Below are 127,291 nucleotides of genomic sequence, written 5' to 3'. Positions count from 1 at the left end.
CCTCCCCCTTGATAAAAAATTAAGTATTTACCATACATAGCCTATTATATTAGATAATGGTCCTCTTTCTTGCAAATGTATCTGGTGATACATTTTCCATAAATGTGTTATCATGTCTACTAGCAATGAGAAGCTGTATATTTTAATGTGGAATCTATGAAACATATTTGGCTGATCCTTCTAGCTAACTGAAGTCCTAGAAACAATAATATAGCAGGCTATTACGGTATATTGATTTCCAAGAAAAACAATTACTTTTTAATATAACCATTAGCATTATAGTTAACATGATTTCATCTGTATAAAATTCCAGGAGGATTTCTCTATATTCTGTAGTATGATCAAGATGGACAGTTTTGGTATTTATTAATTTTGTCCATCAGAGTTTGCAAGTTAGATATCTTGGGCATGTTCCACAAATCTGTCTTTGGACCATAAGTAAAAGAGACTTTTTTGTGATCCTATGGGTTATTATTCCTCTAGAATGTCCTAATTAAAACTCTTTGTGCCTGTTAAACTGTAAAATAAACAAGAGTCTGTTTTTCTTGTCTGACAGTGTACCAAGAGACTATGGAGTTCAAAGTCATATGGTTTTAATCCTTCAGGTTGTATGGGCAGTTTAAGTCATTCTTGGCTTCCTCCTCCTTTGCAGTACTTTCCTAGACAGTTAAAAAAAAGAAAAAAGAAGGTAGAGCCACCTCAGCCAACCTCCTTTGATCTTTTTAGTACTTTTGTCTCTGTTGAAAGAATCTCATAAACAGCTTAGTGTAACTCTAAATATAATGGCTTGCTATACAACAAGTAATGGCTTGCGATACAAACACATAGTCACCTCCCAGGAGGCATTGCATCTTCATCTAAACATGCTAAAACACAAGACTGATTGGATGCCTAAAGTACACTTTAAAGATCCACTTGAATAGTCTTAAATGGACCACCTCCATCACAAGAGCATCAATGTAAGTATAATGATGCTATCAGCCTTAGGTCACGTGGTCCTAAGCATCTAAAATTTATTGCATCACACATGAGTCTCAAAGTAAAAATAAAAATGTTTTCAACTAGTTCTTGATAAACACAGGTGTTACTATTTGAATTTCAGTCTTCTAGAGTAAAAAATATTTCTGGTGCAGCATGTAGTTTATGAAAGCGAACTGGTATGTCTCACCTATACTACTATAAATTCTAATAAACAAAAAGGAAGTCCAGCGTTCTGATCTTTCATGATAAAATAAATATCTAGCATACAAAGATTAGTCTGAAATATGATCCAAAAGAATCAGCCAGGTGTTCCCTGCTGTCTGACCAATAAAATGGCTTGTGTGCAATAAACTGGCTGCTGTTTCAATCAATTGCAACAGGCAGACCTAAAGCCAGACTTAATGATTCTGAAATGAAAGTGCAAATGCTTCCTGGTCTGTTTCCGTTCTCATATGGTGGTATGACAAATGTCTGTGCTGCTTTATATATGCAAACTGAGCTATGCTGGTGACAAGAAACAATAATCTGTTCCCAAATTCAGAAAAGAAACGTTGACCCCAGGTTCCAGAACATTTTTTTGCATTATTGTTCTCATGGAAAAACTAATTATGTACCTCTGGGTAAGGCCATGGTATTTCACAAATTTGTATTGTAAATCATTGTCATAAAAAGACAGGAAGGAATCTCTGGTAAAAACATTTGGATAATTTATTTCGGCCATTCTTTTCCTCATTAAATTTTGTGTTTCCTATTCTCATTCTAAGTGGAACATTTTTAATTAAAATAAGTAGGACATACAGCTTTTCTCTCATAAATCTGCATCAGACCAAGCCTTATTCTGGTTTCCCCTGATTTCTTCACCAATTTCTGTTAAAATTCTTTCCTTTTCTTGCGTTGGGCAAAATCACAGCAGCTATCCTCTGATATCTCAGTTGTTGAGTCAATGTGTGTGTGTGTGTGTGTGTGTGTGTGTGTGTGAGAGAGAGAGAGAGAGAGAGAGAGAGAGAGAGAGAGAGAGAGAGAGAGAGAGAGAGAGAGAGAGAGAGAGAGAGAGAGAGACCGTGCTAGTCGTTTCTGACTCTAGGGGCTGGTGCTCATCTCCGTTTCAAAGCCGAAGAGCCAGCGCTTGTCCGAGGACGTCTCCGTGGTCATGTGGCCGGCATGACTAGATGCCAAAGGCGCACAGAACGCTGTTAAATGTACTATCTTTGCTTAAAGTGCATATTCTGCTGCCACTGAATTCAAATGTTCTTTTCTTCCTTGCATCAAACTTAAGATATTTAGGAGAACTCCAGGGACAGTGGCTTTCTCTTGAAACACTCTTTTTTTCATTACGGCTGCTGCTCCCTTTTGACAGCAATGGAGTTGCACCAAGAAAGAAGAGAAGAAACAGATCTTCTGGATTCCTTTCACTGGAATCACATTTATATTTATATTTATGTATATGTCCAACCAAAACAAATTGTGTTTGCAATGGTGACATGCAAATTAGAAAATCACTAGATTTGTATTTCATAAATTGTTAAGCTTCATGCTAACATCAATACAAGTGTGGGAAGAATCCAGAGAAAGAAATATTTTGGGAAATATTAAAAAGGCAGAATATATTTCTCCAAAGGAATAATGGAGAAGATCTTTAGAAGGCAGAAAACTCAGCAGAAATCAGCTTTTAGAAATGCAGACGTAATAATCCATTCAGAAAGGTTGGGGGCCCGGAAGCTAGAAGCTATGAGATTAGGAAGACAATGACAATGAAAGATGGGTCTGGAAAATCTACATACCCCACCCAAACGCTAAAAGACATGACCTTTGGGGACATAATAGGATTAACCCACCAATACCAAAAGGGCATACTCAGACTCAGGTCAAAGTACATGACACAGGAAATACAAAGCCTCAAACAGGAACAGGAAACAACCTCAAGAGCCCCAGAAAATATAAAAACCGACCACTCCCAGCAATATGTGGTCAGCTTTTCCAGAGCCATCTTTCTGTCTGGCTCTCCTCTTCAATAAACTACAACCTTCTTTCTAAAGCAGTCTCCATTTTGTTTATTCCTGGCTTAGACTGGACCCTGATGAAGATTTTTCTTTCATCACAAGAAATCTCAGTTAGAACAGATTTGGTCCAAAAATGTTCTACATTTTTTTCCTCAAGTGTAGCAGCAGTTCCTTTTATGAGCCATTCTATTCTTTCTGACAAATCATCTGAGAAATATTTTTCCACCTATCTTAGTTTCTTAATCTGTTTACTTTCCTTGCAATTTCTTGATTAACTGCTGCACTGTGTTTTTTTCATGCATCTGCATCTCACGTAGAACTGATATTGCTTGTGGTATTCTTTTCCACACCACTGGCACCAGCATCTGCTGAAAAGTCTGGAAATTGGGGAGAAATGAAGGAGATCAGCTTCATCACAGGGAACAAGGACTTGATGAGACTTTTTCTCAGAAACAATTTCCAGATGTTTACAGCCAGGGGTCTGCCACACGCAGACATGACATCATGACAAGTTGCTCCATCTCTGCTAATGACAGCTACTGATTCTCAGGAGGACAGTAGGACTTCTCTCTGCTTTCCCACTGCAGGCTGCAAAGTGATTTTGCAGAAGCTTTTATTTTTCCTGTGACAAGCAAATCAATCCAACACTTAGCAAGCTAACTCCTCCTGGAGTCCTAAAGATCTGCTGCAAAGCTAATATTATATTCAGAAGAAAGAGAAAGAAGAAAGAAGAAAGAAAGAAAGAAAGAAAGAAAGAAAGAAAGAAAGAAAGAAAGAAAGAAAGAAAGAAAGAAAGAAAGAAGAAAGAAAGAAGGAAGGAAGGAAGGAAGGAAGGAAGGAAGGAAGGAAGGAAGGAAGGAAGGAAGGAAAGAAAGAAAGAAAGAAAGAAAGAAAGAAAGAAAGAAAGAAAGAAAGGCAATAGTGAGTGAATACCACTATAATCCACATCATTCATCAAGCCTATATATTCTCAATGCTACTACTTCTCCAGTAGAAATACTATAAATGTATGCTGATTTTTCCTGCCTCCCTCTATGCATTTTGATTCTCTTCATAGGCTGTTCATCCTATTAAAGCAGGTGATGGAATCTCCTCAGAGATGTAGTACAGTGGCCCTTCTTTGGACTCAGAATTACTTATTTATCAACGTTTATATAGATAACCATCTCATAAATGCAGCTTATTAATGGAATATTGCATGTCTGAAAGTACAAATCTTCCACCATCTCCTTTATAGCCTTAGAATCTAGGGAGAGTCCCTTCTGAAATTCTTTATCTGCCCGTTATGCAGCCTGTGGGCTATGCCTTCACTTACCTGATTGTTCCCTAGGAAGCATCTCTTCACCCCATTTCCCAAGGCCTTTCCTACAATATTTGAAAGAACTAAAAAGTAAGTGTTAGAAGTAAAAAGAAGGAATGTAAAAGTTGGTCACCAGGTTAGAAAGCGGGAGACCATGAGTTCACATCCTGCTTTACCAGTAAAAGCTAGGTGGGTGACTCTGGGCCAGTCACTCTTTCTTAGTCCAACCCACCTTACGGGGTTGTTGTTATGGAAAAAAAATAAGAGGAAGAAAGTATGTTGAATATGTTTACCACCTTGCATTATTTGTAAAAAATAAAGACAGTAAATAAATGAATGAATGAATGAATATCCATTATGAAGAATTTGCAGAACAGAAACCAAAGAATAAAAAATATGAGTCAGCCCCAGGACAGGGATAGAGTCATGTACCTTTACTTTTACCTGATTTTAAGAAAGCTTTGCACTATTTTCAACCTTACCTTTAAGACAGTGTCAGTTTGCTTCTTGTTGAGCTTTCAGCACTTTATTTGAAAGCAGTCAGGTGGACAGATGTATTGATTCAAACTGGTATATCTCATTACTTAAAATACAATTCTCATCATTATATCAATGTTTTGGATTTTCCCATACATCCCTGCCTCTGGCAACTGACATCAACCAACAAAAAGAAATGGAAAATATACACAATATACATACAGGCACACTCTCAGCTGACGACGGAGGAGAACACTCAGCTGAACATTTCATGCCCAGGTCTCTCTGAATCTTAAAAGGTCCCTGGCGGCTAAGAAAGAAAATGTGTTCCCCTCATTCAGAAACTATACTCCTTTCTTCTTTGAGAAATCTCAAAACTCTAAAACCTGGCAACTTTGCATCTCAGTCAAGTTCCAGGGAAGTATCAAAGGAAGGCCTGTTTAGTTGATTCAGTTAACTTCCATCCATATTTGACTCAATAAAATAGTGCCCAATAATTTATTTTCTCTTGGCAGTAATTGCAGTTTGAAAGGCCAAGGTCTTTCCTCCTATGATCTTTGACATTTTTCATTAAATTCCTGGTGCTTAATCATTTGTAACCAACATTCATTTGGGTCTTTCATTTTACTCTTTTGAGTTTCAAAACCACTTGCGTCTTTGGGTCCTTGTACATTCAGACATTGTGTCAACTTTTTTAAAATACAGCTTTGAGAGCTGTGCTCAGACTGAATTCTTTACATTCTGCTCTATAAATTTTCTGAGTGTGTCTTCTCTGCATGGTATTTCCTTTTTTCACAAATATACTTTTTGCAATCCCCTCTGAAATATAGAAGTGAAAGTTGTAACCCAAAAAAAATAAAAAAATAAAAAAATCAGCCTCATTACCTCATTCCTCTAATATAACTTTTTCTTATTTTGAATCTGTAAACAATTGCACATAAAAAGTAAGTATGTATCAAAATGCTAATGAATAAATGTTTTAGCTTTGGTTCATTTTGAGAATAATTAAAATATACAATTTAACCAGTTTTATAAGTTTTTGCATGCAACTGTATAAGTAATGTTATTTTTTTACAGATTTCTAGATAAAGGCATATAGCAAGCTTATTGCCTTTTTCCCTAGCTCTCTTTGATGAGTTGCTATTCTACTCATCTCATTTTTTATGTAGAAAATGTCCATATATTACAGGTGATATCAATTTATAAGCTGTCCAGATTAGTCTATTGATGCACAGTGGCTTCTACTAGTTTGGATGAAATCTCAGTTCATGACCCCACAGTACTTAGATAAATGAGAGATTCAGTCTGTTGCTACTCCACGATAAACATTTTAATGAGTTGGCAACAGACAGTTATAGATGGTCCATCAAATAGGAAGTAACGACATTTGAGAGCCCTCCAGCTGCTATTGTGGTGGCTGAGAGGTTGTTGCTTCCTGACAACGCTTACAAAACACAAAGCACTAAGGAGAAAAATCTAAAATAATTATCAGTGATGTGGTGTCACTATGTACAAAACTGGAAGTGACTTAACCATCTTCTCTTCTTCTCCAAACTGCCAATCTCCATTTTGCTAGGAGAGTTAAAAATTAAATATGATGGATGATCCCATTTAGGGAGGGGATTGATCTAGAACAGGGGTGTCAAACTCAATTTCATTGAGGGCTGCATCAGCATTGCGGTTGCCCTCAGGGGGCCAGGTGGGTATGGCCTAGGTGGGCATGGCCTACTGGGTGGGCGTGGCTAGAGTGCATATGGCCTACTGGGTGGGCATGGCCAGCTCTACATCGTTCGCATCAAGGGTGCCTATGGGGGTCTGGGCAAGAGTGGGACAGATCTGAGGGTCTCTGGCAGAAGGAGGGTCTCTGGGCCAGGGCCAGGGCAGCGGGGGCCGTTCCCTCACTGTTTCCAGGATGGCTTCGCGGGCCACATGAAACCACTTCGTGGGCCGGATCCGGCCCCCAGACCTTGTGTTTGACATGTCTGATATAGAACTTGTTTGTATACCAGAAAATAGGAAGACAGAGCTATAGGAACCCTTATCCATGACGTGGGCTAAAATTACCTTTCTCTACCCATACTGCTGATTGAGTTAATATATTTGCCTGACACACCCATACATCCAGGCTAAGCAGGATCACCTTCTGGGTATAGTTAACCAGATAAGACAACTACTGTAAAATATTCCAAAAAACCAATAATGTAATATTGATAAAACACATTTTTGCTTATTCACATTATCTGTTATTACAGCATTCCCATCTTGTAACCTTAATTTCACTTTCTTTCCTTTTTCTTTTCGCAGCTTGTATGCCAACCACCTCTCCAGTTTATTGGCAAATTCAAAATTTCTTCGTTTTGCCTAATTCACTTTATATCTACCTCTCTCATAGTTAACACAGAGAATTACTTCTGTAAATGCTTAATTTGATGGGTTATAGTTAGGGTGACAAATTCTTGTTTGCCTGCCACTCAACTCTAGCTGTGTGGCCTAGTTCCTAACAGACCATGGACCGGTACCAGTCTGTGGCTCAAGGGTTGGGGACCCCTGGGTTAGGGCACTGAAAATATGGCTCCCTCGCTGTAGTCAACAAGTGTTAGTAAACTATACAAAGTACAAATATACTGTACAATTACACAATACACAGTTGTAAGTTGCCCAGAATCATTTAGGTAAGATAGGTGGTGTAGAAATTTAATAAAAAAATAAAATAAAAATAAATAACATCTTCCTCTCTTATTATAGTTTTTAATGATGATTGTTTTTTCAATATTTATTGGTTTTTCTTTTTAATTCACTGATGTACACTGCCCAGAGTCACATTTTTGTGAGGTGGGTGTCCATATAAAATGATGCATAAATAAATACATTCATCCAGTGCAGCTTTCCAAGTTGGTCACTTTTTCCTGCAATTTCTAGAAGCAATGCCTTTCAGTTTCTCCTGGCTTTTCTCCGTGCAATCAGAGCCATTTTATCATGTCCATGGCTGACAGGCTGAAATGTAGTCAGGCCACAGAGGAAGCTATCAGTCCTCTTAGTGAGGCCAATTAGGAGCAACGAGGAGGCAACATTTCTGGACACTGCAGCGGTTTTACTGCTCTCACAAGGAATTCTTAGGAGTCCCAAGCATATTTCAAGCAGAGATACGGTGCAGGCTTCCTTCTTTAGCACTTACCCCATCTTCACTCTGAGAACATTGAAATGGTAGCCACTTCCATCGGTGATAGACCCACACAGCACAGACGGGCAGTCATTAAACTCAGTAGGATTTTTTTTCCATCTTCTACTTTCTTTTGAAGCTTTTTCATCCTTATTGAGCAGATTGTGTGGGATCCTTGAGGGAACAGTGATAAGAAGGTCACCCTTTCTCTGTGCTACTTATGGAAACAGTTCCTTCCATAGAAAGTTGTCTTTGCATTTCACCCACAATTAGTTACAATTAACATAAATCAAGAAAAAGAAACTCTACTGTAGAACTTGCCCTAGAATATCAAATACAGAGAATTCAGTTCAATTAAGTTTTTGTTCACATGAGGCTAGGACCAGGACTGGGTGGAATTCAGCCAGTTCGCACCACTTCGGCAGAACCAGTAGCTAATTTTTTGTCGTGCAGGCCCAGAATGGACTTCTGGAAGTGCCATCCACACAGAGAACTGGCTGTTCACATATTTGAATCCAACCACTGGCTAGGACTGTAACCTTTATATAATTCATAACACATTAATATAAATGAAATGAAAATTGAGAGCAGAAGTCATATAGTGGAATAGTAACTGGGATTATCACACTTAGGATGTATTTTCAGTAGGCTTTGAAACATGCTTTACATATAGAGTAATGTGGCTACTAGTGAACAAGAATGCTTTTTTATTACAGAGGTAAGTCATCTTGTTGCTTCATTTTAGAAGAGTCAGCCTAAATTTGCAGATGCTTTGGCAAGAAAAAGAGGAACACTTTCCAGTAACTGATCGTTTGTAATTTGTCGATGTCTCCACATTATGAACTTTGCACACAGACACATGCACATCACATTACTGATGCCACTCCCACTCCCGCTCACTTCACTGAAACTCTTAAATTTCTTTCACATATGAAAGAACCTTTTCTTTAAACAAGGAAATAGTGGTTCTCTGCAAAGCTCTTACATTACCAATAAAGAAGAAATTTGTAGCTCAGGGTTGAAATAAAGGGTCCTTGGTGGTCTCTGAGCCTTGTTGTTTTCTTGCAGATATTTCATTACCCTAACTAGGTAGCATCATCAGTGCTAGTAGAGAGTCGGGTTTGCTCTCAGTCTATATTCTTATAGCTTTCCCTGTCAAGCTATAAGTAGCAATAGCAATAGCATTTTGACTTACATGCTGTTTCACAGTGCTTTACAGCCCTCTCTAGGCAGGTTAAAGAGTCAGCATATGGCCCCCAACAATCTGGGTCCTCATTTTACTCACCTCAGAAGGATGGAAGGCTAAGTCAACCTTGAGCTGGTGAGAATCGAACTGCCAAACTGCTGGCAGCTGGCAGTCAGCAGAAGTAGTGTTGCAGTACTGCATTCTAGCCACTGCGCCACCATGGTTCTTTAAATGGAGTGGTCATAGAGGGTCTTTGGTTGTACTGTTTATTGTTGGCTTGTTTGGCAGTTCCTTGTTTGGGGTATTGTTTACTTGATTGTTGGTCTGATTTCATCTTGAAGTTATTCTATGCTCATCGGGGTACTGATTACTGTTGGGGAAGTGCTTGTTGATTGTCTTTTTTGCATAGCATATAGATTACGTCTATGTTTCTATTGATGGCTAACTTGTCAGAGTGCTAGGCTTTTAGAAATTCCCTAGCTTGGTCTAGGTTGGCCACATTTTACCAACTAAAACTATGGTTAAGTCTGTCCACTTGTTGTTTTCATCATGTCTTCCAACTTCTAGTTGTTGTTCACAGATGATCAATTTCTTTTCTGATTCTTGGTTATATAATAGTCACTACAATATTGGCTGAATGTACAAGAAAGAACATATCCAAAATAATATATAAGATCAAACGGGTTACTACATTCCCATGAGGAACATAAAGAACAACAAATTTATAATAAATGCATTAGAGTAAATCAACATTTATATAGTAATATAAAAATGTTTCATAATTTGGAGTGAACTTTTTCAGTCGAGGTTTTGAACAAAATAAATCCAGGAATAACCTTTTAGATTTGGATAGGGAGTATATGTTGAATTCGAACAGCAAAGATTACAGCAAATGGAATATTCTCCATAAACTTTTCAGTAAGTAAAAGAAGGCAAAGGTATCTACTTTCTTCCATTGGGAATTAATTTGATATGTTGGCAGATAAGATCTAAACAGACAAACAAATATGCAGGATCAAAATTCAGTCAGAAAGGACAGGAGTATAAAATGAAATGCTATACAGATGGAGTAGCATTAATAATTATGCAACCACAGTTCCATATGACAGTTGATAAAAACAATCAAAGGCTTCAGCCCATTCCACAGATACAGAATTAATGAAAAGAAAATAAAGATAATGTTACATAATCTCTAAAGGAAAAGAAGACGATTGAAAAAAGAGACTACTTGTGGGAAAACCAAAAGAAAAAAAGAAAAAGTGATATATGTGGGTCTGTCTTTGGTAAGATGCAATAAAGACATATTTCAAAAGAAATTACAATAAATTATGGAAATAAAACAAGCTAGATATGATAAACTATGGATTTTACAAGGAACAAACTTTGTTCGATAAGACATTGTTAACTCCGGATGAGAAACTAATTAAGAAAATGTATAATTTTCTATTAACTTTGAAAATGGAAAGTGAACAAGTTAAAGAAACAATGATAAGATGGGCGAAATTTTTTGGATATAACATAGAATTAGAAAAATGGCAAAACTTATGGGAAAGAAATAACAAACTGACAATGTCAACTTCCTACAAAGAAAATTTATATAAAATGTTTTATAGATGGCACCTGCCACCAGCAAGATTAGCAAAAATGTTTAAAAACATGCCAGATAGATGTTGGAAATGTAAACATAAGTCAGGCACATATTATCATGTTTGGTGGACATGTGACAAAGTAAAGAATTTTTGGAAAAAATTACATACCTAGCTAGAAAGTGAACAAGTTAAAGAAACAATGATAAGATGGGCGAAATTTTTTGGATATAACATAGAATTAGAAAAATGGCAAAACTTATGGGAAAGAAATAACAAACTGACAATGTCAACTTCCTACAAAGAAAATTTATATAAAATGTTTTATAGATGGCACCTGCCACCAGCAAGATTAGCAAAAATGTTTAAAAACATGCCAGATAGATGTTGGAAATGTAAACATAAGTCAGGCACATATTATCATGTTTGGTGGACATGTGACAAAGTAAAGAATTTTTGGAAAAAATTACATACCTAGCTAGAAAAGATGTTGGGAGAACATGTAGATTTTAAACTTGAATTTTTTTTATTAGGTATGATGCCAGAAAAGACTAACAGACAAAGCTTATATTTGATTTTGCATGTCACAGCAGCAGCAAGAATTATATTTGTGCAATACTGGAAAAATGAAGGAACACCATCAGATGAAGAAATAATTTTTAAAAATACTAGAATGCGCAGAGATGGACAGACTGACTGAGACTGAAAGAAAAAGAAACAGGATATTATCAAACTTGTGACTTATTTTATCAATGGCTAAAGGAAAGAATAAAGGATTAGGAATTAAATATATATTAACGAATGAAAACTCAGATAGCACATTGGTTGAAAAATTATTATTTATGTATGGAAAAAAATAATAAAAACTTTTACAAAAAAAGAAAAGAAAACAAGACCTTTAATAAGTGGAAAAACCTAAACCTTTCTTGGTTAGGACTTATTGTAACAGTAAAGATGGATATATTCCTAAAATAAACTTCCCATGCCAAATGGCATCATTCCAATCTCAAACAAATGCTTGCAGGACTGGCAAAATAACAATCCATAGACATAGATGGAGTAGAAAAAACAATGAGAGGAAGGGTCAACATTTTTCAACCTCAAAAGTAAGAGGTAAACTTGTATTTCCTAATCTTAAATTATATTATCAAGCTAGTTGTCTATCATGGATAACAGAATGGACAAAATCCCCAAATAGCAGAATATCAATTATAGAAGGTGCTGGCTCAGCCAAAGGACTTTATAGATCTCAACCCCACTAGATAGACGAGTCCAGGAAATCAACTCCAATGGAAGGTTAAAACCACTTTAATTGAAATGGATTATAATCATAGCAGAATCTTGCAAGAATATATTGTGTTGCATTTCCTCCTCCTCCTTATACTCCTGTGGAATCAGGGTGGCCTTTCTTTGAGCCACTTCCAAATGTTACCTCATTGCTCTGTACTTAAGGGGGGGAAAATCAGCCCCTTTTACCTAAGTAGATAGCTTTTGCATATTTTTTGTCAAAATCATGTTCCTTACTCTACAGTAGGCATGTGTAAAATAAACAAAAGAAAAAATAAAATAGTTTAAGGCAAAGTTTGTCAAAAAAAATATTGATGCATCCAAAAATGAGGATACGTCTAGCAATCACAGCATTAATGCTACTAGTCAAATGCCTTTTATTTCAAGGACAACTATTATACAGTAAGAAGGGGTTTAATTACGTTTGCCAGTATGATATATCCAGACTCAGCAAACCAGCTAAAGCAGTGGTTCTCAACTGGTGGTCTGCAGTTCCTGGGGCTCTGTGATGTCATCACAGGGGGATCTGCAAAGGCCTGAAGAAATGTTATATTTAAATGCTGAGTTAAGTCTTGGGGGTCTGTGGTAATGGTCTGTGGCCATAAAATGTATTTAAAGGGGTCTGTAGTAAAGAAGGGGTTGAAAACCACTGGGATAAAGACACAGCTGTTTGTTGAAAGAAGGAATTTACCATGGTTGTTGTCTTTACAACTTGCTGGAAAAATAAAAAGTTATATTTTAAGAAAAAAGGAGAGCCCTTAAGAAAGCTAACAGAATTATGTCATACCACAGAGTATTGTCTTATGCAAAACCCAGATCATCCATTAAAATGCATAATATATTATTGTAATATGACATGGAGACAGAAGAAATTAAAAACTGCACTAAAAAGCAGATGTAAAGCTTGAAAATGGCAGTTATGGTAGAACAATGAGAAAAGCTATGGGGGGAAAAAATCAGTAACATTTTCTCCCAGCTATAATTTGAAGGAAAACTTGGTATAGGATATTTTACAGGTGATTAATAACTTATATAACAATATAAAGATTAGAAAGCCACAACTAAGATAGAACATTTTAATACATGTGATGGAAGGGAAGGGGAATCAAAAGTACTGGAAGAATATACATCGAGATGTTCAAAAATACTAAAGATAAAATTTCAATGGAAACTACAATTATTTTTATGAAGAGTAATTCCAGAAAATATATTAAATGAAAAGTATCACAATTTACTGAAAAATTTGTTGATGGCTGCAAAAGCAGATTTGGCACAAAATTGGAAAAATGAAACTTTGCTGACAATACAAGATTGGGAGACCAGAATTAGAGAATATACAGCAATGACAAAACTGACAGTATTTATAAATTTATACATTTTATACATTTATACATTATAAATTTAGGCATTTAAGCAGGAATGCATGTTCCCTCATGTATGACACATTACACAGTAAGGCAAACTCAGGCATTTAGAATATTTTTTTTAAAAAGACTTAAAAGTTAAGCATCTAGTCAGAAAGAATAGATGAAATGACTTAAGAAGGTCCTAGCAACAATCTCCCTGTTTAATGGTCAAAGTACAGTAAAGATATTTATGTTGTGATCAGCAGTTGAAAAAATAAATGGAAGAGAGGGGGAAATGTGCTACCAGTTGTTTAAATAATGTTTTTTCCTTATGTTTTATTAGTACTTGTTTATCATCTACTTTGCTTTTTGTATTTTCATCTTTTGGCAATTTCTTTTTATACAATCTGTTAAAAATTATGTAGTTACAAAAAAGGAAGAAGTGAAATGTGACATGTAATGAAGTATCAGAACAGCAGTTACTAATTGAATCAGTGGGAAGATGTAAAGTTTAAAAAAATAATCAGAGGAAACCATTGGATTATCTACAGCTTGAATATCTACCAAGCTAAATCCTATCCTCTTGGTGTTACCATATACTGCAGAGGTAGTCCTTATTTAAAGTCCACTTGCTCAGTGACAGTTTGAAATTCTAACAGTGCTAAACGAAGGCTACTTAACAATGTGTTCTTGTAGTTGTCACCATCACAGCATCCATGGGGTCACATGATCATGAATTTGGGCACTCAGTGACTAGCTCTCAATTACGATGTCATAGAATCCCGCATTCATGAGTTCACCTTTTGTGATCTTCACTGCTGGCTTCTGACAAGCAAAGTCAGTGAGAAAAGCTGGCAAAGCTTCACAAGGGACAACCAGATGCCACAGAATTCTGCATCTGTGAGGGTTCACCTAACAACGGCAACCAGGTCTGCCAGAATTGCCATCATAAGTCAGTGTGACATTGAACTTTACAACCGCATGGCATAGCAACAGAGTTCTTATCCCAATTGCCATCAGTAAGTGCACAGAAACAGCTCATTGACATAATAAAGGAGAAGAAAAAGCAAAGCTTTGTCTCCCTGCCACAATCTAGGCTCAGACTTGAGTTCATGTCTGTGGTCAGTCAGATTCACCCTTTGCCTTTGTGTGTCTTTCTTACCCCTTCAATCCCCAGAGATCCTCAGTAGACTCTTGAGTCATTCAAGAACAGCCAATATACAAAGTCTGCTTGAGGACTCAATTACATCATATGCCTGGGTCACCTCCTGTTACCAGTGGCTGACCAGGCACTTAATAGAATGCCTGAAAGGTTGCTGGGAAAGCCACAAAACACACACTGGAGTTCATCAGGATCCATCAGTGTCTGGAGCATCAATCTCCTCTGAACCAGGAAGGGAATCTCACCATAGTAAAGGGCAGAACAAAATGCCTTCCTTATCCAGATTGCTACATCTGCTCCTAGGCCAGGGGTCAGCAACCTGAAACAGTGAAAGAGCCACTCGGAACCGGTTCCCTCACAAAAGGAAAAACTGGGAGCCGCAAAAAATGTGTGCGCATGGGTGTATATGCGCGCATGCGCAGAACAGGGTTTGACTGAAGAGTGGAGCCAAGGCGAGATATGCACCTACCCTGCATATTTGAATTGATTGGTTGAACCTTTTTAGTCCCACTTTTTTTTGGGGGGACTGCACATGGCAGAGGACTGGGAGCCGCAGGAGGTGGGTGAAAGAGCCGCATGCGGCTCCGGAGCCGCGGGTTGCAGACCTGTGTCCTAGGCAAAATAAGGTCTAATGTGTGGCTATCTGTATGAATTGGCTCCAAGATTTTCAAAGCTCTGTCTGAATTGGGTTCTGGAACACAGAAACCAAAGTCACATGACACCAAGAGGAATGGGAACTCCAACACCAGCCTCAAGACCAGATTAAGTAACAGGTAGAGACCCTGTCAGGTTGTAGGATAGTGGTACTCCAGTAAGATTCTCATCTTGTCCTATGACCCATTTTGAAGACAAAAAATGGCCATCTAGATGAGGCTAATTTTAATCTAGTCTAGCATTCTCTATTAGGAAGAATGCATTTGGGAAGCAGGACTAGGTGGCATCTTTTTTTGCACTGTTGCCCCTTTGCAACTAATATTTAAAGAATGCTGCCGATGATTGACAAAGTTATGCTCGGACCTATTCTCTTCCATGGATGTATCTAGACTGTCTTTAATACAATCTAAACCGTATCACTGTATGTGGGCTGTAATCCTAAACACACTTCCTCTGAAATAAATTATATTATATACCATAAATTGCTAAAAGAGCAGCAGGGAATCAATCTGAAGAGATGGCAACCGAATGCTAATTTATCCTTGGTTTTAAGCTAATTAACAGTCATGAGTGCATGTTGTTGAACAGGTCCATGAAGCCAAGAATTTTGCTTCTCACTTTGGGCTTCTGACGTATAAAGAAAAAGCTTAAACTCTCCTACAGCATTTTTTTTAATATTATTCTCTTCACGATCCTGACCTAATCTGTTTTATTACTTTAGATTGTTTGGATTGTTTATAACTTATTAAAACGTGTAAACTCTTCACTTTTTGAATGCAGACTGTTTAATGTAGAGGCTTCTGATAACATAAACATGCAGGGGAAACGTGCTGTATAACATAAATACAGAAAAGTAAAACAGAGCTAGGGCAAAATGTTCACTCAAAGCAGAGCAGTCCCAACACAAACACTTGGATCACAAATGTTACTTAAGATGGTTGTCTTATAAACAGGTATTTAAGGATAGGCTTAATTTACCTCAATGGAACGTCAGTCTGAGCAGACATGCAATATAAAATTGTGTTTCAACTAGAAACCAGACATGGAATGGAGAAATTTGGGGTGCAGATGTTTATTTCTTTCAACCTCATTCAAGTCTCTATCTTTTCCTGCTAAAAATGCTTAATGGTGCTCCACCTGTTATATATTGTTCAATGGTTCAGCATACAGTCCTTGACTTGCAATTGGTTCAGTGGTGGGATTCAAATACCTGAACAACCGGTTCTCTGCGTGGATGCAGGCCTGGGCCTCCGAGTCCTAGAATGGACTTCTGGAAGTGACATCCACACACATTCGCCTAGAACAGACTTCCAGAAGCAGCATGGGTTCAGCTGGTTCTCTGAACTCAACAAAATTTAGCTACCGGTTCTACCAAACCGGTGCACACTGGCTGATTCCCACCACTGAATTGGTTGTTTTTACAAACATTCAAAGTTATGCCAGTCACTGAAAGTTGATTTATGTCCTGTTAAGCACCCACTGGCCTCCATAAATGATCACGTTGCCCTCCCCACAGTCAGGCAGATTTTCAGCTTGATGATAGTCATGTCATTCCATAGTCACGTGGCCATGAATTTCCAATATTTGTTTGCTGATTTCCAGCAAAAGTTCCCATTCAAATGAATAGATTCAATTTTTTTATAAAGATTTTATTAATTTTCTAATTTTACAATCATAAGTACTTAATAAGTAATGTGTTGTCTGGGTCTATTAGTAATTCAGTGGTACATATTAACTTTCTCAGTCTATTCCAATATTACAGCATCCAGTGCTTCCTTGGTCTTCTCTTCTTCCAGTAGTATGCATTTTTCCATACTGGGCAAAGACAATTCTTGTTACTGTTAATAGATATACAATTAAATATAGACATCTTCATCATATTTTTCTGGTATTATATATAATATTGATCGTATCAATTTATAATATCTTTTCTAGTTAAAATATATATCAATTGCATTTCCATTTAAAATCTATTTATTTAATCAATATCCTGTTTTTTCCACTTTTTAAAAATTTTACTTTCTCATCAATGTTCAAAATATCTCTATCGCTTATAATTTTATCATTATAAATTATATTTGGGTAACCAAAATCTTTCCTTATTCAAAAAGCCTTTTAGAATTTTCATATTTCCTATCTCATAACAAAGTACAATATTCTAGTTACAAATCCTATCCTAATTATAATAATACTTTTATTTCTAACAGTTATCTATTTTCTTAGCCATATTCAAACAACTGTTTATTAGCATAATGGCCCATCTAATAGGTCAGAACCTCATTTTTTTTCTGTCTTACTCTAGCTTTCTTCCTTTGCCAAATAACTTTCCAAGTCAGTACATTTAAATCATCAAGTAGTTCTTTCTCTGTTTTTGTATATATTATTTGGAATGAGGAAAAGAATTTGGCTGAAGTGTTTTTGGAAGAACCCATTTACATTCATTAAACAGCCTCCATCCTTCTCCTTCAGTTTTTCTTTTCATTTCTTATTTGTCAATATTCAGCATTTCTCCTAACAGCTTTATCATCCGTTCAATCAGTTTTTCTTCTTTATCCTCAAATGTGTTCTGACATCTTGACAAGTATGATGTCTTTTCCATTTCTGGTGTTATCACTTCATCTTTTAATTTTTCATTTGTCTGTATATGTCTGTTAATTCCTTCCTTTAGGTCAGGGATGTCAAACTGCTGGCCTGCGGGCCAGACGCGTCATCCCAAAACCATGCCCACCCCATTGCCAGCAATGGAGAAAAAGCTCCAATACATTGTGCAACGTCACATGATATGGCAGGTTTGACATGTCTGTTTTAGGTCCTCCAGCTTTGGATCCATTTCTTCTAATTTTCCTTCTGTTTTCTGGTTATTAGTTCCTTCTTTGCAGTCATTGTCTGGCTTCATAAGTTTAAGTTAGAAAATTGTTCTTTTATCTTATTTGCATTATTTTTAGTCTCATCCTGAAATAACACAAATGTCTCATGGATTGATTTCAACATGGAAAGAATTTCTTTCTGCAATTCATTAACATTTTCTTGTTGATATATCAAGCTGGGAGCTTTGGAGACAGGTGTTAAAGATGATTTTTTACCATTTAAGGCTGAGTATGGAACCCTCATTTTGTTTTTGTATGTAGTCTTTATAGTCCAATAGGGTCCCCAGTCCAGATAAGCAGCCCATGGGTTTTTGTTTTTTTCCTTTCCCCAGCTGCAGTCTGCAAAAGTGAAAGTGTCCAGGAACAACAAAGAGTCTTATCTGAGTCTGGGCTTCAAGCCAGGTTTCCCTTAAGCATAATAAATTGTAGTGCCATAATTCTCCACTAGATGTTGTTGACACCATCTTCCAGCTTTCCAAATCCAAGCTTATTTTGCAAACTTTCAAATATTTTTTCCTAAAAAAAAGTCTCAAAGGAATTTTTAGTCCCCAAATTCAAAGCTATAGCTCTGTATTACTTCCAAATTAATCTTGTCATTTCCTGTTTTCCCCCAAAGCAATTAATTCACCGTTTTTCTTTTCCTGAGGGAGCAGGGCAATAACTTCCCTTCCCTCTCTCATCAAGGAGGATTCTTTGCTTTGGGCATTTTTTCCCCAAGAAAGTAGTGTTAGGGCCATAAAAAGAGGATAAAGTCTCACTCAGTTCTATCCACATTGCTCAGAAATTGCTAGTTGGTGCTTGTTTTCAGTTGTCAGCAGCTTCTGACTGGCCACACAAACGAAGCCAGTCTTTCCCCCGCCATTTTGGAGGGCTTCCTAAGATCCAACGGATGGGCCGCCACCTCTCTGCTATCAACTCCCTGTTGAGCTCCGGATGGCTCCTGACCTTCGCTCCTTTCGCCGTGACCTGAAAACTTGGTTATTTGAGCTTGCCGGCCTGGGCTGAGGGATTGGGATTTTAATTTTTTAAATTTTTAAACTTTTAAAATGTTTTTTACTTATTAGGGCTAATTTAATTTAATTTATTTTAACTTTGTATAGTGTATATTCTATATTGTGTTTTAATTGCCCTGTACACCGCCCCGAGTCCTTCAGGAGAAGGGCAGTATATAAATCCAATAAATAATAATAATAATAATAATAATAATAATAATAATAATAATAATAATAATAATAATAATAATAATAACAATAATAATAATAATAATAATAATAATAATAATAATAATGAGGGTCTCCTCCTTCTTTGTCGTCTCTTCGGGGTGACTTTTGACCCTTTTTAGGGTCCCCAGTGGGGCAAAATTGAATGTGGAAGATGGAGCCTTGTCTTCCTATGCCCATTACACCACAGCATCAAACTGGAAGTCCAAATGAATAGATTCATTTAATGACCACTACATTCACTTAACAACCATCACATTTGCTTAGTGATAACTGTGATGACAGTGCTTCAACTTACAACCACAACAATTTATAACTAGATTTCTGTTCCCAAATATGTCCCTAATCAAGGACTACCTGGATTCTGAGGCCAGCCTTTACACCAAAAAGATAGTTGTTGTTGTTATTGTTGTTTTTAAACTAATGGAAAGCAGGGACATTGGCTGCATAGATCAATAAATCAATCTTCAGATCACAGTAATGTTTGCAGTTAGTGTTTCCAGACTTTTCAATGGTTGGCAAGATGTGGGGACTGGATAGAGCGGGAGAGTGATAAATAAATTCACTACTAGCAGAATCTCATATGAGTGTCATCTCTAGTATAGCTGGCATTTTTTTAACAATTTAAAGGAAGTGGTCGTGAGGCCTTTCTGGATCTCATCTATTTCAACAGCTATCAGCTGGTGGGTGTCCAACATTCTATATTTAGTTAATGTGGCAGGGAGGGTGGTGATACTGCAACTAGTAATCCTTAGAGGATGGAGACTTATCTAAATGGCTATTCTGATGGCTATTGGACATATTTTAATGACTGCAAGCCACCCAGAGTTACCCATTTGATGGGTGGCCAATAAATTTTATAAATAAATAATAAATAAATCCTTTCTAATATGAGTTCAGATTCTGATTTGGCATGGAGATGACTTTGGTTGTCCATATGATGATCAATCCTTGGTTAATAGGAGCTTTGAAAATACTGTGGAAGAAGTTTGACCAGCTATGGCTATTGAACAAATGTGAAAACACCTGCATTAATTCTGCAAATGTTGCATACCCACCCACCCCCAATGCTCTACCTTTCCTGAAAATTATATCCCATTCAAATAAAACTCAAAGATGTTATGGGCATCGTTTATGTTTTTCCACTGCTGGATAATGGAAAGTTGGATTGCAGGCTTTTCCTATTTTTTCAACCACCCTTTGTAGCTTAAAAGCAACAAAGTAAACACAACAATAATACATGAGTGTGAAAACCATGTATTACATTAATCTTTTATATCTGTTAAGCTGCGAATGCCTATGGAAGAACTCAAGGGTTTCCTAAAGAATGCCAAGGAAGTGTAGCCCAAACCTCTGGGGTAGCCTGTCTCAAAGGGTTGCAACCAATACATTGTCTTTGGGTCTTTACCCTGTCTCCTTTGATGGCACTGGGACACCTTAGATGAGGAATGCACCTTAGATGGTTTGTTTCCACTTGACCTGAAAATATATAGCTGACATGCCAAGTAGGCCTTTAAAAATTAAAACCATAAGTTTGAATTGTACTCAGAAACCTATTGGAAATCAGTGTGGTGTCCTCAACAAGTTCCACCATTGATTTTGGTATATTCCATTCTCACAGCCAATCTTATTTCTCTTTTGGCTGGTTTTCAACTCCTCCCTAAAAACACACTCCAACGGTCTCTGATATCTGTGTCTATCCAACATTCCCCTTACTCTGCATGAAACACCATCACAAGCCCTACTGCTTCTTCTTGCACTTCTTTAATATTCCCTGATCCCCTTCACCTTCCTCCACCATCCTCTGTCATTTATCTTCCATCCAGCAACCATCTCTCTCTCTACCAATCTGATCATTTTTTTTTGTAGTGCTATGTATCACTTTCAGGTACATTAGTCCCCTCTACCATTCTTGCTTACCATATCAGTCACCTAGACCCCATTAAGTATCTTCAAAACCCAATCCTAAACCCCAGCCTTTTTTATACTTACAAAAGCCACATTACAGGATTGTGAATGAGTCAAAATGAGCCCCTGGCTGTCACATAACATTATGAGCTACTTCTGGGGGGGAAATTGAGACAAATTGGGTTGTCTGATCTAATAAATGTAACATTAATCCATATTAGGTCTGTATCTAAACTAGCAATGTGTTATATGTGGTGTATAGCTATCTTTGATTAATATCTCAGCTTTTAGAACTGCCCATGCATTTAATATTATGTCTAGGTAACATGTCTCATTTATCTTAGCATACAAAAGAATCACCAGAGACTCACTAGGTATTTTACATGTTACTTTCTTCTTCATATATTCTTAAGAATATATGAATATATGGACCTAGTTTTTTTATCTGGACGATGGCTGGATGATCTTGGTGGGGGCTCTCCATTTATCATGCCCCTGTCATGGACGGATCATCACCTCCTGCGGCTGGTCTTCCGTTTTACCACCCCCCGCCGTGGGGATACGGAACCAATTAGATGGTACCGCCCCAGGCGCTTAATGGACCCCGATGGGTTCCAGGCAGCGCTGGGATCCCCACCTGCCTCCGTCGCTCACAACTCGGCGGATGCCTTAGTGGAAGCCTGGGAAAGGGCAGCCACTGAGGCACTGGACCGAGTTGTACCCTTGTGGCCCCTGACCCGGTGCAGATCCCAACGAGCTCCATGGTTCTCCGCGGAGCTCCGGGAGATGAAGCGTCGGAAACGGGGCCTAGAGAGCTGCTGGAGGTCCAGCCGATCCGAATCCGACCGATTGCGGTTAAGAACCTATATTAGGTCTTATCTCGCTGCGATGAGGGTGGCGAGGTGTAATTACTTCTCCACCCTCATCGCGTCCGCAGATAATCGCCCGGCCGCCCTGTTTAGGGTGACTCGCTCACTTCTTAATCAGGAGGTGAGGGGGGATCCCTTACAGGGTCGTGCCGAGGAGTTTGGTCAGCATCTGTCGGATAAAATCGCTCGGATTCGGACCGGTTTGGACTCCAGCTGGGCAGAGTCTGACGATCAGGACACGGGCGGTCTTGTCAATGTTATCTGGGAGGAGTTTGATTCTGTGACCCCTGATGAAGTGGACAGGATTATGGGGAGGCTGAGCTCCACCACATGTTTATTGGACCCGTGCCCTTCCTGGCTGGTCTATGCAGCTAGGGAGAGGACACGAGGCTGGTTCCAGGCGGTGATATCTGCTTCTTTGAGTGAGGGTAATTTCCCCACCGTCTTGAAGGAGGCGGTGGTGAGACCCCTCCTCAAGAAGCCTGCCTTGGACCCAGCTGTGTTGAACAACTTTCGTCCAGTCTCCAACCTTCGCTTTCTTGCGAAGGTTGTTGAGAGTGTGGTGGCGCATCAGCTCCCTCTGGTCCTGGATGAAGCGGATTATCTGGATCCGTACCAATCGGGTTTCAGGCCCGGGTACAGCACGGAGACGGCATTGGTCGCTCTGGTGAATGATCTCTGGAGGGCTCGGGATAGAGGATGTTCCTCTGTCCTAGTCCTATTAGACCTCTCAGCGGCTTTCGATACCATCGACCATGGTATCCTGCTGCGGCGTCTCAGGGGATTGGGAGTGGGAGGCACAGTTCTTCGGTGGTTCTCCTCCTATCTCCTGGGACGTTCGCAGTCGGTGTTGGCAGGGGGGCAGAGATCGGCCCCTAGGTCTCTCGTTTGTGGAGTTCCTCAGGGGTCGGTTCTCTCGCCTCTCCTGTTCAATATCTACATGAAACCGCTGGGTGAGATCATTCGTGGTTTTGGAGTTGGGTATCATCAATATGCTGATGATACCCAACTTTTCATTTCTACCCCAAACCACCCCAGTGATGCCCTCGCTGTGATGTCCCGTTGCCTGGAGGCGGTTCGGGTCTGGATGGGGAGGAACAGACTTCAACTCAACCCGGACAAGACTGAGTGGCTGTACATTCCGGCATCCCGGGACATTCAAAATGTTCCATCCCTTTCTATGGGGGGTGAGCTGTTACCCCCCGTGGATAGGGCTCGCAACTTGGGAGTCCTCCTAGATTCACGACTTACCTTGGAAGATCATGTAGCAGCTGTGACTAGGGGGGCTTTCGCCCAGGTTCGCCTGGTGCGCCAGTTGCGGCCCTATCTGGACCGGGATGCCCTGTGTACGGTCACTCATGCGCTCGTGACCTCTCGCCTTGACTACTGTAATGCTCTCTACATGGGGCTTCCCTTGAAGACCACTCGGAGGCTCCAACTGGTACAGAATGCGGCCGCGAGAGTTGTCTTGGGAGTTTCCCGGTACTCCCATGTTACACCTTTGCTCCGCGAGCTACATTGGTTACCAGTTGTCTTCCGGGTGAGGTTCAAGGTCTTAGTGATGGTTTTTAAGTCCCTACATGGCATGGGTCCGGAATACCTCGGGGACCACCTGCTGCCGGCGTCAACTCCCCTCCGCCCTGTGCGTTCCCACAGAGAGGGCCTCCTCAGGGTGCCTCCAGTCAGAGAATGCCGGCTGGTGGCCCCCAGGGGGAGGGCCTTCTCTGTGGGCGCCCCGGCTTTGTGGAATCAACTGCCGGTGGAGCTCCGGATGTCACCGGATCTCCGCTCCTTCCGGCGCGGGTTAAAGACCCACCTGTTTGAACAAGCTGGCCTGGCCTGATGGGGAGTTAATTTGGGTTTTAAATATTTGTATATTTTATTGTTTTATCTTGGGCATTAATTTAATTCTATTTTAACTTTTGTAGTTTTGTATTTTTATCATATGCCCTGTTCACCGCCCTGAGTCCCTCGGGAGAAGGGCGGTATAAAAATTTAATAAAACTAAAACTAAACTAAACTTAAGAAAAGGAACAATGAAGAATATTAAGCAATCCCAGACATCTCTCCCTTGACTCTCCTATCCACATCCTTTTCCCTTGATGCTGGATCTTGACTTTTCTCACCCATTCCTTCTTTTCTTTTTTTAAAAAAAATACTTTTTCCATTTGTCTTTCCAAACCTTTAAGCTGCTAAAGCTCCAGCTCTCTTTTTATAAAACAAATTGTTGAGATCTTGGCCATGCTGCTTTGGAAACCTTTTTGGCAAAAGAGACTGCTGAAATGCATCTACTAAGAAAATTGTTCTCCTAAACTGTGTAATGTGCAGCCTTATATTTTATGAGCCCATTTTAAATCACCCTACCCTTGGTATTATTTATTCTGAAACTAATTAAAAGAGAAGGATATACGATTAAAGAAAATTACATTGTTTCAAAGCTTTATAATCTATGTCATATTTCAGTTGTGTGTGCCTCTGTGTGTATTGCTTTAACCCTGCCTGTTCATGCAGATCCCTGAATTGCTTCATAGCTATTTTCCTATTCATTATATGGGGGGGGGGACTCTTAAAGCCTCATCTATGCTAAACTTCAGTCCTGTTAACTTAGGGCATAGGTGGAGAACGATGGCTCCTTTATGACTTGTGGATTTCAACTCAATTCCTGGCTCACGAATTTTGGGCACTGAAGTCCACAAGTCATAAAAGGGCCATCATTTTCCATCCCTGCAGTTTAGGGATATGTAACTGTGGGTTTGTGTTGTTGTTTTTTTTTGATAGATATGAAAGTGGATTGCCTTTATCTTCTGCCATATAGAAAGACAGAAGATAGAAAGATGGAAATATTTATAATACATATAAATTTTTTCAATCTGGTCTAAAGTCCAAGGATTTCCTGAACATCTTTCATGTACATATTAATCAGGCTTAGAGCTGTATGCTTGCACACTATTGCTGAGGTAGAACTGCAAGTGATGAATAAATCCCTTTTCACAGAGCTGGCTGAAAGAAGTAAATACTGTATAACCTTTTATTTAGCTGACAGTGCTTCAGAGGACCCATGAAGAAGCAAATGATCAGGATAGTTTCCAGTCAGGATTCAGACTGGGATACAATACGGTGATGACTTTGGTTGCGCTTGTTCATGACCTGTGACATGCCTAGCTTCAGGGTGGTGCATTCCTTCTGGCCACTCTTTTGAAGATAGCAAAGTCCAAATTTTGGACTGCTGGTTTGAAAGAGGGGTCAAAGAGGCCATCTATGTAAAAACTGAACAGCCCTTTCTCAATATAATCCAGAACTTGTGCTTGAGAGACTTTGTAGATTTGTATTAAACCTGCAAAGTATTATTAGGAAGAAATACATGAAGAATGTTTTTGTTTGAATATATATTTTTAATCCTTTCATTGATTCCCATGGACAAAGCAATCTTCTTGGACTAGACCAGACATGTCAAACTCGTGACGTCAGGTGACATTACGCGACGTATCGGAACTTTTTCCCATTGCCGGCAATGGGATGGGCGCGGTTTCTCTGTGATGCTCCGGCCCATGGGCCGGCAGTTTGACACCCCTGGACTAGACTATTGCTCTACCCATAGTGGTTGGGATCTCCAGAAACCTCCACATGTGGCTTGAAATAAAATAAAAGCCACATTTCCCTCTCTTCCTGCTATTTGCCTTCCTGCATCCAGCAAGCATTTCAAAGCTAAATTTATCTTTAAGCTAGATTACTGGGGAGTACTGAAGTGAAACTTAGGATTCTATAGATTCAAATCCATCTGACATGTTCCATGAAATGTCTTCTCATCTTCCTCACTCTTTTCACCAGAGAAAATTGGAGATTTTTCCTTCTCTGTGACTGGAGGAACATAGGATTTCTGCAGCCCCAAAGGAAAAAGAATAACATGTTCCATGGCTAGGGTTAGGGTTAAATGTTTTTAATGTTAATGTTAAATTTGAAATGCCATACTTAGAATGTTAAATTTTCCACATTTCTGAGGGGAAAAATCTGGTTATGAATCTGTCAGGGAAATATCAAGATTTGTTCTGAAGAATCAACCTCATGCCACAGATGAACTTTTTATATACAGTTAGTTAAGCACTGCAATTCCCATAGTAACCGATACAGTACATTGCTACTCATCTCATACATTGTGTACATTTTTGCTTGGAAACGCAGTACAACATTGACCTCATTATATCTTGGAAGTCGCTGCTTGAAGAATATAGAGATCAACTTTAATCTGATGCAACTTGTATAATGTGCAGAAGAAGTAATATGTGTCAGAGGCATAAAATGTTCTTAAAAAGCTAAAACATGAATTATTCTAGAGCAGGGGTCTCAAACTGCCGGCCTGCAGGCTGGTTGTATCATACAGAGGCTGCACCCAATCCAGCTCCAGCAATGCAAAACAAGTTGTGATACGTTGCGAGACGACACATGATGTGGTGAGTTTGACACCTGTGCTCTAGAGCAAACAGTTTGGAGGAGCAAAACAGTGGCATATATCATTTGGGGGAGATCAGTGATTTTCTTCTATATATAAAAGTTACAGAGATCAGGAAATTTATGATTGTCAGGTTAACTTATCAAGAGAACTGATAATTTCTTTCAGATTGTGAGAAGAAGCATGTCTGCAGGAAGATCGTCTGTCCACATGTGTCTGGCCTGCAGTTCCCAGTTTGCAAAGAGGCCAAGGGTATGGTCTGGCTCCTGGGAAGCTGAGACATCTCCTACTTATTTGGCTGCAGTGCTGGGGATTGCTGCTTGCTAGAGGAAGGGGGAGGAAGACAGGGAAATGAGTCAATGAGGCTTCAAAAAAAGGAGAAGAAATGGAAAAAATATGAGTTCATGAGATTGTCTCATAATGTACTTTGACTATTACGTGACTTTGGTTGTATAGTTCCAGCCAACTAGATAGGGAAAGGCAGAAAGAAAGGCTATTTTGGGGGTGAGAGAGAGGAGGAGGAAGTGTGTCTACTGTTCTTCACTATGCCTTGGTGTTATCCCTGCTCAAAAAATGAATACCATGAATGTAAAAGATCATTCATAGATATAACATTGCCTTGTGCTTACCATCTCAACAGGAATGGCATGAACAGTTTGATGTGTGCAGTTTGGAAGAATGCCATCAAATGGATTGATTGATTGATTGATTGATTGATTTTATTTATAATAGACTTATGTAAGAATCCATCTAAAGCAGCTGACAACCTTTTATTAAAATATGTGACACAAAGCGATCCTTAGAATAAACAGCATAAATCAGTAAAATGAAAACTGATCTTAAGAAATCATTCTGCCACATTGCCTGTGCTTCTCAATTTCATTCCCTTTAAGATGGCTGGATTTCAGCTCCCAGAATTCCTCCTGAGAATAATGGCTGGGGGAATTCTGGGAGTTGAAGTCCATCCATCTTAAAGGAACTGAGGTTGAGAAACACTGGCTCCATATGGCTCCATATGGCTCCATAATAGTCACCCAGCTAGAACAGAAAACAAAAGCCACATGGACAACTAAACTCAGATATCTAGTCCAAAAGCTCATCAAATATACAATGTTTAGGCCTGATAGGTCTGCTGGGGCAACATATTGAAGAATTAGTGCCCTCTCAGCAGATGTGAACACCAAAGTCATGAATAGTAAAAGTATATTTATTATAGGGTTACCGTAACAGAATCTTGCAACTCTGAATGTGCCTCTGTCCTTCCTAAAAAGAACTAGGGAGGGTCCAGTATGAGATGTTTTCTTAATGTCCATCTGTGCTTTGGGCTATTTCTTTTATCTGACCATACCTTGGCTTCAGCTTTTCCTCAAAGTTATTCTCACAAACCTTACATGCCCTGACTTTAAAAGTAGTCCTCCTTATAGTGGCCTGAACTTTGACTATGTCACAGACCACCTGTCTCATATTCTGTCCCAGGCCGTATAAACAGAGTGCTGGTTTAAGGAGTTACAATAGGAGGGGGATGTAAGGCAGTTGCTCTCCATGGAATGGCTTATCACCTGAAACAAGAATGCATCTCTTGTGAAGGACATTTGAAGAACAATTAAAGACCTATCACTAGGAACAGCCAAGTAAGTTCTGTGCCACTGGTGATATTGCTACTATCATTATTTTGTGGCTCATTGTATATAGTTTATTACATTGTCTTATTTAAACACTGCAGCCTCTGAGGTAAGATGGCTTCTGAATCTTCTAAATAATATAAAATGAAAATAAACTTCATTTAGCAATAAGGCTGTTTTCCAAATAAGATGTGAAAATCTGAAACTTATACTCACACAAATATTGAAATTATAATTTATAGTGAGCATCTAGGTATAGAATGTTATACCAAATCCAGTTAATTTTCTCCTCAGTTAATCACAGTGTCTGCCTTAAAAGCCAAAAATGGTCCAAAAATGGTCTTCATTCAGTAGGCAAAGATGATGCAATTGGTTCAGCATGTAGGAGGACACCATGGACTCTAGAAGTAACGTCACAATTGCCATGGATTGAGGTAGACAGATCAGTGAAATCTTAGATTCATTAATCTTTGGGTCCTACTTTTCAGGGCACTGTTAACTATATTTCTATGTTAATCTTTGATCTTTCATCAGAATATAATTTGGGTATGAAGTAATACAATCAATTGGAAATGGAGAAAGCCCACTTAGGAAATAATTTAAAGTAGAAGTGGAATTGCATAAATCATATGATTCAAAATGTTGGAGACATTCTGGACTTTCAATGCCTAATGAGGTGGCTGAATGGAAATCTCTGAAAAGAGCATGATTTATGTATAAATACATAGTCTCCTTGGAATACGGCTTTCACATTTAAATCAAATTCAACTGTACATTGGCCAGATGTTTCTCACATTACTACATTTCAAGAGATTCCTGGAAATGATCTCATACATGGTTAACACTACAGGTAATTCACTTCATGTCATAATTTAGCTTTTAGACACTAGCAATCAGTTTGTGGCTAAAATTGATGTGGCCTGTCACAGTGAAATAGGCAGATCAGGTTGGATAATTCTTAATTCTTGTTGAAAGTGAGGAAATTAAATCATGTATATAAGAAAGTACTGGGAACCTTTGAGGCAAATACATTGAATTGGATGAATCTAGTGAATTAACAGCACCACTGTCCTCCCACAGAGCTGAAATTCAATTCATCAGCCTCTTGTCAATTCAGGAAACATTATAGGCTTAGAGAAGTACTTTTGAACCACCATTAAGGTCAGAAATGAGAACCGAGAAGTCTGGGAAACTTAATTGTAAATCTGAGAATAATGAAAACATCTCAGTTAGCAAAACAGGAGGAAAATCCATACATAATAATTTAAAAATATGATGTTTTAATCTAGGTCTACAGCTTGGAACATGACAGTTCCATGTCATTTCCAAAAGGCTTGTACGTAGCCACAAGTTTCTCCAAAACCTGCTACTGAAATGAACTCGTTTAACAAAAAAGCTATATCATAAAAGAGGAGTATTTTTTAAAAAGAAAATGTTATCAAATTTAGTTTTTCCCAACCCTAATTCTTTTGCAGAGCATGCCCTTAGAATGTCATTTAAAAGCCAAGCAGTCAGTCCACGGACAAAGGAAGTACAATATAGGCTAATCTTTATTTTGTTTACTAAGTGTTAGTTGCTAGTAAGTACAGATAGGCAACATGCTGAAAAGAGTAGACCTTATAATATATCTCCAACTTATTTTAGTAGGCATTTTATATAACTTTCCCTTGTTTCTTATAGTTTTTATTACTTTGCATCCTCCAGATTTATTTAGAAATTCTATGCATTAAACAAATTTACTTAACTGCCATTTACCAAAAAGTTGGAGCCATGGAGAAATTTCAAGTTAAATTTATGGGCATATCCTGTTTTTCTTCCCCTTCTTGAGTAGAGAGTTTTCAAGTGGCCCCCACTGTATTAGAAAAACTACATAGCAAATTGATTTATATAATTTCCTAAAAAGTCCAAAAATAATTTGGAGAGATATACACCAAGGGGTTATCATTTGATACCTTTACTTCAAGCAATTGCTCCTTCATCTAATGGAGAAATGGTTGTATTCATAACCTGCAACAGTTATTCCTGAAGCCAACATATGGTGTTTGTAATACATGTCTAAAATTCTGTTTTCACTTTGTCATTATGGGGTACTGGTAACCATTTTGCAGTGGTTAAGACTTCGATAGAATTTCACTTTTATTTTTGTAAAACAAAATGACACTGTTTAGAATTAGGTACTGACTGAAGGATTTTGGCCAATAACTATGACACCATACAAGGACACCTTGTAAGACTTGAGTGGTTTTGAATTATCACCCTAAATTCAATATTACTTGTTTCCCAGTATCAGCATGTTTGCTTCACCAGGAAATGTGTATTGCTTATTTGTCTGTCCAATAGTGATGAATAAGTAAGTTGCCCAAAGTGATTCTGAAAATATTTCTCAGGTTCCATAATGATGCTTCAGTACATCTAAAACCCAAACCATCTTAAAACCTTTAAATACTTTTTGAGTCTTCTTAATGTTATCACTTCTTTCCTTTCAACCTTCCTTTTTCCAATATATAGTTTGCTTTCCTAATAGTTCAGCTCTGAACAATTTAGGAATCCTCCTGAGAGCACTGCTGTGTTCAGAAGTTGAAAATGTGCCCTAATAATTCTATATATGACATCTAGTGGTGACAACGGAAACCTACAAGCCGTTTGTTAAGAATAGGACATGATAAAATGAAACGTTTTCTTAATGAGATATAGTAAGATTTCAGTCTGATTCATATGTCCCCCATGAAGCGGAATCCTTTGAAGGCATCCTGTTTAATCATCTCTCTGTTTGGAATTACTGTTTAAAATATTGTCTAGACTTTTTCTATGATATATTGTAATGGCAGCTTTATGGCACCTCTTACATTGTGTAATGCTTGCCGCACATTTATTTTGCTTCCTTTTTTCCCCTACTGCAACAACAATACTTGATAGAAAGGAACTTGAATGTATTTTCGTACACAATTTCAGCAAAATTCTGATGGATGAGATTTGCAGCATATTCACACTTAACTCATTCTTCCACCAGGTTTCTTCCCTCATTGCCTTTCCCCGATTTGATAGAATTGCAATGGACCGACCGTATGATGAGGCAATTCCTCCATTAGGACATTTTTCACACCAGGAAACAATGATAGCCAGAAAGAGTTTAGAAGGAGGATTAAATAATAGATTAAAAGAGTTGGAAGGGACCTTGGAGGTACAAGCAGGAGACCCTGTACCACTCTGGACAAGTGGCTGTCCAATCTCTTCTTTAAAACCTACAGTGATAAGAGCATCCACAACTGGTTCTCATTGTCAGGAAATTTCTCCTTAGTTCTAGGTTGCTTCTCTCCTTGATTACCGTAGTTTCCATCCGTTGCTTCTTGACCTGCCCTCAGGTGCTTTGGAGAATAGGTTGACCCCCTCTTCTTATGTGACAGTCCCTCAAATACTGGAACACTGCTATTATGTCACACTTAGTCCTTCTTTTCACTAGACTAGACATACCCAATTCCTGTAACCATTTTTCATATTTTAGCCTTGAGCCCCCTAATCATCTTTGTTGCTCTTCTCTGCATTCTTTCCAGTCTCAACACTTTTTTTATATTGTGGCAACCAAAATTGGATACAATATTCCACATTTGGTCTTGCCAAGGCATTATAAAGCAGTACTAAAGCATGTTCTTGATTCTATCCCTTTGTTAATATAGCCTAGGCTTGCATTGGCTTTTCTGGTGGCTGCCGGGCACTGCTGGCTCATTGTTTAAATGATTGTCCACTAGGACTCCAAGATCCCTCTCACAGTTACTGCTATACCTGTACATTTGATTTTTCTTGCCTAAATGTAAACCCTTACTTTGAATTTCATTTTGATAGGTAGGGCCGTGTTCAAATCTGATGAGATCCTTCTGAATCTTGAGTCTATCTTCTGGGATGTTGGTTATTCCTGCCAGCTGGGTGTCATCTGCAAATTTGATGAGTTCCCCTTCTATCCCCCATCTAAATTGTTTACGAAGATACAGAAGAATACTGGGCCTAAGACAGAAACTTGAGATACACTACTGTAGACATGCAACATCACGTGACATCATGCAATGGATCAGGATGGTTTTGCCATTGCCGGCAATGGGATGGGCACAGCTTCCGGATGACGCATCCAGCCCGCGGGCTGGCAGTTTGACACTCCTGCATTACTGCTTTCTTCCCTCCATGTAGTAGTTCTATTAAAGACTACACATTGAGTGCTTACTTCTAGGTGTCTGCAGATCTGTTGCTTGATTATCTTTTCCAGGACCTTCCCAGATATTGATGACAGCCTGATTGGTATGTAAACTATAATTCTGCTGACTACCAACTGCCAGCAGTTCGATTCTCATTGGCTCAAGGTTGACTCAGCCTTCCATCCTTCCAAGGTTGGTAATATGAGAGAATCCAGATTGTTGGGGCAATATGCTGAGTCTTTAAACCACTGTAAAGCACTGTAAAGTGGTATATAAGTCTAAGCACTAGGTTTCCCAATTGACATGGTTGTTAACCCCTCCCCCCATTTCTACTGTGGTGTGTTTTCTACACACATTAGCAAAAAGTTATCTATTTCTTCTGCTTGGGTGGGTAGCCTGTAGTGTACACATTCTCATTCTTTTTTTCTTTTATTTTAACCCATATGCAATCAAAGAGGTTTTTATCCTTGGTTGTATGCATTTCTAAAGAGATGTGATTTTTTTACATATAATGCAATTCCACCTCCTCCTTTGGTAGGTCTGTTTCTTTTGAACATTTTATATTTAAATATAACTATAATACAATATTAAAATAAATTCAAATACTAAAATTCCCAATAAATTCAAATACTTCCTGAAATAAAATATAAATACAGAATTTGGCTCAATTTTAGCAATAGCAATAGCACTTTGACTTATATATTGCCCCAGAGTGCTTTACAGCACTCTCTGGTGGATTACAATATCAGCATATTGCCCCCAACAATCTGGGTTCTCATTTTACCGACCTCAGCAGAATGGAAGGCTGAGTCATCCTTGAGCCGGTCAGGATTGAACTCCAGACTATGGGTAGAGTTTGCTTGTAATACTGCACTTTAACCACTGTGTCACCAAACAAACAAATAAAAATTATAAGCTGTTTACAATTTAAAACCAAACCACCAAAGAATCACTCTGTTCCCAAGAGCAGGTCTTTAATAACAACAGAAGAGTAGAAGCCCTAGAAATGTCTGCAGGGAGATCATTCCAAATGGCAATAGAGTAGACATACTTCCCGAGTCCCGCAAGATGACACTGTTTATTTGACAGGTTGCAGTTACATTATAAATAAATAGATAGATAAATAAATAGGAGCATACTGCATTTAATTTTAATTCTGTATCAATTAGTTCAAATGTAAAGGTATGTATTTTGGTTTGATACATTCTTAACTATTAACTGTAGGGAACATATAGTTTTTATTTTTATTTTATACCTATTGTCATTATTTATCACCTGGATAAATAACTCTTAATATAGCAATAGTAATAAAAATACATTAATCTCACAGACTTTTATTTTTGTACATGTACATCAACATTCTGACGTTGTTTGATACACAGCATTATGATCTAGTTATTACAAAACTACTCACTGAAAAAAAAGGTTGAGATGACTTTACTTGGGTTTGTTTTAAACACTAACAATTAAATTGCTAAATCTTTCCATAATGCAGAATGTTACATACTGATAGCTTTATCTGAACTTTAGAGAATTGTTCAAGTATGTTTTTCTCATGTTACTTTCAGTAATTCAATAAGGCAAATTACAAGATTTGAAATTTAACAAGTTCATCAGGAGATACAGACTTTTCTCCTTTATTCTGAACTCTTAATTCCCAGATCTATACTGCTCTTCCACTAACATGTCAGTAACAGAACCCCAATATTTGAAGTTTTACATTCCTGCAATTTGCAGCCAAGAAGCATATTATTACTGTTATACAGAATGTTCAGGCAGATTTTTATAACACTAGCTTTTGTAGCACATAGTTATACATTTGCCACAGTTCTAATAGTGTTACTGCTGCTTTTTACAAGTTTGTACATTACCATCAGTTTTCATTAGAGGACAAGGAAAAACAAGCTTTAGTTTAAAATTTGGGACACCAAAGAAGGCCAGTTGTATCAGATACAATACTAGCAGTGTAGTACTTTGTACCAGATGATGTCTGTGAAAATTGAAGACATAATTTTAAATTATTCTAATTGGAGAATAATCTAAGCACTTAATATTTAAGAAATGTACTTTCAATCTATATACTTCAGTACAGTCCATATTCCATTTCTCAAGGGGCATGGTATTGCCACTACATAATTAAGTACTGAAGAAAATAATTCAGTATTATATCTCAGATTCAGAATTCCTCATTTGCATAGAATAATTATGACTTGATCAGTTTACCATGTAGGCATCATATCAGGGAACCACATTCTTCCAAGATGTTTGGAAACTTCAGAATAAATTTGATCCAGATTATAGTCACTATCTGGAATGAGCACTTCTTCCATGATGGACAATTGTCTGAGTCTGCCTCCACACATCTTTACAAATTCAATAAAGCCTCGACAGGTAACTTCACATTCACCAAGTCCCATGGCAGTTAAATTCTTACAACGTTCAGCAATGCGAATGAGCTCATCATCCAAAGGCTGAAGACCATTAGCACAGACAACCAATTCAATAAGTCTTGGGCAGTTCAATCCAATGCGGCCAAGCATTGATTTGCTTACGGCACGGCCAAAGTAAAGATGAGTTACAGGAGTTTCCTCCCTGAAGAATACATCAAACTCTTCCTCATATAGGAAGAAGTACATCACAATGTTGACTTTAGGGGAGTGCTTAATCAGCGCATCCCAGCTTTGCTTTTTGATGGTGTGAAATTCAGTCTGTCCAGGATTCTCACTTACAACGTCTATACGGAGATGTTCCAGGTTAACGTGCTTCTCACTTGAAAGAGCCAGCAACAGTTCATCACTTAGTAGATGGTAGTTAAGGGCCAGATCCCTAAGGCCGTGACATTGGTCAGCAACACAAAGAATTCCTAAAAAAAGATAGAAAATTCAACCTAAGTGTATAAAATATACTTCAATTTATCTTTTTATGCTATAGTGCTCATATGCCCAGCAAAGTTGCAAATATTTTAATGTATTCTGAACGGGAGGGGGGGGGAATAATGAAATTGATTGGGAAAAGTTCTATATTATTTCCTCTGTTTGTTCAGAAAACACACATCTGCAAATTCAGTGCAGAAATACTATCAAGATATCAATAGGTTTATCATTTGGTTCTTTGCAGTGACATGTTCTAAACAAAACATTTACATACAGTAAATCATTCAGAAAAAAATATTTAAAATCAATGTTTCTTTCAATACAACTTCAGTCCAAAACCATGCATAATAGACATAACTTGCAAAGATTTAATTGGTCACAGGAACATATATTGTCAGCAGGAAGACAAAAATGTGATGCAAGGAGGGTTTTTAGTTCCATTCCTTTTTCACTTTTAATTCTGCATAATTAAACCCACTAAGTAATTTTATTTTGTAATCGAGGTATTTTTGTGAAATCTTTCGACAATCATTGATTTGTAATTTTGCCTAATTTGATCTGAAAATAAATAAACTAAATACCTATTTAACTAGGTATCTAGTGAGCAAAACTCTCCCCCAACCATCTTCTGATGTGAAAAACATACAAATCAAAATAGTAACTCTTATGACTCTCACAGAACAACCATGTTTGTTGTCATCTTTTAAAAAAAGAACATGTGTTGCAAGTTGCAAGTAGGCTCGTGACCGCTTGGATGAAAAGATGATTTCCAGAGCCTCTCCATTTATGGTGCTTCTGGATCCCTCAGCAAAGAACAACTGGATACAGAGCTAAGGAAGAGGACTACACGGGTTTTGGAAAGGAAAAGATTTCTCTCTTTGCCCCAAAGAGGATGAAATGATTAAGTGGTGAAGATTTGAGACACCCTATTGAAACATTTTGAAGTAGCAACCTGTCAACTTATGAAGAGAAATGTACTTCTTTTCTGGGTCTCACATTCAGAACATGATAGAAAAGTTCCTGACTATAAATTTCTACTGAGACACATTGAAACAAATGATAGAATTTGATATAGTCTGAAGATACTGCAAGGAACTGAATTTCTGTATAATACAGCAATGAATCTAGAGGTACCAGCAGTATTTTTTTAGCCATTTCCTGTTGAATGATATGACCTTACAAGAAATTCTACAAGAATCAAATAATTGGTTAAACACGTTGTGCCAATGGAAACAGTTTGGACTCTGATTCTTTGAGATATATGGAGAACAAACTAAAAGAATAGAGCACTTAATGCAGAAAAGTCAATATAATTTACTAAGCATTATTTAAGTCTGGTAGAAAGAAACTACCAGAAGAACGCATAGGGGAATGCACAAACTGAAGAGTGTAATTTATTTAAAAAATTATAGACCATGTATCTCTGTCCCCCGAGTGCAAATGGGCATGGAACCTTCTTGGGACTACTGAAAGGACTGTGTTGTAAACAGAAGTGTAATGTTTTCAAGGAAAAAAAAACAAGGAACTCCAGTTGCCTTTTAGAAAAGTACCCTTGAGATATGAAATTACAAGCATATTATTGTGGTGATGTGCTACAGATGGCCACGTCAGGCAAAAGATTACAAAGACATATGGAAGAGAGATCTTGTAATAATGGAAGACTTCAATTACCTGGACATCAGCTGGAAAACCAAATCAGTCAAGTCTTCCACTGTTGATTGTTCATTTTTCCAAAAGAAAATGAAGGGGGGGAAAAGGTGGCTGGTGCTCCTATATCTGATTTTAATCAACAGGGAAAAGCTGGTTGAAGAGCTAAACAGAACATGACATACTGATTTTCAATACCGTATTTTCCGGTGTATAAGATGACTTTTTAACCCATGAAAATCTTCTCAAAAGTCAGGGGTCATCTTATACGCCGGGTGCTGAAACTTTAGGGACAGGGCTGGCTGGAAAACCTGGAGCGGATCTTTCATTTAGTCTGTGCAGGGAAAGCGGGACCAATTGGAGAAGAAGCTGCAGTCTGTGATTTTTTACAGGCTGGGGTCTGGACGTCTTTCCTTCTAAAGTTGAAGAGCAGCTGTAATTTATCCCAACTTGAAAGGCAGGTGGGGAATGCCTCTGCCAGAGCAGCTGCTTAGCTCTAAGGACACATTTGACTCAGGAACTGGGCAGGCTGGCTGGAAAAACTGGAGCGGATCTCCCATTTGCTCTTTTTTTTTAAATCCCATTTATATCCTGGCCTTCTCCGAAGACTCAGGGCAGCTTACAATTTAAAGCACAAATCAATGTGCTTAGCAATAGCCTTCATTCTATGTATATGCCTGCTTATTAGGGCTTTCACCCCCCCACACAAGCAGCATTATTACAAAGTCAGCTTATTGCCCCCAACAATCTGGGTCCTCATTTTACCTACCTCGGAAGGATGGAAGGCTGAGTCAACCTTGAGCCTGGTGGGATGCGAACCTGCACTAATTGCAGGCAGCTGGTGTTACTTAAGGCTCTGCACAGGGAAAGCTTTAGAGTGAATTAGGAAAAGTGAAAAAGTGAATTAGGAAAATAGGGAATGGTTGCTGGAATTGGGTATGTGTAGTTTAACGAAGAGAAGGGTGAGGGGTGACATGATAGCAGTGATCCAATATCTCAGGGGCTGCCACAAAGAAGAGGGAGCCAAGCTATTCTCCAAAGCACCTGAAAGCAGGACAAGAAGCAATGGATGGAAACTAGTCAAGGAGAGAAGCAACCTAGAACTAAGAAACTTCCTGACAGTTAGAACAATTAACCAGTGGAACAACCTGCCTACAGAAGTGGTGAATGCTCCAACACTGGAAGTTTTTAAGAAGAGACTGGACAGCCATTTGTCTGAAATGGTATAGGGTTTCCTGCCTTAGAAGGGGGTTGGACTAGATGACCTCCAAGGTCCCTTCCAACTTATTATTATTATTAATTATTTATTATTATTATTATTATTATTATTATTATTATTAAGTTTAATCCACTTGCACTGTTTTATGTTTACATGTTTGATGACAAACAGCCTTATGTTTATAAGTGACAGTTTTCCTACTAAGTACCTGCATGTCATAAGCATTTGAATTAAAATTACCATATTAAAATCAAATCTGATGTTTTTTAATTTTTATTTGGTGTGCGTTGGAAGAGGGATAGTCTTATACGGCGAGTATAGCCCAAACCCTATAATTTAACAGGAAATGTAGGGGCTCGTCTTATACGCCCAGTCGTCTTATACGCTGGAAAATACGGTATGCTGGTCATATGGCACGCACTATATTTCTGGAGAGCTAATGTCAGCAAACTCAGAGAAGTACTAGGTGGAACCCCATGGATGGCTATCCTCAGATTAAACAATATAGGAGAGTCAGTAATGTTCCCAAAATAAGACCAACTACACACCACTCCAATGAGAAGAAAGATGGGAGAATTTAAGAAGCCATTTTGGTACAAGGGATTGGATGCTTAAGTTTCAAAAGTCCTTCAGATATTATGCTTTATGCTTCTATGAAATTCAGAGCATTCCACAGCAGGTTAACATTACCAAACTGTAATATAACAAACCTGCTTCTTCATTTAAAAGATTAGCCTCTGTTGCTACATCCAAAAATCTATTCAATGTTTCTAGTTAAGAATGAACCCAGGAGCTGCAATGACAAGAGTAAAAAATGGCATGAAAAAAATTCTATATCGCAAGTTAATTTTGAAACTAAAGGGCAAAGGCAATACAATTAGAACAGTTCATCACTCTTGCTGCAATGTTGTATTATTGTTTACTTGGGTTTATTACTTACCAGCAGGGGACACATGAGGGCAGCTGCTCATTTTAAGCAATTTTAAAGTATCACTATTATTAGCAACAAGGACCTTCAAGGATGGATCATCTACTGGAGTATCTTCAATCTTAATGGAAGATAATGACTTGGAATTGATGAACACCACTGTCAGCGCTGATACAAAATGAGCCTATTCAAACAAATTAGAAAGGAAACATTTCATATACATTGCCTATACAGTTATAAATTCATTGCACTTTCAGAAGTGATGTTTATCTAGAAGTATTTAATGAGTCATTACCATAAAATATACATAAGGTTTAGAGCTATTAATATTGAAGAGCAGTCTCCTAACAATCAATGAATCTTCTTTATGAGTACACAAGTCCTAAACGCAATAAAGATGGTTTCTAAGTTTATAATGAGATATTAAGTTCATGCTGAATTACTCAGCAGATCAAATTCAAATACCGAGGTAACAGCATAATTTTGCCAAAAGATTATAACCAATTATGTCATTTAGATGAAAGAAAAACATTGAGCAATAGATTACTTCTCCTCACCCCGTCTGGTTAGTTGAATATTGACTGCAGTAAATTAGAGACACAAACAGAAAATGAATTGTGGGAAGAGAATTACTCTGAAGTAATTATAATTACATCAATTTATGAAATGATTTGAAATAATTGTGAAGAAGTACTGTTTGAGTGGAAGTTCACTTGAATTATACTGAAAGTAGTCCAATGACATGAGGATGTTGTTGTTGTTGTTTTAAACAAACCACTCTTGTAGATTTTATTATCAGGAATGTTGCTCTAAAACTTCCCCACCTCTAGTCAGCATGATCATGATGGATAGTGTTGTGAATTATAATAAACCATCTTGAATGCTTATTTATCTAATTTAGCAAAAATATGCAATACAATTGTAAAAATGTGCAGATAAATGGATCGGCAAATGGTTAAGATTTTCAGAAGCAACTAAAATGATAGTAGATAACTTGAATATTCCAGCGCTTACAAAACTATTTTATGAAACAGGAAATATACGTAAATTTCAAAGAACATGGATTTGGAGCATTCTATTTCAGCAACCTCATCCCATCCATAACATTTTTTCAAACTTGGTATATTTTCTATTTTTGCCTATGTACTGATCATCAAGTGATCAACATACTACTAATGTAATATTTTCAACAATATATAGAATTCTTTTGTTTTCTCATGTTAGCATTTGTCATGATGTAAGGTTTTCACGGTAGCACCTGCTTATTTAAATAATAGAGTGGTACACAACTGTGCTGCTTCACTTGCATAGCAATATTTGATTCAGTGAATGGAAAAGGATGGAAAACAGTTTCACTAATTACTTCTTTATGCTGCAGCTACTTCTTCACTTTGTTCCAGAGGATTGATGGATTTTCTAGAAATGACAAGGAACTGCAGCAGAGACAGAAAAAGTCATTTTTTGTCTCTCAATTTGTAAAGGTTCCTATTGTACCAGAACGTTGTTCTTAAAGCAAAACCAATCAATGAATTATTTCCAAAAATGACACACTGGGGAAAAATTATATAGACTTTGTCCCCAAATATATGTATACAATAGTTGAATTTATCACTTTTCCAAGTTCATATCTTTGCAAGCAATACCTTAGAAACATCCATGAAACTTGGCTTTGCTGTTGAAATTAAGCCAAGTGTCTTGATAGAACAATTCACCAGCTGAGAAAGAATATCACATGCAGCTTCTGCAGACTCAGTACTGCTGTCAACCTGAAAAACAGCATTTCATCAAGATAAAGATTATCTCATGCTGCCATTCCTTTAAAGCATATTGGAACCCTTTGATTCTCAACACTACTAAGTACTGTTTTTCATCAGTTAATTAAAGTTAACCACTCATCACCTACAATTCTTGAACAGAAAGGTGCACAAATATATATAGAAGCTGATAAGGACTTCAAAGAAGCACACATAAATTGAATACAGATGGTCCTTGCTTTGCAACAACTGGGCCTGGCAACTAATATGATCATTAAGCAAGACATCATGTGATCACAATGGACTTACAACACTTCCAATGTTAACTGAGTCACCATAGGTCATTAAACAATACATTGTGTGACTACAACTTGCAATTTTAGGGCTAGCTTTCCCATTGACTCTGCTAGTCAGAAGCTGGCTATAAAGCATGCAAATAGTGTGATCACATGACTATGGGAAGTTGCAATAATCATAAAAACCTACTGCTTATGAACATTTGAATCTTGATCATGTGACCACAGGGATACTGCTATGATTGTAAATGCAAGAACTGGTTGTAAATTTACTTTTACAGTGCCATTATAACTTCAACCTTTGCTAAACAGGTTGCTAAACAGGCAGTTGTTAAGCAAGTTCTACCTGTATATTTAAAAATATAAGGAGCCACCGTGCACTTACTAGGATGTAGCTGACAGGTGATCAAGACTGATTCAATTTTAAAGAAAGTACACTAAGATTTCAATCAAGAGACAGTCAAAGACAGTCCCTTACATGTTTATTCCCACAAATTTCTAAAATTAGATGTGATGACAAATGATGAGTGATCCATATTTCAATCTGCTTTTGTTTGGTCTGTATATAAATATGTTTATTCACTTGTGCTAAACGTATTGTTTGCTGCCAGCAATTCCTCCCACACCTTCTGCTCTGAAGAACTGGGGGATTTATTTATTTATTTAGCATATGGCATATAATACATGCACTTGCAATATATATTAGCATATATTAATATATTAAGAACTGGAGGATATTGTGAACCACATATGGGCTGAAGGGACAAGGGTGTAAGAGAAGATTGAGCTGGAGTCCCCAAATCTATTTTAACACTTCTAATTACCATTTCTTCAATACTTCAAGTAGGCAATATATAAAAGAAGTTTCCCACACAAACAAAAAACAACAACAGAAAATGCAATCCAAGGTGCAAAACATACAACAAAATTCAGAGTTAGTAAAACATTCTTTACCTTGAAGCTTACATACTGCAAATGATTAGCATGTCTTTTGATAATCTGCTGAATAAGATCGGGATGAGTAGACTTCAAGTAAGACGTAGCAGGCTGATTAAGTTCAAATTCAAACTTTCTCCAAAGATCAGGGATATGAAATACCTCATTCCATCGCCGGCAAACTGAAGATGCCCGAGCACGATCAACAAGAGGCAGACACTGAAAGATTTGCAAAACTATATGGATTGGCAGGTTTCCCCAGTCAATCAAGTTGAAAGAATGAGATGCACCAAACATTGAACTATAAAAACCAGTTTTTTGCTTTTTTTTGCTTTCTAATGTTTGAACAATGGGATTTTCATATTTAACTGTGTCCTTGATTCTCTTCATACCGATAAGAAAAAAAAAAGTCACGTCAAATGCTGTTGAGTTGTGTAGAAGTGGCAAAGCTTTCTGTAAGTTTTCAAATACAGTTGATCTCTAGAAAAACAGGGACAAAATTAAAGGACTTTCAGAATGCCAAATCAGACAATCTTTGTTCTAAGAAAAATACTACAATGAAATCCATATTATTAGAAAGATTAGGCATTATCTGAAGGTGGATGACTGCCATTCAGACCCCCACTTTGACATGGTCAGTTGGATGTCTTTGATTGACATCCAGGAAAAAATGTGGCTGACTTTAAGATCACTTCGCCCTCCATGAGTTTTAACAGCAAAGTGGTATCTATAGACCTTTGGAAATTAATTTATTTATTACATTTATATAGCTGTCCATCTCACATATATGACTCTGTTCCAAATCCCACTGTTATATTCAAGGCAAGTCTTGAAAATGCCATTTTCAGGATTCTTTTCAGGGCTTTGAAGATGAAAACAGTTTGTCTAGCAGTGATTTCCTATGAGATGGAATGTAGCAGTCTGAATTCCCAAGAGGAAAGTGGTGTATTCCAGAGGAATCAGTTTGGAAAGATTCTGTCTTATAGGTGTGGAAGAATAAAGAAATGTGCTTGGAAGAATCACATGTCTGTCTTACTTTTGACATCAATCTTGCCAAACTCAAGCACCTTACTTTCTGACATCGAGCATATACTCTGAGAACTATCAGGGAGTGGCTGTCTTCACCCTCTTTCTCTCACACAAAGTATTTGAATTAAGCTGCCTCTTATTCCTCTGGAATGCACTCTCTTTCTCTCTCTACAGGAAATCCAGACTATAGTCTATCATGCTTGATGTATTCATCTTCATAAATTTCCCATATTATTTTCTTTAAAAAGGCTTGACCTTGTACTAAAAATGGTAGTGAGAGTGAGAATATAGATGGTTTACCTCTCAGAAGGTTCCTGCCCTTATTCCTTTCTTAGGAAGTTGACAGGGGTGATGGTGAAATCAACAATAACAATAACAATTTTGGCAGTACAGTCTTAGAAATAAGGTAACTGCAGGTTAAACTGCTGCACCCATAGCGTAATAGACTCTTAAGGTAAAGATAAAGGTTCCCCTGCACATGCGTGCTAGTCGTTTCCGACTCTAGGGGCCAGTGCTCATCTCCGTTTCAAAGCCGAAGAACCAGCGCTTGTCCGAGGACGTCTCCATGGTCATGTGGCCGGCATGACTAAACGCCAAAGGCGCATGGAACGCTGTTACCTTCCCACCGTAGTGGTCCCTATTTTTCTACTTGCATTTCTTCATGCTTTCGAACTGCTAGGTTGGCAGAAGCTGGGACGAGTAACAGGTGCTCACTCTGCTACACGGCACTCGGGATTCGACCCGCCAAACTGCCGACCTTCTGATTGACAAGCTCAGTGTCCTAACCCACTGAGCCACCACGTCCCTTCTATAGACTCTTAAGTTATTTACTATTTGAGATTTCTTCATAGGAAATTGATTGCCACTGGCTATTGTGGACAGACTGTACAAATATTTTCCCCCCAAAAGGAATATGTATAGCTATCTCTATGTGGTTCTCCTCCTTCCCAAAGGGATTGAGGAAGAAACCAAATTTTAAACCTCTTAAGTGAGGAATGCTCTGGGCTCTTCACTCTCCCCATTCCTATTCAGGTAAATGAAACCCCATGGTAAGATCATCCAGTGGCACAGGGTCAGATTTAATCAGTCTTCTGATAATACCAATGTATACATCTTTATCGTTGGTAGAGTAAGTGATGCTATTAAAGCACTTTCAGCTGTCCTTTCAGAGGGAGAGGATTAGGTTAAGACCTAATTCCAGTAAGATGGGAGTCACTGTGGGTCTGAAAGGTCAGCTGCTTCCTGGAAGATTCCATCACTAATTTTAAATGGATTTGCACTTCCTCTCAGACTCACAGCTCCTGCTTCAGGAGCAGATGGCAGCTATGCCTAAGAGGCCTTTGCTCTGTTCCATCTAGAAAACCCTTTTCTGGAATGTCTGTCGCTTAATTGGATTACTGTAGTACGCTGGACCTACAGCTACCTGCATGATAGGTTCTATGAGGCTCCCTATATGTCCCCCTCTATTAGAGGCTCTCATCTTTTACAGCCATGTAAGTATGACCTTTCAGTCACTGTTCCCCTTCTCTAAAATAGCATTCTGCACATTATGTGATTGGCCCTTTCTCTTTTAAGAAATGGGTTGTCCCATCATGTCTGGTGATCAGGATAGATTAGTTACATCAGCTTGTGACTGATGAGTTTGTTTTTAGCGCTATCCTATGTGTAGTGTTATATATATATATACATATATACATATATACATATATACATATATACATATACATATACATATACATATACATATACATATACATATATATATATATATATATATATATATATATATATGACTGTTAGTTGCCCAGAGTCATGAATTTGAGATAGGCAACTATATAAATTGAAATAATCAATAAAGTCAAGGAGGGTGGATTGTTCCGTTGGCTTCTTTATTGAAAGACTTTCTTTACAATTGCTAACATTTTTAGCCATGATTCCTGAATCATATTATTTCTAGTTGCTATTTTACATGATTATATATTTTTAATTGTTCCATATAACCCAGGGTCAGCAGACTGGAGCAGCCTATAAACCCAATAAATAAATACATATATGCATATTGAAACTTAAAAGAAACTACTTAATAGCAGAAATAAATTTACAAGACATACCATAAAAAGACCCATTAAAAAAGAGGATTATTTCTTTTATACTTTTTCTCTAATTGCAACAATATGAATTTTTTTATCATAAAGATCAGGCTACTGATACTGAATGGATAATGTTGATTCAGTTAAGTAAATATATTTAAAGTATGTTTAATTTATACAATGATGGTACATAGGACATATGCCTTGCACGTACAAGTTCCTAGATTTAAATTCCAAATAACATTTAGATGGCAACAATAGAAAGACCTGTGAATCTAGATACATAAACAAAAGGGAAAAGATACCAATTAAAAATGACAACTTTGGATTGGTTGAAAAGGCTATTATATAAATTTCTTTATTCAAGCATTTATATCCTCTTTTCCCCTCCAAAGCTGTACAAAACTGCTACTAATAGAGACATATGCTTTATAGTATTTATATTAATTACGTTTCTTTAGGCACTACTGATTATTAATTTGTTACATTGACTTAAGTAAGAATTCTAACTAAAAATGTCTAATTAATTGCATGTTAAATTGCAGTTGGCAAGTAAAATTTCAAAAATCTCCCTTTCTTTGATGGAAAGCTTTTAATCAAATAAAAATTAAGCTTAATGGTTTCAAATTTATTTAAGAAATTCATCATTTTATCAAATATACTAGACTTTCATTATCAGTTTAGTCAGTTATAGCTAATGACTAATGAATGGTCTGAAATTTAAATCCAGTGAATAAAACAAGAATTGACTAAGACTACATATATTACTGTACAACTTTATATGTGTACGCATGATAAAACAGAAAAGTTGCATCTGAATATATAACCCTATCTGCATCTCTTTGCCCTATGAAATATATGAAATATATAGAGAAATTCTGCTGTACAGCATAGGTTCTAAAACTAATTCTATGCAGATGTAAGCCTAATTGTCTGAAGTCAGATCCATTAAATTTGTCTCATTGAGATTAGTAGTGAAAAGTATTAAAAATAAGAATGGCTTAGGAACAGAACAAATGATTAGACCAGGGGTCGGCAACCTAAAAAAGGAAAAGAGCCACTGGGAACCGGTTCTATCACAAATTTAAAAAAGTGGGAGCCGCGTACGTGTGTCCATGCACGCGCATGCGCAAAACGGTTTTTTGCGCATGCGCGGACGCACGCGGTAGCCATTTTTTTAAAAAAAAGTGAGATGGAACCGGTTCCCGGTTGCCCGACAGCGACGGCCCGTCTGCAAAGCTGCCGCTTTCAGCAGCTTTGCAGACGGGCCGCGGCAGCTTCCTCAAAGAGCAGCGCCCCTGCCCATTCTGAGAGGTGCGCGCGCACCTCTCCGAACGACCGGAGGTGCGCGCGAACCTCCCCAAACCTTTGGAGAGGTGCGCGCGTACCTCCGCGCGAACGGGCAGAGATGCCGCTCTTTGAGGAAGCTGTAGCGGCCCGTCTCCGAAGCTGTCGCTTTGCGCGCGCACCTCCGGTCGTTCGGAGAGGTGCGCGTGCACCTCTCAGAATGGGCAGGGGCGCTGCTCTTTGAGGAAGCTGCCGCGGCCCGTCTGCAAAGCTGCCGAAAGCGGCAGCTTCGGAGACGGGCCGTGACAGCTTCCTCAAAGAGCGGCGCCCCTGCCCGTTCGCGCGGAGGTACGCACGCACCTCTCCAAAGGTTTGGGGAGGTGCGCGCGCACCTCTCCAAACGGGCGGTGCCACTCTCCATTTGGAGAGGTGCGCGCGCACCACTGCCCGTTCAAAGAGGTGCGTGCGCACCGGGCGGCTGGGAGCCGCAGGAGACGGCTCAAAGAGCCGCATGCGGCTCCGGAGCCGCGGGTTGCCGACCCGTGGATTAGACCAACATCTACTACAGGCAATGGAATGGCATTCCTCCTACTCATAGCATCCCGAAATATAGACCAATATTCAGAGGTATATTAATAATAGAACCAATAATAACAAATAGAATCAATAGACTAGCTCAACTGCTGCTATGCACCAATTTATTAGTTCCTTTACAAAGCTGCAAATTCTCCTTCGGAAATCAGTGTGCCAGTTAAAAGATTAGAAGTTGTAGTTTCATAGTTTAAAACTCTTTTTTGGTGAAAACTTTCAATAGATTAATCTTGCACACAGAATACAGGGATGTAAGCAAAATAACATGAAGCGAGTTGAAGAAACAGTAAGAAAGACACGTAAAAGTCTTTTTGTGTGTATGGGGTAGAGAAAAGGCTTAAATTTATTTAATTTATTTATTTAATTTAATTTGTATACCGCCCTTCTCCCGAAGGACTCAGGGTGGTGAACAGGGCAATAAATACCAAAAATACCAAAATACAAAAATTAAAAACAGATTAAACCATAGTGCCCAAATACAATAAATAAATTACTTAAAAACAATAATTAAAACCCCAAACCCATCAGACCAGGCCGGCTTGTTCAAACAAATAGGTTTTTAGATCACGTCGGAAAGAGCGAAGGTCGGGAGCCATCCGGAGCTGACCAATAATAGAGCTCAACAATGAATTGGTTTCAGATCACAATAGCCTGTTATCCTTTTTAAAGCTTGGGTCTTTTTAAAGCTTGGGCCACTGTAGACAAATCTTTTTGAAATACTGAAAGATGTTTCCCCACCCCCCCAGCCCCAGTCCCCAATCATGGTATTTTCTAGAGGCAAGATGGACTGGAATCCAAAGGTTCAGACCATTCTGAGAAGCAGTTACCTTCAATCAAGGCACAACACTGCAGAAGATATCTCTACTGCTATCATCACTGCTGTATATATGTTCTGTAGTCAGAAGAATTCAGCCACCGGGGATGTTACTCTAGCAGCCATTGCATACACTAAGTTCATTTAAAAATATTTGAAGAAAATATTATATTTGAAATGTATACATGTATAAAAATATATACATTAATATTATATAAATCAGAATAACACAACAGCACAACAACCCTTAAAAATGACTGCAGAGGCACTGTAACATTTGTCCTGCCTATTCCCCCCTCCCCCCAGTCGGGTCGCCATAGGCACTGGGCCTATGCACCTTGCAAATTAGTGAGCCTCCAGTTTCTTAGCGTGTTTTGGTGCTTCAGGCCTTTGGTGCATTCACAGAGAATGGAGGCCTAAAGAACTGCAAGATCACACGAGATCATTAGCGTGAGACCTCGAGTGATCTCACAGTACTTAAGGCCTTTGTTCTCTGCAAATGGAATAGATGAGCAAAAGACTTTGCAATGGAGGGAAGGCCTGAAGCACTGAAACTTCCATCCATTTGCAAAGCCTTTTGCCATCTTTACAAAAAACTTTGCCACCGAGAACGGAGGCCGGGAGGGGCGCATGCGTCCCTCTGGGCCTCCATTTACGGCGGCAAAGGCCTTTTCTGAAAGCCTTTGCTTCCAAGAACTGAGGCTGGGAGGCGCATGCGCATCCCTCCTGGCCTCCGTTCTTGGCGGCAAAGGCTTTTTGCAAAGACAACCAGAGCCTATCGGGACGCAATCTCTCATCCCTGCAGGCCTCAGTATGCCTTTGCTCAAGGTGAAACCACAGCAGAGAGGCTGGAGAGGAGACAGCTCCCTTGATCATCGAGATCTATGTAAGGTAAGTGACCCGGTCAGGCAGGATTGGGGGGGGAGAGGTAAGCATGATATATCTTAGTGGGTCGGGGGAGGCCTTGGGTGATCAGAAGCACTAGCCCCCCCATGGCTTTCCCCACCCTGAGATAGCTCGTGCACTTAAGGACCCGCGTATTCGATTAGCGAATGCATGAGTGAAAACAGCAAGTGATCACGTTCAAGCGACGTGATTCACTCCTACGAATCCTCGGCTTACGAATGTAATTGGCAGGCTCCATTACATTCGTAACTCAAGGATTACCTGTACATGCATTTGTAAAATCAGATGGGTCTGATGTATGAATTATAGTAGGGTACCTTTGAGCCCTGCCCTGAAAGGGTTGCAGAGTCAACTTACATCACAGGTCTTAAAAAATGCAATCAAGCAAAATATAAAAGACCACACCACTAACATTTTATCCTCTCATCCTTTGATTAAAATCTGTATGTATTAATAAGCTAGGTAGATCCTGAACAGAAAATCAAATCTGTATAAACTTTTCTGCTATTTTTCAAAGCTTGAAAACTGAATACAATAGATTAAATAAAAACTAAGGGAAGCTAACGGCAGACCCACTGAAATAAACAAACAACCTAATATAGCTAAATTGAATATCACTGATTTCAGGGGAACTACTTTAAGCATGATGAAGTCTCAATATAACTCTATATTGTTCACTACTAGTCTATTAAATATTTCCATACTATACACTTCTGAATCCAGGATGTATAACCCGAGTCATGTTTGGCTTTTCCAGATGGCAAATAATTTAATTGTGAAGAATAATAATGTGGTCTTAAATTCTACTCTTCAGAAAGTGCCCAACAGAAATTCTGTACTCATGGATGCCATTTTTACCAACAGACTGGTTGTAGAGCACTGCATTTCCAATAGTGGTATTTGGCCCCAAAGCCTCAACTATGATTCCATCACAAATCCCTCCAGAAAATAACATCACCTCGGCCATTCTAGCTCTGAGGACATTAATAAGTCCACTATGACTTCTGTTAATACATGGTAATGCTTATACTACCTCTTATTATAGTAATGCTTTAAGTAAGATATTATGCACATTGTACTTATATTTCAGAGATAATATGTATTACAATTGGACATAAAATACTGGCTAGGTCATGCAATATAGAAAACAGTTATATTTCCTTTCAGCTAATTTAAGCATAGAGCAGAATATTGTAGAGATTAGTGACTCGTACATCATAAAACTTTATCTGGTATCTTATTCAGAATAAATACACCACAAATATTTCATATATAACAATATATACCCAAATAGATTGAAGCATTTTAAATTAATTCCAGCCTAATGGCTAGTTTCACAAATCAGCTGGCCTTGAATTACAATGATGACAACCAGTGTTGTGAAGTGACTAAGGTGTTAGACCTAGCACTAGAGACACTAGAATTGTCACAAAAGCTCACTAGGTAACTTTGGACCAGTTATTCTCTATCTAATCTATCTCCATAGGTTCTTATGGGGGGCGGGGGGAATGAGGAGGCAGACCTATAATACTTTATCTTCTGAATAAAAAGGCAAAATATAATTCTAATTATTAATAAAATACAATTAGGTTATAAGATGTGAGATTTTTCCCTGCCAGGTTTGGAAAAAAGAGAAACTACTCATACCAGAGCACAGGACTGAAAAGATACCAAAAAAAATTGTTACTTTAGTAAATATCTCTGCAGATCAGTTATTTATTTTAATAACTAAAAAACCCAAATATCAATATTTGACCAAAAGTCAGATGGATGGAGTCACTGAAGCAGTAGGCGTGAGCTTAAATGGACTCCAGAAGATGGTAGAGGACAGGAAGGCCTGAAGGAACGTTGTCTATAGGGTCGCGATGGGTCAGACACGACTTCGCAGCTAACAACAACAACAGATATTTTTCAAGTAAATATATACATAAGTTCAGAAACTGGCTATATAGGGCAGTCATGACATTTTGGATGTAATATTTATTAATATATTAAACAGTAAATTAATGAGAAGTAGTCACAGAAAATTAATTTAATTTAAATTAATATAATCTAATTGTAGGAATTATAGTACTCTTCCAATATTTTCCAAGATATATGATAAGTCTTGCAGAAGATATCTTTTTGGTTTACATGGCAATAAAACAGAATCAAGATGATTATTAGGTATAGCATACATATTTCTGAAAAAACATATAAGCAAACTTTTATGAATAATATTTTGGTATTAATTAGAATGATAAAATTAAATCCAAGTGAGGCTTTGCAACATCTTTCTGTAGGAGTATTTCCTTACCTAAAATGCTGGTCCACGTTACACAATGCTGGATGAATGATGTTCATCCCAATGGTTAACTGTGGCCATGAAGTAATCACCTGCATCTGCCTGCTTGTACTTTTATGCTATATAAAACAGTAAAGAAATTCTATTATAATCTGCCAAAACATTACTTCAGAACAGTCTTCTCAGCTTTTCAGAAAATGCAAGAATGCAATCATCATTACAACTGACTCTAATCTCATATTATACATAGAGAATTCATTTTCTTCATCTTAGAAAAACAAATTCCATAAGCTCTTCCTTACAGCTAGATTGATATGCTATTCTGTTGTATCTGAGACAGGAGGTAAGCCCATTGATATAAACTGTGCTGACCCATAGTTATTTTGTATGTCACTGGCATTTGACATGTCATCTCTTTCTGCACCCTCCCCGGGGAGAACTAGATGGGACTATCGTAGTAATTGTTTATTTTCAGTAAACATAACTGTGTTAAAAAACCAGTTTCAGTAGAAAATATTATCAGAAAATGCATTTTAAAACAAATTATACCCAATTCTATAATAACACTATTTCCAGCTGCCTGATAAACAAAGCATTATTTTCTTTGGAAGTCTATTTGCTTTAGGATGTACTCCAATTTGTAATGAAGACTTCTGCATTTGCACTTCTTCAAAACCTGTCAGGACAAACAGTAGCCACTACATTACAGAGATGTATTCTTTCATGATGTATATGTCAAAATAATACAATGGCACTCTGTTAAAGAAATAGCACCATTCATGTTCGTAACATGCTAGCAATAAAGGCATAAAAGATGAAAGTACCCAGTGTTTTGCTTCCCCATCTTGAAGATGCACTGACCAGACTTATATGGATGTGGAGAAAAATGCAGTTATGTCTAGCAGCTGTACTGTTTACAAACAGCTGCGTGAAGCATACCATCACACATGGAATTTTACATCAAGCAGATTTTTAGTTCATAATGAATCACAGTCTATGGATGAATTTCTGACAATTACTTATTTAGGCTACTGCTTGACTTTTCTTTTTTCTCCATGAGCCCCAGGGGTTCAGGCCTCCCTGTCACTTCTTGGAAAGTTATTAGGTTTCTGATAGTATAATTGCTTTATGGTGTGCATATGTCACCAGCGCACACCAAACTCATGGTTTTGGCCTTTTTCATTTCAGTTTGCTTTTTTTCTGTTCAGTGACCTAACAGTGACTACTGTAAACAAAACAACAGGTGGCCAGAAAGAGCTTCTAGTGAAAGACAGCCCTATTTCTTTCCTCTGTTATGGGTTTACCATTTTACCTGCATTAGTCTTTCTCCTGCGGGGAGAAATAATCTCAAAGAAGATAAGATAACCTTCACTGTCATTTTTTTTACCGTGAACACATTGGCCCACGTTAAAAATGCCTGCTCTCAAAAGTATATATCTACCCATACACAACACACACATGCTATATATACATACATACACATATATACATACATACACACGCACACAGATATAAAAGAGCCTTGGTGGAGCAGTGGGCTAATGCCTCCTTAAGTAACACCAGCTGCCTGCAATTAGTGCAGATTCGCATCCCACCAGGCTCAAGGTTGACTCAGCCTTCCATCCTTCCGAGGTAGGTAAAATGAGGACCCAGATTGTTGGGGGCAATTAAGCTGACTTTGTAATAATGCCGCTTGGGGTGTGTGTGAAAGCCCTAACAAGCAGGCATATACATAGAATGAAGGCTACTGCTAAGCTTGTAAGCCGCCCTGAGTCTTCGGAGAAGGGCGGGATATAAATGGAATTAAATAAATAAAATATAGATGAGCCACACAGCCCTCTCTTGCAAATCACGACTTTGAAATTATTTGCACCCTGAAGAAGCTATTCTCATGAGAGTTTACCTGCCTGGCCATCCACCGACAGTCGCCAAGCCAGAATGCAACGAAACTACTTGGCCCGGGAAGCCTGGCAAGGAGCTTTATCAACACTTAGAAGGCGGCTTCCCATCCAAGCGGCGCCTTTTCCTTTAGCCCCCTCTACATGTCTCCGCCGCTATCCCTGACCTCCCAGCCAAATGGCGCTGCTGCCCAAAGGCGTCCCGGGCTCCTTCACTACCTTCCAAACTCCTGCTGACCTCACCGGCGTCCGCGGACCCAGAGCCAGGCCCAGGCTTCTGGCGCAGAAGCAACAATCTTCTCGCCCCAAGTGGCAAACCCTTCCCTCCACACACACTTACGTCGCTCGTCGCGCCCCCGCCTGCCGGGATCCAGGCAGCGCAGCGCCTGCCAAGAGAGGGGCGAAGGAGCCGCACGCGACGCACCCGAGACCTACTTCCGCGACTCCGAGCTGGAGTGGGCGTTGCCGCTTGACAGCTGTTTGCCCTCCCCCCCCCGCTCACCCACGTGTTCTTTCCGCGCAGGCGCTTGGCTGATACGCAACCGGTTGACCCAGATTCGCGAGTTCGAACTTCTTGTCGCTCGCTTCCGCTCTCTTGCGGACGTCGAAGGTACTACCTTCTCCACCCCTCCAGCCTCCCGGAACGAAGGGAAAGGCAATAACGCATGCGCGTACCCTGCGACGATGACGGCGGCCGTGACGACGAGTTCGCCACGTGACCGCTGCTACCATTTTGGGCTGAAGCGGATTTGTGGGCGTTTAAGATGGTAGAAAGTGCTTATTTTTTGTCACGTCGGGAAAGTTAGCGGGTCGTCTTGCTATTTTTTTTTGGACGTGGGGTAGAGTCTGTAAGCAAAGATGCGAAGAAGGGGGAATATGGCGAAGAGTTAATGCAACATTTTTGTGATAGTAAGAGGGAATCAAAACATTAAGACGACTCAAGTTTGAAAGGCAGGTGTTTTTCTTAAAAAAATACAAACACGAAGTTACTTTTTTATTATTAAGAACTACAATCCCGTTGGGTACTCATGAATTATCTGCAAGCGTTGCTGGTAGTTGAGGTTATAAGAGAACCGGTTTCGTGTCGTGATTAAGGTGTCAGACTAGAAAGTGGGAGGTGGTGAATTCTAGTGTGGCCTTGAGCCAGTCCCTCTCTCTCAGCCCTAGGTAGCAGGCAATGGCAAGCCACTTTCGCAAATGTTGCCAAGAAAACCACAGGGACTTGTCCAGACATTTGCCAGGAGTCGAGACTGATTTATAGGCACCCCTCAAAAAATTGAGGCTGTAGATGTTTGCCCTAGGTCAGGGGTAGGCAACCTTGGCTCTTTTATGACTTGTGGACTTCAGCTCCCAGAATTCCTGAGTCAGCATGGCTGGTTCAGGAATTCTGGGTATTGGAAGTCCTCCACAAGTCACAAAAGAGCCAAGGTTGCCTACCTCTGCCCTAGGGAATGAGATCCACTGATACTGAAACTTGTATAAAGGACATTTAGAACTGAGGTATTCATTAAAATAACTTTTGCCTCTTGATATAAAAATATTTACATAAAAACACTTATAAAATATTTACCCTCTATATGTAAAAAAACTATATATTGCATAAACTAGAACTTTCTACTGCAGAAAAATATTGGAAGATATTTCATATTCTAGCATGGAGTCTTTGTTGCTGAAGTAAGCAGGATTGGCATGCCTTTTAGACATTTGTTTCATTCAAATCTTGGAAACTGCAACTAATTTATTAGGTACAAGTGTACATACCTGGAGTATTTTCATCTTCATCTGTCTCGGTGAAATCTTTTAAATCCTTCTTGCAGATCTAATGGTTTCAAATATTTTTTATACTGCTGCTGTTTCTGTCACAAGTTCATGGGGTAGTTGTTTCAGAAATATTCATTGGTTCTGAATGATTTCTAAGTTTATGACATGTAAGTTAAGGTCACTTATATTTAATATAGCAAGAGAAATACTATGGGCTATCACTTAATGTTTCTAGCAACGGTGAATGTGGCCCACATTTTATCAGCAAAACTAGGAATAATATACGAATATACAAAATAGCTACAGAAATGTATTAAACAAACACTTTTCCAATATAAATAAGAAATTTCTCCTTTGCTATTTGACTGTAATAGGGGGTTTGAGATTCTGGAGATGAAAAGTCATAATTCTGGAAGTTTTGAATGGTTGGCTGTTGCTTTGTTTATACTCCTTAGGTTTATGGAAGATGGGATTCGCAAGGGTGTTTTTGTCATCAAAATACCTCCAGTCTTGGGCAGAATCACTTTTGTTGTTCTCAGTTGTACTACACCCAGTTTTAATATGTTGTATGAAATTGTCTGCATTTTGGAGGTGGGGGGTTTACTTTGTATTTATTACCCATTTAAAAGGTCAGTGAATATTTATTTGTATAGGTTGCTCCAGTCAGAATAGCTAAATTTGTACACTCCTCTCTGAACAGTGAGAAGCTTCAGTGGTGTCAGCACTTACCTGGGTTTCTTGGAAGCAGGTCACTGGAGACAACATTTATTTATACAGATATACATGCTGAGCATAAAATGAGGGTTTATTAGTTACAGATTTCTAGGACAATCTTCAGTGTCCTAGGATTTCTTACAGAACAGCCTCATTTTATTCTAGCTCACACCACTTTTAAAAAAATACATTGTCCTAGGAACTTACTCTTGAATTTTGAGATTGGGAGAAACTGTACTTCCTACTGCAAATGCATTTGCAGAAAAAAATTTCCTTGACATCCTCAGTGATGTATCTTTTGATATAAGTCATAGAACGGGGTGTTCTGCAAACTACATGTAGACAGATTTTAGTAATACAAATGCACACTATGGGCTGGAGTAGGAAAGCAATGCATGTTTGTGCAAAATTGTATCAGTTTATTCTACTTAGAATTAGAGCTTCAACTATCAATCCAGTTCGTGATAACTAAATCTTACCATAATTAGATACTGCAGTTCTACTGGGTTAGAATTGCCAAAGAGATAGAAATGGGAACAACATTAATATTCTTGAAGTAGGTTAGTATGTCACATTCAAAAAGGTGTCTAATAGATTTATTAGTCACCAAGCAGTTTTCAGGACTATGTGACTATAAATATTCTTTCAAGTGGTTTAGGCAATTTGTTTTGGTCTTTATTTTTAGAAGAAACAATTGCTTCTCTTTTTTTAAAAAAAAAAAGAATGCAGCCGCGCGAGTTGTGATGGGGGTTTCCCGATACTCCCATGTAACACCTCTACTCCGCAAGCTGCATTGGCTTCCGGTTGCCCTCTGGGTGAGATTCAAGGTGCTGGTGATGACCTATAAAGCCCTAAATGGCTTGGGTCCGGGATATCTGAGGGAACACCTGCTGCCGGCATCAAGTTCCCTTCGTCCTGTGCGTTCCCACAGGGAGGGCCTTCTCAGGGTGCCGCCGGTAAAAGACTGCTGGCGGATAACACCCAGGGGGAGGGCCTTCTCTGTGGGTGTGCCTGCCCTTTGGAACCAGCTGCCCGTGGAGCTTAGGACTGCCCCTGACCTTCATTCATTTCACCGGAACCTAAAGACCTGGCTCTTTGAGCTTTCCGGCCCAGGCTGAGAGTTTTTAATTGGGGTTTTTATATTTTTACTTCAGGGATCAAATTTAATTGTTTTTAATTGTTTTTTAATTTTTGTATTGTATTGATGTTTTAAACACCTTGTAAACCGCCCTGAGTCCTATGGGAAAAGGGCGGTATATAAATCTAATAAAATCTAAATCTAAAATTAATTTTTGATTGGCTTTTGTTATTTTTAGGCAAATATTCTTGTTTGGTGCTATCATAGTTTAAAACAACAGGATTGCCATTTTTGGAGTGATGGTTAAAAAAAAAATCCCAGCAAACTCATTTGAACTTCTGCATTGAAAAATAAGAAATGACTGGCATATAAAGGAATCTTGTATCTAGACCAGGGGTGTCAAACTGCTGGCCCACGGGCTGGATGCGTCATGCGGAAGCCACGCCCAGCCCATTGCTGGCAATGGCAAAACCATCCCGATACATTGCGCAACGTCACATGACGTCGCAAGTTTGACATGTCTGATCTAGATGGTTAGCAATGATGCCTATGATTGTATCAAAAAATGCAGTTTTGAAATCTGCCTGTGAATAAACAATATGGAGGTCTGTTCATCTGCAAGAAGCTGATGAAAGTTTCGAAAATGTCTTCTAGGAGTATCTTTCAATTCCATGATGGGCAATTTTGTTTCATGTGTTCTGTTCCTGACCATGCACACACAAATACACAAGAGGGGTGGTTGCAAACACAAGCAGGAAAGTCTCCCAAGTCAAGCAAATTTGTCTTACCAGGGTCCCAAAGTCTCCCAAGACCAAAACAGCAGGCAGAAGAGTAGTCAGAGTGAGGTACGAAGGTCAGACCATCATGAAAGGTTCATCAGCTTATCCCGGATCCAAAACCACCATGATGACTATGGAAACTTGCAGAAGATGATATTTTTTGAGAGGAAAGAAACATTTTGCAATCATAATTTTCTATTATCAGGGACATTAGCTTGTGGCTACTGGGAATCTAATTCAGAAGTTGAAATATGAATAGTGATTATCATCTGACAGTGTTTGAGCTTATGGCAGTTTGTAAATACTCCAAATTTCGAAGATCAGTGTATACCTCTCCCTGGTGGCAGGCTTCTTCTAGACGGTGACTCCAAGTTTCAAGGCAACTTTGATTGCCAGAGTCCCTTATCCTGAATGGTATAATTAGACTCTGCATAGCTCAGTTTTAAGTAATACGCACACAAGAAAGTAATAGAGGAACCAGGATTGGCTTGGAGAAGTACAGGATTTAATAGTGGCACTGGAAACATTCTCTAAGTTCCTGGAGATTTCAAACTCTTCATCAGAGGCTGCTGGGAAGATGGAGGCCTCATTTCTTATCCCACATTTTTCCTAGAAATATTTTCTTTGTTTTAAATAGGCCATAACTTTTATATATTCAGTAGAGGAAGATGCTACAGGAAGTTGCCTCAGTCATGGATATATGGATAGTAAATCTGTACTCTGCGGTTTTTAAGGCTATGAAAATCTTTAAAAGTATGTTTTCTTTCAATAACAGTTTGAGGAAAGAACTCCTTCAAAGTGTCTGAAATAAGCACTGTAAACCCCACTTCTGACTGGTGACGCTGGCCCAACATCTTACTCATTCAAACATTCCTTTGAAACTGATTCAATAATGGATTGAATAAAATGCAGTTCAGTAGTGAGAAAAATAAGATCCTACACTTAGGCAGGGGAAAAAAACAAATGTAAATGTACAGAATAGGCAGTACCTGGCTCAACAATAATACCTGTGAGAGGGAACTACAACTTAAGTATGAACCAGCAGTGTATTGCAGCTGACAAAAAAGCTGCATCAACAGGGATAGCAGAACACGAGAAGTGAAAGTACCACTCTATACTGTACTAGTAAGGCCACACTTGGATGTAAGGCTACATCCAGGTCCGATCATCACGATACAGAAAAGCTGAGGCCCTAGAAAAGAATGCAGAGAAGACCAATAGAAATGATGAGTAATCTGGAGGCTAAGCCTAGGTATATTTAATCTAACAAAGACAAAGCTTAAAAGTGACATGATAGCTGTTTTCCAATACTCGTAGGGCTGTCACAGGGAAGAGGGGATTGATTTATTCTGCAAAGCACCCGAGGACAGAACAAGAAGCAATGGGTGGAAGCTCATCAGAGAGAGATCCAAAATGAAAGTAAGGAAAACTTCCTGACAGTGAGAGCAATTAGTGGAATATCTTGCCCCCTAGAAGTTATGGGTGCTCCGTTGCTGGTGGTTTTCAAGAAAAAATTGGACAACCATTTATCTAGGATGGAATAAGGAGTCCTGCCTAGGACAGGGTTGGAGTAGAAGACCTCCAAGGTCCCTTCCAGCCATATGATTCTACAATTCCATTTATGTGAAATAGCCAATCAAGTCAGATTGGCCTTGCATCCGTTGCTTTTTAGTGATGGCAACTTACTCAAGCTGTTCACACTGAGTCCTTGCAATATTCTCAGAATGACAAAGTGAGAATGAATTTCTCATTTAAATTCAAGATGTTATGTTTAAGTTTCTCATTTAACTTGAAGATGAGTTACCTGTGAACTACACAGATTTATCTCTTCTATAATGTTTAGGTCTCTAATCTGTCCTCTAATACTTTAACTTAAGGTACTTCCACACTGCCATTGTTTTCATTCTTGAAAACTTCAGAAGTTCTTTGAAAGTGAATAGTAATTGTCTTCTGTTAGCTTGAAATGACAAGAATAATGGAAGTAATTTCCCTGGCCCAAGCTACTTCAGGTTCAGAAGCAATAAAAAGCCTTGCACCTACAATTTAAAAAGAGAGAGAAGGGGTAAGTATTCAGTAATCTGGGACAACTTAAATAACACATGAGCTGAAAAGAGATGTAGCTATTTTAATGATGTTCAAATGGAAGTCTGCAAAAAAAAGACACAACTGCTTTAATAAAATCTGAAAATGCTGTGCTCATTTGAGGTCAGAAGCATTTTTGATTAATTTTCAAAATATGTCTTCTGCCCTATTTTAAAATAAAGCATCTTAGCTTGGGAACAGAGATTCAAAACTGCTTTAATCTGACATAGAAACTTGTAAAAGTTTCCTAACTTTTCTTCTATTCAACAATTCATCTAGACTTCTGTTATTTTTCTGTTATTTTTTCCCTGTTACAAATAGTAATGCTGTATTGGGCCACAGGAGGGAACTGACATGTTATTAATGTAATTGGGCAATTTTTCAGTGCTGCTACAGTAACAATGAGTAATTCTTAACAAAAAGTTCCTGATGTAAGACAACAAAGTATTTATATCAAGCAGCTTTGCATAAACAGCCAAATTTGATTTATAGTGTCTTGTTTCACCATCTCTATGAAAGGTAATTCTCATTTATCACCTAATTTTCCATAGCTGCCATATTAGCACATTTTTTCATTATAGTAAAACAAAATTAAAAATGCCATGTTATAATTGCCACTCTAACAAAGGGTGCTATAATAGGTGCAAACCAGTAGATGTCAGTGTTATGTTTCAGTATACTTACAGCTAGCAATTACTCTGCAGTTTGCTTTATAATCACTAAGAAAAAGTTGGAAGCTGGAATTGATCTATTCTTTGTGACAACTAGACCAATCATTAAATCAGAAAGAATTTCAGAATAGTATAAGTAACTATCTTCAAGTGTTAAAATACCTGACGAGGTTAGAAAGTGGATTGGATAAAGAGTGATATAGGTGTTACATTACGCTTATGGGATGAACATGGAATATAAAAGATACAGTAAAATGATAACCCAGGTCAAGGCCTTCTCTGTAAAAACATAAAAATACCTATAGCAATTATCCTTTTTATATCACAATTTGCTTTTGCTGGACAGCTTCATATTTGCTGGGATTATACATTCTTGGCAGATTTATCAGTTGTATTCAGTTGAAGTCTTGTCACATTTAGTGGGGGAGATAAACCTCTTTTGTCTGAGTTTTTATGAGATCTGACCTTGCTGCTGCTTTTTTTAATTGCTCCAAAAACATAACTTTTAAAATAGTTAAAGTGTTTTATAGAAGATAGTTATTTTTTGTGTGTGTGAACCAAAAAATATTTATTTGGAAGGAAATGTATGTAAATAGCCAGTTTAGCACTGAACAAGAATCAATCAATCATTCAATCAAGGATTTTGCTAAATGTGATTGAGTTTAAATGTGTTGAGGTTGCGACAGAAGTTATGAGGAGTGAACTTACTATATTTTTTCATAAATTAAATCAGTTTTAGATTTAGTCAGCTAACACAGTATCAGGCTCCAAAAACCAAGAAAGATATGCTGAGGTTGTTCTAAGCAGTTTTCTTTATTGTTCTATACCTATAGATAGAAATCTTGCAAAACTGAACTAAAAACTAATGCAAATTACTTGCATCATTAAAGATGCACTTGAGATCTCTGAGGAGCTATTCTGAGTCTTTTCCTCCCACTGAAACTATCTAAACTTCAGTCTTGTTCCTTTGGAATGCACTCCCTCCCTTCTGGGAATCCAGACTGCTTTCCACCACATGCAGTTTGCAAAATTTCATGGCACAATTTTTTCAGGTTCAGAAACTAGGTGATGTGAGGTAGAACCTATGCAAAAGTCAGATCTCTCTTATCCTAAAAGCTTATTAATCCCAAAATGGAGCAAGCAGACTTGGACTAATAGCTAGAACTATTCTTATATATGACGATAAAGCTATATTCTCCCCCCCCCCCAAAAAAAAATCGTAGCAATTTTTCTACGGATATTTTTGTTTTAGGCATGGCTGCTCTTGTGCCACATCCATAATATTGTTCCTGAGCAATTTTTTTCAGGGATCAGATGAATATAGATGCACAAAAAGTTCAATCAAATCTGTTAAGTCAATTGTAGCAGATCTCCTAAGAAGAAAAAGTACAATGAATGAACTTTCACCTGATAGTTATTATAAATTAAAATATTACACAAAATGTGGATAAAGATAAGCTTATCAATATCTCTTATGGTGTTTGGTCCAATTAAGCCATAAAAAATTGTCCAAATTTCCATTATATGTAATGATAAACCTTGTCATATATAAAAACAAAGCTTCATGACTTTCTTCTGATTGGTTCTCCGTTAGTCCCTAGTTTCAGTGGTACTTTAATTTTTTCTGAATTAGTGCATGTATTTGCATTCAAAATGTTTTAGCTTTTTTACATGTCCACCAAACATGACAAAATGTCCCTTCATATTGTTCCCGTTTCCAGCAAAGTATTGAAGTAACATTATGCATTCTAAACAGTTTTTCAAGTGACAAATACCAATGATACATCATTTTACAAAAATTATCTTTAAAACTGGAACATAATGTGAATTTCAATCTTTTCAACCACATATTTTCCCACTGATCCATCTGTATAGTAGAGCCATAAATTGTAGCCAATTGTATCATACATTCCTTCATTTGCTTTTCTTCTGTCTCATATTTCAGCAAATGTTTTAGCAATAATGTGTTCATCATTAGTACATAATTAATTTCAAACTCAGTCCTACTTTGTTCAAAACCATAAGAACTTTTATCCACTTTAAACCTTTCTGTTAATTGTACATAAGAAAACCATTGACAAGGATATTGTTCTATTATCAAATCTTCTCTTGCTTTCATTTTACAATCTCCCTGAGAAAATTCTAGGAAGGGTCTCATTTATTGTCTTTAAAATGTTTCTTGAGCTGAAAATTATAAAGGTGTTTTGGAGCAAAACCTGAGTTTATATTTATTTTATATTCTAAGAATAGCTTGCCCGACATAATGAACCTGTAAGTCTACATTCAGCTTTATCTTACCATATCATGACACCCAAATCTCAGATCATAACTTTTCAAATCCAGTAAACTTCTGTTTCTTAACACTACCCAGTCTTTCATCCACTTTAATGATTTACTCTTTTCTAGTTGTTTCTGAGAGTTTCCTTACCACTATAAGTTCATTTGTAAGTTTTTTCTGCATGTAAAAATATCTTGGTAGATTTCTTTAAAGATATTTTCTATAGCAATAATTACAGTTGAATTTTTGACACAGTTGAATTTTGAGGGAGTCCTTTCACTTAAAATTGACTCAACCTACGTTGTTTATGGTGATGATTCTGTTGATCCCCCTGGAAAAGTGAGGTGATTGTCATCTGGGAGTCCCTTAAGGTCTTCACAGGTGCTATGCCATAGATTTCCAGATATGAGTCCCTGTTCATTAAGTTGGATTCTAGGGATCAGTCAAGTGTCGAGCCCCGTGGGCCCAACACTCTGTGGGGGGGGACAACCATGCGTGTCGGCCCTGTGTCTGCCACTCACCTAGCCTCAGGTGCTCTGGGTCCTACTCCTGAGTCGTCATCTCGCCGGTCTGTCCTCCATGCTGCTGCAGGCTCTTCCGGTTCCCTTCTCCCGGCAGCCGGTCTCCATCTGCCTCCGGTGGCCACGCCTATGCAGACAGGCCTTCCGGCTGGGCCTACCGATGCTCAGCTGGCTTCTCCAACCACCACTTGCCAGCTGGTAGCCATGCCTGCGCAGATGGGATCTCTGGTCGGACGTGCTGATTCCCAGCTGGACCCATCGTTTTTGGCCACTTGCCAGCCGGTGTCGGGCATGCTGGCAGCCGTGGTTCCACAAACGGACCCTCCAGCCGAACTGACAGTGACTGGGTCCCTGGTTGCCAGTGGGCTGCTTGCTAGGTCCCTGGCTGATACGGCTATACTGCTGAACCCTCCTGGTCGGGTTGCCGCTGGGCGACTGGTAGGTGGTGAGGCCCAGGGCACTTTGGGACTCAGGGGGGCTCCCTCGGGGTGCCCGGTGTGGTCGAATATGGTGGGAGTGGGTGTTTGGGAATAAGGGTGGGGGTTACCTGGGGTGCTTAGCTTCTTGGGAACGGCATGCCGGAGAGGGAGGGTGGACAAATGCACGTGCGTGGATAAGCAAACGGAACTAAAGGGGAGGGGTGAAGTATATACATGTGTGGACGGATGTTGGCTTGTGATGGGGGGGCGGGGTTTCTGTGCCTGCTGGCTATATATGTGCGTTGGAAGCGTAGTGCTGCCAACGCTGACCTTGTCTCTGTTCGAAGCTGAATAAAAGCGTTTTTGAGTTGTCACCCGTTCCTGCTGGTTGTTGTGAGTGTATTCCTACTTCACGGATGGGGCTGGACATCAAGATTGTTGCTGTTGTACTAGCCTCTCTTTTGCATATCAGTTTCCTTATCTCAGCTCCTTGAGTCCATTTCTTGGTGGGGGGTGGTGGAATTCTTCAGATTTTGGGGTGAACTTTAATCTGCCTTCCCTAGGAATGGGGTCTGAGATGGCTTGGGAATTCATGGTCTTCATGACAGCTGTGGGCTTATCCTAGATCATCCAAAGCACGATGCAGGATAGTGGTCACACTCTGGATCTGGTATTCATGTCAGAGCAGATTTAGTACCATTTGACTTCCACCCTTTCCCCCAAATCAAAGGAAGTGGGCATCTCTGTTTGCCTCAAAAACTGGAAAAGACTGTCAAGATCTGGTTGAAGAGACAAAAGTATGGAGGGATTTGTTCCTTTTTTAAAGCAGCTTGTCCCATCGGGGCAGAAGTATGTAGCAAATGGTGGACATTGCATAAAGAAATAAATACTGACATCAAAAGGGTTCATTTCAAGAATAATTTATTAATTACAGTATCATTAATTAAATTAAAATTGTGAAAGTGGAGACATTGCTTTTCATTAACCTTGTTACATTACTTTTTAAAATTTTATTGAGGGCGGGCAGGGCGCCTAGAAATAGTTCTTGTTAAATTACTTTTGTGTATTTTTTTTCCAACAAATAACAGAATTTCAAGCAATTAAATCTTTTTTTAAAAAAAACCCCACCAAAAACATGGTTTGTGCAGATACAGAGCAATTGGATGCTGTCCATGATATCCACCCCAAATGCTCAAGGTTCTGTAAAACTGACTTGGAATTTAAGGATTTGTCTCTACTTTTCTTAAGGCTTTGAGTGAAAGTTCATATCCAAGGAATGTGGCAGCACTTACGGGGAATCCTCGCACTGTATTCACTGTAAGACCTCTGAAAAAGACCTAATTATAAGAAAAAAAGAAAATGTTACGTCTGTCAGAAATTTTTTTGAAGAGATTATTTGAACAGGGAAGAAAAAACATATCAAAAAAGGTCTATTTTCTCATCATTATTTTATAAGAAACACAAAGAATGGGCTCAGCTAAATGATTTCTCACAAGATTCTATATTTTATGTATTAACATTAAATCTGTGTCTTTTAAACTTCCAGTATTACAATTGCAAGGGGGAAATAAGCAACCTATAAATCTACACACAGTATACAAGGAAAGCCAGTTGATAGTGGAACAACATCAAGATCAAATTTCCCACAACGAGGTTTCCAATTGCTCAGACACTCAAGGGTCTGAAAATACTGTGGATACATGTCTATTTGTCCAGTACTGCAAATGGGAACGCAAGCTTGATGATGCCTTTCCTTCTATATTCACTTATACCCTGCCCTTTATTAACTCTGCAATATCATGTTCTTCTAGGCTTCCAAGTTTTTTTCAGTGTAGGGCAGTCCAAGGTTGTTGTCTTCAGGTTTAAAAAGTGTTGTCTAAGCAGTACTCAAGATTTCATAAAATCCAGTCTCCTTAAAGAACTTTCCTTTCCATTTCAGGATTAGCTTCAGATCTCATGTGAGATGTAGAATCCATCTATTTCTGCTTTGGTTCCAGTTTACTACAGTAAATCTTAAAAATCAAAAATCACTGTAACACTACACTGTCTGCCGACCTTGTAGTCTGCTTTTCCAACGGTGTGAATTCTTGCCATAACCTAGAGGTGCACCAATGGGCAAAACTGAAATATTTTAGCATTTATATATAAAAGTTGGGTTCAGAACTCACAAGCAGTCTCTGAAGAATTGGAGAAAGATTAGTAATGGAGAGTTTGACTAGATAGCTCAGTAATGACATCAGGATGAAAAGTCCTTCAAGAGACTCTTTTTTTGAAGATAGTGAAGGTAGTGGTGATGAATTTTTTAGTTACAATATTCTGATTATGAAATACTTTCTCTAGAAAGAACCAGTGCACATCTAATAATGTTATTCCAACATCAAGGAAACATGCCCGGAAATTTTAATGTTTTAGTGTTCATGTTATTGTTAGCATGTATTGCTGCTTTAAACATTATTTTATAATATTTTTATTGTTTATATAAATAACTTGGTTTTAAATTGAAGCTGATGACTGTGTGATCCTGGTGCATAGTTGATATAGAACATATTCTCAGATGCTGCTATTCTCTTTGACCTGACTACCAGCCTGAACAAGACAAAAGTACTTTATACCAGACAGTGCCACATATTAACCCTGTAGAACCTCTACGTTGTCCATGCAAGCAATACAAAGATGCTAGTAAAGGATACCCTATGCCACTGTGACATCCTGCCATGGGAACTAGAAGCTGTGACTGCTGACAGAACCCACTGGCAAGTCCTATGCTATGAAGCCTCCGCTGGCTTTGAAGACAGGCACCACCTAAAACTGATAAAAAAGGGTAAGCAGCACCACAAAATAACACCCACAGTTATAACAATGGCCTTCCAGTGTCCCCATTTTGCTGTAGATCTGTGCTTTCAGGCTTAGACTGCAAAGCCACTTCTGTCCACAGATGAACTGCACAATAGAGTGTTGTCTTTGAACACAAAGAATGTGTGTGTGTGTGGGGGGGGAGAGGGGGTATTCATGTATATTTACTTACAGAACAGAATAGCTAAATTAATCTCCAGCAAAAAGTAATCAAGTGCCTTTCCTTTTATATATCAACATAGATTTCAATCTGTGATAATTGATAGTAATATATGGAAAGAGTTCTAAGTAAAAGAGTTGCATAAATATTATACAATAGTTTACTATTGTGAAAATGCAAAAGAATTGACTGATTGTTGTTCTATAGTCTCTCACTACAATAATTTGATTGACCCAGCACCCATAATGCTTTGCTCCATAGATGGAAGGAAACTCTTTCCCATTTCCCTGCCCTGGTTATGTTCATATAATGTTCTCATGGATATGATTGTAGACAGAGCCAACACCAATTGAATTTTTTTTCTTGGCATTAGTGTTTGGAGGAAAAATGTTTGCTGATCTAATTCCAAATAAACGGGAGGGGACTCGTCCATTCCTAATTACTGATTAAAAATGAACAGGAAAGCAGAATACATCAGCAGATTACTTGCTCAGGTTTTTCTCTAAAATATCCTTTAGATTAGGGGTAGGTATTTTTGGGGAGTGAGAGCCACACTCAACAACACAAGCTGAGCAAAGGGAAGGACTTGATCACAGATGTGAAGGAGGCCAAGATTTTTTTTGGGTGGGGGGATATCTGGAAGGATGTTACAGTTCAGGAAAGTTATTTAGTCATTCTTTTTTTAAAAAAAATATGCTTATGGCCTGCTTTCTAGTGTTTCTTATGTGTACATATGTGTGTATTTGTGTGCACAGGGATTAATTTTCTGCCTCAAAATTGTAAGAAGCAATGTCTTGATGTTTCTGATTTTCACTAGTGACTAATTATCAAACAGTTGTGAGATCCTAAGGGCATGGGAGAAGTGAAGTGAAGATAAAAAGAGAAGCAGCTACCCTAAGGACAGAGCAAGTATAAATCAGAAGTAGACATAATATTAGAAATAACTCTGTAAACCACATCATAAATATTGTTGCTATGACTTGTTTGATGAATCAATGTAAACAAAATATGAGCCAGAAACCAATTTGCCCCCAAGAAAGGATCAGATTGAAACCATGATGCTGCAGAGTAATCAGGATGAGATTAGCTCCTTTGTCTTCCATATACAAATCCAATCCCCTGTGTTCTCTCCCTCTCACTTCTTCCCTCTCTCCCCCTGCCCCTCCCTCCAGTGGAAATTCAGGAGGAGGCAGCTGTATTTTCAGGTACAACTTTAGTCAACCTAGTCATTTTCACTACTTAGAATTCCGAAGTAAGCATGCTGAAAGAGAATTTCTAGAATGTTTAATCCAAGAAATCCAGAAGGCCCTTGAATGGTGAAGATCATCCATCCATCCATTCAAAATTAACTTTTCCAAGGCCATTGACTTCCAAACAGGTACAATCATGTTATTTTAAATAAACAGTCTATCACATTCCATGTTACAATTCATCTAGCAGGGAAATGGCATTCTTCCACAAAGAACAAGATTAAACAATCTTGTGACTGCCTACAGGCAGTGAGAAACTGGCTTTGGAAATGCCCATGGAGATATAACAGCAAGATTGATATACTTAAATTGATATAATGTGATGACCGAGACAAGCACTGAGATTTTCTATGTAAATTTATATTGACACTCAGTATGTATGTTGAACCAACTACTATGCCTGCAGAAAAATAAGTGTGGAGAGTGACAGTATAAATGTCTGAGTTGTATTTTGAATTATAAATGGGTTCATAGCAAGATTGACTAGATGGAGCAGGACTGAACAGAAAAGAATAACGTTTTGAAAAATAAGTCAATTTATTAACTTTTGGGACTTAAGACTATAATTCCATTGATAAATTGTACAAGGTCTTGCCAACTGATGCTATCAGCAGAATAGAGGTCTTGGATTTATGGATTATTTGAAATGCCATAGTTGAATGTATTCAAAATGAGGCACTACCTCAAAAAATGTGCAAAGAATTTGTAATTTATGGACATCATAAAAAAGGAAACTGTATATTTGGGACATATATGCCATGAGAAATATCAGTTACTTCAACTAATTGCAGAAAGAAAAAGTCAAGGGAAAATGATATTGGAAAATGATACGCATCCTAATAGAGAAATCTTATTTTCCTATTTGGACAAGAAAGAGACTTATTTCTGTTAGTAACATCAAAAAACCAAATAGAATTATGCTCACCATACTTTATTGCTTTGCTTCAGACATCTAATCATTAGGCTTTTCTATTTATAACTGTATAAAGCTTTGAAAAGGTGTGTTGCTTCAATAAAGGGTTGTGCAAATCATGCTTTGGAAACAACCCAAAACAACCCCGATCTACCTCCAGTACTTCTTGGGGTTGCTGGGCAAGGATTCAGAGTGATGCACATTCCATTCTTGATGAGAATCATATTTTGTGGTACCAACTATCTCCATGAACCATAATACTCAAAATACTGGTGGCTGCCTGCATAGGAGAAAGACCTCTAATGGACTATTCCCGCACCCCTCATTGCTGTACCTGATTTTATGAGCTAATATATGAAATTACATTAAAGTCTTCAGCTAACAGAAATGGGATGAGAATTCCAGATATTTTCCAACATAGCAAAAGGACTGAATTGGAACCACTGATCTACTAACATGTTATAAGAAAAAGAGAGAATCCAGAAGGGTAAAACCACCTGTGACATCCCTGCTGATTTAGTTTTAGTTGCCTATATTTTTGTTGCCACCTTCAAAATTCATATATTGTTACAAGCTACAATTCAGAGTCTGATCTTAACGCTGGAGATGTTCCACCTGAACCTGTGCTTCATAATACCTTCATAAATGACTTAGATGAGGGAATAGAAGGGGATCTTATCAGATTTGCAGATGACATTAAGCTGGCAGGAACAGCCACCTCCTCAGAAGACAAGCTCAGGATCCAAAAAGATCTTGATAGACTTGAACAATGGGCGCTATCCAACAAAATGACATTTAATGTGTAGAAAAGCAAGGTTTTACATCTAGGCAGGAAAAACCAAAGGTTAGGTGAAACCTGACTCAAAACAGTAACTGTGAGATGGACCATGGAGTCCTAGTGGACGATCACTTAAACATGAGTCAGCAGTATGCGGCAGCAGCCAAAAAAGCTAATACCATCCTTGGTTATATAAACAGAGGTATAGAATCAAAATCACATGAAGTATTAGTACTACTTTATAAAGCCTTAGTAAGGCCGCATCTGGAATACTACATACAGTTTTGGTCATCACATTACTAAAAAGATGTTGAGACTTTGGGAAAAGTGCAAAGAAGAGCAACTAAGATGATCAAAGGCCTGGAGGCTCAAACATATGAAGAACGGTTGCAGGATTTGGGAATGGCCCTTCTAGAGAAAAGAAGGACTAGAGGGGACATGTTAGCAGTATTCCAGTATTTGAGAGGCTGCCACAGGGAAGAGGGGGTCAACTTAATTCTCCAAAGCACCGAGGGCAGGAGAAGAAACAACGGATAGACACTGATCAAGGAGAGAAGCAACCTAGAATTAAGGAGAAACTTCGTACCAGTGAGGACAATTAACCAGTGGAACAGCTTGCCTTCAGACATTGTGGGTGCTTCATCACTCAAGGTTTTTAAGAGGAGACTGGACGGCCACTTGTCTGGAATGATAAAGGGCAGAGGTCCCCAACCTTTTGGGCACCAGGGACCGGTTCCGTGGAGACAGGTTTTTCTATGAACCAGAGAGTGTGTGGTTTTGTGTGCTGCCTGCATCTTGCGGATGGGACTTTGTTTGTTTGTGCGGACCGGTTGCTGACATGCCGCGGCCCAGTACCAGTCCGGGGGCTTGGGACCCCTTAGGGACTCCTGCTTGAGCAGACCTCAAGCAGACCTGGAAGACCTCCAAGGTCCCTTCCAGCTCTATTCTGATTATTCAGCATTGTCAGCCTCAGGAATCAAAAAGCCAGGATTCAACTGAGGCTCATTAGTCACAGGCATCTCCTGTTCGAATGGAGCAATCCGATGATGAGACATAAACCCCAGGTGTTAATACATAAAGAAGCAAGCAGAACAGTTTCCCTCAATGAGACTTCTCGTGAAACAAAAATCAAGGCCTGAGTAATTGCAGCCAGTGCTGCAGATAAATTTAGCTCCTGTACTTGAGTCCTTGTTAGAGACAACCATTTGGCTATCCAGCTCTTCAATTGTGTTGTTGCTTCTTATTTGTAGCTCTTAACTCTTGGACTACCCAACTATTGATTTGGGGTCCTGTGATTTTTGGAATCTCTATGGACAACGTTATTGCTACTTGGACTGTGTTCGACTCCGTTCAGGCAAGCATTTTTTTTAACTATGCATTTCAATTGCATCCCTGTCTGCTATTATTTGCCCTAAACTACAGCAAATATTCTTGCTGTGAATGTGTGAGGGAGAGAAAGAGCAACCTTGAAATATATATTTTGCTTGAGCTGCAGCAATTACATGAATCAATTGAGTACTGTAACATGATGTGCCAATACGCTTCAAATGAGATAAGGAATGAGACTTCTTAGTGGTGCTGATTCCATTTAGCTCTTCTGATCTCATAGCTGCTGATAGACCTATTCTATAAGTTCTGCTCTATTTATATATCTATTTTTAAAATTACTAAATTTATGCCCTCCATTTCTATGTATTTGATCATCAAGGCAGCTTACAATAAAAATGTTTAAATATAAAGTAAAAAAACATTAATAAAATTAAATCCATATAAAGTATATTTAAATTACCTTTTAAAAACACCTGAGAAACTGGCCAGATTTCTGGTCCTTATAATTTGACCAGAAATTTTATAGTATGGTTTTACTGAAATTTTCTCAGTGTATCAATATCAATATTTATCAATATCCATTGGTGGGTTTGAAGGTAAAGGGATCAGACTAATGAAAGTAGCATTTTTGTATCACTTTTTTCTACATGCATGCCTAAAGTTTGTGGTGTGATGTGATGTACCTTTGTCATTCTGACCCTAGTTTCTCCCCAGCTTCCCATGGATGCACCTCTATAATTGGGATAATTTATTTATATTAAGTTTGTTACCAATAATGTAGTATTCTCAAAAGGTTAGTGCTTACTTTTAGACCTTCATTGTTGTAGCTTTGATAGATACAGTCAATGACTCCTTTGTATTTGTTTAAATAAACCCCATCTGCTTGGAGACGACATTTCACAACATCCATAGGAGTTGCTGTTCCCCAAGATATGATTCCTAGGGAGAAATTGGTAGATGTTAGTCATTAGATAGACTTTGAATTCATTTTTGAAACCAAGTAGCTGGGTTAGTATCTTTTGGGATGAAGGAATTGGAGAAATCTTAAAAATGGGGGATAGGAGATTTGTAAAAGCAAAACATTTTGGCTTAGAAGTATTTTTGCTAAGGTGGGAAAAGAGTGGCAAAATGTTATTATAGGTAATCCTTGCTTAAAGATTGCTCTGTTTAGCAACCATTCAAAATTATGATGGCACTGAAAAAGTAACTTTACAACCAACCATCTCAGCATCCCCACAGTCATGTGATCATCATTTGGGCACTTCACAATTGGTCGGGACTTGCAACTGTTGCAGTGACTCTCAGCCATGTGACCACTACTTGTATGCTTCACAGCTGGTTTCCGTCAAACAATCAATGGAGAAACTGGCAGTACACTCGCAAGTTGTGATTATGTGATATTTCTCTTAATTATGATAGGTGACTCATTTAATGACTGCAGAGAAGTGAGGTTGTAAAATGGGACAAAACTCACTTAAGAACTGTCTTGCTTAGCAACAGAAATGTTAGGCTCAGTTGTGGTTGTAAGTCTTAAGATTACCACTAAATGTTTTACATTCAGAATAAATGAATGCCACTCAAACATGGTATAATCTTAAAATCCCACATACCTCAAATACAATTGCACCAGAGTTTCAGATAAATGGACGGTACATTATAAGTTAACCTATGTTTTGCACATTGCTCTATCTCTGTGAATGTTTTTACAGAGCATTGGCTTGGAGGAATGTAGTTAGGTTGTGCTACTCTTGTGAAATGCTGGAAAAATCTATTCATGTTAACCAATAACTGGCTTTGCTTTTATGTGAGCCAGTGCCAAGGTTTGAGAATAATTGGACAGATTAAATAGTGACTGCAATGAAAATCTATTATTCAAAATAAATTAGAAGACAGTAAAAGAGAGAACAGAATAGCCAAATGGTTTCATGTTATTTTATAAATTAGAAGATCAACCTACAATGGCACAAAGCAGAAATTACTATCCCTCAATAGCAATTGTTATATGAGAGAGAGAGAGAGAGAGAGAGAGAGAGAGAGAGAGAGAGAGAGAGAGAGAGAGAGAGAGAGAGAGAGAGAGAGAGAGAGAAGGAAAGCCCATGATTTTCTGTGAGGAAAAAAAAAGGAAAGTTTGTGATTTTTTTCACATTTCTGTATTAAAAATTTAGCTAATTGTAACAAAACATGACTTAAAAAAGAGATCAAAATTTTTACCTACATTGTGATGATACATTTCATGATAACATTAAATCAGATTTACAACCTTGACCTTAGAGATATTTCTTCCCCTTTCCCCTTTTCTAGTAAAAGAAAAATAGATCTGATTGTGTATTTTAACATTTCTCAAAATCTCATCCCCAGCATGTCATATTTTCTACTTGCATCCTTGCCAGCATAAACGTCCTTGAATATCTGTGCTAACTTTACTGGAATAGTATACACCGGTATGATCAAGGTATTTTGTTTGGATCTAGATTTTCTGATGTGACTTGGTAGAGTATATTTTCATTCAATTCTGTTCATGTAACGCTGATTCAATCAACCAATTTTAATTTTGGTCACAGATCAGTTTATAATTAATAAGATAACAATTATGTTAAAGAAGAAATAAAAATAAAAACTCATAATAATAGAATAAAGTAAAGATAAAATTATTAAAGTACGGATATAAAATGCAAAAGAATCCTATAAAATTACAATTAAATTTTACAGTAAATAATCTAAATAGCAATAGCACTTAGACTTATATACCACTTCATAGTGCTTTACAGTCCTCTCTAAGCGGTTTACAGAGTCAGCCTATTGCCCCCAACAATCTGGGTCCTCATTTTACCGACCTCAGAAAGATGGAAGGCTGAGTCAACCTTGAGCCACTCAGAATCGAACTCCTGGAGTGAGCAGTGAGTTAGCCTGCAATACTGCATTCTAACCACTGCACCACCACAGCTCAATAAATGCTATAAACAAAGACAAAAAACTATAAAAAGGATATAAATAATACTAGAATTTATAAAGCACTACGATAATACAAGACTATGCTAGCTTATCTCTTTACACTTGCTGAAGCTCTTCTAGCGTTTTCTGTAATTAAGGCCATTATGCTTCAGACAATAACAAAATGAAATGAAAACAAGAAAGCAATATGTATATTTAAAAGTATAAAAGAGGAAAGAGAGGAAAATATATTGACTTATGGGAACCTAGTTAAAGCTCAGCATCACCTCACTGGGAGGAATTTTTACATTTAATCATAGGTCTAACATAAAATCTGGCTCTATAGTTTAAAATCTCTACCATCCAATTAACTAGCAAGAGACTAAGATATTCAGCCTCTAGCCAGTCCAGATATTGTGTTATATATATATGGGGAAATACACATTTCCATAGATTTCTATAAAAAAGGCCATTCATCAACACATGACCCTCAGTTTCAGCTTCCCCTTCACTACAAGGACAAAGCTGCAGCTTTTTGGGTGTATTCTAGAACCTTCCATCCAGAAAAGAGGAAGGGAGGGCACAATAATGTTTTGGGGGATAATACTGTATAGACATTCTTCTATTTACATTTTGAAAAGCTGTTTATAAGTCCATATTAAAAACTGAAACTCAGATATTTTTTTCAAATCCTGTGGATGAAAAGAAAAGTAGGTTCTTCTTTTTACAACTAAGAATATTTCCACCTGTGCATAAATAGCAGCAAAAGGGAGCAAGGCTTATGGGGGGGGAGAAGATACTTTTTCCATTTCTGTCTCAATGACCAATTCAAAATAAAACACTTAAGAGCAAAGAAGAAACTTCCCTGCTAGCATCCAGTGCTGCAGGGAGCAGTCCAAGCCTTGAAAAATCTGTTTAAATAAGTTTACACTTTTAACAAGTGTAGTGCTGCCTGCCCTCCGAAAAAATTAGCTAAAACCAGTATGTCTTGTAAAACCGGCCATTCTCACATCCCTTCTACTTCTGAGGAAGATTAGAGGATTCTACTCTTCCTCCATATCCTTTTCTTTTTCACTTTAAATTGTGTCTTTCTTCCTACAAAACATTTAAAGGGATTTGGAGAAAAAAGAGAAATCTCAATGTGACCCTTAGTGGTGGTATATTACTATAAGTTGAAGAAGAAAAAAGGAAAAAAAATACTTTTCAAGGATACTGCATTACCCTTTCCAAAACCATTCCTCCAGTACAACTGGCAATTTTTGGCAGTCCTTGATTGGTATGATATAATGAAATTAAGCTCAGTACCTGCATTCATATATATACATAATGCTACTCCAAGAGCTTTGAATAATACTATGAATTTTTCTTGTTTGCCCAAGATGCTAGCATATAGCCAGTGCATTTATTTATTCCAATGCAAAAGCAAACCAACCATATTAAGGCCCAATGTCACGATGTGAACCCAGCCAAATAACATTCAGAAAGATAGGTTCATACCTGCAATGCCACCAGCCATCCATGCTGCAAAGGGAGTGGGAGAAAGACATTCTTCTGAAGTGATCCAGACGGAAACCAATGCGTAAGGGATAAAGTAGAGGCAGTATCCTGGGACATCCCTCAGAAGCATGGCGGTAGTACCTCGAAAGAGTCCTGCCAAACCTTCCTGCTGAAGAATTGTAGCGACACAGTGAATTGGACCTCGGTAGGCAGCCTGTGCTGAAACGCCAGTTGCTTTGTGCTTTATTTCCAAGTTGGCTAGAGAGGAAGTAAAAGGAGATTTCAGGGTCGGATACAAATTAATTCCTTAGAGATTTGCTGTGTATATTGGCTTAGGAGGCAGGCAGTATTATTTGTTTTGATTTCTACACAGCCTTCCAGAAAGCTAAAAGGGTAGGGATACCTCAGATCGCAGGAGGGGAGGGCATGCCAAAGGGCTGGGGTAGCCAGCGGGTATATCGCGAATTGATGAGATACCTTCTATTTTAAGGCTCTTCCTTGATCTAGGTTCACTAGATAGAAAATAGAAGACAGAATAACAGAGTTGAAAGGGACCTTGTAGGTCATCTAGTCCAAGCAGGAGACCCTACAACATTTCTGACAGATGGCAGTCCAATCTCTTCTTGAAAGCTTCCAGTGATGAAGCTCCCACAACATCTGAAGGCAAACTGTTCCATTGGTTGATTGTTCTCACTGTCAGAAAATTTCTCCTTATTTCTAGGTTTAAATCTCTCCTGGATCAGTTTCCATCCGTTATTCCTTGTCTGGCCTTCAGGTGCTTTGGAAAATAGTATGGTGCCACCACAAATTAGAAAAAGGAAAATGATTCATGGAATTCAAACACCCACATTTCATCCCATTGCAAGTGATGTGATATATCTGATGAAATCAGAAGTTTGCTTAATTTACAATTACTTTTAACTACTGTTTTCCTTTTGATTTTATGTTTCAATTGTACTCATTCAAGTGGTAGTGTGTTTGTTTTTTCCATGTCTGTTTCTCTCATGCTCTATTTGGTTGCTTTCCAAAGAAATCTGGTTGTGATCTTTGTGCAAAACGATGCTAGACTATCAATCTGGGCATGAACCAGCGAAATTTGTGTTGTGCAGTGCTATTGGTGGCTCAAATTATACTATTAAAGAAAAGTGAATATTTTTAAATTAAGGTAAATATATTTTTAAATGATATGTGATTTAAACCCAATATGGAAATATTCACACTGAATGAACTATAATTCAGACATTCTTTCAGAGATAGCTGTGTTATTGCCTTATAGGAATAATTGTATAGAATAATCAATGTGCAGAACAAAATAAGGTTGCATTAAAATGATGATGCATGTTTTATGTTTGGATAAAAATATATAAGCTGTGAGTTTGCTGTCATGACATCATGACATGTTACATCGTATCCTATCCTATCATTATATCATACATAATTAGTATGGGAAAAGAACAGTGTGGTAGCCTAGTGATGAAGAAGCTTGCCTCCCATTCGGAAGATTGAGAGTTTAATCCAAGCTAGTGGCAGATGTTTTTCTCCTAGTGGACAAAGGAAAAAAAAATATATGCTGTGACCCACATAAGGTCAGGAAGGGCATCTGGCCAATAAATGCTTAGTTCCATCCAGTTGCCCCAACTCTACCCTAAATAAAGGAATTACAGGGTGGTAAAATGGAAGGTTTTTTAAAACTGGTATGATAAAAAGCAAAGGTATGTCCTGGACTTACCTTTAGGAAAAGTCTGTGTCTGCATCTGCAGCCTTATTTTTACTAGGTCAACTGGGCAACCAATTCCTACTGAGAAAGCCCCAGTTACCATGCTTGCTAAAGTTATATCTGTGAGTGCAGGAGGATGGTTAGGTTTCCCATAGCGATGTTGGCAAATAAACCTTTGGGTACTGCTGAAGACACCAAATACCAATGAATTATAAGCAGCAATGCTGATTAAAGGGAAAGACATTCCCTTAAAAAAACCAGTAACCTGCAAGAAAAGTAAAATAGGATATGAATAAGACTCCACTGGAGCTGGGCAGCCAATAACTTAAATAACTTTTATGTCATTGCCCCTTTAAGATCCAAATGACAACTTTTCAATAGCTTTTTTATTCTTGCTGGAAAACTTGTATTCCACATTCTGGACATTGCTTTATATTTTTAGTTTTTGAAAATCTTATCTCTATCTCCAGTAGGATTTTAAATTAGCAAATTAGAGGAGACTCTGAAGGGCACAGAACATATAAAATCTAAGAACTGAATATTGCTAATGGCAGATGTTAGATGAATTTTGCAGTCAATGCACTTTAATAATGGAAAAGAATTGATCAATTACAGTTCTTCCCACATCTGAAACAGAAAGTGTTGTTTATATTAAAATGAAAAAAAAACAGTTTCATATACATAGACATGAAATTTCTTTCTAGAGGTAAATGAGTAGAGAGATCTTGAAGGGATTGATAACTGGTAGAACCATAGCACCGAGTTACTTTCTATATCTAGTAGAAATAGGTTGCCTATGGTGTGTTGTGTAAGAAATTCTGCTCTGGTCTGCTCCATTGTCCACAGGCTGGACTTAATGAGAACAAAAAGTAAGTGGAAAGTTTATGAAACATAGAAAACTATAATGAGTTAATTTAATGTGAGCTACAATAGGAACAATATAGAGGATATAAGAAACAGATTTCTTGGATTCTAGCAAAAAGACAGATTATGTAGTCACTAGGGAACTTCTAGTTTTCATCCAGACATCCCCTAATTATATTGGGGGATATATTGTATTGGGGGATTATATATTAACTTATTAATCAATGTAGAACTTATCTAAGAACTTCCCTAACATCATTAATTTTTATGACAAAGCAGAACGTACATTCTTCTGTAGGGTCTCATTGATGCACCTAGGGAGAGGTGCTCAGTGCTAGAAAGTATAGTGTTGTTTTCAACAACAGAGGTGGGAAAAATGTGTATGTTCCTAATTGTCCATATTAATGATCTTTAAACAGTCACTACCGTTTTGTACTATATGGCATCATCATATATTCTCTTGTGCTTCTCTAACTTTCCTTTTTCTCTTCATCAGCTGTGCTTTCTTCTGAAGAGATCCAGAACAAAGGACGTGGATGGGAAAAAGAAAGGGGAAAAATACATATGCTTATCTCTATAAACATTCTGGCATTACAAATACTATATATTAGAAATATATAGGTATTATTAAAACCGGAAAGCACAAAAACAGACTTCTGTTAATTTTGTTAAGCATCAGGAATTCTTACTTGAAATGTTAGCAGATCTTTCTGAATTCTTTTTGGAATTCTTTTTGTAGTACTCCAGAAATCATATTCTTTGACATTCTTGTCGAAAGCCACTGTCAAGCTCTTGGCAATCCACTTTTATAGAAAGCAAGATTCTCCCAGAGTTTCTTTTAATAAGATTTATTGAAAGAGAACAGAACAAGGTTACAGAGATCTTAGTTACTGGATTGCTTTACCTTAAAACCTAATTTATAGCCACCTAGTTAGAGTTTTTCAGTCTTTTACTAACAAAAAAAATCTGTATAAATTGTCAAGGAGGGTATGATCTTAATCGATAAGAATGGCCAGAATGTCACTTTATCTTAGGTTTTTAATATACCATTATAGCCATATTCTAAGATGACGGGAACATTGGAGTGGAGGACTCCACAAATAATATTGTTTGAAAAAGTTTTGTTTCTTGGATGTGTTTGTGTTTTTCTGATGAAGAATATGTACCATAAGAAGAATTGTCCCTTACAAGGAGCAGAAAAATACGTTTGGCGTGAATTTTGCGAGCTGATCAAGTGAGCAATGAAAGTCCAAAAACTATCCCTGCATGATTCCAAATGTTGGAAAGTGAAACGTGTGAAACCAGAGTCACAGTGGAAGAACTCCCAAAATGCAAGAAAAATAAACAAATGTGGTTTCCAGCACCTCTCCTCTACCCAGCTGCATGCAATGTGTTTGAAATAAGATGAATGGTTTATAAATACATCAGTAATAATTACAGAAAGATGGTAGGATGACATGTAGTAATTGAATGCAGAAATTGGATCTTATAATATCATATGACATGTTAAAAAAGAATAGGTCAGTTGGAAAGAGAGGGTTAATGTTATAATCTGATGTTGATGTATATACACCTAAAAGCATGATTTGAGTATTTCAATAAATTATGCCAATAGAGTACTGTAGAATACCAAAGATCACTAAGAAATGCAAAATGATGCCATATTGTGCCAGATTTCCAAACTTTCAGAAAGAATGGCAGTCTCAGTAATGAAAAGCAGATTGTATCTTTAGAAGCCAAACTCACTGAAGCATGGATCATGGAATTAGGAGGGGCAATTTAAGCCATCAAGTCCAGCTGCCTGCTGAAAGCAGAGTCCAAATTAAAGTAACACCATCAGAAGGATGACTAGCCTCTACTTGAACTGATTAGTAAAGGGGAGTCCACTTCTTTTTGGGGAATTGATTTTACTTCTAAGAATTTGTCTTCTGGCATTTAATTGGATAATATATTCCATGTTTTATGCTCTGAAAGAACATAGATGTTCGATGTCTTCTATGTGACATTCTTCCAGATATTCAGAGCATGTTATTAAATTCCTCACAATCTTCTCAAAACTGAATATTCCTAGTTCTTTCCATTGTTTTTCATGGGACATTTTCTCAGGACAACTTCATAGGGAAACTTTTGTTTGTTTACTTTCTTGTTTATACTTCTTTTATTTTTCTATGTTTTAATTTTGTTTTGATGAGCTTTTCCTTTTTTTCTTATTGTTCAAGCAGAAAAATATGTCAGTCAACCAAACAATTATATAGTACATACTGAAGACACAATTCCATTCCAGTGAGGAAGAACAAACTACCTAAAATTAAGAAAATCTGATAGCAGAAACGTATAGAGCATGTCAGAAGAGTTTCACCTCAGAGTGAGCTTAGTTATATGAGATACTCTAAGAGTAAAAGAAAAAAGAATGAAAAAGATGCATTTTAATATCGGGGGGGGGGGGAAACGAGACATGGATAGAATGTATGGACAAGTAATAGTTATTGTTCTATTTAAGGTAAAATAAAAGGCTTTCAATTCCTCTTTTAACAGCAAGTCTGACTTTTGCATAAAATGAAGACAAAAACACAATAGGTATATTGTATGATATTTCTAAACTGGAAAGGGAAATGTTTTATGAATGTTCATGATATGAAAGAGGATAAATTTGTATATTTAACTATTAAACTACAGTGTGTGGAGTTTACCTTATGTGGATAGCTTGATTGTGTTTTGTATATTCAAGAGATTGTTAAGGATTGCTAATATAGGTATCTTAATATCTGAAGCAAGAAATCATGGATGATAGAATGAATTTATTTGCTGCCCCTGATTTTCAAATGAGGTAATTCAGCTTAAGTTTAGAAATAATCTTTCTACCATTCTCAACTGTTTATGGTAGAGCAGACTGCCTCAGAAAATAATGAAGATCTTTGGGATGCTCTTCAGCTGTACAATAAGTTTGTGATTCTTGTTCTAAAATACTAGTTAGCCAATAGTGAGGAAAGGTTACGAGCCTTCCAGATGTGACCTTATTCCACAGACACATATCACTTAGCAATAGCACTTAGATTTATATTGCTTCATAGTGCTCTACAGCCCTCTATAAGCAGAGTCAGCATATTGCCCCCAACAACCTGGGTCCACATTTTACCAACCTTGGAAGGATGGAAGGCTGAGTCAACCTTGAGCCCCATCATGGTCAAACTCCAGGCTGTGGGCAGAGTTAGCCTGCAGTATTACATTCTAACCACTGCACCATCACAGCTCCACATACACCATTATAATTAATATCTTTGAGTGGATTCTATTTTCCTTCTGCTTCAGTTGCATGATTTGACCAAAACTATTGTAACTAAAAAAGGGACGCTGAGCTTGTCGATCAGAAGGTCGGCAGTTTGGCGGGTCGAATCCTGAGTGCCGCGTAACAGTGAGCACCTGTTACTCGTCCCAGCTTCTGTCAACCTAGCAGTTCGAAAGCTCATAAAAATGCAAGTAGAAAAATAGGGACCACTATGGTGGAAAGGTAACAGCGTTCCGTGCGCCTTTGGCGTCTAGTCATGCCGGCCACATGACCACGGAGATGTCCTCGGACAAGTGCTGGCTCTTCGGCTTTGAAATGGAGATGAGCACCGGCCCCTAGAGTTGGAAACGACTAGCACACATGTGCGGGGGAACCTTTACCTTTATTGTAACTAAAGCAGGAGAAAGCTGAAACATGAAAGAGTGCTTGCAGCCAGCAATAGTGGTGTGTGGAGGAGAAACATGTTCCTTTGATTAGAACTACACCTGTCTGGGAGAGCCCACAGTCAGCACTGCAAAATGCATGCCAGAGTACTTACTGCATGAGTAGGAATTTCAAAAGAGAGCTGAGAAAACACTGTTCAAAATCCTACTAATCCATCAACTGGTCTTAATCTCTCTTACAGTTGTAATTAAAGATTGCTCGACTTACTGTATTTTTATACCATCATAGAATACTCATTTTATATTACATAAAGTACTCGTGGAATTAGAATACATAGTAAAACTACATGAGTTTCCTAGAGAATGAGGAATGAGTAAATATCAAAAATATTAATAAAGAAGCATACTATACTTCACTCCTTCATGTGTTTTGGGCATTCAGAAATCCTAATGGATGTAAACAAGGTGTGATATAAGTGCCCAATATCAATATATCTTCAAGTCCACATTAATTATGAAAGGTTTTTTGGGGGAAAGAAAGTGTCAATATACAAAAAAAATTCATGGATGATTTACCTAGATTGCACTTGTCATCACAAAGATTTTGAAAGCCATAAATGTTTTACTTGACAGACAATATACAAGCAAAATAGCAAATCAAAATCAAATTTGGGTGTTCTTACTACATGGTCTGAACACTGATGTGCCATCAGTACATAAATTTGTTAATGAAAATACTAATAGGTGAAGTATTCCATTAATATAGGGAGCAGTACAGATGGTAATAACCATGACATAGAATTTTAGTTGAAGCTTTCTTTGAACCTTTTAGATGACTGTATTCCTGTCATAGTTTTGAAATCCCAGCATTAAAGATTTGTACAAGTGATACTGGTTTAAAGGAATCTAATTCCCAGTTGAATATTATTTGTCTGGAGACAAAGCTTGTAAATTAATGCACATCAAAAACTACCTTGTTCTCTGTACAGGTATATTTCAGACACAAGAACATACTTACAGCTTCATTTTTGTATATAGTGCGGATGCAGTTAAATGTGTTTCCATAGCCTTGCCCAGCTTGTAAGCGAGTCTACAGAAGAATACAGTTATGAAATGCAATTACTGAGAGCTCACATTTCACAAACAAGGAGCACTTGTATTTTACCCCAATCTATGCTTTGTTTCAAAAGAGGAGAAAACAAGAAAACAAGACATTTTATCAAGTGTCTGCCAAAGATAGCAAGTGCATATAACTGCTTAATCTTCACTCTCAGCATACTCTGCAAATGAAAAACATGAACCCTGAGTGTTATACAAATTTACCTGATTTATGATTATTGTCTTCTTAACTTCTTTATGCACACTTCTGATTCAGAATAATCTGCCCAGCTCTCCTAAATATTACGCTTAAACATGTCTTATGATTGCTAAGTATCTCTGCTTGTAAACAATGCAGAGTAAAACAATGTCACTTCTGCAATGTAGAATTTTGTAGAATCTATAGGTTTTGGGAACTCCATAGATTACCCTTCTGCATAGAATATCTGGATTAATTACATTTAATTAAATTTTATAGAAACAGTTTCCTAGCAAAAATCTGATGATCTGAAATTAGGTGGTCATCTCTGTACTGGACAATCAGGTCTGGACACCATTCGTCCGAGGACTCCTGTCTTGGGCAAGGTGTTGGACTAGAAGACATCCAAGGACTTTTCCAATCCTATGATTCTATGTTCCTATACAATTATTCACACTCTATGCACATTGCCGACACTTGATAATCTCTACTGTAATCCACTATTCCTAAAATTCAGTTGAGGAAAAAACATTCCATTTATTGTTTATTATAAAAATCCATTTAATAAAATCAAGACAAGACATAGATTTCTGGAATTTTATAAAAGCCCAAGTAAAAATCCCCGTGGGGTATCTGCTTTAGGCAACATACCACATATATTATCCACTACATAATTGCAAATTATGATTGCTCCTATTGGAAATGATTTGTATTGAACTTGATCACTGTTTTCCCAACTAATTTCTAATGGTAGAAATTATGATGGATCAAAAACAGATATTGATGGTAGCAATATATGCACCTAATGATAAATGAGTAATTTTATCAACTCACTACTTTTTATAGTAACTAGCAGGGGATCTCTAGCTACGAGTCTTACCCAGCCATAATCTGAGACCAAACATGCAACTTTTTGTTGGTAAATCTTATGCTTTGCTGTTGAGTTTTGCTCATGTCCAAGAGCTCTAACAAGGAATCACGCCAAAGCCCTGTGCCAAAATTAGTGCTATTTAATGTATTGATTCATGGTTTGAAAGGAAGAATAGAAAGCACTTCTAAACAGCTCATTTCAAAACTGAACAAGAATAATTGCCTTATTTGGGTAAAAAATAAAATGTGCCCTCACACAAAAGGAAAAGATAAGAATCAAATACTGCTGAGTGGGCTATATTATCAAAAGAAATGCAGGTAAAGTGTTTATTATTATTATTTATTAAATTATTATTATTTATTAAATTTTTATACCGCCCTTCTCCCGAAGGACTCAGGGCGGTGTACAGGGCAATAAATATCAAAATACAAAATACAAAAGTTAAAAAAGATTAAATAATTATGCCCGATATAATACAGTAATTAAAAGCTATGTTAAAACCCAAACCCCAAACCCATCAGACCAGGCCGGCTTGTTCAAATAAATAGGTTTTTAGATCGCATCGGAAGGAGCGAAGGTCGGGGGCCATCCGGAGCTCAACCGGCAAGCGGTTCCACAGGTTTGGCGCGCCCACAGAGAACGCCCTCCCCCTGGGGGCTACCAATCGACATTCTCTAATCGGAGGCACCCTGAGGAGGCCCTCTCTGTGGGAGCGCACTGGACGGAGGGAGGTTGACGCCGGCAGCAGGTGCTGCCATAGGTAATCCGGACCCATGCCATGTAGGGCTTTATAGGTCATTACCAGCACCTTGAATCTCACCCGGAGGGCAACTGGAAGCCAATGAAGCTCGCGGAGCAGAGGTGTAGCATGGGAGTCTCGGGAGACCCCCAACACCACTCGCGCGGCTGCATTCTGCACCAGTTGAAGCCTCCGAGTGGTCCTCAAGGGTAGCCCCATGTAGAGAGCATTGCAGTAGTCCAAACGAGAGGTCAAGTGTGCATGAATGACTGTACGCAAGGCATTCCGGTCCAGATAGGGCCGCAACTGGCACACCAGGCGAACGTGGGCGAAGGCCCCCCTAGTCACAGCTCCTATATGATCTTCTAAGGAGAGCTGTGAATCTAGGAGGACCCCCAAGTTGCGAGCCCTATCTACGGGGGGTAATAACTCACCCCCCATAGTAAGAGATAGAATAATCTGAATTTCCCGAGATGCCGGCACATACAGCCACTCAGTCTTGTCAGGGTTGAGCTGAAGCCTGTTCCTCCCCATCCAGACCCGGACCACCTCCAGGCAACGGGACATCACGTTGAGGGCATCACTGGGGTGGTTTGGGGTTGAAATGAAAAGCTGGGTATCATCAGCATACTGATGATACCCAACTCCAAAACCATGAATGATCTCACCCAGAGGCTTCATATAGATGTTGAACAGGAGGGGCGAGAGGACCGATCCCTGAGGAACTCCACAAACGAGAGGCCTCAAGGTCGACCTCTGCCCCCCTGCCAACACCGACTGCGAACGTCCCAGAAGGTAGGAGGAGAACCACTGAAAAACTGTGCCTCCCACTCCCAACCCCCTGAAACGCCGCAGCAGGATACCATGGTCGATGATATCAAAAGCCGCTGAGAGGTCTAACAGGACTAGGACAGAGGAACAACCCCTCTCCCGAGCCCGCCAGAGATCATTCACCAGCACGACCAATGCCGTCTCCGTGCTGTACCCGGGCCTGAAACCCGATTGGTACGGGTCCAGATAATCAGCTTCCTCCAAGAACAAAGGAAGCTGATGCGCCACCATGCTCTCAACAACCTTCATGAGAAAGCGAAGGTTGGAGACCGGACGAAAGTTATTTAATACAGCTGGGTCCAGGGCAGGCCTCTTGAGGAGGGGTCTCACCACCGCCTCCTTCAAGGCGGCGGGAAAGCTACCCTCACTCAAGGAAGCAGTTATCACTGCCTGGAGCCAGCCTTGTGTCCCATCATGGGCTGCATAAACCAGCCAGGAGGGGCACGGGTGCAATAAACACGTGGTGGAGCTCAGCTTCCCCATGATCCTGTCCACGTCTTCAGGAGTCACAGGATCGAACTCCTCCCAGATAACATCGACAAGACTGGCCTCATCCTCGTCATCAGACTCTGCCCAGTCGGAGTCCGAATCCGAGCGATTTTGTCCAACAGATGTTGACTAAACTCCTCGGTATGACCCTGCAAGGGCTCCTCCCTCACCTCCTGATTAAGGAGGGAGCGGGTCACCCTAAACAGGGCGGCTGGGCGATTATCTGCGGACGCGATGAGGATGGCAAAGTGGTTAGACCTTGCCATCCTCATCGCCGTGAGATAAGATCTCATAAAAAACCTTAGTCGCAACCGGTCGGATTCAGATCAGCTGGATCTCCAACAGCTCTCTAGGCCCCGTCTCCGACGCTTCATCTCGCGGAGCTCCATAGAAAACCATGGAGCCCATTGGGATCTGCACCGGGTCAAGGGCCGCATGGGTACAACTCAGTCGAGTGCCTCCATGGCTGCCTTTTCCCAGGCTTCCACTAGGGCATCAGCCGAGCTGTGAGCAAAGGAGGCAGGTGGGGACCCAAGCGCCGCCTGGAACCGCTCAGGGTCCATTAAGCGCCTAGGGCGGAACCATCTTGTTGGTTCAACAACCCCACGATGGGGAGTGGCAAAATGGAAGACCAACCACAGGAGATGATGATCGGTCCATGACAGGGGCGTAACAATTGGAGAACCCCCACCCAGATCATCTAACCACCGTCCAGATAGAAAAACCAAATTGAGCGTGTGACCCCCCCATGAGTTGGACCCTGAATAACTTGCATCAGGTCCATGGCCGTCATGGAAGCCATGAACTCCTGAGCTAACTCAGATGATCCCCCCAGGGATGTTAGATTGAAGTCACCCAAAACCATAAGTTTGGGGAACTCAATCACCAACCCTGAGAGGATGTCGAGAAGCTCAGGTAGGGCTGCTGGTGTGCGACTAGGCGAAAAGTACACCAGCAGCGAGCCTAACTGAGCTCTAGGGCCACATTTCAGGAGGAGGGACTCACACCCGACTATTTGGACAACGGTGGCCTCCTGCAGACATAAGTTCTCCCTCACGACTACCGCCACTCCTCCGCCCCTACCCTGAGCCCGAGGCTGGTGCAGCACCCGGAAACCCGATGGACAAAGATCAACCAGAGGGACACCGCCCTCTGGGCCCAACCAGTTCTCCGTAATGCAAGCCAGGTCCGCATGCTCCTCCTCGACCAAATCACGTATAAGAGGAGCCTTATTAACTATGGACCTGGCATTGAAATACACGAGCCTGAGCTCAGGTGGCTGCTCATCCTTGCTCCTGGAACCACGGGCCAAAACCAGAGGGTCAGAGCGCATCACCGCTTGGAGACAGCAGGGACGCACTCCCAGATACTGATGCGGCCCTCTGTTCACACGCCTGCTGCCATTCCCTACCGCCATGGGAATAGGCAAACCCACACCCCGCTCCGGGGCCCCGGAGGCACCCAACCCAAGCCTTGTCACGGCGCGATCAATCCCGGGCCTGGTCTGAGTAACAGTTGGTGGAACCCCCCAGTTTCCAACCAAACCTGTGAACCCTCCCCCCTCCCTAACCCCACAAAAAAATTAGCTAAAAAGCGCACCAGGGGCCTCTTATTAAATTTATGACAGAGGCTCCTGTCCTTGCCCAACCATCTCTCAGGGTCCCAATAATTGGGCCCGTCATCAAGAGAAAAGGTAGAAATAAAGGCGGGTCGTGCCCAGGAAGGGGGGGCACCCCTGAGCGCAAATAAATCCATGCTTGAAGAAGGCAAATAAACCATTGTCCAGGTAGGTGCAGCCAGGCAGTCCCATAGTTACTCAGGAGGATGTAAAATAGAAGGTCAACAATGTCCAGTCCACCAGCTCCCTGCCACTTGAGCTGGGTACCTTCCAGGTAACTTACGAAACAGATCGGGCACCTCCCTCTCACAGAGGGCCCAAAGCTATCCGGGAGCGGACAGGATACCAACCCGGATAAGGCATACCTCCCTAGATCTCTCACCTCTAGGGAGGTAGCAGATGGTATAAGTTGGTATAATTGATGGTATAGCTGAGCCACCCTCTCACAGCGGCTCAACTCCAGGACCTTCTGAGTCCAGTGGGTTCGTGGGGGGAAAAGAGGAATTTGAGCAGTGATTACCAGGCATAACAACCTGAAGATAACAAAAGTTCCAATTGCAGAGCATCTTCTCAAAAGCGAGGAAAGCGAGGAAGGCTGAACAACAGATGGATCCAAAACAGGTAGCTCAAGTCCAAATGGCCACAGAACACGGGTGACACGAGCTGACCTGTGCCATCCGACCAATAGCATGCAGCGCCAGAAGTCCAACGCCCAGCCGTAGGTCCCCCTCGCCAAAAACGGGCATGAAACAGCCTCCAGATAGCCACCAAACAGCCACAAACAGCCATAACGCTCCCACTCGACTCTCTGCCCGCCGCTCCAAAGCAATGCCAATTCATCCACCATTTCACAGGCTTCTGGCATTCCGGAGGCCACTCTAGGACGCGGCTCTATCGGCTCCGAATATCAGCTGCTCAGAGCTCTCCAAGCCGCAGTGCCTCCTGACTCCACAGAGGGCCTCCGAAAAAATGCTGGAGCTCACAGTTCAAAATGGAGGACTGCATCACCAACGAAGGTGCCAACCATCTCTCTTCCTGGATCTTTCGACTCACCAGACCCCAGCACAGAGGGAAAAAACACCTCTGCAGACCCTTTGGACTCCAAAAACTCCAAGGACGCCGAAATAGCTGGAGCTCTCCGCGGAGCTCAGCCAAGCACGTCCGCCATCTTGGGCATGAGAAATTATGAGAAATTCATCTCCCATTCTTTCATTAATTGCTTTAGTATGCCACACCTCATAGTTTGAATTGATAATATGCTTGAATACCATGTTTGATTTTATTTGTAACGCAAAGAAATGTTTACTATCACTATTGTCCTATTTTAAATATGAACTAATGCAAATGAAAACAGAGTCAATGAGGGCTGGAAAAATAAAAAACGGTGCCAGGTGGAAGTTTATAAAGCCAACATAAGTGGGGGGAGAAAAATCTGTTCTGCTAGATATCTGTTCTGCACTATATAAAGTTATAGTACAGCTATAAATAACAGAAGTCTTCTTAATCACAAGAATCATATTAAAATCTTGAAGCACTTGCAGATTAATATTTCAACCCAATAGTAGTGTGCAATGAGCCCTACCAATCAGATTTGCAAATAGAATGCAAACAAGTGCTCCAACACTGGAAGTCTTTAAGAAGAGACTGGATAACCATTTGTCTGAAATGGTATTGGGTTTCCTGCCTAAGCAGAGGATTGGACTATAAGACCTCCAAGGTCCCTTCCAGGTCTGCCGTTCTATTCTGAGCCCTACCAATCAGACTTGCAGATAGAATGCACATGAGCCCTACCAATCAGATTATTTGCTATGAATGACATTCTTGCAAATGCATATTATCCCTATTTCTTTTGCAGAACAGCAATAATGAGAATGAGAAGCGGTCTGTACTCCTGGTGGAGAATCTGGCTCCCCACGTTACAGCTTCCCATGGGGCACCGGTTTGAAAGGAAACACTCCTGATATATCAGCAAGGATTACAGCACAGAGGCTGAAGAAATGCCACTCAGCAAGCAGAATACTGCCAGAATGTTTTGTTCCCTTTTTCTTACTGAAGAGAAGATTGGCTGGCATCAAAGTCTCTCTCTCTCTCTTAAGCATCCTAGTTTCTGCAGTATTAGGGACAGCTCACAATAATATTGTCTGAAATTGAGCCTGGAAGGGTTGGACAGAAGTTCCATTATCAGAATGTCTCCCTGACCTCTGTGGTCAAGAATCATTTATCCTGGGACATTCTGAAAACAAATTCCTTACTCTGAGTGGCAAATAATTGCAAGTTAGGGCTGATCCTTTCAATGAGTGCAAAATTGGCTATTTTAGAAAAGTTTGATTTAGAATAGGAGACCCAGTTCAAGTTCCTATTCAGCCATAAAACTCTTTTGGTGAGTTTGGGCTCATCACCAACTCTCAGCCTAATTTATCTTAGAGAATTATTGTGGGGATAAAAAGGAGGCCTAAGTATTTTAGCCTCCTTGGATAAATTGTGGGAAAGAAAAAAAAAGAGTCGTTTTCTCAGCAAAATCACTTACTAGCAGCCATTGCAAAGCCTGTAAGCTTCTATCTCTCCCTCTACATCTAGACCATTGTATCACTGTGATAGGTACAAAAATGTCATGTAAACTTCACAGTTATCTATACTGAGGTGTATCACCATACTAATCAAAATACATGCAGTATTTTGGACCTCGATAGCTCTTCTGATAAGCAAATTTGATATAAACTTAATGAATTCCCTGAAAGAAGAAAAAAGATGACGTTAGATGATAGACAGACAGACAGTATAGATGGTTGTTTTAAACATACAAATGTCTGGATCTTATCAAGAAATACCCCAATGTATTTATGGAGAAAAAATCCATTAATAAGTCTTACTAGCTGGAGGTCAGTAGTGATAAGAAAAATGTACTAGGCAGTCAAACAGCTTGAGATATTGGAGAGCTACAAAGCAAACTTGTCTCCCTTTGTTTTCACTCAGTTTGTTGCCCTATCCCTGAACCCCCATCTTCCATTATAAAGGAGAATGTATGTGGGCTATGCCTTTCTTGCTATCCAGATATCTGAAAGAGAGAAGCAGCCAGGAAACCTCAGCAACAAAGGAGGAGAAACAGTGCCAAGGGGCTTCGCTGCTCAGAGTGGGTGGTCTGGGTTTAGGCATAGACAGAGACTGGCACCAACTTGACTAATTAGTGATCAATGTTATTTGTGTACTGCTGCTTTTGCAATGACAACATATTGGAAAAAGTAAAAAAAAAGTATCACCTCCACCCTTTTTTTTTGTGGGAGAGGAATATTTCACAGAATGTCTGTATAGGGTATTTGCCAATGCCCTAAAAGAAATGTAAACATTAACTACTGCACTGTGGTCTATGCCAAAAAAAAAGTAGTACATTTTTTTAGGAAGCAGGTTTGTTATTCATAAGATCAACAGCCCAATAACTCTGAAACCACGACACCCCATTCACTCATCCACCTTCAAAACCAATCCAGTGTAGCAATGTTATAATCCAGGTTATACATAAACTGCTTTCCAAATTCTTCTCATTCACTGACCATCATGTTATTTTCTTGTTTATTGAAATCTGGCATGTTTCTAACTGAGCTCAAAGTTTTGCAAAGAGTCAAAGTACTCACTTTGAGCATGGTCTCTATGCCTTATTTGTTGATTTGAGGAGACTTGCTGTACTAGGACATAATCCACATTCAAATACACTGAGCTATTCAGCACAGCTCTCTGCTCTCATTCCCTTATTCCTCAGGATGCACCTTTGCTACTTAATCAGTAAGTACTGAATTAGTCTATGACTCTGTTTCTTAATTCACTCTTTACGATCTTTCCCTTTCCCTTGCTGATTTGGAAATGGAACAAAGCTGCCTAGTTGCCATTCCCAAGCTGCATCAAGATCCAATAGTAAAGAAGGGGCCAGCTTGACAGTTGTATTGAACGATGTGTGGCTTGTTTCTTGGCTGTGCCCAAGCAAAAGTAGGAAACGTAGCAAAAATGTTCCCACAAGGTCTATTGTTGACTCCTAGCACGCGCTACCAGCAATGACAGTAAAGCCATCCATTTGGCAGAACTGGAAAGCACATATTCCTTCAATACTCACTTCCAGACAAATTCACGGACAGCACAGCAAATTGTAAATACACAAATGTGATTAGTTCTTTGGCACAGTTATTTCAGGAAAGGGGAGCATTCAACCAAACACTGTACTTTGGCACTTTTGTCTTTAAAATCCCCCAAGCATACAGAACTGCAATCCTATTCATGGGAACCTAGTAATTGTTACATATTGCATCAGTGTGCACCACGAAGTGTATGAGGCCATGAAGGAAGAAAATAAACTGCTTGTTACAATCTCAGGACTTATTCCCACATTAATAAAAGTTTCCTTCTAATTCGCTATGCCATCCAAATGCACCAAAGTGATTCTTCAGTTGTACCATAATACATCCAAATAAACTGTTGGTAACAGGGTGCTAAATCAGGAATCTGAACTCTGATGGAATATACTTATTCAGAAGGCAACGTCTTCATGGGTATATTTAAATTATAACTACTAGTGTAAAAAAAAAGTTTCACATAACTACAATAACCTCCCAAAAGACATAACCTTCCAAATAAAAATCCCAGTTTCAATATAACACAAATGTAATCCCCTTGGCAGAAAGGGGGCAATAAAGGGTTATTAATTTTCTAGATAAGATCACTCTGGGCTTATCTGTACTCTGCATTGTCAGTATTTTTTTTAAATAGTCCTAAGTATTTACCTTAGTAGCAGATTCCCCCCAATCCACCTAAAAGTAGCAATCAGATACTACACATGAGCTTTATGAATGTGCTCTATAATTAAACCAGGACGGAAATATTTTTTGGTTATGTTAATCACACAAAATATACCCTTCCAGAGAAAATATCTCCATTCTCCCTAGTGCTAAATGATTTATTTAGATGTGTAAGAATGCATTAAATATACACATACATACGCTAACCTTTACTGTGTCCAAAGGATGTCCCACGATAACACCTGCAGCTCCTGTAATTTAAAGTAATAATTAAAAGAGTTTCATGAAAAAGAAAACAACAACAAAAGAGCATTTTTCTATCAATGGCCAGCATAACTAGTTACAATTCTTCCTTGTTCAGCTCCCACTGTCAGAATTATGTGACCTATGAAACAATGGGAGCCATAGATGGCCAGTAGAGAAGCACAGAGGAGCCACTGCAAGTCAGTTCCCAAGCAGTAGTTTCCACCTTAGCTCTAAGGAATAGAAAATAATAATAATAATAATAATAATAATAATAATTAATAATAATAATAATAATAATAATAATAATTTTATTTATAAAATAAAGAAGCAGAAGTTACTATTGTGGAGGAAGACATGGCTTATAACGCCCGTGTGAGCTCATTTCTTCTTGTTATGTTGTCTTTATGACTCTGCTTGCCAAAAATATATTGATTTTTTTTATTTATTCCGGAGGGTTCAATAACAGTGTCAGTAACCAGATTCAGAAACTTTGCACAAAGCATGACTTTAAGAAGGAATTGCAATTTAGCTACTCAACATAATTTGAAAATTTAAAAAAAAATTAGATGCTGGCTTCAGCTACCCAACTTTGGAACAAGGAAGAAGATTATTTTCACTGATTCTTTCTCCCCACCTACATTCTCTGCTACCCCCAGTGCTCATTTGGAGAGCCACTCCGATGATCAGGGACAAATGGCAAATTTTAACTCACTGCAGGAAGGTTTCCTAACTAAAATTCCATTGCTTAATTTAACTTGTTCTTTAAATTTTCTTTTCTTGGATTCATGATTCAGGTAATTTGCTGGATAATGTTTAATCTATTATCAAACCTTAGAAATGACTACCCATAATTTTAATTAAAGAATCTTGAACTGGCATATTTAGCTTTTTCTAATCTGATCTATAACCGCCTAGTGCTTTTTTAGTATGGGAACATAGTATGTTTATTGTATAATATTAAGGATAACCCTCAAGGTAGACACATTTCTATCATAAGGCATATTCTAAAAAAGAGATGTTTATTTCTGGCAATATAAGTAAATGACATTTGCTGTTAATGACTCATCAGTGTAACAGTTGCTATCTCTACTGGAAAGGAATTGGAAAGGTGATAGGTCGTTTACATTTTCCAAAGTATTCATTCTACAGCATTTTGCAACTTGATAGTATTATTGTCCAAGGAGTCACCAGATATTAAGAAATGTGATCTGTCTAGATTGACAGGTTTGGTTGCAGATGTTTCATTAGTCAACTAGATAACATCATCAGTACTTATGAATGTGGGGCTTGCTTCCTGTTTATATATAGTAGCTTGCCCAGCCATCATTGGTGGTGGTGTGGTTTTCTCCTTGGTGGTTCATTGATTAGAATATTGTATTGTTCTTGATTGTTTGTCTGGTGATAATCCCTGCTTGATGGCTGATTTGTCTGAACTTCCAGGATTTCCCTAGAAGCAACCCAGAACACCAGAAAAAAGGAAACAGACCACCTATACAACATCTTCCAACAAAGTGGATAGTACACAACTTCATCAGAAAATGACTGACCTCTCAACCCTCTATAGCACAACTAACACGAGCTATGAAAAAGGTAACATTGCCATACATTTAAAACATCTTAGAAACTAGCAACAGATTATACAACCACAAAGTATCATTGTAGGACACAAACCAACTAAAGTCCTACAAAACATATTAAGTAAGTCAGAAGACCTAGTAGCCCAACAAATAAAAACAGGATATTATATCACATTTACACACCATTCAAAAGAGACAATAAACACCTAAGAAGGAAATAAACCACAATACATTCTCTCCAACAACTAATACCCAGATAAGCAGGGACTAACACCACACCAGTTGTTATGCCTGCTTGTATATGTATTTTAACACTGTGTGGGGTCTCCAGACTTGGCGACTTGACTGGCTGCGGAATTCTGAGAGCTGAAGTCCACAAGTCTTAAATTCACAAGGTTTGGGGAGCCCTGGTATAATGGAAGGGCATGGTAACCTGCTGTCTGGGCTGATTGCCTTTCAAGATGTTGACAAAGTATCTCAGATAGACAGGATTGTCTTGAAGCAGTTTAAAGTTAAACCAGCATAAACACAAATCAGGAACAGTTGAGACTGCTGTGTGTAATATAGCTTGAGTCAGAAAATGCAAACATTATTTTCTTCTTCCTCCCAAAAGCAAGAGAGCCTACTTTCCATACTTGTATATGGGACATCTGCTTAATGAATAGAAGAAATAGAAAAATAGTAATTTTTCATTTGCTAAGACTATCATCACTCCAGATTTCTCTCCCAATTATCTTCTATATTCACTGCAGTCAAACCCAAGTACAGTCTGGCAAGTTCTGCTAGAACCCTATATAAATTGCAACCAAAGGCAATTGGCAATTTATAAGAAGTTTTCTTGCAGGGACTGTTAAAGAATGAGTTACAGTGCTTGCTATCATGAAGCCACAAGCCAACTGATCATGAGGAAAGCCTTGGGTTTTCACCTAGGGGTTTAGAATAAGTCACTGTGAGTCTTGCATTGGTCATTTAAATTGCACTGACAAGATCTTAATATCAGACTTTATAGCTAAAGAGCACAAATTACTATTTTCCAGTGTTTGTTTAAAGAACAAAGGATAACCTGTGACATCAAGCATGTTTGACAAGATGCAATAATTCTCAGGTGAGAAGATTAAGAGACAGTCAAGTGAACAAGACCATATATTTTTTTATATAAACTTTATTCAAGCACATGTGATAATAATTGTCTCTCCCTCAAGAGTTATTTTATTAAGGGAGCAAGTTCATCAAGTAATGGAAACTATGCAGAGACATATTTATCATGTCACCATGTACAACTCTACTTTTTATATATACTCCATTGAAACTCAATATACTCCATGGGTGATGCCAATGTATAATTCTGAGTTGAAGAGAAAAAAATATGCAGACAGTCAGAAAACATAGTAAATAGAGTCAGGACTAAAAGTAGGGTAGTTAACTCACTAGAAAATAGAAGTCCTGGAAAAAAATGGAATTGTTAGACCATAATATTAAAACCAAGGCTAAATAAATAACAGAAAAGCAGATATTATAAAAGGTTGCTATAACTCAGCAAGATGTATAGATAGTATTAGATAATTTTAACTTAACATTACAGGTAGTCCTTGTTTAGTGACCACAAATGGGACCAGCAACTTAGTTCTTAACCAAAGCAATCACTAAATGAAACTGCAATTGTGTTTATGATCTTACTTTAGATTTCCTTTGCTTTATTGATCTGTAAAGGTCATAAATGCAAGGATTGGTCATAAAGTTGCCCATGTCTCCTATTTCTAAATGTAGTAAAAGGGAATTTCAATTCACATTTAGTCACCAGGAATACTAATATTATGACCATTCCATGGAAATAATGGGATTTCCCAAAAAATCTCTATCCCCTGGATGCCACTCCATTTGAGCATTCTGCAAATACCTTTAATTGTTCCATATGTGTATGGATCCAATTATGCAAAAATCTCCCCTGAATCACTGATAACAGAAGGGGATGTGTATAACTGAAAAATAGAAGTGTATTCCAAATCACAATTTAAGAGTCTCATAATTCTCAACCTGCACCACCGTGCAATGTTAAATGTTTGTTGAATATGAAACTGAAGACATCTGTACTGTATGTGGAGGAGTAAAACTTTACAGTCCCCATTGAATCTAATGTTGCAAATAGTCTTTTTTTTGGAAAAAGTTCATATACTGAAACTAAACTAAAATGATAAAGGAAAGTTATTAAAAATTGACTATAAACAAGTTAAACTTATCAGAATCACCCAGTATATAGCTTACCATGCATCATAGGTGAAACATCTTTACAGGATGGATTTCCAAATTGAAAATGCCTTAATCATGGCATGTTATCCTGTAGTATTACTTTTTGAATTAACTATTCTATTAATACTCTGAGTATTGTATGTTAAGATCAAAAAGTTACAATCTGTACAATATGTAAATATGCAACAAATGTATCTTTTTCTGTTATGTAATAACCATGATATAACTTGGGAATTTAGGAACTGTCACTTATATATGCTGCTTGCTACTTGCATTTATAACCTTATCTTCAAAGGAATGTACTTCATAATAGATGAGTATATGGCCGGGAGATCATATAATGGATATACATATGCCTTGTAATTCTTCCTTCGATACAGACCTGAACTACAGAAGATGAATTGTGATTGCCAGGTGATCACTCTGTTGTCATTCTCCAGGAGTTATGGAGTTTGGAGTATTTGAATCCGTAAGAGCATTAGTTTGTCAATAGGTTGGGGACCAGTAGTGAAAGAGACAGATAATGTTGGTATTTGTCCACATTTTCTTATCTTGATCTCTAGTCAAACCAACAGTTCGTGAAAGGAGTGGCTGTAAGGAGGTTTCTGATTGGCCAATATTAGACCAGCTGTCTAAGCATCAGGATCTGACTCCACAGCTCAATTTATTAGGAGATCTCTGTTGAATCTTTATTAGAGGCATGAGTAAAATGGGGAAGGAATCTGAGTAACTTTCAATTAAACTTAATCCTGTTTGTTTATGTTTTCCTCTCCTGAACCAACTTGTGATTTATGGATCTAGTACCTTTGAAAGATCACAGGACTGAATGTTCATAACAAGCAATTACTGCTTACTTCAGAAGATGTTTTCTTCATTAATTGGGTAAATTATACTCACAGAACCATACAAATGGCTGAGAAATGCACTGAACTATGTGTGCAAACTGTTAAATTCAGAACGGTTTATCATCCAGCTAAAAATCCGAGCCCCTTTTTAATGCTCCTTTGTTGTATTATCTTATTATTCCCACATGAATCACTTACCTCCTACCCATCCAGCTATAAAATCATCCAACTGAAAGCTGCCCGTTTTACCATATCTTAAGCAGTCCTGTTCAGTTTTAGTCTTGGGTGATGTGGTTACATTCATCTCCTTCAGCACCAGGCAAGCAACAGAAGAGAGTTCTCAATGTGCCTCTTTTAAATCTGTCTTTTTTTTGTCCTGTTATGACTGCAGAGCAGTGGTTTCTTTGACAACTTTCAACAGCCTCAGAACTCAAACAACTCGATTCCAGTCTCTGTCTCTCTTCCCTGCAAAAGTGCCTTCAAAGCACAAAGTGACCTCATAGTCACAAAGCTTAAAGGGGCAGTACAATCAGAACCACAGGTTCCAGAAGTCATTCTAGCATGTTACTAATTAAAGGCAGATAGCTAATCTATGGTCAACAAAGAAAATAATGAACTCTTTATGTCTTGTATATTTGGTCTGTAACCAAACCAAACCAAACCAAAATTGTATATGTGGAAACTAAATTGTTCAGAGTGAAAGCATCCAAGTGACTACAGTATTTTAGAAGAATGGTGATGAAAAGCTATTATAACCTGAAAGCTGTATGATACTCCTCCTTAGAATAAATTTACAATCGATGAAATAGATCAGACATGTCAAACACAAGGCCCGGGGACCGGATCCGGCCCGCGAAGTGGTTTCATCTGGCCCGCGAAGCCATCCTGGAAACAGTGAGGGAACGGCCCCCACTGCCTTGACCCTGGCCCAGAGACCCTCCTTCTGCCAGAGACCCTCAGATCTGTCCCACTCCTGCCCAGGCCCCCATAGGCACCCTTGATGCGAACGATGTAGAGCTGGCCACGCCCACCCAGTAGGCCATACGCACTCTAGCCACGCCCACCCAGTAGGCCACGCCCACCCTGGCCATACCCACCCGGCCCCCTGAGGGCAACCGCAATGCTGATGCGGCCCTCAATGAAATTGAGTTTGACACCCCTGAAATAGAACGACGTTTATCACCTGATGGAACAGCATCTGCTATTAGAATAGAGTGAGCCTTCATTCTTTAAAACTGTTCTGTTGAATTGAGGATCCTTTAAAGCAGATTTTGAGAATCACCAGGAAAGTGAAAGGATGGGGGGGGGAGAGAGAGATGAAAAGAAGAGTTGTTGTGTAATGGAAGATGTAGCCAAACCATTGAGAAGATGTGATATTTTAATAGTGCTTTCATAGGAACTGAAAGAAATAAAGCTATATTAAGACAAGTTGGGTTAAATAATAATGGGTTCATTTGTTTTCTTAGCTCTCCATGGTACTCTCAGGAGATTTCTCTAATATCAAAGTTCAAAAGTTTCTCTAATGCCAAAGTTCAAAAGCAGGAATAATCTTTCTGTCCTGCTTCCATAGACTGACACAGGAAAATGATGCTGGTGTCATTATGATTTTTGTCAGTATAGCCACATTTTGGCAACTGAATAACTTTTCCCAGACTTTCCTTGGTGTTGAATCAAATGCTTGTTTGTGCCATATTTGATTGCTGGCTCCTTTACTGTTGATAGCTGATGGTCAAAGGCAGAAGATACCCACCACTTCAGAATCTCCCTTGTCAAAAGTTAGATCTAGATTGCCATCTTATATGACATACTTCACTACAAAACTGTGGTCTGAACTCTGCTGTACCCGTCACCAAGTTTACAGTCTTACATTTTGTAAACTTATAAACTGAAGATTTGTATTTTCTTGCTGTTTGTGCTGCTGATTTTTATACATATAAACTGGCTGCAGGATTATTTGGGCTGAAGACTTGAATAAAATCCTTTAATGAAGATCAAAGTTAAAAAAGTTAAAGTCCTATTACATTTTCCTGCGGCTGAATTTAATGACTTTTGTATCCAGCTCACTAACTTTAATGCAACATACACTTCCATGCTTCTGAGTTGTAGAGTTCTGTTGTAAAGAAAGTTTATTTTAAACTGATAGGGCAATATGTAGTGTGTGTGTATATGTATGTATGTGTGTATATACACATATATATGTGTTAAATGTTTGTTAAGCATTCAGAATACACTTGCTTAGTCCCAGACACAGGACAAATCTTATTTCCTGTTTCAGCCTAGCCCAAGGCCATCTACAGGCAGTAGCCACAGCAGTGGCAGCTCATATTTGTGTAATTTTTTTGGGGGGGGGTTGCTAACAAAGAATACAGGGAGACCGATATGATCATTTCAAACTTATTTGTTCTCATCAGTCAGCCATACCCTTCTGAGATTCGAAGATGGCCTTGGGCTAGGCTGAAACAGGAAATAAGATTTGTCCTATGTCTGGGACTAAGCAAGTGTATTCTGAATGCTTAACAAACATTTAACACATATCTTCCTTGCTTCTCAGCTAACAGAGAGAGAGAGAGAGAGAGAGAGAGCGCCTGTGGCCTAGGGGTTAAAACAACTGCTTAAGACGCAGTCGGCCCAGGTTCGAATCTCAGAAGGGTATGGCTGACTGATGAGAACAAATAAGTTTGAAATGATCATATCGGTCTCCCTTTATTCTTTGTTAGCAACCAAAAAAAAATTACATTATATATATACAAAGCCGAAGACACCAGCCTGAAGATGACGAGTGGGACCTCGTTGAAATGTCGCCAAGACACTCTAAATCTTACATGGGAAAAGACCCGAATATGCCAAGACCTACATATATACATATATACATGCATACATACATACATACATACATACATATATATATATATATATATGAGGGACGCGGTGGCTCAGTGGGTTAGGACGCTGAGCTTGTCGATCAGAAGGTCGGCAGTTTGGCGGGTCAAATCCCGAGTGCCGCGTAACAGAGTGAGTGCCTGTTACTCATCCCAGCTTCTGCCAACCTAGCAGTTCGAAAGCACGTAAAAATGCAAGTAGAAAAATAGGGACCACCACGGTGGGAAGGTAACAGCGTTCCGTGCGCCTTTGGCGTCTAGTCATGCCGGCCACATGACCACGGAGACATCCTCGGACAAGCGCTGGCTCTTCGGCTTTGAAACGGAGATGAGCACCGGCCCCTAGAGTTGGAAACGACTAGCACGCATGTTCGGGGAACCTTTACCTTTACCTATATATATATATGTGTGTGTGTGTGTGTGTGTGTGTGTGTGTGTGTGTAAATTACTAACAAAGAATTAAGGGAGACTTTGTTAGTAATTTACACAAATATATGAGCTGTCCGGTGTGACTACTGCCTGTTCGATGGCCTTCAAGATAGGCTGAAAACAGGAAATAAAGATTTGCCCCATGTTTGGGGCCTAGCAAGGTAATCTAAATAGTTAACATTTGACTATATATATATATATATATATATATATATATATATATATATATATATATATATATATATATATATATATATATATATATATATATATATATATATATATATATATATATATTACGCATATTAATACCAATGAGATTTTTAGTTAAATCGGATTATTATTATCGCCACATTTTAATTTTTATAAATGTATAGAATTTGTAATACTTTTAAATTTTAGTTACTTGAGTTCTATGTGAGTTTTTGCATGAAAGCCCACTAATACCAATAGCCCTTAAGTTAAGACCATTTATTTGAGCAACCATTCAAAGGAATGACCATTCATTTAGACTGCTGAAAAAAGTGACTGGTCCTCACACGAATGATCGTTGCAGCATCTTTGCAGTCATGTGATCACAGTTCAGACACTTGGCAATCACCTTGAATTTACAACAATTCTGCAGTCACATGGCCACCATTTGTGACCTTTTTAGTTGGTTTCTGCCAAGCAAAGTCAATGGCAAGGAAGGTTGTAAGTCACAGTCACTTAATGTCTCACTGAACGACCTTAGCTATTTGTTTAACACAGCAGCAAAGGTGATAAAATTGGGTATATTCATGTATTACCACACATAATTACTGAATCGTTTAACAACAATATTTTCAATCTCAATTGTGGTTGTAAGTCAAGGACTACCTGTAGCTTCTTTGTCTGTTTCCATAATAGGGCAACATGCAATTTCCAGGTGTTTTAGCTATATTGATTATATGTTTAATATTTTTTCCAGCTCCTCAATATAGCCAGGCTGAGATGAAACAACATTAAATTGTGTTGTGGCACATAAAAGCTTATACATCACTACACATGCCTGGTCTCTGGACCTCAGCTGTTTCTTTTCTTCTGTTTTACACTAATCCATTATAGTACTTTAAATACTAACACTTCTAGAACTACTCAGGTTGGCATTTACATTATATAGCTTCCTATATCCAGCTTCCCTCCCTCCCTCCTGTTCCAAGATGTGACCAACTTATAATTGTAAAATTTCTATGCAAATGTCATGTATGCATGTTCTACACTCTGTTTCTCAGTCACAATAACTCTGAACAGATTCAAATGCAGGGCCGTTGTTCATCTCCCTATGGTTATCCTTCATGATTAATTTGATTTGGAAATCATGTTACTAACAGCACTACAATTGTTGTCAGATTTGTTCCTGTTCCTATTATTGTATCTATTACTATTTCTGCTAATTTTTCTTTCATATCAGAATTGATGCTTAATACAGAGAGTATGAAATAAATGAATAGCACAAAAATATCTTCTAAGTAAATAGATAAAAATATTTGAAGACAGATTTCTAAACACCTAAACCACTGGGTGTTCTAAGAATAATGATACCTCTTGCCTGTATGCTGAGAACTGGAAAAATAATCTCAAAATTTTGAAATATAAAGTAATCATGTGTGTGTGTGTGTGTGTGTGTACACTTGCATGCACAAATACGTACATACATACACACACTCCTGCACAGAGTCTAGAACAGCATAATTAGCATTGTCTGTGTGTCTATAACTGCATTCTTTAATTTATGACTGTATTTGAGCTTGTAATTACACTAGTAAGGCATACTCATTAAGCAGCTGTCCTGTGCCCAATTTTTTGCCCTTTTTTGCATGTTTGTTTACCAAATACTGTGGTCATTAAGCAAACTTATTTTGACCAATACACTTTTTTTTGCTGGAAACTGGAAATAAATGCCAGTTTCCAGCAAAAAAGTTGTAAATTGTAAATCTTCATGGTTGTTCTTTACCATTCTATCCTGGAATCTGATGATAAGTTGCAAGAGGGAAAGCCTTCTTTCCCAAAGAGCTAAGAGGCAAATCTGCCTTGAGTCCTTAGTATACAGAAAAAGACCATCTGATAGTTATGCAGAGTGTACTTTAGTCTAGCATTTTCCTTTTTATGTACGAGCAGCAATAAACAAATTATTTGAGCAATTTATCATGTCATTCATGGCTCCTTGTGCCTGACACATACAGATTCAGTGACGCATTAACAGAGATAATGAATTTCAAAGCATGATTGTCTCCATCATATACTTTTTCCCAAAGGTAACCTATTTCAGTCTGAAATAATTATTATACTAGAGATAATTCTTCTTTGTGTAGGAAAGCCTGTGAGTAATTTAACATAGTTATATAATTACGATTCTAACTGTTATTGAAACATTTACAGAAACAAAATATTTTTCAACCAAGATACAAAAACAAACTATACAAAGTGAAAAAAAGTCTAGCTTATATTTAGCTATTTATTTTGAATAAAAGCAAGTGGTTAAAAATGTACCGTAGTTTCCGGCGTATAAGACTACTTTTTAACCCATGAAAATCTTCTTAAAAGTCAGGGGTCGTCTTATACGCCGGGTGCTGAAAATTTAGGGACAGGGCTGGCTGGAAAACCTGGAGCGGATCTCCCATTTAGTCTGCGCAGGGAAAGCGGGACCAATTGGAGAAGAAGCTGCAGTCTGTGATTTTTTACAGGCTGGGGTCTGGGCGTCTTTTCTTCTAAAGTTGAAGAGCAGCTGTAGTATATCCCAACTTGAAAGGCAGGTGGGGAAGGCAGCAGCCAGAGCAGCGGCTTAGCTCTAAGGACACATTTGACTCAGGAACTGGGCGGGCTGGCTGGAAAACCTGGAGCGGATCTCCCATTTGGTCTTTTTTTTTTAAATCCCATTTATATCCTGCCCTTCTCCGAAGACTCAGGGTGGCTTACAATTTAAAGCACAAATCAATGTGCTTAGCAATAGCCTTCATTCTGTGTATATGCCTGTTTATTAGGGCTTTCACCCCCCCCCAAGCAGCATTATTACAAAGTCAGCTTATTGCCCCCAACAATCTGGGTCCTCATTTTACCTACCTTGGAAGGATGGAAAGCTGAGTCAACCTTGAGCCTGGTGGGATGCGAACCTGCACTAATTGCAGGTAGCTTGTGTTACTTAAGGCTCTGCGCAGGGAAAGCTTTACAGTGAATTAGGAAAAGTGAATTAGGAAAATAGGGAATGGTTGCTGGAATCAGGGGCTGCCACAAAGAAGAGGGAGTCAAGCTATTCTCCAAAGCACCTGAAAGCAGGACAAGAAGCAATGGATGGAAACTAATCAAAGAGAGAAGCAACCTAGAACTAAGGAGAAACTTCCTGACAGTTAGAACAATTAACCAGTTGGAACAACCTGCCTCCAGAAGTGGTGAATGCTCCAACACTGGAAGTTTTTAAGAAGAGACTGGACAGCCATTTGTCTGAAATGGTATAGGGTTTCCTGCCTTAGCAGGGGGTTGGACTAGATGACCTCCAAGGTCCCCTCCAACTTCTTCTTCTTCTTCTTCTTCTTCTTCTTCTTCTTCTTCTTCTTCTTCTTCTTCTTCTTCTTCTTCTTCTTCTTCTTCTTCTTCTTCTTCATCATCATCATCATCATCATCATCATTATTATTATCATTATTATTATTATTATTATTATTATTATTATTATTATTATAGTTTAATCCACTTGCACTGTTTTATGTTTACATGTTTGATGACAAACAGCCTTATGTTTATAAGTGACAGTTTTCCTACTAAGCACCTGCATATCATAAGCATTTGAATTAAAATTACCATATTAAAATCAAATCTGATGCTTTTTAATTTTTATTTGGTGTGCGTTGGAAGAGGGGTAGTCTTATACGGCGAGTATAGCCCAAACCCTATAATTTAACAGGAAATGTAGGGGGTCGTCTTATACGCCCAGTCGTCTTATACGCCGGAAAATACGGTAATAGTTTTTTTTTAAAAAAAATAATAATAATACAGCCACCCCCAATACTTGGTATTACTATTGCTTTCAAACTGTTTCCACTGTTCCCAGAGATTTTAATTGCCATGCCCTGAATCTTTTGTGATATCTAACTCCAGGCAGAATATCATAAATAATCTTGTTTATGAGTTTATCAAGTTAATGATTTGATAACCATCTAGATCAGGCCTTATGCCACATGTAGATTTTTTTTAACTGATAACATTTCCTTATTGTTCTTCAGTTGTATTTTGTGAATGACTCAGTCTATAAACATACTGACCTAGAAGTAAAAAGATCTTCTATAATACAGTATGCCTGTGCAGTCTTTAAATTGGATTCTAAGAAGATTATATTCAAACATAACACCCATCTTCACTCTTTAAAGCAAATTTATCTGGTTGCTCTCTGCACCTGCTATGAGATATAAGACTGGAAATAGCTGTTTTAAAGCCATGGATGCAAGTTCTGTAACTGAACTCAATTTGCTTTCAAGCACCTGTCATCAAAGGTGAAACACTACATGGCCATACTATGTTATGATAAACAATAGCCATTCTTCTGATTTATACACCTCCTGTGGGATGATACAGGTACTCCTCGGGTTCTGATGGCAATTGGGACTAGGTTCATGGTTGTAAAGTGTGATGTCATGTGACCACATCATTTAGCAATGGCAACCCTGGCAATCCTTCATGATTAATTTGATTTGGAAATATGGTGGAGGAGTGGGCTAATGCCTCCTTAAGTAACACCAGCTGCCTGCAATTAGTGCAGGTTCGCATCCCACCAGGCTCAAGGTTGACTCAGCCTTCCATCCTTCCGAGGTCGGTAAAATGAGGACCCAGATTGTTGGGGGCAATAAGCTGACTTTGTAATAATGCCGCTTGGGGTGTGTGTGAAAAGCCCTAATAAGCAGGCATATACATAGAATGAAGGCTACTGCTAAGTTTGTAAGCCGCCCTGAGTCTTCGGAGAAGGCCGGGATATAAATGGAATTTAAAAAAAAATCCTAGTTGCCATCATAATCACAAGATGTGTGGGTCGCTAACCAAGAAGAAGAGGGAGTCCTAGATAAGAAATGGGGGTGCAGAGTGCTGCTATAGAGGGGCATAGGGAGTGTTGTTGGGAGCCTTAGAAGGGCTGGTTCAACCCGTGCATGAGTTGAGTGAGACTGGGAGGCTCAGGAGGCCTGGCATAGGCTACATGTGAGTATAGAAGGACTAGGGCATGAATAGGGCATGAGTACAGGGTGGCTTGGGATGGTGAGTAATACCTGGGGGTGATGTCAACATTGCAATCATTCTTCATTCCATGCCTGACTAAATGTGGTGGAAATCACAAAAATAAGTGTAGGCGAAGAGCAGGCAAAGCTTGAGGGTGGAGTTAAATGCATCATCAATTTAGAGTCCTTGCATTGCCAAAAGAAGTCCAGCTCCAACTGAATTCCATTGACTCTTATATAGTGTCAATTTAGTGCTGGTTGTAGTTGACTAGATTCTTGTGAATAGGCTTCAATAGATCATTTATGCTGCAATTTTATGAATGGTCCTGATTCTTTGCACCTGATAGTAAATTATACACTATTAAGAACAAAGCTGGGAACTGCAGAGCAGATCTAAAATTAATCTCAAGAGCTTAGGCTGTGGCAGCTGAGGGCAAGGACATATCCCCAGCAGAATATCTGACAGGATGAAAAGCACCAACATAATACTTTGAATATGTTTAATTTATTATTTCATTGAATTAAAGGTTTCTCTGATGTCTCCCAGACTGACTTGAGAGACAAAGCAACCTCAAGCTGAAAGAAAAAAAATGCTAGACTTAAATACTCCAAGACTATAAAACTAAATACACTTTCTCTGCATATGCATCACTGAAGCTTGTGCTTTTTTACCACTGATTATTAGTAGTAAACAATGATTTCTGAACTCATTGTTGGGTAGAAACAGCTTGCTGGGTAGAAATTTTTAACAAATTTAAAATAACTCACTCCATTAAATAAAGAATTAACATATGTATACATACATGTATACAGGTGTATCTTTTTTAGAATTATGTTTAAAATTCCGATTATACTTTTTCCGCATACAGGTCATTAAGAATTCAAGATATCCTTAAAAGTATTTATTGAACTAGCACATGCCACTAATCTCCAACCCTCCCTCTCAAAATCACAAAAAGAGAAGGGTTAGGTGTTAGTTTCCTGCCCTGTGTGAATCTATAATCTTAGTTTATGGTTCACCTCTAGGGGAAAAAAATCATAGTGTGTAATGGTGACAGATTAAAAGTCTTCCGCTAATGTTTTGAATCTTTACTTTGCTCTGAATCCTCTGTAAATATTGACATGAATTACATATTACAGTAAAGCAAATTTATAGGAAGATTGTTATCACACTGCCCTCTGCTGTTAGAAAGATCAATTTGAGTTCATCCATCCCATTCATAATAAACAAGTTAATAGTTGAGAACAGAAATGTGTAAAGCTTCTGCGATTAGATCTTAGGAATTTAAAGAAACAATGCTTAAATGTAGGTCTGGGAAAAATCAAATCTTCCAGTTTCTATTAATCAGGGCAAACAGCACAAAGCAAGTTAAATCCTCTCAATGCTGCTATTCCAGCATTTTTCATAATTGCTATAACATGTTTACTTTTTTCCCTCAAAAGTTCCAATTAAATATAAATGGTTTAATAGAGATAAATATTTAACACCTTTGGTAACAAAGTGCTACATTTTCTAACGTGATATGAGAAACAAAGTAGGATTGTCAGACTGGGATGCAAAAACATAAGATAGGTCACCAGATGAAAACAAAGAGATAGAGAAAATCCTAAATCTTTGCTGCTTTTTAGGGATAATCTTGATTTTTGCAGCCTTGGTAGTTGATAATTTTGGCACACAGGAACAGTGCAAGAATTAGTTACTGCAAAATATTTCCATCCCAATGTAATATCAAGAACAAAAGAATATGGTGTTCATAAAATGCCAGAATTGTTTAGGCAGCATTTCTTACCCACATTCTTCATATCTCCAAAATAAACCTTGTTGGAGGTCAAAATCCAATTAGTACCACTTCAGTACCTTAAGACCACAGGAGGACAGGAAGGATTTCCTGTGACACCCTCCCCCCACTTTGTATAAGACTCTTAGACCATCTTTGTCTAAGAGATTGCTAATTTAAGACCACTTCCTTCTGCCTTTTCCAGGCTCACATGCACAGAGCAAACGCTTCTGACTTCTCTTCATGGGATATGGCTAGCAAGGTGCTAGGCTTTCCCTGTCTCCTTTCAGATAGAATAATAAAACCTGATTCATTATCTCTTGGCTAGGTCATATTCCTGCTTCCACAAATGCTCACATTTTCGGGACACGTCTTGGCTACCAACTCCTAGGTATTAATGCCCCTTAGACTTTCTGGGAGAAGGAAGCAGGTCTTAACAGCTGAAATTCACACAGCTGCCATGTCAAGAAATGGCAGTTGCTATGCAAGAGCTCCATCTGAGATGGCTTGGGACTCTGAAAGACCTTATTCAGCTTCTTTGACCCTCTCAGTCTACGGCAATTGTAACCTTTCAATTAACATTTTGTGTTCTTCCAGCCACTCTTACCTTATGGGGAGACTCTTGTGCTCATGGAAAACTGAAACAATAAAATCTACCTGCTGGGGGTGCTTTGTGACAAAACTTGATTTGTGCTAGTTCCAGTCGGCCTAGGAGAGAACGGAGGTGGTGAGGGAAACAATAGCTTTCAAGGTGAGATCAAGAGAAATGCGTTCCCAGAGCAGAGAATTAGTCATTGGGGTGTCTTTCAATACCGGTGCCTATTTCTGGCAGAACAGAACAATTAAATGAAATTTCAATGGAATGTAATTAAAACGTGATGAGGAGTTATGGGTGTATGGGTTTTGGAATGGAAATATAGAAACTACTCAGCCTGATTTAGGATTCTGATCTCAAAGCTTTAGAAGATGCTTATATAACATGGGTCACGTAATCCAGTTTGCTATCACTGGCTCTGGAATGATATTCAGGGATGAAAAGCCCCTTCCATTCTTCTGCAGTCTGTCAAATATAAACCACAAAAAGATTATTTCTTTTCAGACTACAGCAAAATGTGCAGTCAGGACAGAGATACTAGGGGGCTGAAATATGACAAATGCCATAGAAAGTACAGGATTTTGAGCCACTCTGCTTTAAAATCTGATTTTAAAGATTGTAATGCAGTGGGCAGTGCCAGCAGCCTCTTCTCTGAAGAACAGAAATTAAATTTCAAATAAATACATTGGAAGACCATTGTGGAAAGTGGTCTTAAGAAGAGGAAGATACTTGTGTGCAATAGGATAAAGCTTAGGCAAAAGGATAAAGGTTTAGCTTAAAAAACTTTTGCATCTGCTTATGCTGGATGTACCATCCCACTGAGCAAATGGTAAAACTAAGGGTCCTTTAACTCTCAAGATTCTCCTGTTATTCAAAACACTTTGAGAGGGTGATCAGTCAGATGTGTTGGTTACTGATATCTAACATTTTCCCTCTCTTCTTTCCCCTTTGTTATGGTGTATGAAATGAAATTATTGGTTTTGCCACAATACAGTCTTTTGCTCTAGCTGTCCAATACTAAAGAAAAAACAAAAAAAATTGAATTGTTTGAAAGAGTTAGTGGTAAAAGGAAACCAGGTTGTCAAAGAACATGGTAGCTGGATACCATCAAAGCTGACACCAGCCAGAACGTAGAAAAACTCAAAGAAATACAATAATGCAAGATCAGAAGATGCAGAGAGAACTGGCCCATAGAATCACCAAGAGTCGGACATGACTGAAATAGATAACATCACCATCATCATCATCATCATCAGCAGCAGCAGCAGCAGCATCATTACGACAACCAAAATTAAGAATGCAGTGGGTAAGCTTGTTTGCCATTCCCAAAAAGAATGGAAATACAGTCCAAATTAACCCTGATCTTCCTTTGGGATCTTGAGTCAAGTTAAAATTTAATGTAGTGTATAATCAATATAAGATTTCTGAATTCTAACTGTTTTGGGACCTCTATTTTAACAATACATTTACCTTCATTATTAATACCTTTTGCTTTAAAGGAGCACCTTTCCTAGAAGCTTGCAAGTCAGTTGGCAATTGGAAATTTGACAAGAGTAGAAGAAGCAAGCCACCTGAATAGCAAGCAGAGCTCCAATTCATTTATCAGAAACCTTCATGTCTGCCTGTGGCTTAATGCAACAGGATTATTCACATCCATGGACATAGTCACTACCTTTAGAGCATTCATCGGTGAAAACACTAAAGAACTTTTTTTGTTTCAAATTTTGGCAGCATTCCTTGTATAGATTCACATGCATAGATTAATATAACCTTTTGTGCCTAGCAGAATTCAGAGTAATCTTTTCTAAGGAGAAACTCAAAGATTACAAAGAGAGAAAACATGAACATATTGCTTTAACAAGCAAAAGATTACATCATACTGCAACGTGATCAAACATCAAAGAAAAAGATCCTTTCCAAACTGTTGCAAAATTCCATTTATTGCACATCACCTGAATAGAATAGCAACTCAATAAAGTGTATTTGATCCACTTCATATGGGAGCTAGCTGGGATAATTCTGGTCAAAACCCTAGTGTCAGTGTTCATTTCCAGCATGTCAATTAGCACTTATTAATTGTGATTGGAACTCATAAATAGTAAATTTTGCCTCCCATCATACTAAAAACAGAAGTTAATGCACTCTCTAAGTTAGAGAAACGGTTGGGCTTTAATTAACCATCCCACCCCTCAGACCTCCTCTACAGAATATGGCTTTTCCATTTATATTTGCTTTCCCTCTTTTTTCTAAATACAGCTGCAACAGTTGGAGAATTGGCCCTATTTTTCTCACATTGCTGTCCTGAGGATAATTGCCTCTCATTATATTCAAGAAGAGGAAAGTAGAACTGTTTACCTGAACTGTTCAGATGGTTCCTAATCTCAGAGGCTTCTGGGAAGATGAGGATAATAATGGATGCCCCATGTAAAAAAATAGATGGCACATGTAAAAATGGTGGTGGTGGTGGTGGTGGGGTTTTAACTATGCAGTTGTGGTTCGCATCATAATATTTTGTATTATTATAATATTCTTTCTGCGAATGCTGCTGCAGGACTGCTACAGTACTTGTGGCTAAAAACAATGAATTTTATGTAATCAAAATATCCAGGGTTTTAATTACTCAAAATGTTATAAACATTGCCACAGTGTCTTGCAATCTGTTAAAATGAAATAGAATTTAAAATATAATGGTATGATCAGAATGTAAAGAAAGGGTAAGTTTAATTCTTCCACACTTTTGATTAAAAAAAAACCACCCAACCCAATCCATTGTGCAGTAGTTTTTGATGGAAAACGAAGCACCTATTATCCTAATGGTGACTGAGGGAAAATATTTTTCAGTTGTGAATTGCTGTGTCCAGGACAAGTCCTTTTCAGGACCATAGTGCTTCCTGAATGCAGTGGTCCTTATTAAAAACAGCCAACTATTTAATATTTTCAAAACTCAAATGCAAATGTGACATGCAGCTAGTTTATCAGTGTCTCTTGGTAAAAAAAAGAAATGGAGGTGAATTAGTTTTTCTGGCAACATAGTTTAACATTCAAAAGTTTAGAGTCATGGATTTCCAAAACTCAATACAAATCCTGTTTTTAAATTGTTGATGTTTTTCACCCAATTTTCGTGGGAGGTTTTGGAGAGCTAATTACAGTTTTGTCCGTGTTTATCTCTCAGGCATTCTTCTATCCGTCTTATTCTGTGGTTTGCTTTCTTTGCAAGGGATTGTTTCAGTGCCAACATTTGGTATGATTGTACTCTGAGGTAATGGCTGAAGAAAGAGAAACTGGCTTGTTTTAAAGGAAAATATTTCTGTTTACTCACAGACTCTGGCAAACAGTCATGAGGAAAAAGAATATCCTATGGAAAAATCACAAAACAATTAGAAAGGAGATTTAATTGCTGAGCAATTTTAACAGAGAAAGTAAATGCTACAATGTTGTTTCAAAAAAAACTCCACCACATACATATGCATGCTTGGATAATGTATATTGATGGTAAAACTGATGGTTGAAACTACCCATGAGTTTCTGGGAAAGAATGAATATAGCGAACACTAGCATCAACTCAAAATTGGTATACTATATTTAATAATAGTAGATAAGTATAGAATGAGAGGGGACGCGGTGGCTCAGTGGGTTAGGACACTGAACCTGTCGATCAGATGGTCGGCAGTTTGGCGGGTTGAATCCCGAGTGCCGCATAACAGAGCGAGCGCCTGTTACTCGTCCCAGCTTCTGCCAACCTAGCAGTTCGAAAGCACGTAAAAATGCAAGTAGAAAAATAGGGACCACTACGGTGGGAAGGTAACAGCGTTCTGTGCCCCTTTGGCGTCTAGTCATGCCAGCCACATGACCACGGAGATGTTCTCGGACAAGCGCTGGCTCTTCGGCTTTGAAACGGAGATGAGCACTGGCCCCTAGAGTTGGAAACGACTAGCACACATGTGCGGGGGAACCTTTATCTTTACCTTATAGAATGAGAATGGAACAGTAACCCTAGTGATGCTTTTAAAATGTTTGCAAGTTCTCCAAACGAATATGATTTCCCCAAAACAGCTAAGTCCCATCAGGTGAAAACATTTAAAGTAGAGGACTTGGAGTGTGCTCATTCTATAACCTGGTAGGATGGTGGATACTCTCAAGGAGAAGTGGTCCCACAAATAAACCTGTGGCATGTAGGATTGTAAAGATAATAACCAGGAACTCTTTATCAGCATAAAGGAAAGACTGGGCAATAAGATTCTATGTGGTCAAGTTTCAATTGGTTCTTTAAAAACTTTAATAGCAGTTCATACCTGTAACTACCTATTGTTGCATTTAGTTAACTTTTTCCCCTTTTCGTTTTTGCTTGTTTAAGGGCTATACGTTGCCTAATTGTTGAAATAATTTGCCATATAGTTTCTCAGATACTTTTGGTGTATGGAAGAAGCAGGGCTTTTTTTCTCATAGAACGCTCAGAACGGAGTTCCGGCACCTTTTTTGGATAGAACCTTGTAGGGTAGGCAAGGCGGGTTGTATGACATGTGTGAGTTCCGGCACCTTTTTCTTTTACAAAAAAAGCACTGGGAAGAAGTATTCTTTTCATGAGTTTTTGTTCCAATTGGTTATATGGAAAAGCACCTTTCAATTCTGTGGGTACTCAGTGTGTTGAAGGGTGCCATAAAAGTAGTGTGCTTCTTTCCATTGAAGTTTTGGGCTGTGGTAGGATGGTTTTGCTCATTTTTTATACTATTTGTAAGAACAAAGGGAATGGTTACTCTAATACATTGTTTTGAAAATCCAAATCTCCATATTTGTTTCAAACTTCCCCCCAATTTTAATTACAAATCTGTTTCATTCAGATGCCTTTTCTTCAACTGATGTTTTGAAATTTTCCATTTAAGGAGAGTTATACAATCTCAAACATTTCCTGTCCTTAAAAAAACAACAACACAGATTGTACATGCCTATTATTTTATTATTGTTTCAAATTATACATCATCAAATGAAATAGTACTTTTTCTTAGAAAGTTGTTGCAAAACCAGAAGTATGCGCATGTATGAAATTTTAACAAGAAATGCTCCTGGCAGATGCTAATGTGTATTAAAAACAAAAGTTAATTTCTACCACAAAGCATAATATGCACTATGTATGCTGAAGTGCTCAGGGTTTGTGAACAATGACAGAACATATGGAGATAATTTACTGCAAATTCAATGAAAAGAAAATACAAAATAAAATACAAACGGTTGAAAGTAAAATCATAAGGTCTAATCCAAGCCGGGAATAAACAAAATGGAGACTGCTTAGGAAAGAAGGTACAGTTTATTGAAGAACAGAACAGCAACTGCATGCAGTTCTGGGAAAGCTGACAAAATGGAGCTGGGAGTGGTGGGATTTTTATACCTTTTTGGGCTTTTGTGTTTGGAGTTGTTCCTGTTTAAGGTTGTTCCTGTTCCTGTGCAATGAACTTTGACCTGAGGTTCAGTGTGCCCTTTTGGTATTCTAGTGGTGGTGGGTTAATCCTATTATGTCCTAAAAGTCATGTCTTTAGATTTTGGGTGAGGGATGTAGATTTTTAGAGGTCTTTGTCTTTCTAATCCCAACAGCTCCAAGCTTCCTGGCTCCAGTCTTTCTGAAAGGATTATCAAATCTGCATTTCTACAGAGCTGGCCTGCTGAGTTTCTGCTTGGGGGAAAGGGAGAAGTTTCTCCCTTTTAAAATTTTCTCCCATTATTCCTTTGGGAAAATATAATATTCTGCCTTTTTGTTAATATTCCCCAAATATTTCCTTCTTGGTGGGGGTGGGGGGGATGCTGATTTCCTACATATTTTAAAAAGTTTTACTTTAATTACAGTCCATGCGAAGAAATACTCCATTCAAATACAAAACAGCATTGCACTGGAAATCATTCAGATCACAGGAATATATAAATGATCATAACTCTTGCTGGTAGACTAATGTGACTCAGCTGTATCCCATGGCATGGCTAAAATGGCTATTACTGTATATAGCACTAAAATAATCAGGGATATACTCAGGGACATGCCTCAGAGGATTGCAATTTTTTTATTTTTTATTTTTTTGCCATCTCCATCCCTCTGTATGCCAGAGTATCATGGCAAATGGGAGGACTCTGTGCATAATTCAGAAGCTGTGCAAGACATGTCCAGAGAAAAAGGCAGCCAAAACCATCAGGAGATTGGAAGAATTCCCCCATGAGAAAAGGTTGCAGTATTTGTGGCATGATAAAGGGTTAAAAAATATGCAGGGAAGAAACAATTATGATAAAGATAAAAGCACTGGAAGAGAGGCTAGCAGCAATCTGCACAAGTCCATCCTTCTTTCCCTCCAGAACCTTTGGGCTGGACCTGAATTAGCTGTACCACACCTGTCCTCAAGCTACAAAAGGAGGAGGCTGGCAGGCTGGGATATAGGTGTGTCAGGAGAGGGTGATGGGTTACATCAGACATATCAAACTCGCAATGTATCAGAGCTTTTCCCCCATTGCCGTCAATGGGGTGGGCGGGGTTTCCTTGTGACCGGCAGTTTGACACCCCTGGGTTACATAGTTTAGCACTGGAATGCAGGAAAGAGAGAATCACAGCTGAGAGAAGATCAAAGCAAAGGATGCCCCAGACAAAGCTGTCTTGATGAATGTGTGGGGTCAGAGCCTGTGGGCAGCAGGCAACTGAAGGCCTGGAAGAAGGGGGAGCTGCTTCAGCAGCTGCATGCTGTGGGCAGAGAGACAGAGGCCTGCAGCCACACCAGCTTTTGCAGCAGTGCCAACAGCATAACAAGCTTCTCCCTTCCTACCAGAATTGGACAAATACAGCAGCTATATATATATAGTTTCTTCCCATTCTTCAGCTGGATGGCTTAGCTAAGCCCTGATAATCACTTTAACAGTGAAATCTAATAATAAAAATAATTTGGGCAAACCTATCTGTAACAGAAAAAGAAAAAAATGATAGAGACCAACCCTAGGAACCTATAGCTACCAAGAGGAATGTAATCTATAGTAAACACAATTTAGAAATAGATATATATAAAGAGATAGACTTGGATGTCTCCTGAATTTTGTTTGAAAAGATATCACTATTTTTGTAAAACAAATATAAGGAGATAAAATTTCACTTCTTGCTTGCAGTCTGTTCTTCTCAAAAGATTACTGTCCTGAAATATCCAATAATGCAGAATGAGGCGAGTTTAGGACGGGGGGGGGGGGGCGAGGGGAGGACTTAATTCTTCACAAGCATATTGTCAAAATGCAGAATTTGGTAAGATGCAGTTATGGCTACTTATTTGAATCACTTTGAAAGGGGATTAGAGAAATCTCTGGTTAAAGGTAGTTGTACTACATCACCCTAGTGACTAAGTGCTGGCCTAAAGGTTTCATAATATTAGTGTTAAGCACCAGGGAATCAGATGTTCCAGGCAGTTCAAATGGGTATCAAGATTTATTGCAAGCTTATGCTCTCTACAAGAATCTGAACTACTAATGATCTAAGCCAGGGGTAGGCAACCTTGGCTCTTTTATGACTCGTGGACTTCAACTCCCAGAATTCCTGAGCCAGCCAAGCTCAGGAATTCTGGTAGTTGAAGTCCACGAGTCATAAAAGAGCCAAGATTGCCTATTCCTGGTCTAAGCAAATTGGCTGTAGATAAGAGACAATGTAATTCAAGGTGGGCTGGACTTAGATCTCTTCTGAGCATGAAGAGACTTGAGACTGATGATGCGTTTGACCCCTCCCTTGGGCTCAGCCTGGTTGTCTCCTACAATTTATTTATTTATTTATTTATTGATGGGATTTATATCCCGCCCTATCTCCCGAAGGACTCAGGGCGGCTAACAACAAAACATATAATAAGTACAGAAATCAAGATAAAAATAAAATTGAAATCATCTGTGCAATAAATTAAAATTAAGGAGTTAAAAATAAATTAAAAATTCTAAATATAAATTAATTAAAATGCCTGTCAGTCCAGGTCAGCCTGGTGGAACAGGAGTGTTTTGAGGCCGCGGCGAAAGGATTGGAGGTTTTGGGCCATCCGAAGCTCAGGGGGGAGCTGATTCCATAGGGCTGGCGCTCCCACAGAGAAGGCCCTCCCCCTGGGGGTCGCCAGCCGACATTGCCTAGCTGACGGTACCCTGAGGAGGCCTTCTCTGTGTGAGCGTACTGGATGATGGGAATTCGTTCCCGGCAGCAGATGGTCCTGCAAGTATCCCGGACCTAAGCCATGTAGGGCTTTAAAGGTAAGTACCAGCACCTTAAATCTCACCCGGAGGGCAACTGGTAGCCAATGCAGCTCACGCAGGAGGGGTGTAATATGTAATAACAATTAGAGACTATTGTTTCCTGAAATTCAGAACTAGGAATAATGGTGTAGTTTACCTTGCTTTTAAATGAATTTTTCTACACACACATAGACACAGAGTTAAGATTTATCTTTAGGTATTCCCAAAGCAGTTAATTTTTTTAACTCCTCTTCATACCAGCCCCAGCCCCATACATAATTTCTTAAAAACAAAATGTAAGGCTTATGCTGAATATTAGTTACTGGGGAGAGGGAATGTGAAAATCCCAGGAAATTTAGTTAGCCCCAAATGGGAGGGGTGGGGGTGGGGGGAGAAACTGCTGATCTAGTTAGGTTTTGATTTGTTCCAAAAATCTCTTCTCATATTCTGTCCCATGAACAGTACTTCAGTTTTTAGTGAAGAATCTGTTTTATGTAAAAGTATTGATTTACAAGAACATTACCACTCAAGAACATAAAATAAAAGTATTATATGCTCCTGGAAATGTTATCAGTCAAAGTTTCAGGGAAATATATATGCAGATTTAAGATTGCCTGTATAAATTTTCAGGCTTATCATAATTAAAATTTCAATTGAACACACTGGTAGAGTAATTAAAGGCAATGTAATTATCATAATGAAATACATCAAGTTTGATTTCAGAAATGACACACAGATGTATCAACCCTCTCATGTTTAGTTTTCCAGAGGACCTATATTGCTTTCTCCATAACCCTGCATCATTCCTCATATTTCCTTTAGGCAGGAGTATGTGCTTAAAGTTCATCTTTTTTAAAAAAAAAAAGAAAGAAAGAAAAATGAAAAACTTTATTGGCATTTTTGGATTGAAAGAAAGATTATGTGTTATAGGAAAAGTACTGGTTTGCTGATTAGTCATTATTCAGCTTACAGTATTTCGACAATACATGTATCCCTCTAAGAGTAAAGATGTTGCAGTAAAAAAATAGGACTTCAACTGTTTCTTTTGAATTTGATCGGCCCCAAGTGGGGAAAAAAGAATCCTCCTAACTGGTCTTTCAGCTCTACAAAATTTTCAGGTGGCAGTCAATCTCAGTTGGATGAGGAAGTTATTTGACCACGCAATGGACTAGCAACAATGTCCTCCTTTTTCAGATCACAACATAATTGCTCTGAGGAGAAGATAAGGTTCAAAATGTGCCTACCCATATGTGATGGACCAGAGGTTATCTATACAAAATCATGGTTACCATGAAGATCCTGAACTTTGTAGCTGTTCCTTACCTTGCCTTCAGGACATGGGATTGAAGTAACTCATCACCAAAGGACGTCTGAACTTAGTATCAGCCAAATGACAAAGTCAAGGAGCCCCAAGAGAGTTCCCACTGGGCAACAGGGCAGCCAGAATAGCAGATGTATATCCAGCTTGTCTTGACAGTTCAATATAGGTGTATATTTCTCTGACATCATGGGGGACAGGCCCTCAGTAACAAGTAAGATAGATAACTTGACTGCCACCTTTTCCCCTCACTTGGTAAATAGTTCAAGACTGTGGCAGGATCCAAAATGCAGAAGGTAGTTTTTGCCTACGTTTTGGGAATACACCCCATGTGTATCATACACCAAGCTATGAATAAACATGAACTGGAATCTGTGGGTAGATGGAAGGCCTTGATACTGAGGTTATGGAATAATGCAGTGGGATAAAGGCACGTTTTCCTCAGTTGTCTCTTTTCAAGTATGCAATAACATCATGACTAAGTGTCATGGAGACTGTTTGACATAAGACTGTAATTTTTCTCCCAATAACCCTGAGAGCCAGAGTTTATTTATTTAGAAAGCAAAATAACAAGTGTTAAGCAACCTGCAGGCAATTGCTTTTTTGTGTGGTTGCCATCCATCTTAGCTCAATAGGGCTGTTCTTGCAGATTCCATTTGGTTTTGTGGCTGAGCAAGTGTAATCTGGCAGTTCTTTCTGTACAGGCACAGCCAGCTGTCCATGTTAACATGTTATCCTCCAGTCCTTGAGTCGGAATATATTGCACTGCCTTGACTGCCAAGCCACAATAATGAGACTGGTGACTAATGTGGTCCTTACTGTTCTAAAGCAGGACAAGTTAAGAAAAGCAGTTGGCAGATTTCCTGGTGTTTGGTTACCCCCCCCCACACACACACACACCAAACATCACCTGCCAGCCACAAAATAACCACCAATGCTTGTTTTTAAGGGGAGGTAGAGTAGGGACGCGGTGGCTCAGTGGGTTAGGACGCTGAGCTTGTCGATCAGAAGGTCGGCAGTTTGGCGGGTCGAATCCCGAGTGCCGCGTAACAGAGTGAGCGCCTGTTACTTGTCCCAGCTTCTGCCAACCTAGCAGTTTGAAAGCACATAAAAATGCAAGTAGAAAAATAGGGACCACTACGGTGGGAAGGTAACAACGTTTGGAGATGTCCTCGGACAAGCGCTGGCTCTTTGGCTTTGAAACAGAGATGAGCACCGGTCCCTAGAGTTGGAAACAACTAGCACGCATGTGCGGGGGAACCTTTACCTTTACTTTAGAGTAGGATTGGTAGGTGCTTGGAAGTGAAGGCATAGCCACCTTTAAAGTTGCTCAAGTCATAATTTTATGTCTGGAGCTCTCACTTCATCCCACATTCCACTTCTACATGTGGGACTTTTCAAATAGTAATTCTTGGATAAGGTATTGGCATTATTTCCAAAGAATTCTACACTCAAGTTAAGAAATAGCCCAGCCGAGAGGTCACAGATGCAGAAGTGGAGTTAGCCAGATGGTTCAGGTGCAATTTCTCCTGCATCACCCTATTTCCTCCTTCAAGCCTGTGTGCTATCATTCAGGCTAGCAGACATAGCAAAGGGGAACAGGTTGAAGTGGGGAGAGCAATCAATCAATCAACCGTCTGCAAGCTTCATCCTTGACTATGGTCATAGTCTACAAAGTATTCACGCCCTCCTTCATTCAAGTGAAATTGTAAGCTCCCTTTGTATCCAAAGTAGTGAAAAGTATGCCCTTTGAAAGCATTCCAGAAAATCCAAAATGAGAGCAGGTAGCCATCCCTGATGATTACAGAGTTTAAAACCCCAAAATCTTAGATGTAGATGTTAACAATGAAGAAAAAAAATCCTTTCTTTTGGGTATCATTATTTGGGACAGATTAGGTGAGCTCTGCTACTGTTGAGGAGTTTCTTTGTGAGTGGAGTTATTGTTTTACCCTTGGACACTGAGATTGTATGCTATGGTTTTGTGAACCACCTTATTGGTAGAAGCAATGCAAAAACCTGTAACACACTCCCTGGTGACAGGAGCAGCAATACCCAGTTTACAGAACCCAGACCTTTTTCCTGGTTTATGTTAACCTTCAGTACAGCACAGAACTAGCACTCTCTTATCAAGAGCATTAAACCAAATTAACAAAACAGGTCTAGACCTCTTTCCATAGTCATAGAGGGCAATGCCCAGCAAACAGAGAAAAGGGGGCATGTCAGTAACAACCTAAAGTTCTCAACCCCAATGAAATCATTAACCATATAGTTGATGAAGTGTCCTAGATTATGTCCATAGCAAAATCTGCACTGAAAGAAGTAGGAAAATATCACCTCAAACTGGAAGATTAAATATAACTTTAAGAAATCTCTATTATGCACTGGGGGTGGGAAGAATGCAATATCAAGTGATAATCTATAGACCAAAACCACTAAAACTCTCATTCCCATAACCTTTAATTGGGCAAACCAATGCAACATAGGAAAACAATTTTTGAATGAAGATACTTCATATCAGCTTACGGAATACAGTCCAAATTCTGGGATCCATGACTCCAGTAGAACCGAAATTTACAAATTTTATACAACATTTTGACATAAAAATAATCATCAAGCAATTTATGACATAAATGCTTTACAAAGCATTTGTACAATTCAAATACAACATGTCATAAAGCATTTCCTTTGTCATCTCCTGATGTTTGACTATACTATACAGTTCAACATGTGTTATAAGACAGATATGGATATATATATCCATATATATATATATATATATCCCTGAATATATATATATATATATATATATATATATATATATATATATATATATATATATATATATATATATATATATATATATATATATATATCCCTGAATATCTTCTTCCCTCCCTTTTCCAATGAAGGAAGGAAGTACATGAGAACCTCTGTCATTGTTGAAGGCACTGAGGACTATGGTAAGGAAATATCGCTGAAACGATGACCCAACAGGTCACTGGTTGTCTAGTGACATGTAAAAATGGTTACCTGGGACATTTCATACCATGATTAGGGGACGTAATGATTCATTCTCTGAAATAACAACACAAGCAAAAGAGAAAATGGAGATTCAAATGTTGTTGTCCTATATTCCTACCTGGCCCTAAAACTAAATGTTATTTAATCCAAATAGTGTATTGCTTATCTGCATTTTGTGGATAATTACTGTATACCTTATAGGGTTCTTGGAGCTCTCTGAGTATGGTTGTTTTCTTGCAGACATTTCATTACCAAACTAGGTAACATCATCAGTGCATTAATGTCTGCAAGAAAACAGCCGAGCTCAGAGATCAACAAGGACCTCTCAGTTCAACCAGGTGTTACAAATATTCTCTTCTATTAGTAATTATACCTTTCTTCATATTATGCATACAATACATTCATGGGAATAATGATCATGTTCTATTTTAATAATTCTATCTCCTAATGGGGGTTATAGGGTATTGGGCTAGATTTTCCATACAGATGTGTTTCGGGAATTGCTCGGATCTAAATACAAATCATAGCCATTTGCATGACCATTCTCAGGAGAAAGCCTAATAAGAACTAAAAGGAGAATTTTGTTACAAATTGAGGTTTTGTTGAATATGTCAGTATGTATATCACTTAAATATTCAAGCAGCTCTTAGTGAAGAAAGCCAGAAATGCTCTGAATGTAGACATTTCAGGGATAAGTGAATATATAAAATGATATATGTAAAAAAAAAAAAGCAGCTTGGCGAGTTTCTAAAATCAGCTTGGGAAGGAAAATTCCAGGAGCAAATTAACTCCTCTTGAATAAATCATTTCCATTTTTGCATGAAATGAAAAGACAAAATCTCTATAAGCCTCTTTTGTTAAATGTCAAGTTCTGTTGTTCTGTGATCAATGCAAAATGCCAAAAGCTGATCTTCTCACAAGAGTTCAAAGCCAAGTTATTAAATCAGATTCAGCAGGTGAGGCACAATCCTAAACATAGTGCCCCAGCTTGTCTTGTAGAGCTCAGTGCAGTTTACTCCCAAGTAAATGGGCATAGGATTGTTATCTAAATTGCTTTAAAAGTGACAAGGCTGGCCTTTGATATAATTTTCTACAGTTGTCTTTATGCTTTCAATTTTTAAACTTGAGAGGTTAAGAGAGAAATACTGAAGCTTTGGGGATTAACCCCAGTAACTTATTGGAATAGAAATATGCTCTTGTAGATATATGGTTTAAGAATGTCAACCAAAAAACCCCTGCCTTTAATGATTGGAAACAGAGCAGACACACTGTGTCATTTCCTGGAGACATTATTGAAAATAGAGTTGCTTTTGAATAAACTCACATATCTGCAACATGCATGATCATCTCTCCCAGAAACAGGGAGGCAAAAGTGGAGATGATAGAAAAGATCAGTAAGGAAGAATAATTTATGGAGGAATAAGAGAGGGCAGCAGATGCCATTAATTCAGAACAGAGATAGTGACATTTGTTTAGAATGGGAATCCAGAATTTGATGAGAAAGGGAAAACGGGTCATAAAAAATGGGGGGAGGACAATTCTCTTCTATTATTATAAGTGTACTTTAGATCACTTCTGTAACATTTATTATCCTTTCATGGAGTTTTGAGATTGCATTTTACCATTTTATTGCACATAACCCCATCTCTGTTAATAAAAGACAGTCTATAAATATTGAAATGAATTAATAAGGCCTGTGAAACAATTTGAAGTTGAAAAAGCTGCTTCAGAGTGTGCTGGAGTGCAAACATACCATTGACCTCTAACTCCTTCAAGGAGCCGTGTTTCTTTCCTCAATTGTAGGACTGCTCTTCCCAGCTGCTGTACAATCCTGAGAAAAGATGAATTTTGTTTGAGGAGTGGAAGCAGGTGCTATGTTCAAGCCCCAGCACACATCTCTCTCAGCCTCTTATCCTCCAGATATGTTGGATTACAGATCTCAGCAGCTATGCAGAGCTGGAGATGACTGGCTTATCCTCCAGCACATCTGGAAGGCAATAGTTTAGGAAAAGCTGATTGAGATATTCAGGAGGGAGAGAGTAATAGAAGGAAGTAATCTATTATAATAAGAAAACAAGCTTTGAAAAATATTTGTCATTATTATTCAGGCAGCTCGTTTGACTTTATACACAAGAGTTAAAGTTGTTCCTGCTATGCGGAGTGAGAATTCTTGTTTCCTGAAGAGCCACAACCAATCTGAGCTAAGTGGTTCAGTTGTGTGTGACTCAAAGCAAAGCGTTCCCTATGTTTCTCTCAGCCATTGTGCCAAAGAATGAAAACTACATTAAACTCTACTGGAATCAATTCTTGCTCAGTTTAAATGTCAGTCTAAGTCCAATGCATAACTCTTTCTCACTGTGTAATGTAGTGATTAGCTTGACTAGGTAGAGTCTGTTTGTGCTGGACAGAACTTTGTTTCCTTGGAAAATACTCCAAGCCACAGTTCTGCTGACTCACATCATTTTAAACCACAATTTATTCAATAGATCATGGTTGTCTAGATGCATATGCAATGCTAAACTAATTCCAAACAGACCATTATGGAGCTTATTAGAGTTTGTGAATCTAGTTTGTTCTTAAAATCTCTTTGACAAAGAGTAAATCTGATGAACATCAATGGCATCTTTTGTGTTTGTAAGCAACAAGCTATACCTTGATTGCAGTGGTTCCCGATTTCCTCTTTCTTACTTATATCAGTGATTATGTGCCATTTTTGATTCCTAGTGACAACATAGATTTTCTCCATGACAATCCATCCCTATACCTGATCTTTCAGGTCTTCCAACAGTGCAGTCATTACCACTGTAACTGAGTCCATTCACTTTGCTGCTGAACATCCTCTTACTTTCCACCTTTTCCAGCATTAGAGCCACAGCTTGATGTATTTGACACAGTCAATGGCTTTTCTATAATTGCGTAGCACAGGGGTCTTCAGACTTGGTCCTTTTATGACTTGTGGACTTCAACTTCCAGAATTCCTCAGCCACCGTGCACATACTGGCATAGCACATACTTTAGTCTTTTGGTATTCTTTGGCTTGCTCAATTATCCAGCAGGCATCAGCAATAATGTCTTATAACCTTTGGACTTCTCTAAAACCAACTTGAACCTGTAGAGCTCTGATCTGTGTTGGATGATCCTAAGCGTTATTTGGCTAGTGTGTGAAATTAAGGATATTGTATGATAGTTTGCACATGCTGTTAAGTCTCCTTTTTAGTATTGGAATGTAGATTGACCTGTCCCAAACAGTTGGTCACTAGGTCTTTCTCAAATTTTCTGGCATAACTTGATTAGAATCTTGTCTGCTTCTTCTGCCATATTTCAGTGGGTACCCCTGTAATCCTCCAAATTGATAATGGCTGGAGTGCTGTCCCTAACTACATCTTCTAGCACTAAAGGTTCTTTTAAGTAAAGAATATCTTCTGAAATACTGTATCTTCCATGTTGATATCTCTTTTTTTCCTTCCATTCAATTTGTCTGATTCACAGAGTCAAGCTGGACAAGTCCCTGAAGTTTTCTTGGCAAACTTTTTTCAGAAATGGTTTGCCATTGTCTCCTTCCTAGGGCTGAGAGAAAACAATTGGCTCTGTGACAAGTGGTTTTCTTGGTAAAAATACAGGAATAATTTACCATTGCCTTCTCCCACACAATATGAATTGATGCCTTTGCCATTGTCATTAAATTGACTGTCTGCCTCCATCATGGTCCTATCACTATTGCCCAGTATAGATAGCTGCTTGCTTTACTTGGGCAGCTGAGATAAACTTCACACCTTGCATTACAAATACTGTATCTCAACAGAAATTATACGACAATTCATGCACATAGTCTATGGATAATATTAAAATTGAACTACTCAGTACCGCAAGATTATATCCTGGTGGTAAAGATCATATTGATTGTAATTTTTGGTAGGAAAGAAGTACTTTATTGGAATTTTTCTCTCAGTTTGAAAGTCCTAGAGCACGGATGCTAAACTCATGACATCATGTGACATGTCGCAACATATCGTGACTTTTTTCCATTGCCGTGAATGGGGTGGGCGCGGTTTTGGCATGACATATCCAGCCCATGGGCCGGCAGTTTGACACCCCTGCCCTAGAGCATCTAAATTAGTGTTTTTCAACCCTGGTAATTTAAGATGTGTGAACTGCAACTCCCAGAGTTCTCCAGCCAGTATGCTGGCTGGGGAATTCTGGGAGCTGAAGTCTACCACTTTGAAATAGGTTTGGTTAAAGTGTTATCCAAATCCTAATACAGAAACAAAGGATATGATGGATTTTTTTAATATGTCTCAAAATGTGGTCTGATCTAACTTCTTGAGAAAGATCTCTAACGATTCACCAATACACATCCCCAATTTCATTATTAAAACATAAATACACCCTATGTCCCATTCATTATTAAAACAGTATATTTTGTTTAGGCTTGTTTTGAAGAATGAACTTTGTGGATACCTGAAATTAAAAGATTATATAAGATCAATGAAAACAACATGAAGTGTTCCTAAGTAATTGTGGATTGTTTTGCAAACATGAAAGGGCCATATTGAAATATTGAGGTCTCAGAGTAATAATTGTAGATATTTCAAATAGAGACATAAAAGCAAATATGTTTCATCTGGCAAGCCTTTACCAAGATATTTATCATTCCCTCAATAAGGCATTTTCTTTGGCAAAAAGATGCATCATATTCTTTCAGATTGAACATTAATAAATGGATAAATTTTTGAGACATTTGTTCTTCATAAATTCTATGGAAGGTAACAAGACAGTGGGAAATATGAATAAAAATAGATTTAGATAATAAAATAAGGAACTTCACTGCACCTTGTTTACCTTTCTGTTTTTCCATCGTACAACTATAGGTGAAATGAAATAGCTTCTTCTATATTGTATTGTAGAGGTCTTAATAGTTTTGCTTCTTTTTTATCCTAATTGAGAAAACCAGCAATAAATTTATCTCCAGATGTAGGGAAGCTAATTTTAGACCTATCTCATAGCTATACATTATATTTTTATTTAATGTTGTTGGAGCAGCAAAAGATAATAATAATAATAATAATAATAATAATAATAATAATAATAATAATAATAATAATAATAATAATAACAACAACAACAACAACAACAACAACAACAATAAAGTTGGAAGGGACCTTGGAGGTCATCTAGTCCAACCCCCTGCTCAGGCAGGAAACCCTATACCATTTCAGACAAATGGCTGTCCAGTCTCTTCTTTAAAACTTCCAGTGTTGGACCATTCACCACTTCTGGAGGCAGATTGCATTATAAAGTTCATATTTTTGTATAAACTTTAGACTGACAACTGCACTATAAAGTTCATATTTTTGCATAACCATCAGACTGACAAAGACTAATAAAATTTAGGATTTTGAGAAGGAAATTTCAGCAAAAGGGCAAAAGCTATAATACACTACAGTATAGCTTTTGTCCTTCTAAAACAATTAATTACCAAATGTCTGCTCACTGTGACTTGCAGGATCCTGGAAAAAGTTGTGGCTATCTAAAATCTTGGGAAAGAAGAGATGATGTATGAATCTTCAGATGTGGCTTTAAAGTATAACTCCCAGCCACACCTACCATTGGTCAATTAAGCTGGAAGCCATATTTCACCAAATTAGGAGAATCATACATCACTCTTTTTGTGTTATGAATAGATGATTCACTGCAGCATTTTTAGTACTGACCCCAGTTGCTCTGACTTCCTTACAAGTGTATTTCTACCTAGGTTGTATTCTGGCAAATCTGAATTGTTTTAAGGTACAGCTGCTACAAATTGTTAAGCATAAACTAAGCTCTTTTGTAGTGGAATTGGTAAACAAGTGTTCTATGAATGCTAAGCATATATAACCTTGTGAACCGCCCTGAGTCCTACGGGAGAAGGGCGGTATATAAGTCTAATAAAATAAATAAATAAATAAATAAATAAATAAATAAATAAATAACTGACTTCTCTTGAATAAGGAATTATTGTCATGGTATCTGCGATCCTCAGGATAGTTTGGCCAGCCTAAATTCAAATCAAGAGCCTAGCAAGATGGAACTGCCCTGCTTGATCTGAACATGGAACTACTAATTAGTAACTGTGCTATGCAGAAGATAAAATAACCAATGTACAGTATGGGATTAAACTTGGAACAGTCTTATGAAAGGTGAACTCCAAAAATCCTGAATTCTTCTCTTGCTTGGATTAAGATCCAACTGAAGAAAATCAAATCCCCTAAGATGAAGGCACAGAACTAAATCTCTTAAGAGACAAACCCCCAGTTTCTAGGTTTTACTTAAATCTATCAAATACTGGTATTGCTCTTAATGGGATTGGTGGACTTCATAAAAAGAGCCTCTGACTACACAAATAATTCTCCTTTGGTTTCAGACCCCTTAGTCCTTGCATTTAATACATCAAGAGTTGAGCATTGGAAAACAGTCCTCAACTATAACAAACCTGGAGAAGTAAGAAGCGGAGTCAGCTTCCTCTGTTTATATTGATATCACTTCTACTATAACTGGGAGAACAAGTTGCTTGGTTGGTTTCTTTAGAACATGTGTTCTTGGCCTTAATGGCTCAAGGGTGCTTCCAGAAAAGCAATTAAAACAAAAGTGTACTTTAAACCAAATATTAAAACATTCAAATGATTCCACATATTACTCAACAGTAAATATTAAAACTGTTAAAAACATTTACCACTAGAATAATTAAAATGCCTAGGTAAATAAATGTAGTTTAAACCCCCTCCTAAACTGTTTAATCTGCCTTTGATCATAGAAAGCTGATGAAAAAGTTGTGCAAAAAAATTAATTAGCTGAGCTTGGACTTGGAACCCAGCCCCAAAGACCCAGGGCTGCAGCCCTACCAGTAACGTTTTGCCAATTCTTTTGAGGAGGACTGCCAATTTTTCCAAGGGTTTTGTAAATACATACAGTAAACATGAAGAGAGAAGTTGGGAACTTTGGCTCTACCAACTCAAGGCTGCTGAGAGTGCAGAGGTCAAACCTTCGGGTCTTGCTATCATTGCTAAATTACCTTGCTGATTACTGTGTCAAGAAAAACAAACTACCGTGTTTTCCTGAAAATAAGACCCAACCAGAAAATAAACCCTACCCTGATTTTTAGTGTGCTCCTAATATAAGCCCTACCCCCAAAATAAGCCCCAGTTAAGATCATCATCAGCCCTGGGAGGGTGGGCGTGGTCAGCACCA

General features: G+C 38.6%; 2 protein-coding genes across 7 annotated transcripts; both read right to left on the bottom strand.

Annotated features, from left to right (window-relative positions):
- Positions 1–33,315: 33,315 nt before the first annotated feature.
- LOC308663799 (F-box/LRR-repeat protein 21-like) lies at positions 33,316–53,270 on the bottom strand. Of its 6 annotated transcripts, none has more exons than XM_081320505.1 (7): positions 53,149–53,270; positions 50,923–51,029; positions 47,752–47,854; positions 41,928–42,389; positions 40,567–40,689; positions 38,936–39,107; positions 33,316–35,119 (listed from the first exon to the last, which is right to left on the bottom strand). In XM_081320505.1, the coding sequence occupies exons 4-7, from the start codon at positions 42,297–42,299 to the stop codon at positions 34,476–34,478; spliced, it is 1,311 nt and encodes a 436-aa protein (XP_081176631.1). In that variant the 5' UTR covers positions 42,300–42,389; positions 47,752–47,854; positions 50,923–51,029; positions 53,149–53,270; the 3' UTR covers positions 33,316–34,475. The 6 variants fall into 6 exon arrangements, with proteins under 6 accessions (XP_081176631.1, XP_081176632.1, XP_081176628.1 ...); XM_081320506.1 differs by lacking the exon at positions 53,149–53,270 and adding an exon at positions 52,814–52,907; XM_081320502.1 differs by lacking the exon at positions 47,752–47,854.
- An 11,061-nt stretch (positions 53,271–64,331) lies between these two features.
- Positions 64,332–96,848, bottom strand: SLC25A48 (solute carrier family 25 member 48; the record flags this gene model as incomplete). Its single annotated transcript, XM_081316396.1, has 7 exons — positions 96,812–96,848; positions 91,906–91,949; positions 82,091–82,162; positions 76,552–76,804; positions 74,823–75,080; positions 71,200–71,333; positions 64,332–64,448 (listed from the first exon to the last, which is right to left on the bottom strand). The coding sequence occupies exons 4-7, from the start codon at positions 76,781–76,783 to the stop codon at positions 64,332–64,334; spliced, it is 741 nt and encodes a 246-aa protein (XP_081172522.1). The 5' UTR covers positions 76,784–76,804; positions 82,091–82,162; positions 91,906–91,949; positions 96,812–96,848.
- Positions 96,849–127,291: the final 30,443 nt, after the last annotated feature.

Source organism: Vipera berus (genome assembly GCF_964194415.1).
Source record: "Vipera berus genome assembly, chromosome: 2".
Taxonomy (NCBI): domain Eukaryota; kingdom Metazoa; phylum Chordata; class Lepidosauria; order Squamata; family Viperidae; genus Vipera; species Vipera berus.
The sequence above is the reverse complement of the archived record's forward strand: the minus strand, read 5'-3'. Positions and strand labels throughout refer to the sequence as shown.

What these genes read in the sequence shown, in the direction of transcription:
- LOC308663799 (XM_081320505.1), bottom strand. Translation starts at nt 42,299, where the DNA reads ATGAAGAGAATCAAGGACACAGTTAAATATGAAAATCCCATTGTTCAA. An exon ending in GTTTCATGGATGTTTCTAAG is followed by an intron (nt 39,108 to 40,566) that starts GTATTGCTTGCA and finishes TTGTTTGAATAG; the next exon opens with GCTCATTTTGTATCAGCGCT. An exon ending in CCCTCATGTGTCCCCTGCTG is followed by an intron (nt 35,120 to 38,935) that starts GTAAGTAATAAA and finishes ATCTTTTTTTAG; the next exon opens with GAATTCTTTGTGTTGCTGAC.